Source organism: Ruditapes philippinarum, unplaced genomic scaffold, assembly GCF_026571515.1.
Source record: "Ruditapes philippinarum isolate M1 unplaced genomic scaffold, ASM2657151v2 ctg306_1_1_1_1, whole genome shotgun sequence".
NCBI lineage: Eukaryota > Metazoa > Mollusca > Bivalvia > Venerida > Veneridae > Ruditapes > Ruditapes philippinarum.
Window position 1 is genome coordinate 99,727 of NW_026852218.1, and position 107,649 is coordinate 207,375.

The window sequence follows — 107,649 nt, forward strand, 5'->3', positions numbered from 1 at the left end:
GAGAAGGAAATCAAAGAAAATAAATAAATGAATGATTAACAGGACCACTAAGTTAACGAGCACAGGGGAAGGGGAAAGGAAATTCGGGGAGGGGGCGAAATAAAGAAATAAAACTAGGGGCAAAGGGAAGATACTTACCAAAGACGAGAAAACAACAAGGGACACAAACAAAAGTGTCACCAAAACAGTATGAAACAGGACCACTAAGTTAACAGGCACAGGGGAAGGGGATAGGAAATTCGGGGGAGGGGGGCGAAATAAAGAAATAAAACTAGGGGCAAAGGGAAGATACTTACCATAGACGAGAAAACAACAAGGGACACAAACAAAAGTGTCACCAAAACAGTATGAAACAACAAGACATACACCTTATACATTTCTAAGTCTTAATCTGTTCATTTGAAAAATCTGATCTTCTCAATGACTTTTTTTTAATATCCTATATAAAAAGATTTATTTCAATTAAAATATGTGACCCTTCCTTTATAGTTACACAGCATATGGCTGGATCACAATAAAGTTCCTTTTTAATAAATTAATAAAGTATGTCAAGAAGACATTTAACTTTATCAATAGGTTTAATATGGTATTATACATCGGCAATCGGTGAAAAAGAGCTCTTGAAATATTATTTGTACAAATACTGAATAATTTGAAGTGTATTTCAAATAGTTTCCTTCAATATTTCTTTTACGCTCTTAATTGTCATATAAATATACATGGATAAATAAAGTCAGTATTTTATCCGAGAGTGACATTTGGCAGTCATTAGCAGTAAACAAGAAGGCAAACCACCAATTGATAAATGTTGAGTACATGTATTAAAATATTTAAAAAATATTAAACAACAGGACCATTGCATTTTAGGTTAAATAGACAATGATACTTTTCAATAGTATTTAATAATGCACACATTTATTAAAAAATGATGAATAGATTTATTTCCCCCGATATTTTGTTTAATCTAATCTTCATGCGTAACCCACACTTACCTGCTAGACACACTGGTAGCTACTACCAGCTTTCACGGAATCGATTTTTTACGATGACGTCATAACATGTCCGCCGAAGATAGAGTAGACAGTACAAATTTGAAATAAATCGCATGTATGCGTTAAGACAGGTACAATCTAATATTTTTTCTAGGAGAAGTTAGTACTAAAATTTATATTCTATTGATCTTTAGAGGTAATTGAAGTTACTTTTAGGTTTAAGCAGTAAAAATCAGTCCAAACTATCGATAGTGTTACCGGTAGATTTTCCGTGCGTAAAAATGACAGTTAAAATTAGGCGTAACGGTTTGACAGTAAGAAAAAAAAGTCTGTAAAATGGGTCAAACCGATCACGCCGAATTAATTAGGCTATATGAAGGGGAAATTCAATTTAATGATTTGTTTAACTTTTGTTGAGTTTGAGAGTATTGTTAAGAAGAATTTATGAATTTGAAGAATGATTATAAAAGTATAATTTTTCTGAAATATAACACTTACAGAATGTGTAAATAATTATGATCTATACAGTATAGTATCAGGTCATAAAAGTGAATTTTGTTCCGTTTAAACAGTGTTTTAAAGATTTCTTGTTAATTATTAGGAGTAAAAATGTTGGTTTCAATGATCAGGACATAATTATGATGAATTATGAGAAGATTATCATTATACTCATTTAAATATGGGTTGAATGATAAGAGTTTTAAATGAAAGACAAATGTCTGAAATATCGTTTTGATTATATTTATAAGAGTAACAACATGAGAAAAATCTATTTATAATAAATCAAGAAAGATAATTAATAGAATAACAAAATGAAAATGTTCATGAACAACAAAGACACATTGTAAGTACTAGTTTGAATATTGAAACCACTACCAGTACAGTAATTAAATAATATTAATATATTAAATATATTTATTAGTTTTTTTTTGTAAATATATTTATCAATGAAATGCAGAAAATGTGCATAAAATTAATTATTCTTTTAAATTATTTCTTTATCAATTTATTGAACAGTAGCCTTTAAACAAACTTAGGTAATTGTGGTGTTAATAGTAATCTCATCACCTAATTAGTTGTATAAACACTAGCTGAGACCATCAATTAACAGTTTGACATCACTATTAAATTAGTTGTATAAACATTGCACTTTAGCATCCACAGTTATTAATTAGTTGTTTATTGGACCATTAAAATATTTTTAGACAATGTTCATCCAATTAAAATCAACTCATGGAAACAGAAACTCCTCCATAAGTTTTGGTTGTAAATTATAACAAAAATAAAATAATATTTAAATACATTATGTAAGATTATCTACAGAAATTTCTTTTACTTATTGATATAAAATATACTTAGGCCTAATGCAAAGAAAATCACGTATGAATTATTATCATTGACATCTTAAGAGAACTGCAACTTTCATACAATTATATCCAGTCATATTATGATATCCTTCCCTAAATAAGAATAAATATATGAAAAGATATCAGATCAAAGATCTCTCTAATCAAGTAAAAAAAACCACTTAAAAATACAAACTTTCATTTCTAGTAACATTAAGGTCTATTGTAGTATATCATAAGTATCAAAATAATTTTGGTATAAAATGGGAGTGAAATGTCTTCAAGACGTTTCACTCCCAAATGGGAGTGAAACGTCTTGGTGTGAACCATCTTGGTGTGAACCGTCTCAATAGTGAAACGTCTGTCTACCGTGAAAATGCCCAATTGGGCTTATGACATAAAAATAGGGCCACATAAAAAATCATATCATATAATAATTGTATTTCTTTAAAAGGAGACACAGACAAAATTTTCATTTCTTAGTTTTGAATTTTTCATTCATTTATATTCTGTAAATACCCTCAAACTGAATATATAAGACAGTCAAAGGAACAAAACTTTTTCTCCATGTGAAGAATAAAATGGTGGTTTCCTAACCTGACCCACGCTAACTTGACCCGCGTGGGTCAGGTTAGAGCGCTAGGATTTCACAATAGTTGTCACAGTGAACTCTGGAAATGTTAAAGAACATGTCAAATGAATGACTTGGACTTGTTCCAATCATACAATATCATGCAATATCTGTTATTGTAACTTCAATGGTTTGTTAAAGTCACATGACTTGTTTTAAAACTATTTGGTGATTCTATTGGCGTCTAAATTTGCTCAACATATATAGATGAAGTTACGTTTCAAACCCAAAATATATAGAATTTAAACAGAAATTCATGCTGGAACTTTAAGAGATATCATATTAGTGTGATTTGAGTACATAAGATCATTTTAATATTTTTGTCATTATTTTGCCTGAATATCCCTTTAAACTTGGTTTGTTTATTGAGCAAAATATATGACATAAACAGAAATAAATATATTTGGTTACTGTCACTTTTGATAATACTCCCCCTTTTTCCTGTATACAGTATATAACACATAATTTTTGAAGTCAGCATACATTAATATATTGAATGTATTATGAAGCTTAGCCATGAATAGTGATAAACGAGAATTTGTCTAAATAGTGTGGCTTCACCCAGTATATATAATAGGCTCATTACATATCTGTGTAAAATATAGACAGTGATTTAACACAGTGGTGTATTCCAGGAGATTGCTGAAATTGCTAAATTGACAAAACTGACACAACATCATACATGTATAAACAAATTATACTTAAAAGTTATTATCCCCCGCCGAAAATTTTCGGCGGAGGATATAGAAATAGTCTCCGTCCGTCCGTCCGACCTTCTGTCCGTCCGACCTTCTGTCCGTCCTTCCGTCCGTCCTTCCGTCTGACATTTTTGTCCGGAGCATATCTCTAAAAGTATTTGAGTTATCAACTTGAAACTTCATAGGTGGATAGACCTCATTGAGGAAGATTGCAGTGCACAAGAATGATAACTCTACCTTGCATGATTTTTGAGTTATTGCCCTTTGTTATTTTTCAAAATTGATTTTTGTCCAGAGCATAACTCCAAAAGCCTATGAGATATTAACATGAAACTTCATAGGTGCATAGATCTCACTCAGGAGGTGTGCAGTGCACAAGAATGATAACTCTACTTTTCATAATTTTTGAGTTATTGCCCTTTGTTATTTTTCATACCTAATTTTTCACCTGAGTGGAGCATAACTCAAAAAGTGTTTGAGATATCAACATGAAATGTCATAGGTGGATAGATCTTATTGAGGAGGAATGTTGTGCGCAAGAATGATAACTCTTCCCTATACAATTTTTGAGTTATTGCCCTTTGTTTTTTTTTCATGCTATTTTGTCCAGAGCTTATCTCAAAAAGTATTTGAGGTATCAACTTGAAACTTCAAAGGTGGATGGATCTCATTGAGGAGGAGTGCAGTGCTTAAGAATGATAACTCTACCCTGCATTATTTTTGAGTTATTGCCCTTTGTTATTTTTCAAAATTAATTTTTGTCCAGAGCATAACTCAAAAAGCCTTTGAGACATCAAAATGAAACTTCATAGGTGCATAGATCTCACCCAGGAGGTGTGCACTGCACAAGAATGATAACTCTACCTTTTATAATTTTTGAGTTATTGCCCTTTGTTATTTTTCATACTTAATTTTTCAATTCATTTTTTTTCTCAAAAAGTATTTGAGGTATCAACTTGAAACTTCATAGGTGGATAGATTTTACTGAGGAGGGATGCAGCACACCAGAATGATAACCTACCCTGCATTATTTTTCAGTTATTGCCCTTTGTTATTTTCAGCCATCAGTATTCACATAGGTTTCAAATCTGTAATCACTATAGCCATCACTTTTCATTACCAAAAGACCTCTTAAAATGGAATTATTCTGCTTTACTACATATACATTCTTCCAATGAGCAACCACATTCGGCGGGGGATGGCCATGTTGACATGGCTCTTGTTTGAACTTTATTTATCGGTTAAGCGATTTTAGCAGTCTCCTGGAATAGACCCAAAGTTTATCATAGAGTCTTTTTCTTAAACACATAGATAAATTTTTTAATGTTATGTTTTTATCAAATATTTTTCTTTCAAATTTTAATAATTTCATAATGATATTGACTCAGTAAAAAAGTGGTAATCGAATTTCCATTTTTAATTAAATCTCCTTATTTAATTTGGGTTATTTTTGTTGCCAGTTAATCTTTCAATTATCTTTGAGTTTGATGCTTTATATCATTAAATGTTTTCATCTTGTCAACTCGATCTTGGCACATAACAAGTTAGCAAGTGATATGCTATTTTCATATTTAACTGTACACCTGCTGGCATGACCAAGTTGAGAATTTATAAATAGAAAGTGCAGAAAATAAGGTTTTATCAGTTGAATTGCATATAATTCAGATATCTATGGTAAGACAAGCTTAAACGAATATTATAACACTACTTGCAGTTTTACCTCTATGTACAAAGTTAAAAAAACGTAGCAATGATCCTTTTTGATTAGCTCAAGTTTAATCAGGACTCGTGCTGGCAGGAGCCAATGAGCAAATTGGCTCCAAAATAATTAAATTGGGTCAAGAAAATCACGATTGGCTGAAGCTTAAGAAAAGTATGACTGTTTTGCATGCAACATCAAATTTCAAAACTAAATCTTAATGTACTGAAGGTATTCACTTTAAACTTTGTCTTTAGGATCATAATTTGAGGTCATTATCATAAGTCCAAAACCTCAACATCAATTCTGACTGAATGATAACATGGAACTTGTCCGATTTATGGCTCTTTGTGAACTAAAATCAATTATAAAAAACTTCTGATGGTGTTCATCTGAAACTTAATTTCATGTTTTCAAACTTAAAATTGGAAGTCACTTTCCAAGATCTATATTTCTGGCATGGATTTTAAAAGAATAATGGCCCTTTGTGAACTTTTGAATTCTGTGGTTAGTATTCAAAGCTCATAACTATGTCATTTATTCCAAATGAAATCTACTGTTTGTTAATTCCACAATTATCTAGGCTCTTGTTTTACTGGTAAGCATGGAGCCTGCTGGCTTACTGACAAGTCTTGTTTCAATTTTATGTTGGTTAGAATGATGTTCCTTTTGTAAAACTGATAGCTATTGATATATGACTTACTTGGCATAGATTTTGAAATCATTATAGACTGTCATGCCTAGATAGCATCCTTTTATAAGAAAAGGAAGAAGGATAAATATTTAATTAACATGTAAAGTATAGGTTATTATTAGCTTGATACTAAAAGAATAAGATGAGCTAACATTGACTGTGTAATTTTAGTCTCCTTTATAAATCTTTAGCTCAAACCATTTTAAATTTGCTTCTTACAACAAACTGTTAAGTAGCCCAGTCTTTAACAGAGGTGGACAGTACTCAGAGATAGATATCTAAATACCATTTCTCATGAGTTTATGGATTCACTTAATATAGCATTGACCATTCTTTGATTACCCTCTCTCAAATTTGTTTCTATAAGTGGTTTCCTTCATGAAATTTGAATGGTCCTTTCTTTAATTCTACATTAACTTCTTCAGGGTGAATGTGTAATCTAAAGATAAGCTTCAGTTACTTGAATTTGTCAGCTATGTTTATTGATTGATTTTGTCTTCTTTTCTTTCATTTTTTTGCCTGTGAACATTTGGACTGTAAATTTCCTATTATATATTTTTATATCTCATTTTCCATACTTGTGATATTTAAGGATGCTAGATGGACACTATTATAAACTGAAATTTGTGTTTGTAAGCGGTACGTCCAGTTAAACTATTATATGAAGATATAATTGTTAATACTTGATTTATTACACAAAATGGGTTAAATTTTAAGTTTAAATACAACTGTATTATCATTGTAAAAGCTTATTTTGGTCAATCAAAAACTCCCTCCATTCCCCCAGGTATTTTGTGGGATAAAACTACCAAATATTAATTATCCCTTTCTTTTTGATGTACAAATATACATGCTAAATTTTTGGTGCAAAATTTATCAGTTGAAGTTTCAAAATACACTTAACAAAACTTATAACTGTGCAGTTTTTAAATCTGAATAACTTTTTTATTACTTGACATTTTTTACCCAAATTTTGGAATTCATCGTTTGAATGGTTTATTTTTACAATGCTATATTCAGAAATAACGGTTATTTTTGTTGTGTGCGTTCATCCGTGACATGACATAAACAACAAAGTGCACGTGAGGGTGACAGGTTGTCGCTAAATGAAGTTATTATTGACCATCAAGGATTCTATTAAATTAAAGACATCCAAAAAACATAAATTTATTCCAGAATTTTCGCAATTGAAAGAAAAATGGCCGTCTAGAAGTTTTACGCAAGGGAATTTGCATTTCAGGCGCCCATTTTGAAAATAAATTTGCATAATATTTTTCTCAAATAAACATATTGACTAAGATTTTACTTTAAAACTAAAAACAAACTTTCTTGGTACTTTCATATTAATGAAAATATCGTGTTTGCATTGGTTTTAGCAACTGGGTACAACGCGTTACGGAGATCGACATAAACCAGTCTTTATTGAAATTCAATAAAGCAAATATTAAAATCACAGTGACATAATGCCCTGGAATTCATTGTAGTATTATACCCTATCGGTGATCCTATGTTTTATGTTTGTATTTTAGTGAAATCAAGAGATTTAGACCTTTTTGCACCCAATATAAATACACATTTTACAGAAATGTGAAATTCGGTTTTCGCACAATATTGCACACATCGCTATTTCTCAGTAAGTACGAATCGCCCTGACATAAAAATCGATATCCATCATTGCACATATCTGCACTATACTTGGTTAAAATTTCAGAGATCTATGTTTATTAGTATCTGAGAAAATTTGATTTTTATACGTGCACACTTATAAGATTTGTTAAGTGTATGAGAATTACAGTAAAAGTATTATAAATGAATGATTTTATCAAAATTTCAAAGTGTGATTTTGTTAACAGACAGGAAACAACATCTGTTTTGATTAAACCTTTGTGACTGTAACTGAGAGCTTAAAATAGAAAACCCAGAATCAATAATATCTCATGTATTGATTATTAGTCTTTCATCTTTGAATCAAAATTCACTGAAGCATGTCATCCATAACGCAGTTGGTTGTTACCAGCATAGTAAATGACCAGGTTGTTAAATTGTAGGATAAAAAGAACTGTCAACAGTTTGTGTTTCTATTTATCTGTTATAGTAATTAATACGAAGTTTTAGTTCTCTTCAACAGAAATAAGAGACATTAGGTGTTTGATTTGAGATTAGAATATTATATTCAATTATTATACATTAAGGTAAGAATAATTTGGTGGTAAATCGGTAATTAATGTTGTAATTTATAATGTAAAAATTCATGTAGCAATTATTGGTAATCATAATTTGCAGTGGGCGATTGTAGTTCATATGTTTATATATACAGTATTTATATAATAATGTTTATTACTTAATATGCATAAACTTGATTCTACAGCCTACAGCCTTTCACAAGTTATTTATGTACTGTGAGGCTCGTAATATATTCCTTTATATAGTGTTTTACAAGTAATGTGTTACATAGTTAAACTTTGAACTTGTGTGGGCAGAGGAACTTGTGATGCATTTTAAGATTTAAATGATTACCATGTATCCTCACATTTTATTGCACTCTCATAAATAACTGAATTTAAGCAAAGTTTCTTCATAAGATAATGCATGTAATAAAATTACAAGATCTGACATCATTTTAAGAACAGTTTCATGGGAAGTTGTTCAATTATTCTTAGAAAATTATTTGTGCTGACTAACTTTGTGAGTCATATACATGTACATGTATAATCTCTTATACATGTATATTTTTATTTTCATACTGACAGAATAGTAATGAGGAATATTTAATTAGAATCAATTGAAAGTGAGTTTTATGAACAATGTTGATTATAGGCTTTTGGTCTGCAAATACCTCACACTAACATACAGATTTCACTATATAAAGTACCATAACTTGTAACTAAATTATCACATTTGCTTACAAGTACAATAAATTTAAAAAAAGTGTCCTGAGTTAGATTTTGGTGCTTGCTCATGCATGAACGGGTACCATAGGTCTTTCTCTTCATGAGTAAAGCTAGAAAATCACTGTCAGTATTGGTGTGACTTCAAAACCAACCAACCAACAAACAATGAAATAAGCATAGATACAATGTAAACACATAATATTATATTATTATTGCCTGCCAGATATTACTCACAGTAAAAAGTAAAATAATGAAATATATTGATTAATGTTATAGCTTTAATAATTATAACAACATGCAGAAATAATGCAACAAAGATTCTGTTAGTTATTTTATATAACAGTAGCAACAGATTTAATTAGAAAATTTACCGGCAACAAAATATTACCGGTAAGTTGCTATTACATGTAGTGTAACAAATGAAAAACGGATGGAAAGTGTTGATTAAAAGATTGTGTTGCATTGTAATAGATGGAGGATGCTTGTGTTATATTATACCAGGATTATCACACTAGATTTCATTGTTTACAGGAAATATCAATACTGTCTCTTTGTATCTGAAAGCTTATTCTTTTAAGGTAATAACATTGAATGAATGCATTCATTTTTTACGTAACATGTGGATTTTATTGCTTCACAAGGATACATGTTGTGTAGATGACAAGCTGGTGCAGTTTTACCTTAGGCTACACATTTTAGCTATTTTTATTGGAATTCTGTTATTTTTCTCAGAAGGTTTGATGGCAAACGTAAAAAGTAATGGCACACTTGTTTGGAAATTTTATTGCTTGGAAGAAATGTGATATTGCTTAAATGAATGAGCAAGTGGTTTATGTGACTGAGTGGTTACAGTTTCTTACTTTTCATCACTTACCACACTTACTGTTGATTGTTCAAATTTCATCTGGAACTTTGGATGTTTACATGTGAGGAAGTTAGCTTGGTTATTTATAAGTTTGATGGTTCTACTCTGGTGCCAGCTTAATAAGCAATAAGGAATAATGGGGCATCTGAGTTATATCTCCACCAGTAAAGTTAAATAAACATCAACCTATGACCCTCACAGTATTGCTGCAACTTAACCCTTAACATGTGAGGTCTGATCATGATCTGCACCGTTTACTATTCAGTCAGTACATATTTTGAAATTCTTCTTAAAATGACAAATGGTTCAGTCCAGATTGAATGATGGACATGCCCATTTGCAAATGTGAAATATTTAGCGTGGTGGTAACGGTTAAAAACCCAACCACAAAAATTTACTCCATATATACTGTAAGCTATACAAGTAATTTAGATAAAAATATTATCAAAAATGGATTTGTGGTCATATGTTACCACATGATGTAAAATGATAAATGATCATATGTTATTGAAGGTATTGAAAAATAGATTTACTAGTTGAATAAGTAGTTTCAGCTCATAAAATGCTTTTTATCTCTTCCCCCCCACCCTTCCCTCCCCTCTCTCCTCCCTGTACTAAGATTGAAATATCTCTATAATGTTCTACTGAAGACTCGAATTATAAGTAATAATTCAGTCTGACTGTGCTTAGAAAACCCTTTAAAGTTAACAGACAGTTCCAAACATTAAAGTAATAGAGGCCCATCTCCTACCGTTAAAAGTAAATATTGTTAACAGTGTAACAGGTAGAATATTATGATAAAGATTTGAAAGTATTTGATAAGTTTGTTTATTTACTTAATAATAGTAGTGTAACGATATAGATGTCCTGAATATTTGATAAAAATTCCTTTAAACTTACATCAAACTAATACAATGTACAGTTATACCATATACTGGTAGTGGTAAAATAAAAAGTAGCAGCAGTTGCTTTAAGGAATTTCAATAGCAAAGGCGCAAGTTGTCAGACTGCATGGAAATGCATGTCAGTCACTCTATATATGAAACTTTAATAGAATGTGTCTAAAAATGCAGGTTAGATGCTCTATAATTGGAACATAGGCATGGAAATGCAAGTTTGTTGCTGTATACATGTTTAGGGAGTTAGGGACATAAGCCTATAGCTCTATATGTATATACATGTATAGGGACATAAGCTTGGATAGGCAGGTTAGTGGCTTGATATAAATGTATAGGAACATAAGCTTGGATAGGCAGGTTAGTGGCTCGATATAAATGTATAGGGACATAAGCTTGGATAGGCAGGTTAGAGGCTCGATAAAAATGTATAGGGACATAAGCTTGGATAGGCAGGATAGTGGCTTGATATAAATGTATAGGGACATAAGCTTGGATAGGCAGGTTAGAGGCTCGATATAAATGTATAGGGACATAAGCCTGGATAGGCAGGTTAGAGGCTCGATATAAATGTATAGGGACATAAGCTTGGATAGGCAGGATAGTGGCTTGATATAAATGTATAGGGACATAAGCTTGGATAGGCAGGTTAGTGGCTCGATATAAATGTATAGGGACATAAGCCTGGCTAGGCAGGTTAGTGGCTCGATATAAATGTATAGGGACATAAGCTTGGATAGGCAGGTTTGTGGCTCGATATAAATGTATAGGGACATAAGCTTGGATAGGCAGGTTAGTGGCTCGATATAAATGTATAGGGACATAAGCTTGGATAGGCAGGTTATAGTGGCTCGATATAAATGTATAGGGACATAAGCTTGGATAGGCAGGTTAGTGGCTCGATATAAATGTATAGGGACATAAGCTTGGATAGGCAGGTTAGTGGCTCGATATAAATGTATAGGGACATAAGCTTGGATAGGCAGGTTAGTGGCTCGGTATAAATGTATAGGGACATAAGCTTGGATAGGCAGGTTTGTGGCTCGATATAAATGTATAGGGACATAAGCTTGGATAGGCAGGTTAGTGGCTCAATATAAATGTATAGGGACATAAGCCTGGAAAGGTTGGTGGCTCTTAATATATTTTTAGAGACATAAGTATGGAAATGCATGTTGATGGCTTAATATCATGTATAGGGCCATGGTCTTGAAAGGTTGGTGCCTTTTTATAGACATTGTAAAGCAGGTTCTCCGCACTATATTGAGAGAGTTAGATGAGTGTATTGTGTTCAGGATGTGACACTGATGACAAATATGATGTCAAAGTTGATACAGTATGATATTCCCATGATAGTCATGTGATCACTTTAAAACATACCATATGTACAGCTGGCCTCACTCTTTGGATAATTAGTCAGTTGCCTTTGATGCTTGAATTATCCCTAGGCAATATGATGATGACTGTATTTCACAAGATAAAATGCTTAATAATGAACATAGTTCTTTCTGATCAAGGAAGAGCTAATATATAATATTTGTGATGATGTAAGTGGTAGAAGTGAATTGTTTTCTTTTATATCATGGGACAATGCATCTACAGCCTACAGTGTTTTATTGGCAACTCATTTTTCATGCAAAATTGTGACATGTACTGTATTTGTTTCCACACATCAAGTTGATTTCCGAATGCTGTATGCTTCTATTTAAATACTTGATACAACTTATTCCAACATTACTTTTATAACTGATTTTAAGTGGTACATGTATCTCAACATAAACACGGGTTTTACTGTAGTATAGTGGTATGAAATCTCAAGTATCTAAGTTTTTTACACCGGGTGTTCTTGTAATTATCTCATTCATAATGTAGATTGGTAAACAAGTGTTTAAATCATTATAAATGCTTGTTGAATATTCTCTCTGTCAAAACTTGATTAGATTGCAGCAGTAAATGAATGTTTTCCTCATTTATATTTCATTCACTTGCTTTGGATTCATTTGAGGGAAATCATCAAATGATTCATGTAGTAAAGTGGAATCTATCAAGAAGGGAATCCTTTTTAAGAAAATCTTCAGACATGGATATTATCCACATTAGGGAAAAATGAGTCCTTTATTCGTGTAAGAAAACTTCTTCAAGGGAATAGAAAGGAAATCTTTATTCATGTCAGAAATTTTTATCTAGGATTTAGCTTTTTACTGGAAATAGAAATGAGTCATTTTTCTTGTCAGAAATTTCTTTTAAGTCATGTCAGAAAGTTCTTCAAGTGATTTGTTTCATTCAGGGAATAGAAATGAGTCCTTTTTCATGTCAGAATATACTTCAGTATATTTTTATATGGAATGGAAGAAATGAAATTTTGTTGTTTATTTTTACCAGAAGATTCTTTATTTTATATTTGCATAATTTTGTTTTTACTTTAAGGTTAGATGTACAAAATATTAACCATCATGCTAAAAATGGCATTTCTGATTTTATTTTAGTTTATAGAAATAGAACATTAAAATTTCACTTTAATAGAATGAAGATTAATCATTATTATTAAATGGTTCTGACTATGGCTTTATAATAAATGCAAGAAATTATTATTTCCAATATATGACATGTCAGTTTTCTTGTGTAAACCTGTATCAAGTAATTTTACATATTTTTTGTTTATAAAATATATTGATGCTTGGAAATAATACCATTTTTCCTATAGACAGAACTTAAGATTTAAATTAGGAAAAAAGCTACTACTGTCTATTGGGAAAATGGCACAATATCTTCTGTAAAGTAGGTTGAAAAGTCTTGATCCATTTTCCATGACATGCACTTTGTTCTGTAGAAAACAATTACCTCTTTCACTGCCAGAACTTAAATTATAAAATAACAATGTATTTTCCAGGACATTTCTAGAAATAACAGGAACCACCATACAGATTAATAATTATTTTCTCTTATAAATATCTTATTAAAGATAAAATTTGAAATATAAAAGACATATTTATTGGTCATTTTACATTCCAAAATTGCAAAAAAAATTGTACTATGAGTATATCCACCTTACAGACAGTGAAAGGGTTATTAATCTTTTGCAGTAACTGTAAATGTTATTAAGATATCATATTACTATGATACGAGGTTTCATGACTGAATTGAGTTATTTTCACCATTATAGGGATTGATGTGGAGGATTTAACTCAAGTGTGAGGAAGAAGATGGCGGCCTCACAGGTAGCCAGACTTGTCTGTTACCTGTTATACAGGGTGCTTCTACCAGCAGTCTTGCTTGTCTGTAAGTATTCTACACAAACAATTATATCAGTTAGTCGTCTATTAGTATTCCATACAAAGAATTGTAGCAGTTATTTGTCTGCTAGTATTCCATACAAACAATTGTATCAGTTATTTGTCTGCTAGTATTCCATACAAACAATTGTATCAGTTATTATCCCCCGCCGATGGAATCGGGAGGGGTATATAGTTTCGGCGTTGTCCGTCCATCCGTCCGTCCGAATTTCGATTCCGGAGTAGTTCTCTGCAACTACTGGCTGGAATTCAACGAAACTTTATGGGAATCATCAATATCAAGAGGAGATGCGCATATCGTCGGCTTGTTCCGGTCCGACCCTTTAACTCAGAGTTATGGCCCTTGATTAGTTATGTAGTATGCATATAGAGTAAAAATCGTTTCCGGAGTAGTTCTCAGCAACTACTGGCTGGAATTCAACGAAACTTTAGGGGAATCATCAATATCAAGAGGAGATGCGCATATCGTCGGCTTGTTCCGGTTTAACTCAGAGTTATGGCCTTTGATTAGTTATGCAATATGCATATGGAGTAAAAATCGTTTCCGGAGTTAACGTCGGCTTGTTCAGGTCAGACCCTTTAACTCAGAGTTATGGCCCTTGATTAGTTATGTAGTATGCATATAGATAAAAATCATTTCCGCACTACTTCTCTGCAACTACTGGCTGGAATTCAACCAAACTTTATGGGAACCTTCAATACCAAGAGGAGATGCGCATATCGTCGGCTTGTTCCGGTCAGACACTTTAACTCAGAGTTATGGCCCTTGATTAGTTATGCAGTATGCATATGGAGTAAAAATCATTTCCGCGCTACTTCTCTGCAACTACTGGCTGGAATTCAACCAAACTTTATGGGAACCTTCAATACCAAGAGGAGATGCGCATATCGTCGGCTTGTTCCGGTCAGACACTTAAACTCAGAGTTATGGCCCTTGATTAGTTATGCAGTATCCATATAGAAAAATATTTGTTTCCTCGCTACTTCTCTGCTACTACTGGCTGGAATTCAATGAAACTTTATGGGATACTAAGAGGAGATGTGCATATAGTCGCCTTGTTCCAGTCAGATACTTATTACTCAGATTTATGGCCCTTGATTAGTTATGTAGTATGCATACATCTCATTGGCATTTCCAGATTTTACTATTTAACACAAAGTTATGGCTCTGTTATTGCCCTGAATATTTATCAAGTTCAAAGAATATTACTGTTTATGCCATGATTAATATATAAATAAAGCCTTATGTCTTCAGTTGTTGTGTTAATAATAACCAGTACTCGGCGGGGGATATAAATTCAACGAATTTGCTTGTTTGTCTGCTAGTATTCCATACAAACAATTGTATCAGTTATTTGTCTGCTAGTATTGCATACAAACAATTGTATCAGTTATTTCTCTGCTAGTATTTCAAACAAACAATTGTATCAGTTATTTGTCTATTAGTATTCAAGACAAACAATTGTATCAGTGAACATTTTGTTAGTATTTTACACAAACAATTATAGCAGTTATTTGTCTGTTACAATTCTACACATTTGTTACTGTTATTACAGTCTGTAAGTATTTTACACAAACAACTGTATCAGATTTTTGATCTATGATCTCAGGTTAATGTTTCATTCATTTATACATATACGGCAAACAACAAATGATTTAATTATCATATTATCAACTTCTATAGCTTGTACAGATATTAACTGGTGTTAAAATGTTCATTAGATTTTAAAATGAATTAATTTGATTGTAAAATATTCTAGTACAAAGAAGTGTATTACTTATTTCTCATGCTCATATATTTTGTGAGTTATTGAAATAAATGAAATATAAAGATTTTGACCTCTGCTAACAATCTTATATTTTATTTTATATTACAGGTGCGGCAGTAAGATTCAATGGTGTTTCCTTCCTGTATGCAGTGTTCCTTTTACTGTGTCCACTACTCAGTGCTCCAACTCCTTCCAGTATAAGAGGTAAGTTCTGCTGCTTTTAATGCTGGTCTTATATTTCGTAGTTATTTTAGAGAAATACAATGTACTAAGTTTCATAGGATGAGGCTAATGATTTAATAACAATGCAGCCAACATTTGATTTTACAGGGGCAATCTTTTCCTACATTTGATTTGACAGGAGAAGTACTTTCCTACATTTTATCCAACAGGGGAAGTATTTCCCTAAATTTGGTTTAACTAGGGCAATCTTTTCCTACATTTGATTTGACAGGAGAAGTACTTTCCTACATTTAATTCAACAGGGGAAGACTTTCCCTTTATTTGTTTTTAACAGGGGCAGTATTTTCCTATATTTTATTTAACAAGGCCAATCTTTCCCTATATTTTACTTAACAAGGGCAATCTTTTTAACAGTTTACATGTACATGTATTTGATTTAACAGGGTCAGTATTTTCCTATACATTTTGTATTAAACTGGGGCAATCTTTCCCTAAATTTGGTTTAACAATGGCAATCTTGATTTGATAAAACAGGGACATTCATTTCCTATATTAGATTTAACAGGGACAATATTTTCCTTAATTTGATATAATAGGGGACAATGTATAGTAATTTTAATTTAATAGAGCCTATGTTTATCATATTTTGTTATATTGACAACTTTTTCTTTTATTTGATATTGCAGAGCCAATCTTTCCTGTAGAAACCCATTATATAATTTGCAATATTATTGAATAGAACATAAGTATTATTTTGCATATGATTTTTGGTTTATGGACCTGTCAATAAGTAGACTAATTCTGCTCATAATTCAAGCAAGAGTTGGAATTATTGATTGTACTGGGGAAGAGACTGGTATCATTTTTGATTGAACAGTTTTATCAAGGTAAAAGCCATACAATCGCCAAACATCACATGATTGCCTATGAATAGAAGAAGACCTTTATTGTTTTACTGATGGTTTTCCACAAGATTGTTGGATAAGGCTTCAATTAGGATACATCTGCCAGACATCTCTGTATTTTTTTCGTGGTTTCCAGCAAATGCTCCATATTGATAAGGGAGACAATATGTCAAAGTTGTAGTGTTCAAGATATTCATCTTACTGAAAACAATGCACTTATCATAAGTAGAAAATGAGGCCTGACTCTGCAGCTTACAAACTTGATAATATTATTAGATAAATCATATGCACACTTGAAAGGTCAAAGCAGCCGTGAGCTTTGCTGTATAGTTGTGACACTTTGGCTCAATTACTTTAAAAGGTCCTCATTGTACATTCTGTTATCTTTATATATGAATATGATGTATTATTCTCTATGTTAAGAGGGTAATTATTGTATTGTATTAAGGTGATAGTTTTGATCAGAATGGATCAAAGGTCAAGTTGACTGCACATCCAATAGTAAGAGTAGTTTTAGTCACTGGTATACAATTCTTCTTTACAAGGATCAAAAGTTAACACTTAACCTACTGTCAAGTCATGTGATGGAATAATCCAGCTTTCATTTTTTTGCAACTCCTTTCATGTACATGTATATCAGTGAATATTTGTTGCACTTTTCCTAATGGGAAATCCACATTTCTGTTGATGTTTTATATTTGGGAGGTTGGCTCAAGTATTCATATAATTTTGCCAAGTAACACTTATTGGAAGTATTATGTAAATGTGTTGATTATTGTATTTTGCTATAGTCAGGTACTGTAAAAGAGTATATTTTGGTTCTAATTATTTATGTATAAGTTATCATGATATACCATATTTACCCAATTTAATGCCCTTACCAGGATAATGCCCAAAAAGTAATTAACAAACCTTTAACTTTTATTTAAATAAAAAAAGAGAAACAACAGTCATGTGTGGCATTGGTCTAGTATATTTTCTGAAATCAGCAGTCTTTTTGATCTGTGAACCTTGGATTTGTGAATTACAGTCTTGAGTAAAGAACAGATTTTTTCATAGATGATCTGTTAAACTTCCTATCCATGAACAGTGATTAGCTTATCTGTTAAAATGTCATTCAAACCATCAAAAGAAATCAAATTATTTCTTTATTTATTTTGTATAGTAATTTGATATGTTAATAAGAAATGTCTTAGGACCTCTGTTGCCAATTGGTAAGGATGCCAATTTTCACTTCCTTTTGGCAGCTGTGGGTTTAAATCTTGCTTGTGACTTACAGGCTATCTAGTTAGCTCATGGAAGGCATATTGTTCCACTCGGAAGCCTGCCATGTTTTTGAAATAATGCACTTACAGATACCTGAATTCTTTTTCCACAAGTAAAGCATAACTTTTACAAAGTTCATGTGACATTAAATTTTATCCCATGTTTGTTACTCTTATTCTTATAAATACATTATTCTTTGTGTGTTTCAGGATGTACAGGGATATACCTGCGTATAGTGTTTGTAGTTGCGTTGTTGGCAGTGTTGGCACACAGCGTGTTCCACATAACCCTCTCTGCTATAGCTACAGATACAGAACCTTATGGATCAATGTTCCCAAATTGTAAGTATATAACATAATACATGCCTTAACTCTTCTCTCCATAGAACTGTTTGGCACAACCTTCTGAATAATTTGGACATAAAATTGTCCTGCTAGTCTGTAGTTTTATGTTATTCAATGAATAAGATTAACATTATTATTGTAATACTAGTCTATTAGATTGTTTAGTCTTCCGGTTAATCTATATTTTTATGCCCCCCTTCGAAGAAGAGGGGGTATATTGTTTTGCTAATGTCGGTTTGTCTGTCTGTCGGTCCGTCGGTCTGTCCGTCGGTAGACCACATGGTTTCCGCTGATTATCTTGAAAAGTATTTATCACAAAGTCTTCATATTTCACATAGTGATTGGTCATCACTAGTAGATGACCCCTATTGATTTGGGGTCACTAGGTCAAAGGTCAAAGTCACAGGGGCCTTAAATGTCAAAATAGTTTCCGCTGATTATCTTGAAAAGTATATATCGCAAAGTCTTCATATTTCACATAGTGATTGGTCATGACTAGTAGATGACCCCTATTGATTTTGGGGTCACTAGGTCAAAGGTCAAGGTCACAGGGGCCTTAAATGTCAAAATAGTTTCCGCTGATTATCTTGAAAAGTATGTGTCACAAAGTCTTCATTTTTCACACAGTGATTGGTCATCACTAGTAGATGACCCCAATTGATTTTGGGGTCAAAGGTCAATGTCACAGGGGCCTTAAATGTCAAAATGGTTTCCGCTGATTATCTTGAAAAGTATGTATCGCAAAGTCTTCATATTTCACATAGTGATTGGTCATCACTAGTAGATGACCCCTGTTGATTTTGGGGTCACTATGTCAAAGGTCAAGGTCACAGGGACCTTAAAATGTCAAAATAGTTTCCGCTGATTATCTTGAAAAGTATGTATCACAAAGTCTTCATATTTCACATAGTGATTGGTCATCACTAGTAGATGACCCCTATTGATTTTGGGGTCACTAGGTCAAAAGTAAAGGTCACAGAGGCCTTGAATGTCAAAATGGTTTCCGCTGATTATCTTGAAAAGTATTCATCACAAAGTCTTCATATTTCACATAGTAATTGGTCATAACTAATGGATGACCTCTATTGATTTTGGGGTCACTAGGTCAAAGGTCAAGGTCACATGGGCCTTAAATGTCAAAAGGGTTTCCGCTGATTATCTTGAAAAGTATTCATCACAAAGTCTTCATATTTCACCTAGTTATTGGTCATAAGTAGAAGATGATGACCTCTATTGATTTATTAGGTCAAAGGTAAATGTCACATGGGCCTTAAAAGTCAAAATGGTTTCCATTGATTTTTCCATAATTGAACACTTCCATGTACCCATTTTTGGCAAGTTTCTGTAATAAAATTACCAATTATGTGAGTCAATGGCTAGAAAGGGGGGTATATGTGTCGTTCGACATTCTTGTTTTTATTATTTTTGTTCAGTGATTAAATATTAACATTTATAATTGTCCACAAATCCCATTGACAGAATAATCTTACTCAACTTACATGAACGAACATATTTCATATTTCCCTATTTCCCCGACAGATATTATTTTTCAGAAAGTTCTAATTACTGAATGGAAAAAATTTACCGAAAAATTTTCCCACAACATTATTTTGACTCAAAACTAGCATTTTTTTTAATTTCATGAAGTTTATTATATGAAACAATTACATTTAGTCTGGAAAGCCCTGTTTGATGTCTGCTGACTTGCCATGAGTTTGTGATATTATTTTCTCCTATAAGTAGGTCATGCTTCTCGTAAAACAAGGCACATATGTAATAATTCAGCAATTTTTCTCAGTTTATAGAGACATCTGATGTAACTAAGATTTACTTTGTTGCCAAACAGTTTTATTAAGCCGTTCCCCATTATCTGTATTTTAGTTGAAAACATATACAAGTTGGTATCAACTGATGATATAAGTTTTGCTTTTTATTGGGTAATGAAATGTAATATATGCAAGGTAGGCAGAAAACTCGTTTGCACAAAATAAAATAGTTGAAGTAATTAAATTGGGGTGTTTTTTATAAAATGATGAGAAGAGCTGTTTATAAACATTTTTGCATATTGGACAATATGACAATGTCTCATGTAGCTGTTTGTTCATCTCATATTACCTGTTTTTATCAACATATCACCTTCCCATTACTTACACTTTGAAAATAAAAATATCTAAACTATGTCAAATATGCATAGTTTGCCATACTTCAATTATAACATTGAAAAGAAAATAAACTTTAAGTCATATAATGTATACTATATTGTGCACTGAGCTGTAAATACAGTTTTTGAGTATTTTAACTACTATTCATCCAAAATTTTATATAGATTTTCAATCAATGTCCATAACAAATAAAAAAAAAAAGAATGTTAATGAAAAAAAAACTAAGTGATTTATCACAAAGAGTGCTTTAAAGCACACAAAAATCAAGCATTAAAAAAGAGACCTTTTTGATAAGGCTGCTGGTCTTCCTTTAGTATTACTTAGTGCATGTGTGATATGAAATGCAACTTTGAAAAGAAAAACTTAACCAAATAAGCTATCCATATTTTTAGGTAAATTCATTGATAATTCAGTTGATGATTAAACATCACATTTAAAAAGTTACAAGGAATAAAAAAAAAATTGTCATGTTTTTATCATTGAACTTATTCTGTACAGAATCTTTGATAAGAATGTGTCTACATTTATAGCTTGACTATTAGGGTTTTGTTTTTGAGCGTTTAAATTTCTTTAAATAGCCTGAAGGGATGTAAATTGGTATGCTCTTGGTTATCTATTTGCCCATCTATCTGTTCTTTATCTTTGGTAAGAAATTAATTGTTTTGCCAATTGCTATCATGAGACAATGTGGAGAGTGCAAATTTTGGCTTCCTCAGATCAAGGTCAATGTCACACTTTGTTAATCTCGTGTTATCTCGTGTTAAGAAGTAAAGGTTCATTATTCTCAAAACATTTTAACTTCCAAGAATACAATTCACAGAATACATTTAGATCTTAGAGCTTATATTTTTATACAAATATGAATTTCAAAATAGATTTGAAATACAATGTTTAAATCTGTGCATTGTTAAAATTATATTGTCCCATTTGGAGATTTGCAGATTTGATACAATGCTGTTCATAAAACACTTGGGTAATAAGCTCTGTAAGATTTAGTCTGCAAACTTCATTTTTGAAGTTTAAACGTTTTGAGTGTTGATTTTTTACATGAATTATTTTCAGAGTTGCTTATTTACATATAAACATAACCATCGATTCGAAAGATAAAGTGGGAAAAAAACTAAGCTGCTGTTGAGGTTATGAATAATATAACATGACAATTATGTGTTATATACACCCTGTGATGATGAGTGGATGCGCGCATATTGTATTTGTATGTTTAATGAAGTGATATAACCTTGATCACTGCATGTTTCCTGCATAGTAAAGTAAATGTGCTTGAGGAAAATTTACAAACAAACAAGTTACCATAGTGACTGGCATTCTGTAACACACATTACACTACTGTAATGATTTCCTATAAAAATGAGTCTGTATTTAACTTCACTGCGGGATGCATACCTGCTTTTATAGGTAATGCAAATTTACTTCCACTGCTGTGCAATCATCCACATTAACCCTTAACCTGCTGAATTTCTTTAATGGACTTATCCTGCTTTGAATTTAGAACAGTCCATTCAGAGGTAAAGGGGTTTTAATATAAAAAAACAATGATAAGTTAGCTATTAATAGTTAAAAGATTGGGTGTGCAGACTGGCCTGGCTGTATTCTACTGGCAAAAGCTAATCACTTTCAGTTCATGAAATGACCTTTTGTTTTAAGCATGCCTCTCAACCCAAAGTTAAGAGAGTGTGGGTTCATGCAGTATTGGGTCACAACCATCTTTCCTTACATGACACTAGTGTACTGTTTAGTCTTTCAAAGGATATTGTAGTAATTAAATTGTACTTCAGCCCAGAGATGAAATAATTATATTTGAACAAAGTGACAAAAGCATGCTGTTTTATTTAGAAAAGTAGGTACACAAACAAAGTATTTATGGTTTTATACTGAAATTACAGGCAGTAATAAGACTTGAAGCATGTTTGTCTAAGTAATTATAGTACTTAAGATCAGCAGAAGATCTTTCACTCAATGAATCTAGTGGCAGACAGGTGCTATTTCTTCTTGATATCAAGAGAGGGTTTGAATGATATAAGATATCCCGTACATTGAGCCTTTTATGCAAATTTGAACTGTTGATTCACAAATTTTTAAGAAACGTTAGTTCATTCTTATTTGGTTAGGATTTTTGTCACATTAATATCACTAACTAGTTTAAAAATGGGTCAGTGGGTCAGTGTTAAGCAAAAAAAAACTAGACTACAAGAGCATGTTAAATGAAAATCCTATTTAAATTATACAGGGGCTGCAATGTTAATTTTCTTGGTCATAATAACGCCCTTAATCAGATTAAGTCTTCAGTTTGTTTGTCCAAGTCATTTTAGCAGAAGTTTTTAAACTTTACAAATATTATCACAACATAACTTTTAAAGAATTAAGGTCTGCTATTCTTGTTGTTAATTTTGAATTCACATATATGGTTCATTATCCTGATACAACCTGCACATGACACAAATAAATTTAACACATGACATAGGTAAATTTAACATAATTATGACATAGGTAAATTTGACACATGACATAGGTAAATTTGACACATGACATAGGTAAATTTGACATATGACATAGGTAAATTTGTCAGATAACATAATTTATTATGTTAATATGATACATGACAAAAGTAAATATGACACATGTAAATTTGACACATGACATAGGTAAATTTAACACATGACATAGGTAAATTTGACACATGACATAGGTAAATTTGACACATGACATAGGTAAATTTGACACAGTCATGACACATTTGAATTTGACACTTGACAAAGGTAAATTTAACATATGACACAGATAAATTTGACACATGAAAATTTGACACATGACACTGATAAATATGACACATGACATAGGTAAATTTGACACGTGCCACAGGTAAATCTGACATATGACACGGGTAAATTTAACAGATGACAGGGAAATTTGATATATGACACAGGTAAATTTGACACATGCAAATTTGACACATGTAAATTTGACATATGACATAGGTAAATTTGTCAGATGACATAATTTATTATGTAAATATGACACATGACAAAAGTAAATTTGACATATGACATAGGTAAATTTGACACATGTGACATGACACAGGTAAATTTGACACATAACATAGGTAAATATGATACATGGCCTGAGAGATATTTTAAAGATCATCTTCAAAGATTAGTTATCAAGGAACAAGTGATAATTTAACAAAGCTATAAGAAAACTTGATAAACTGTTAAGAGTTCCACTTTTGTTAGATTTTCAAGATTGCAATTTGGTAAGGTTAAGGAAATGTTAGGTCATAATTTCAAACTATATTTTTTTAACTTTTTTTTATAGCGAGCAATAAAGTGAAAGTCATGGTTCTGTTATTATACAATATAAATAATTGAAGTGTTCTAGTATAGAAAAATATAATATACTTATGTCATTGATACATTAGCGATTTCATTCATCTTATTTTAACCATTGGGCAGCATCGTAATTGCATAAATGTGCTCTTATGTGTCCCTAGAGTGCAAACAAAAACCTCCCCACCTACTTATTTTGATTAAAATGTTTGGTATTTTATGTTTGTTGTAACATATAAAACAATAGACTACAGCAAATGCTCAAATATTTTTGATAGAAGTAATTGATTGTTTTTAGCTCACCTGTCACAAAGTGACAGGGTGAGCTTTTGTGATCGCTTTTCGTCCGGCGTCCGTCCGTCCGTCCGCACAAACATTTTAGGTATAAGAGCTAACTAACTGTACACTGGGACAAAAGAGAACAAAGGACTTCATTCCGTAAATAATAGTTAGCTCATAAGGAAACAATTGTTAGCCCACAAGGAAACAAAAGAAAAGAACAATAGAAATAGCTCATAAACCTGAAAAATTGGTACGTCCATCCGTCTGTCCGTCCATCGTCCGTCCGTAAACTTTTGCTTTAAATGACATCTCCTCATAAACCACTGAGCCAATTTCATCCAAACAGGAATGTTCCTTTGGTGGTCACCTTTAAAAATTGTTCAAAGAATTTAATTCCATGCAGAACTCTGGTTGCCATGGCAACCGAAAGAAAAATCTTTAAATATCTTCTTTTAAACAACCCTAAGAGCTAGAGCTTAGATATTTGGCATGAAACATCTTCTAGTGAGTGTCTACCAAGTTTGTTCAAATAAAAGCCCTGGGGTTAAAATTAGCCCCGCCCCAGGGGGTCATTGATTTTCCCTATATGCATATAGTAAAAACTTAAAAAATCTTCTTTTAAAGAACCCAAAGAGCTAGAGCTAAGATATTTGGCATGAAACATCTTCTAGTGAGTATCTACCAAGTTTGTTCAAATAAAAGCCCTGGGGTCAAAATTGGCCCCGCCCCGGGGGATCATTGATTTTCCCTATATGCATATAGTAAAAACTTAAAAAGTCTTCTTTTAAAGAACCCAAAGAGCTAGAGCTAAGATATTAAGCATGAAACATCTTCTAGTGAGTGTCTACCAAGTTTGTTCAAATTAAAGCCCTGGGGTCAAAATTGGCCCCGCCCCGGGGGGTCATTGATTTTCCCTATATGCATATAGTAAAAACTTTAAAAATCTTCTTTTAAAGAACCATAAGAGCTAGAGCTTAGATATTTGGCATGAAACATCTTCAAGTGAATGTCTACCAAGTTTGTTCAAATAAAAGCCCTTGGGTCAAAATTGACCCTGCCCCAGGGGGTCATAGATTTTCCCTATATGCATATAGTAAAAACTTAAAAAATCTTCTTTTAAAGAACCCAAAAAGCTAGAGCTAAGATATTTAGCATGAAACATCTTCTAATGAGTGTCTACCAAATTTGTTCAAATAAAAGCCCTGGGCTCAAAATTGGCCCCGCCCCAGGGGGTCATTGATTTTCCCTATATGCATATAGTAAAAACTTAAAAAATCTTTTTTAGCTCACCTGAGCTTGCTCAGGGTGAGCTTTTAGGATCGGTGAATGTCCGTCGTCCGTCGTCCGTCCGGCCGTCCACAATTTCTTGTGAACACTCTAGCGGTCGCATTTTTGCCTCAATCATCATCAAACTTGGTCAGGATGCTTATCTAGTTGAAAGCTCGGATGAGTTCGAACATGGGTCATCTCGAATGAAAAACTAGGTCACAAGAGCTAAAAATAGAAAAACCTTGTGAACACTCTAGAGGTCACATTTTTGACCCAATCATCATCAAACTTGGTCAGGATGTTTGTCTAGGTGATAGCTCGGATGAGTTCGAACATGGGTCATCTCGGATGAAAAAGTAGGTCACAGGAGCTATAAATAGAAAAACCTTGTGAACACTCTAGTGGTCACATTTTTGAACCAATCATCATCAAACTTGGTCAGAATGCTTGTCTAGTCAATTGCTTGGATGAGTTCGAACATGGGTCATCTCTGATGAAAAACTAGGTCACAGGAGCTAAAAATAGAAAAACCTTGTGAACACTCTAGTGGTCACATTTTTGACCCAATCATCATCAAACTTTGTCAGGATGCTTGTTTAGATAATAGCTCAGATGAGTTCGAATATGGGTCATCTCGGATGAAAAACTAGGTCACCGGAGCTATAAATAGAAAAACCTTGTTAACACTTTAGCGGTCACATTTTTGCATCAATCATCATCAAACTTGATCAAGATGCTTGTCTAGGTAATAGCTCGGATGAGTTCGAACATGGGTCATCTCGGATGAAAAACTAGGTCACAGGAGCTAAAAATAGAAAAACCTTGTTAACACTCTAGTGGTCACAATTTTGACTCAATTGTCATCAAACTTGGTCAGGAAACTTGAATAGGTCATTGCTTGGAATAAATCGAACATGGGACATCTAGGATGAAAAACTAGGTCACATGAGCTAAAAATAGAAAAATCTTGTTAACACTCTAGTGGCTACTGTTGTGATCCAAATATTCTGTTAATTGGTCTGAAAGTTTTTTTTGATGATTTCTAAGTCAAGATCAAACATGGGTCATCTTGGATGAAAAACTAGGTCACACCGCCCAAATATGGAAAAACCTTGTTAACATTCTAGTGGTCACATTTTCGACTCGATTATCATCAAACTTGGTCAGGATGCTTGTCTAGGTAATTGCTTGGATTAGTTCGAAATCGCATGTGAAACTAGGTCACCGGAGCTAAAAATAGAAAAATCTTGTTAACACTCTAGTTGCTACTGTTTTGATCCAAGTATCCTGGAAATTGGTCTGAAAGTTTGTTTTGATGATTTCTAGGTCAAGTTTGAATATGTGTCACCTGGGTAAAAAACTAGGTCGCACTGCTCAAATATGGATAATCCTTGTTAACACTGTAGTGGTCACATTTTTGACTCACCTGTCATGAGACTTGGTCAGAATGCTTGTCTAGGTAATTGTTTGGATGAGTTTGATAATTCAGGTGAGCGATCTAGGGCCATCATGGCCCTCTTGTTTAAAGAACTCAAAGAGCTAGAGCCAAGATATTTAGCATGAAAAATGTTCTAATGGGTGTCTACCAAGTATGTTCAAATAAAAGCCCTGGGGCCAAAACTGGCCTCGCCCGGGGGGGGGGGGGTCGTTGATTTTCCTTATATGTGTATAGCAAAAACTTAAAAATCTTCTTTTAAAAAACCCAATGAGCTAGAACTTAGATGTTTAGCATGAAACATCTTCTTATGGGTGTCTACCAAGTCTGTTCAAATAAACAAATAAAAGCCCTTGGGTAAAAATTGGCCCGGGGGTGAGGGGGGTGGGGGCTATATACAGGTGAGCGACTTCAGGGCCATCATGGCCCTCTTGTTGTTGTTTTTTTTTCTAGAAGATTGATGAATCAGGGAGGTTTCATGGTAATTCATAAGCCTTGTATTGGTTATAAAATATCCTAATAAAAATGTCAGATATTAAAAGTATTATTATATATAAAACAATTTATAACCTTTGCCATACTAAATTTCTTAAAATAAACTTATCATCCATACTTCACTCTGGACAAAACCATTCATAATTTTTACGGAAAATTTCAAAATAAGTACATGAACAGATTGAATAGCACACAGTGCAGATTAAAATGAGATGGAACATTAAGTGCCGGCGCATCCTGTTCTGCACTTGTCACATGGATAAAAGCAGACTAAATGTTACTTACCTGTCACTATCCGACAACGATTTTGAGCTAGACCTCTTATTTGTTTGCTTTTAGAAAAAGTAAAAATGTGCGTTGCCCTTGCCCGGTGGTGGCTCTTGTTTACAGGTATTTTGAATCGCAAGGGGATTTTAAGTTATATTTGTCTAATTGATGTTAATGGTTTGATAATGGTTATAAACTGCTCAGTAGCCTGAAAGGGAGACAATAAGAGCCATGGACCTTGGTTTGAGTTTGATGGGTGACACTTAAATTTAATGAGGTGGTTCCATGGAAATCAATGTGTCCAATGTAATGTTTATGCTCCTCAACTGGTTTTGTTAATAGATGTGTAGAAGTTGTCAGCTTCAAGAAAATAAAGGTATAACACTCAAAGTCATTAATAAATATCTGTTGTCACATTGACAAAATGTAGATAAACTAAAATGGTGATAAATAAATGAAATAAGTATTTGCTTCTTAACAACTGGTTTAGGGGGCTTTTTGATCTTTGCTTATATTACAAAATGTCTATGTAAGAAGAGAAGTCATTTGTTAATTTTCTATCCACAGGTTCTTCTAATGAGCGGCTAGCAAGGCAGATACTTTTGGAAAGGTTTGTTTAAATCTTTTCTTCTTGACTAGTACTTATACATGATACTATAATATACGGTGTGTCCAAAACAAGCTGCCTTATTTGTCCATATTACACGGAATTATTCTAGGGAAGATTTAGGATGTATTTCCTTTGCCATTGAAGTATACTAGGGATGTTTGTGCCTCCGTGGTTGAGGGGTTAGAGTTGATGACTTCTAATCCAGTTACCTCTCTGGCGTGGGTTCGATCCCCAGGAGATGCTTTGGTAGTTTAGCGCGGAGGAAGGTAGTCTAGTACTGGTGTAACTCTCCAGGAACGATGGTTAAGAAACTACCTGCCTATATGACTGAAATACTGTTGGGAAAAGGCGTAAAATCAAACAAAAAAACAAACAAAAATATGGGATAGATTATCTTTGCCATGGAAGTATTCTAGGAAGTTTGGGGGTGAATTATCTTTGCCACGGAAGTATTCTTGGAAAGATTGGGGAATGGTAGATCATCATATGGTACAAATTCCTTCCGTAACTTTACAATATCATGTATTGATTAAAACATGTGTTATCAGCTATTCAAAGAGTTATGAGTACATTTTGAAGTTCTGCATATGTGATATATGGATTAAGATATGAATCTATCTTTAAGACCATTATTACAAGTGCATATATTAAGTGACTGGAACTTTACTCTTACTGGTAGAGGGAGAGTGCAGATGCCACTATATGCATTAGTTTAGGCAAAGCACCTAGTTAGGACAACTGACCATTGTAGTTTCATCACATGATACTATTCAATTTTCCTGGCAAATTTTATTTTAAAGACATATCATTGTGATGCTATTGATTCAATGTCAACAAAACTTTATTGTTAACCATTTATTGCTGAGGGAAAGACATAAAACTGCTCAAAATATAAACAGTTAGTGAGAATGTTTGTCATGGGCTGTCATCTGTTCATGTATATACCTTTTTTTTCTTTTTTCTTTTTATACCTTTAAGGTTAAAAAGGTTTGATTAGCAGTCATGTTCCATATATCAATGTATTTTACATTTAGTAATTGAAAACAAAGTGACATGTGATAACTTTAAGGTTAGACAAGTCACAGCAGTGAACTGCTCTTGGGGGATTCATTTGTGATATATTTTATACTTTCAGGTTGGATAATGTAGCAACAATAGACATAATTAGACTGGTTCTCCCAGATGCTGTGGTGTTTTTGACTGGTTTACTAACTTACATCATCTGCTACAAACTTTTACCAGAAGAAAAGAACCAGTCTCAAGAATTACCAACTGCAGTGAAAACTCAAAAGCGGCGCACTGTGAACAGTGTCCTTGACTTTCTTGGAGAATCGTTCCTTGTACTGGTTCTGGCCGCCAGTGGTGTAATAGTGCCTAGTGTTATTTCCTCTTTGTATTTTCTATCATTTATGTGCCTAGCTACTATATGGTCTCTGTACGGACATCTTGGACGGAAGTTTAATGTTTATAGGATTTTGCTACTTTTATACAGCGCTTCTCATATTCTTGTTCTTCATTTATACCAGTTCCAGTTTTTCCAAGTAGCACTTGATCCAGACAGTTTTATCGCAAGGTAAATAAAAGTCAGTTAAAACATATCTATATAAGCTTGATTGTGAGACACGTTTTTGCAACTTATATTATCATTCGTAAGTGCGCTTAATGAAACTTACCAGTACTAATGTCATATGAGAAATCATGGTCGTGACTGGAGTGGAATATAATAAACTGAAAATAAATATCAAATATGCTTATTGTATTATGTGCAGGTCATCCCCTGTTGTTGTACTAGGAAAAAATCTGGAGAGTCCTTATTTATTTATATAATTGACAATGGTATGAAATAGGTTATTGGTTTTGAAAATTTGCTCTTTATCTTCATTGGAAAAAATTTAATTGAGAATGATTCCTCTAGAACCTGATTTTATAGGGTTAAGAATATCATGCTATATTGTTTTAAGAATTCTAAGTTCTAATTGACAGTGTCTCTGTTACAGGTTGCTAGGTCTCACAGCTGTTGTCAAAACAGAATGCTCAAACGTGTCGAAAGTGTATTTTGATGATGTCACACAATGGCCAAACTTTGTTAACCCAGCCATTCTGGTTCTCTTGTATTATACCCTGGCATTTGAAGTACGAAGATGCTGGCACGGAAGGGTATATCTCTTTCTGTTCTATCAACATATAACTTGTTTTTGATATGCTGAGTGTGATTGTTATGATTAACTATTGTTTATATGTCTTTCCATCTACTGCAGTTTTAGATGCATAAGCATTAGAAATAAGGATGTTATACATGATTTTTTAGACTGTTGAAGGTGAGCCATTAGGTCTGGGTGTACAGTGACAAAATCTATCAATTATGAAACTATTCTTTTTTGTAGCATTTTATGATGATTCTTTGTCAAGTATGTTTATGTCTTAACTGTTTTTAGGTGCTTTAAAAGCTAAATATAGCTTTATACCCTTTAAAACAATTTTCAGATACTTTTTAAAAAAAAAGAAAAAGAGTAACTACATTTGTATATCATTTCTTAAGTACATATACATTTTTCACTAGCATTTTTCAAATTATTAATTGCAAGTAAATATTGTACAAAGGAAAGTTACTGGATGCATAAACCCATAATACAAACATATTTCAAACTTACGTGCTGAAATACATAAAAAATAACCAAGTTTCTTATTATGTTCACAAAGTTTTTCATCATTTTTGTATCATTACACAAAACTGTACCATACTGTTAATGAGTAGATTTATTCTGCAGACAGCTACAAAAAAAGAAGAATGTCTTTGTGAACAGCAGTCTATCTTGAAAAAATGCAGACATCCATAGTAAACTTGTACATATTGGTATAAACCATATGTCTGTACCCTGCTGGATTTTTATTAATTTGAATGCTGCATGTCTACTTAACTGATTGAGTTATTTCATTAGGGAACATAAACAACATCCAAAATAGCACCCATTTAAAGACAGGAATTTTGTTAAAATTAATATTTAAAGGGACTCGACTGCGGTTTTTGACATGGCAAGACTGGAAATATTTTTCCACATTTTTTCACCATTTAAGTTCTATGCCAGTCAAGTGTGAGTAGAACTTTTAGATAATTTGTTCACTGTTTTTTGTCCAGAATACATGTAATTATTTTTAATGAAAATGGTAATGCTTTTACCTAAACTAAGCTAAAAGCTATGGCACCAAGTATTGAAATTTTGATTTAATTCTTAGTATTTCTTTAATATTATCCTTAAAGTTTTCATTTTTCTGTCTTAAGTAATACCCGGTTGATATATATAAGAGGTTAAAATTGTATGTTATTAGACTGTAAGACCATGTTGCACCTCCCTTTAACAAATTATTTGATACCCTATAAATCATCACTGTTTGCTATCGGAGCCATATATTCTATACATTGTAATAAGGCTGTAGACTGATAATTTCCTTTTTATTGAATTAAAGATAATTCAACTTCAACAATGTGAGGAAATGAAAACATACAAGGGTTAATTTACTGTACAGATTTTTTGCACCAATATAATCCTCTATGTGTATGAAATTTGGGGTCATGTAATGCTTTTGTATTACAGTATAACTGCAGATAAATAGCCTGAATTCAATCTATTCAACTTAAAAAAAATAAAAAAGATGTAGCACACATCCTACAGGGTTACGGGATATTAAATATTAAGGTTTTAGCTTGCTAGGGGTGAGCATGCATTAGTTGTCATGATTTGGGTAAATGTGAAAATATTTTTACAAAAACTCCCATATTGAGTTCTATTAGATTTTTTCTTCAGCATTAATGGACTTATATTGATACATCTTGACCCGCCTATACCGCCATCAATATGGTTATTGCAATAATATAAAGAAATAAATGTTCCATTTCTATATGTAACTAGCAAGTTTTTATTCTTAGATAATAGTTTCTGAACTACAGTTTTTTTGCCTTTGTCTGAAGGTCAGTTCATTTAAATCAGTGTTTCTTCAGTTGAAAGTTATGTCCTTACTGGCCTGATTAATGACATGTAGCTTTCTTCATATTAGCCCAAAATTACATCAAATGCATGTACCTGTCCGATTCATACATACCATTTACGTTTATAAGCGCCTAAATTTATGTCACTTTTTCCTAACCAAGCCTCAAACTACATTAGATGTGTGTACCTGCTTAAATTTATGACAATTTATATGTAAACCTGCCTAAATTTATGTCATCCCTTCCTAACTAAGCCCGAAACTACATAAGATATACTTGCCTCAATTTATGTAATTCCTTCCTACCTTAGCCCGAAACTACATAAGATATACCTGCCTCAATTTATGTCATTCCTTCCTACCTTAGCCCAAAACTACATAAGATATACCTGCCTCAATTTATGTCATTCCTTCCTACCTTAGCCCAAAACTACATTAGATATACCTATCTCAATTTATGTAATTCCTTCCTACCTTAGCCCAAAACTACATTAGATATACCTGCCTCAATTTATGTAATTCCTTCCTACCTTAGCCCAAAACTACATTAGATATACCTGCCTCAATTTATGTAATTCCTTCCTACCTAAGCCCAAAACTACATTAGATATACCTGCCTCAATTTATGTAATTCCTTCCTACCTAAGCCCAAAACTACATTAGATATACCTGCCTCAATTTATGTAATTCCTTCCTACCTAAGCCCAAAACTACATAAGATATACCAGCCTCAATTTATGTCATTTATACCTACTTAAGTCATAAACTGCATCATATATGTATACTTGCTTAATAATGTCACTTATTTCTACCTAAGCCCTATAAGTATATCATATGTGTAAAACTGCCTTTAATTTATGTCACCTTCTTCTGCCTAATTCCTAAACTACAGGAATTGTGTGTTACTTCTGACATTCGTGTTACATCACCTTCTAGCCTTATATTACATTGTATACTTGAGTGTACCTGCCCAAATTAATGTCACTCCTTACTACCAGTGTTTCATCATTATATGTGTGTTCCTGCTCAAAATAACATATTAAAGTGTTTCAGTGAACAGTTGTGACATTGTTATTTGCTGTGTTAGCCATTACACACGTGCATGCTGTGTTCTAGGTAGTTGTATTGGATGCCATAGATGGTGAAGATGCCGAGCGCAAGCGTTCCCGGCGGCGTCAGAAGAAAGCATCAGAGCGTCAGGTAGCCACGAATCTGGATGAAAGCCAAAAAGAGGTTCGGTGGAATATATATAGCATGAAGAAAAGATTTTTATATTGTCATTTAGCTCTGTTGTCACTGTAATGAATGTGGTAACTTTACTAACTTGCACACTTAATGATAAGTAACACATGCTGTTTACAATTATTTTGTCAAACATTTTTGAAAATTAGCGGTTATAGTCAATAATTAGATGTGAAGAAAAATCGTTAAAAAATTATTTTTCTTTGCTTCATAGTTTATTGACTTAAGCTGAGTAAAATTGTTTGATAAAATGCTCTGTAAAAGGTATGATATAATCTACAAGTACAGGATCATGTAAATCCTCACAAATCATAGATTAGTAACTTATATTTATATTATTATGCATTTAGAGCTTTCATTTTTGTCTGTATATTTAACATATTTCATAATATAGCACAGACTAGGTGTTATGCTTATCATAAGCTATTTTTGGCTTGCATGCAGAGATAATTTTCAACCATTATAGAAAGTTTACTTATATCTTCCATTTATTTCTACACTAAACTCGGTGGTGTACCAGATGGCCCTTAAGATAAATATGCTTCAATTCAAGCTTTTGTACTGCCCTTAAAGCATCACAATTGTATAAGATGTTAATTTTAGTTTGTCTCATCCTGCCTGTAAATGTCTCATCCTGCCTGTAAACATGCTTTCGTTGTGCTCCATGTGCTCTGACTCTGTAAAGTCACAATATTTTGTGTAAATTATACAACAACAACAAAATGTATCTGAATCTTGGCTAATTGTCTGTCATCAGGGATCAAAAACATGGTCACTGCTAAAGATGAACGTAAAATCTTCTTAAATTTCTAGAGGCCATATTCATCATGATTTTGAATAAAAAAATTTCTAGTTCATGTTTGGATATGAGTTTAGTCAGGTTAACAACTAGGCCACTTGTATAGATCATATTGAAATTTGGTTTTACTGTTTATTACTAGTTATTACCAAGAATAAGCAGTAATAACCAAGAATATGTGGTTATTACCAAGAATAAGCAGTTATTACAAAGAAGCAGTTATTACCAAGATAGGTGGTTGTGGTTGTTACCAAGAATAAGCAGTTATTACAAGGAATAAGCAGTTATTACCAAGAATAAGCAATTATTAACAAGAAAATAGTTATTACCAAGAATAAGTGGTTATTACCAAGAATAAGCAGTTATTTCCAAGAATAAGCAGTTATTATCATGAATTAGTGGTTATTGACAAGAATAAGCAGTTAATATCAGTAATAAGCAGTTGTCACAAAGAATAAGCAATTATTACAAAGAATAAGCAGTTGTTATAAAGAATAACCAATCATTACAAAGTACAATGTATAAGTGGTTATTACCAAGAATAAGAGGTTGATCTGTTGTCTTGTAGAGAAACTACTGTAATTTATTAATGATTTTCCTCATATTAGATATGATGTGAAATGTTGGTGCCTTATTTAACTTTAAACATCTCGACATGTCTTTTTCTCCTATAACAATATATATGATTGCAATTTGATTAATCTTTATCAAAATTATTCATTAAAAATATAGTTTATTCAATTAATCTGTTTCTAAATTATTCTTTAAAACATAGTTTATGTGATTTATCACTTTCTGAATTATTCATGAAAGTGTAGATTATTTTATTAATTAATTCTTAATTCCTAAAAAAATCATAATTTATTTTGATTGATCTCCCTAAAATTATTGATTAAAACATAATTTATTTGAGAAATGTCTTTCAAAATTATTCATTATATTATATAATCTGCAGGACAGTAATTTGAATCATCCTTTTTTGACTATAAAAGAATTATGACACCTGCCTTGAGATACATCAAATATCTTGACAAGTATGTGAAGGAAAAATGCACTAGCTGTGAAATAATTTTAAGTGATTTAAGAAAATGGTCTTTATTTAATGTTATACAAAGTCTAAGTAATAGAAAGAGCATTGAATACGAGGCTATCTGATTTGTATGAGGGGGTGTAGCCCTCAAGTATAAATCAAACACTAGGCTATCTGATTTGTATGAGGGGTTGTAGCCCTTGAGTATAAATAAGGTTGATGAGTGTTTTGATGTTCTTTCTCCTTACTATCAAAGGTAAAAATAGAAACACATTCCCTGTTGTCACAATATGAAACCCCAGAAAAAAGTAACCAATGAACGAGCATCTGAATATGTTATATCTATCGCTATCTCTTTCTGTGTCGTCACAATAAGTAAACCCCAGAAAAAAATGAGCCAATCAATGGGCATGCTCTTGAGTGCAGGTAACTAATAACTGTACTCCAGTTAATGCACTGTGCATGTATATGTATACAATTTAATTTTGACATATTTTCAACAGAAAAGTCCCCAAACTATGATAGAATTTTTATTTGTATCTCATTATATTGATTGGATAGAAAATACCTACTAAAATGCAATATTTCACTTACATCTAATGAATCAATATCCTATTACTTTTATGTTCTATAAGAATGCCCATGTCATCTTTTGATAAAAATTGAAAACTCCATAATTAATCTTCAACCATTTGTAGTAATTTATTTATGAATTCACACAATTTGATTTGGCACTTATGAAGGAGACCTTAAAGTAATCAGTGTATATGTAATTAGCGCTTTTCTATATGTTTTATTATCTATGCAAGTTTACACAAGTTTTTCGCACAGAAGAGATTTGCATGATTCTTTTTATATTCTTTATTGAATGCTTAGAGTTTTATCAAAAAGATTGATTTTGATTTTCGTTCTATGTGTGAAATTAGCCATTGAAGTTTGTATTGACTGTTCATATCAGGTATTGGCTGCTGAAATAAGGTAAAAATCACTCAATTCAAGGGCTTTTGATACTGCTGAAATTAATTTTGGACCGAAAAGAAATATATACGTATACATGTATTCAGTATGTGTTTTGAAATTAAAAATAATAAAACTAAGTTGACATTCCTCGAAATATAAAGTTGGATAGTTCTAAGTCAGAGACATGACAAGTACACTGCACATATAAACCCCTTAGATTAATCAAAAGGTAAAGGTTGTTCAAGAAAGTAACATTCAGTGACAGTTTCATTTGTTTATTATTTATACAATTTCATTCAAGTTTTTATGTAGAAAAGGATTTGCATGTTTCTGTTTATTTTCATCATTTGTTGTTTAAAGTTTTGAAGAAAAAGTTAATTTTCATTTTATGTGTGAAGTTAGTTGCTTAAATTTTGTTAAATTTATTCCACCAATCCTTTTTTTGTCAATTTATTTTTTATTTCTGTCAAAAAGTTACAAACTGCATGCCAATATTTTAAACTGCCATTGATATATATAAATATTTTAAAATACTGATCCTAAAAGAAATATTCAAAAACGTTATACTTATGTTATTAAAACTCAGTTGTAGTTCAAAATATTGCAGTTTATAAAGTTTTGTCAGAGAGTTTTTGTTATTGTAGAAAATGCTTTTATTTTGTGTTTTAGCTGTAATAACCAACTTGTTGAATGTTGGTATATTGCTTCAGTGTGCTGATTCATTTTGCCTAGGAATATGTGGTAGCAAGTAAAATTGGCCTTTATTTAGTGAACATTTACACCAAGAATAGGCTTTACTTTTGTTTGGTGAATTGTATGTTTGGCTTATGAAAATGAATATTGATTTTTGTATGACCTAAAACCATTAGCTTGCTGATTATAATAATGATTAAGATTGAATGACATATGACCTGTATTTGTGTATTAATATAGATGTTGTATAGCCTATAACCATATTGATAATATGTGACCTATGATCATTAATAGTAATGTTGTATGACCATAAATAGTAATGTTGTATGCCCTTTAATTGACTATGAATATTGATGTTTGGTGACCTATGACCATTAAATACTTATGTTGTATGCCCTATTATCTTTATTATTTATGTTGTATGACCTTTGACCATTTATGTTGATGTTGTATGAATTTTGACCATTAAAAACTATGTTGATATTGATCTTGTAAGACCTTTGACCATGAGTATTGATGTTGTATCCCCTATAAGCTTTATTTTTGAAAATGTATTACCTTTAATGTTGACTTTGTATGCCTTATAATCATTATCATTGATGTTGTATGATCATTGATATTCATATTGTATGACCTTTGACCATTGATATTTATGTTGTTTGACTTTTGACCATTGATATTTGTGTTGTATGACCTTTGACTATTGATTTTGTATGACCTTTGACCATAAATATTGATGTACGTATTATGACTATTAAAAACTATGTTGATCGACATGTGACCATTATCATTGATACCCTCAGTCTCTATTGAATCTCTTCTCCTGCAGGCATTGGCTTTAAAGTCAACCTTATAATTCTGCAGATGTTAATGCACAAAAGGCTGTATTGAAACTCTTTTATCTGTATGTATAAAGTAGAGTGTTTGCTGCTGTTTTCCATGTTATACCTTTAAAGATATGGTTATTTGAATTATTATACCCCCACAAACGAAGTTTAGGGGGGGTATATAGGAGTCAGCTTGTCGGTCGGTCGGTCGGTCGGTCGGTCCGTCGGTCGGTCCACATCATGGTTTCCGGACGATAACTAGAGTTTGGAATGAGGTATTGTAATCAAACTTGGTATATAGCAACCTTATGTGAAAACTCCGGTTGGTATTGCATTTGGACCCCCTGGGGTCAAGGTCAAGGTCACCGTTACTAAAAATAGAAAAATGTTTTCCGGACAATAACTACAGTTAGGAATGAGATATTGTTATCAAACTTGGTGTATAGCAAGCTTATATGAAGACCTGGGTTGGTATTGCATTTGGACCCCCTGGGGTCAAGGTCAAGGTCACCGTTACTAAAAATAGAAATATGGTTTCCGGACAATAACTAGAGTTAGGAATGAGATATTGTTATCAAACTTGGTGTATAGCAAGCTTATAAGAAGACCTGGGTTGGTATTGCATTTGGACCCCCTTGGGTCAAGGTCAAGGTCACCATTACTAAAAATAGAAAAATGGTTTCCGGACAATAACTTGAGTTAGGAATGAGATATTGTAATCAAAATTGGTGTATAGCAAGCTTATATGAAGACCTGGGTTGGTATTGTTTTTGGACCCCCTGGGGTCAAGGTCAAGGTCACCGTTACTAAAAATAGAAAAATGGTTTCCGGACAATAACTTGAGTTAGGAATGAGATATTGTAATCAAAATTGGTGTATAGCAAGCTTATATGAAGACCTGGGTTGGTATTGTTTTTGGACCCCCTGGGGTCAAGGTCAAGGTCACCGTTACTAAAAATAGAAAAATGGTTTCCGGACAATAACTAGAGTTAGGAATGAGATATTGTTATCAAACTTGGTGTATAGCAAGCTTATATGAAGACCTGGGTTGGTATTGCATTTGGACCCCCTTGGGTCAAGGTCAAGGTCACCATTCCTAAAAATAGAAAAATGGTTTCCGGACAATAACTAGAGTTAGGAATGAGATATTGTAATCAAACTTTGTGAAAAGCAAGCTTATTTGGAGACCCCAGTTGGGATTACAATTAATTGAAATATTTCTTTGTACACAGTTGATAGTTTGTGTTGAAATTTTTCTTCAGACTACTAATTTTTCAAAAAGTTGCTGGTGGGGGTATAAATCACCTTCAGTGATAGGTCTAGTTGTTGTAGATATTATTTTCTTTGTGGGGATAACACAGTTTCTTTGTATTTGTATTTATAGTCGAGATTGTCTTTGTATTTGTGGTCCCCAATATCTTTAAAACTGTATTTATGGTCCCAAGTTTCTTTAAAACTGTATATCTGGTTCAAAGATACTGGGTTCTCAGTGTCTTTGAAACTGTATTTTTATGAATCAAATATATGTAAGATTTGCAAACCATTTACTGACATAATTGAATGATATTTTGTTTATACAGTATTTATGTTACTTTGTGTAGGAAGCCATAAGCTTATAGACACACTTTCGAATCTGTGTCTGAAACCAACCAGTACTGAGGAAATAATAGTGCACAAATAACTTTTTCAAATATCCTTCTCAAAATAAGTATACCTCCAAATCCTAAAACATTACAGAATTGCTGATTTTTTTTATCAATCACAGAAGGGTTTGAGGTTTCAAGGTTGAACTGGAAGATGCCTTTCATTGTGTCATTAAGTACAGCTGCTTGTATAAATACAATACCTTTCTGTGGTCAGTAGAGGACTATTATTTCAGTGTTATATTGATATTTTGGTCCATTTTGTTGTTTATTATTTCAGCTTATTTTTTGTTGTGTATAAGTTGCAATGGTAGCGGGATGAAAAGTTCAAGAGCAAGGGTGGATGAAGTTACAAAAATTTACTAAAAACATGTTCGAATTTCAGAAGACAGTAGACTGTTTATCACATAACATGGTTAGAGTATGTAGTTGTTTATATATTACAGCATCTGGTTGAGGCGGAGGTACGAGATTACAGCAGTATTGAACCGGTTAATGCAGAAAGATCCGGTTCACCTACAATGCTCGGCACAGATGATGAAGCAGACGTCAGTGATGAGACAGATGGACGAGACAAGAAACAAAGTGAGAAAAGATCACCATGGGTGTCTGCACTCGTCTTTGTCATGGGACAGAGTTATGTCTTGTCTCTTATCGCCATGATGGTATGTTTGTATTTACAAATTATAAATGATGATTCAAGATGATGAATTGTTATGAGTTCAGATTTTTAGTAGATTACATATATAAGTTTACCTTTAAAGCAGAACCATATTTATGGGTCAAAGCAGAACCATATTTATGGGTCAAAGCAGAACCACATGGGGTCCAAGCAGAACCATATTTAGGGGTCAAAGCAGAACCATATTTTGGGTCAAAGCAGAACCATATTTAGGGGTTAAACAGTCATGTTAAGTGTATTGACATCTATTCTTGTAAATGATTCTCTTAATACATATCATTTAGTAAGTTCAAATGTTATTAAGGTAGAATTTTAAATTAAGAAGATTGAGATGTTTTTTTCTAATCCAGTTGATATTTAAACAAGTAAGTCATGTCAGGCTGGGAACTTCAAACAAGTAAGTAAAGCTTATAATAAGATGGACAATTTTACTATCTTTAAGATTTGATCAGAATGGAAGCATGATTTTCTAGGTAAGTTTTTATCAGTTTGTAAACTTTTTTTAAGGCTTGGAGTATCACGTTTCACAGTTGGTTGACATTTGTTCTGTTACTGGCAGCCTGCTGCATCTGGATGTTACCAAACTCACGTCGCGTCTGCTACATCGTATCACCAATCATCCTTATATACGCAATGGCTCTTCTCATTATACAATTTGTTTACGGAATGAACCTAACGGACAATGAACTACCCAAAGAGAAGGATGGAGTCAACTTGGAAGAAATCGGATTAAAGAAATTTAAATACCCATGCTTACAATTGGCCTTACAGGTATGGTTATACATTTAGTTCAAGAATGAGACTTTGATTCTTTTATTGGCAATAATATGTGTTAATTAGGAAAATTAATATCATTGACCAGTGAATTAACCTTTGAGGGATAAATAATTTTAGCTTATCTTACATTCAAGTTAACAGAAATACTTAAAGACTATATAGAGCAACTGTTAAGAAACCTGTAAGATTATAGTGGTCATCTTGCAACTATTCTCCCTTATTGATATATCTATAACATTTTCATTTTATAATTAACTAGAAATTTCATACCTAGACACAAAACATCTCTTGATGAGATACTTTTATGCTTGTGTGATGAATTATGACCTTGACCTTAAATGATTATATTTGCAAAACATTCATTTTCACATTGATTTCTGCTCATTATTGATCTTTATTTTCAAGTTCAAACGTTCAAAATTCAGAAAACTTCACCATATATATGTTATTTATTTTACTCTTAGCTCTTAGTACTTGTGCAATTTAACATAATGCCATGCTTCATATTGAAATGAATTCTTGAAATGAATTCTTATCCGGATATAACCTTGACCTTCAAAGGCATTCTATGTTTTCAGCATTCACTGGTATTTTATACAAGTTTGACACTGTTTTTTTCCCCAGGTTGTATATACTGTGATGTTTTGGTTAACATTAAGACAGTATATCAGAGAACGAAGACAGTCTATACTGAGTGATGAGGAGAAATATCAGATGGAAGCGGTTGCCGCGGTGACACCCACCACACCTAAATCTTTCTCTGAAATGCTACGTATGTATAGCCTACATGTCTTTTAACTGAAAGTTTCTTTTTGTGTTATCATGTAAGATAGAGGGTTAACATTTTACAAACTTATTGGTAGTTAATTTGAGATATTTAGACTAATGATGGTTTCTGTGGAGGACAGGGGGTGTATTATTTTGCTGATACAGAGTCAATGAGTTTTTAGACCATTCTGTTCTTCATAAAAGATCTTGTATACTTCCAAAACATAATAGTTCAAATGCTAATGTTAATAAAATAGGATCTAAACAATGTTAATTAAAAAGGATCAAAAAGTTAAAGTTACAATGTCAAAATAGAAAATGGTTACAGGTAAACAACTTTGGAATGTTACTTATCTGCGGATAATGTAGGTCTTCAACAATAAAGTTATTTTATGATTTATATTTAGCAAGTTTTCTTATTTATAAATTGTACAGTTGTTCTCTGTCTTAATGTCTGTTATCATTCCTCTTCCTCCGTAGATAACCATTGATGAATGGATTTTGACTTTTACATATTGTCTCCTTAGTGCAGTTACTAGTTTACTCCTATTAAATTTAGGACTTAACGCCAGACTGCACTAAGATGGTGATATTAACTACCAAGGTTCCTTCAATACACTATCATTAGTTGTAGTGTGATTATTTTAATACCAACAAAATAAGAATATATCTCAAAAGCACTACCATAAAAATAGAAGCTTTAGAGGTTTTAAAATGAATTTCATTTATGTTAATTTTAGTGCCTATAGATGTATTATTTAATTTTTCTTTTTCAATTTTTGTTTTATTCAATTTTTAGTAAGCTTAAAAGTTAGTAATAGTTATGTTGTTGGTTTTCCTTATATTAATTTTATTTTGTTGCCCTTGCCTTTGAAATTAAGGGTTTGGAGTGAATATAGATTTGTGTTTTTATGCCCCCGCCATATAATGGCAGGGGCATATAGTGTTACCCTGTTCCGTCATTCCGTCATTCCGTCCTTCCGTCCTTCCGTCATCATCAGTTTCCGTTCATTATCTTAATAACCCTTTCACATATTGAACTCAAATTTGACATATGGATATGTCATGAGAAAATACAGGTCAAGTTCGAAATTGGTCATGGTTCTATGATTTTTGGCAGAGTTATGCCCCTTTTACATTGAAAATATTATGAAATTTTCAGTTTCCGTTCATTATCTCCCAAACGGTTCAAAACATTCAATTCAAAATTGACATATGGATATGTCATGAGAAAATACAGGTCAAGTTCGAAAGTGGTCATGGTTCGATGATTTTTGGCAGAGTTATGCCCCTTTTACTTTGAAAATAATATGAAATTTTCAGTTTCCATTCATTAACTCCCCAATGGTACAACACATTCAACTCAAACTTGACATATGGATACGTCAAAGGAATGCGCAGGTCAAGTTCAAATTTGGTCATGGTTCAATGATTTTTGGCAGAGTTATGCCCCTTTCACTTTGAAAATAATATGAAATTTTCAGTTTCCGTTCATTATCTCCCCAATCGTACAACACATTTAGCTCAAACTTGACATATCCATACGTCAAAGGAATGCGCAGGTCAAGTTCAAATTTGGTCATGGTTCGATGATTTTTGGCAGAGTTATGTCCCTTTTACTTTAAAAATAATATGAAATTTTCAGTTTCTGTTTATTATCTCCCCAACAATATTACACATTCAACTCAAATTTGACATATGGATATGTTTTTGGAATGCGCAGACCAAGTTCGAATCTGGTCATGGTTCAATGATTTTTGGCAGAGTAATGCCCCTTTCACTTTGAAAATGATATGAAATTTACAGTTTCTGTTCATTATCAACCCAACAGTGTTACATATTCAACTCAAAATTGACATATGGATATGTCAAAGGAATGCGCAGGTCAAGTTGGAATTTGGTCATGGTTCGATGATTTTTTGGCAGAGTTATGTCCCTTTCACTTTGAAAATAATATAGATACATCTTAGGAATAAGCAGTTTAAGTTTGAATTTGGACGTGGTTCAATGATTTTAGACAAACTTATCTTTCCTGAATGTTGGAAAAATTTTGAACTTTCAGTTTCAGCACTCATACTTTTGTGGAAATGTATATAGCCATTATGTTGGCTACAAATATGCAATATGCTATTTTTAAAAGGTTAAGACTGAATAATTTCAGTGCCTTGAACATTGTATAAAAATGGTTAAGACTGAATAATTTCAGTGCCTTGAACATTGTATAAAAATGGTTTGTGTTAACATTGAAAAGTTTTAAGGGCTTTGAACTAAGAATGAAAAAAATAATTTGTGCAAACAAATTTGGAACTAAATATTATAACATTTGAAATTTTGGCTGCATGCGGGGGCATCCGTGGCATGATGACACATTTCTAGTTTCTTTTCATTTTAACAAGAATATCTGGCTCTTAATGTCCTGTTGACTCACATGTAATTAAAAATATACAATTATTGTTCTAAAACTATAGCCATGAAAAAGCTTGATGGCAAAATCGGGGAAATTATTGGTAATATTTTGTTTTTATACATTTTTACACCACTTTGAAGATAATGGCTTAATTATACTTTCATTTATGGCTGAGGCTTTAAGAAATCATGTAGATATAAAAAAGGTTATGTTTTGTTTATGCACATTTATACCTGGGCTGGGTGTAATGTTGTAAGTTGATACCCCTCTGTGCATTGTGCTTTCTCCTATAAATGCAGGTATATTTACGAAGCATAAGATAAAATTATAAAGGTTTTATGTATTTATATATTTATTATCTCATGTAATGGGATATAGTTTGAATCCAGTAGTTATAATGACCAGTGTTCCTAAAACAATTTGATGTTTTCATGTACTTTCCATGACGCTTTCGTATTCAGTCTTCTCAACCAATTAATATATATAGCCCCATGCTGAAGTTATAATTGTTCAAACACATATTTTCGAGTGTGTTTTAACACTTGGCATACTGGAGACAGGAGTAGTCACCCTTTGCTGCCATTAAAGTGCCAGTCAAAGTTATCACATCTGTCTGACCTTGAACTTTGCTATTGTTGGACCAACCTCAAATTGTCATCTTGATATCCCTAAATTTGATAATGGACAGTTTCTTAAATGGGAGCTTCATAATGTCTATTAAAGAAGTTCAGTAAGATAAGAGTTAATGACATAATGAGTTAATTAATCTCTGTAATCAAGTGTGTCACATTGAATTAAGAAATAATATATCTCAAACAGTGATTTTATCGCTCAATAACATCACTGTTTGGAGTTCGGATGGGAGGAATTATATCACGAGGGCGTAGCCGAGGTGATATAATGATGCGCATCTGAACGACAAACAGTGATGTTATCAAGCGATAAAATCACCGATTTGGATATATTATTTGGATTCTAACACGACATCAACAAATAAATGCTGCTGTACCTGATATTAAGCAAAATTGCGCCTGATTTGTTTCCGTACTTATTTTAAGCGCGTCGGATTCTTTTATTGGTTACGTCACATGTATAATGATTATGTTACATATCTAAATATAGAACGTCAACTGTGACTCTGTTGCATAATAACACACACTTTCGGTTCTTCTATATTCAATAGTGAAAAATGCAGGTCGTGTTAGAATTATAAATAATGCACTGTTCACAAGGGGCAGAATTCATATTGAGACAGCCCTGTCTGAAGAAGGTCCAAGTCTGTTTAAGTCTTGTTTTATCCAAGCATATTTAATATGATCTGTATTCTGGATTAATAAAATTGCAAATAGTTGGTTAGGTATTATGTCAAGGTCTCTCTGTGGGCAGGTAGTTAAGGTACACAGGAATTATATACCTTGCTGCCATGGATTCTAATCCTGCTGGTTGAATCCTTTGGTTTGGAAGGGTGGTAAATCTACCAAAATGCCTGCATGCACCTTCAATATTGCCAAGCAGGGTATTTGGGTTCATTCACCACAAGTACCAGCTGGGAAGTTGAATTTTGACGTATACAGTTATAATTTGAACAAGACATGATAAAACAGGCTAAATGCTGAATGTTTAAGCATGAATCTTTGCTTTGTTTGAGTAAACTGTTCAAGCTTTAGTTGCTATAATTCTTCTTTGCTCTTTGTTATACTTGAGTGTTACACCTTTTAAAACTCTTTGACAGTTTATTACTTAAATCATTATCTATTTACACTTATTCAAATATTACCAATGCTTTACAAGTTAATATATTGGTTAATATATATAAATTTTCTCTACTTTTTTATTGTCAATTCTAGCTTTATTAGGTAATAGATAAGTATATTTTGATAACAAAATACTGCATTCACTAATTGTGCTCCAATATGAAATCTTGGGACTCCAGTTGCAGGCTATAATGTTTGTACTGGTATAGGTGCTGAGCTCAGGCATGTGCCATGTTTGTTCTACACTGAACACATTGCTTATATTTGTCCACCAAATAGAGAAAAATGCAGGCACTATCTAGTGAATAAGGGAATTGGATCAATGTTGCTTAAGAATATTTAGTGAAGGTGTCTTTCTCTTTGAAAAAAAAATTTTAAGCCACATAATAAGTACATGAAGTAGTCCCAAGATTTCATTTTCGAAATAATCTTTTAAAAATGAAATGACTAACGTGTGTGTGTGAGAATTTTATTATAATCTCTGACTAAATTATATCTCTATTGATGAGATTTTGTTAACACAATACTGTCAGTAGTCGTGTTAGATTTTGTATGATTGTAAGTTTGAAAAAATATCAGTAAAAATATACAAATAACAAAAAACTTACGGGTAAAAAAAATCCTATTGGTGTTGCTGTACTTTCTTCCCTACAACAACGGTCAATGGTTTCATAATTATTCACTTTTAATGATAAGCAAATTTGAATGTGGAAACAATTTTAAAATTAGAAATTTCCTGCATTCTCTTAGAATAAAATTGAAAGAAAAAAAAAATCATTAAAATTAATGAGTATCAGGAAAAAATGATTATTAATAAGTATATGTTAAGTCTTGTAGTGTTAATTTATTTGAGAGTAAGTCAGTCTATTTAAACTGTCTAAACACATCAGAAAATACAAGACATCTTGTTTTATATATGATTTTAATATAATTATTAAAATGCTTTAATTTACCTTAGAGCCTTTCTATACCTTTTTTATGATATAATATTAACATAACATTAACTCTCTTTGCAAAATTTGATTAATTTTCATAAGAAACACGTTACGCCTAAAATTTTGGCAAAAATGGCAGTTACATATGTCTGCAAAGTTATTCCGGTATATTATATACACAGATATTGATAAAATATAAAAACACTACAAATTAAAAATGTATTTGATCAGTTTTTGATAAAAGGTGAGAAAAAAGAATATTAAAATATGTTTGCAAAGAGAGTTGGTTACTAATACCAGTACATGGTGTAAACTGTCTAACAGCGTGTGCGTGTTTTGTTGTGACACAGATTTGCGCCTGGACTCCCCGGATGGGTATGATAGCAATACAATGATATGGTTAGGTACGCACTTTCTTTCTTTCTCTCTCTCACTCCCACTCTCAAACCATTTCTATGTCTCAGTGGTAAGGTTTCAGTTTGCACTACTTGAGGTTTCTACTGTTTTTTTCCGGTGGAAGATCACAGCTGTTGTTTTGTTGTTTGTTGTTTTTTTATATAAAGAAAGAAAAATGAACAACAAGGATAGTTTACTGCTTGGATCCCAGTCATCATGTAAGACAGTAGAGAATTATCCAGTTTGTTCTCTTGATTCTATGTAAATGTGTTTCTGGTCTCGGAAAATTTAATGTTTTTATTAAAACTTTTTGACTGGCATTTAGACCCTTGGCATGTCTTTAATTGGTACATAAAAATATATCTTGTTCTACACTTAATGTTGTTTGTTTTTGCAATGAAATAGTTAAATTATCGTAATGGCAAATTACATGGTGAATACTGGGATACCAAGGTAGAAATTAACAAAAAAAACCTAGGTACATATCATATGCAGATTCATCTGATTGTAAACCTCTCATGTCTAGAACATTAACTATTAGATCATTAGCCAGTCATATTTAAATCCTCATTATATCATGTCTTAATCATTAACCTGTTATGTCTAGATCATTATACTGCTATGCTACATCATAATTCTATCATGTCTAAATCATTATTCTAACATGTCTAAATCATTATTCTATCATGTCTAAATCATTATTCTATCATATCTTTATCATTAATCTATTATATCTAGATCATTATACTGCTTTGTTACATCATAATTCTATCATGTCTTAATCTTTATTCTATCATGTCTAAATCATTATTCTATCATGTCTAAATCATTAGCCTTTCATGTCTTAATCATTAGTCTATCAAGTTAAATCAGTATCTTACCATATCTTAATCATTAACCTTTCATATCTTAATCATTAGCCTTTCATATCTTAATCATTTAATCTATTAAGTCTAGATCATTATCCTATCATGTTACATCATTATTCTAACATGTCATAATCATTATTCTATCATATCTAAATCATTATTCTATCATGTCTAAATTATTAGCCTTTCATATCTTAATCATTAATCTATTAAGTCTAGATCATTATCCTATCATGTTACATCATTATTCTAACATGTCATAATCATTATTCTATCATATCTAAATCATTATTCTATCATGTCTAAATCATTATTCTATCATATCTAAATCATTATTCTATTAAGTCTAGATCATTATCTAGTCATGTTAAATCATTATTCTAACATGTCATAATCATTAGCCTTTCATGTCTTAATCATTAATCTATCATGTTAAATCAGTATCTTGCCATATCTTAATCATTAACCTTTCATAGCTTAATCATTTGCCTTTTATGTCTATATCAGTTGTGCTTCATATCTTGATTGTTACCAAATTATAACTTGAAATTTGGCATAAATATCATATATAGATCATAAGCATATTATAAAATGGACATAAGCATAAAATGTCTTGATCATTATTGCACTTGATCTTGATCATTAGAACATTATATTTTGATCATTATCATATTATGTCTTGATCATTAGCATATTATGTCTTGAGTAATGATTAATCACAGCATATTATGTCTTGATCATTATATATTGACGATATCTTTAATACGATTAACATATCATATCTTGATCATTATTGCATATTTTCTTGATAATTAGCATATGATATCATGTCTTGATCATTATTGCATCATTTCTTGATCAGTAGTATATCTTGATCATTAGCATATTATGTCTTGATCAATAAAATATTATGTCTCCATTTATTATATTGCATCATATCTTGATCATTAACATAGCATGTCTTGATTAATACCGCATCTTATCTTCATTATTTACATATCATATCTTGATCAATATTGCATCCTATCTTCATTATTTACATACCATATCTTGATGAATATTGCATCCTATCTTCATTATTTACATACCATATCTTGATCAATATTGCATCCTATCTTCATTATTTACATACTATATCTTGATCAATATTGCATCCTATCTTCATTATTTACATATCATGTCTTGATCAATATTGCATCCTATCTTCATTATTTACATATAATGTCTTGACCAATATTGCATCATATCTTCATTATTTACATGTCATATCTTGATCAATATTGCATCCTGTCTTCATTCTTTACATATCATATTTTGATCAAAATTGCATCCTATCTTCATTATTTACATATTATGTCTTGATCAATATTGCATCAAATCTTCATTATTAAGATATAATGTCTTGATCAATATTGCATCCTATCTTCATTATTTACATATCATATCTTGATCAATATTGCATCCTATCTTCATTATTTACATATCATATCTTGATCAATATTGCATCCTATCTTCATTATTTACATATCATGTCTTGATCAATATTGCATCAAATCTTCATTATTAAGATATCATATCTTGATCAATATTGCATCCTATCTTCATTATTTACATATCATATCTTGATCAATATTGCATCCTATCTTCATTATTTACATATTATATCTTGATCAATATTGCATCCTATTTTCATTTTTTACACATCATGTCTTGATTAATATTGCATCCTATTTTCATTATTTACATATCATGTCTTGATTAATATTGCATGGTATCTTCATTAATAAGATAACATATCTTGATCAATATTGCATCCTATCTTCATTATTTACATATCATGTCTTGAAAAATATTGCATCTTATCTCCATTATCTTGTCTTGATCAACAACATATTATGTCATGATGTCAATACATTTTACACGGATCATCTAGTTATAGTAAACCTGCCCGCTGTAGTAACCTGCCCACTGTAGTATCCTGCTAGAGTAGCACTTTTATCAAGTGAAAAATATATTATTTAATTGTAGTCACATATATTGTACAACAGCATGCCTGAAGATGTGAAAATAACATATTATTGTGTATTATATCACATAAATAATAAGCATGTGACAACAAAAATAGCCTGTAACTTCCATTGTTTCAACTATCAATCATGTTTAAGTTGTTATGAGGGCATGGTCTCGTTTTATATGGGGTTTGAAAAAAGTGGTGGCTTGGCCGAGTGGTTAGCTCCTTGGACTAGTAATCTAAAGATTGCTGGCTGTGTGGGTTCAAACCCCATTGGGCAAGCTGTTGTTTCTGTGAGCAAGAAATTTTACAATCATTGCTTAGTACTGGTTGGCTCCAGGAACTGATTTGGGAGTGTTTCATTAGGCTTATAGCTTCCAACACAATCAAACTAAAATAAATATGTATAAACTAAAAAAGTGGAGAGTACAGTTGGAAGAACTGAAATTTTTTACTATATTTAGCCTATCTTCATAGATAATACATGTATATGATATTATTAATATTCAGGAATATATATACATGTATGATTGCATGATTGAGACAATTATTGTACAATTATGTTTACGGTATGTTTGTGTATTATGTATTTTGTGAAATTATTTCAAGAATGAATAAGACATGTGTTGTCCATTATCATTACAGTTTGTAAGTCTTTATGTCTGTCTTATAAAATTTTCCACGGTTCTCTTGATTTTCAATATTATTTTTGATGATGTATCACAAAATAAAAGTTGTGTAACTTTGTATTTTCATGAGGTCACTGTTTTCACAATTTTGAATATAAATAAAGTTAACAGAAACTGTTTTATAATATCTGTAGTCAAGCAAAATAAAATTATTATCTACATTAAAACTATTTTTTACCATAATGATATAAACTGTAGTTAAATAATGCTAGATAAAATATATTTATAGGGATTGTGCATAACTGTGTCTGTAAACATTAGTCTGTAATAATTATACATACATGTAGTTTTTCTTTTAATATTTGTGTCCACTGTTTGGCCATCTATCTGCCTTGCCTGTAAACACTTTAGTATTCTCATTTCTTCTTATTTACCTGTTGTCAGTAAGTTAAATGAAAAAAAAATCCATTATGGTCGTTCATATATTCACTGTAATTTTATTGGAGTCATGCTTTTTGAACAGAGTTGTTTGCCTTACAGATTGTATGTACCAGTTATAGTATACTCACTATACTGTCTCCAACAATTGATAGAATCCATTGTTATATTCTATTATCTTATCAAATGTTTACATTTCTATGTATTCATTACAGTAAAAAGATTGTATTGTTTAAGTTTGCTTCAATGCCAGGAAGTTCAGTGGAAATCTTAGTTAAATGAAAAATTATTATAAGTTTATGATCAAGCATTCCAATTTTGTAAAAATTTATTGCCATATACAGTTCAGGAAAAATTTGATATTTTAAGTTATACAGAGATTTATAAGTGATTTTCCTATTAAAAAAAATATTTATAATCACAGGAGTGAAATAAAAGTTAGTAATGACCCTTGTATCTCTTTGTTCATTCTCTAGGAAAAACGATCAGTCAAAAGAAAACTAAGCAGTACTTTCCAAGTGATTTCTAATTTGTTTCAATAAAATTTCTTTCAAATTATTACTCATTTCTTTAAGAATTTTCCATGTTCTACTTAAATCAGTAAAATATACTAAATAACTTTTGTGTAGTATATTCTACATATACATGTATATGTTTATATGTTTTACCATGTAGGTCAGTATGTATGGAATATGCTGTGTAAATACTGGATCTTGCTATGTTCTGCCATGTTACTGGTTATCTCCCTTCAAGAGGTTGTGGTCTACAGGATTATCTACATGATACTCTTCCTCGCCTTCATACTCACATTTCAGGTATATTTAACTTGTACATTTTTACCCTTCTTACTTTGGGTAATGGACTTGTCCAGCTTTGTTACAGCAGCAGCCTTCAGCTTTTGTTTTCTATTTGAAAAAAAACAAACAATTCTGTGTTGTTTCAAACTAATTATTTCAGTAATTTTATCTTAGAAAAGTGCATCATTTAATTGTTAAGAGCATTCATAATGTGTCAGTGATGTTCGTTTCTAAAAATAAAAGATATGGACAAAAATCATCCACTTTACTAATTTAGATATAGAGAGCAGGCCGGTAGTTTAGAGGTATCAAGGGGTTTCCTTATTGTATATGTATTTTTTGATTTGACCATTATATGAAACAATTTATCCAAAATTAACATATTTAGAAAAGCTGAAGGCTACTTTTGAGAGTTAAATTCATAGTTGAGGAAAAGCACACCAGCATGGTGTCGGTCTTATAATATTGCAATAATGATGCACTATCATGTTAAAATGTTATGTAATATGTCTTGCCTCTAACCTGCTCAATTTGCTTATTGGATTTACAAATCTTAGATTTGTACCAGTCCGTTTAGACTGCACAGACGTGCAGGGTAACCTGGCTCTATACTGGTAGCAAAGGCTTTTGATTCTAACAGTAATATAGTGATTTGACTTTCTTTAATATATATACATTTTTGTAGATTAAATCTTGTTTGATTTATTTTTTTTCTGTACATTTTTTTTGTAAAGAACAATGAAGAACATGTGACAAATGTTATTATTTTGTGTGGTTATCCTATTTGATGTTATTGCAGTATGCCTACAGATTATGGAGAGCAACAATGTTCCTGTTTTGGTGGGTGATTATTGTGTACTCTATGATAGTACTCATCATGTTGTACACCTTCCAGTTTCAAAATGTTGCAGAACAGTGGAAAAATTCAACCAAACTGTCAGATGAAACGTATGTGATAACATTAGCATTTTTCTCTTTATAGGCTTTAACTGAGTCTGTAGAATTCTATATCATTATATAAAGTTTGTACAAATGAGTTTGACAGTCCCTTTATGGGAAGCTAAGTTTGAAAATAGTTATACCTGTAACAAAGTCTTGCCATGAACCTTTTGGTGGATTATCTTTAAACAAGAGCTGACAAAAGACTGAGTTCTGACTTCTTTGCATGAACCAATGCATGGATCATCATCAGACTTGGTATTTATCATATTTGAATGAACTTCACTTGTTCAAACACAAGAAGATTATTTGAAATAAATTTGCCATAGTTGTCAAAGGGGGTACAATTATTTATTACAGGTTTTTATTTGTAAGTGGCTTCTCTTAAGAGTATTTTTCCTCTTTTGTTTTTTTCTTTATTGGAAAATTATTGCCATTGTTGACTGGCTTTCGGTGTAATTTCATTTTTGTTAAGTGGCCAGGGTATAAAGGTTTGACTGTATATATGTTATATATTTCAGACTTGCTGACATTGGTTTAGAGAAGTTCAGTACAGCAAAACTGTTTGTACAACTACTTACACCTACCAGTTTCCTCATCTTTATCATTATACAAGTACACTACTTCCACAAACCTTTCCTCCTTATCAGTGACCTAAATAGATTCAAGTAAGTAAAGTTTTATACAAGTGAGTGAAAAACATGCATGCTTTTATGCCATTCTGATATGAAGTGACTGAAATTTATGCTTGTTTTTATGCAAAAAAATTTAAGTTAATGCAATAAGTAAAAAACATGCTGCTTTTTATGTATTTTTTATGTATTTTTTTTTTATACAAATAAGTATAATGTTTATCTATTTTGTAAGTAATTGAAAAGAATGTATGATTTTTGAAGTTGATGAAAATATTCATATAAATGCAAAATAGGTAAAACAAAGAAAAAATGCTTGTTTTTGATAAATTTATGGAAATCTTGAAATATTAAGTTTGAATGGCCGACTAATGGGTTGATGTGTAAAGGCTGTTGTTTCTGGTGCGAAGGCATCATTTTGTTGCTAATATCTGTACATGTATATATGATGGTAAATATGATTATAGAAGTGCTACCAGTGATGCCCCAACTACACCAGACCTTGTTACCTCTCCTGATACAACCGATACCGAATGTGCTGATCCAAAAGACAAAAGTAAATGTATGTACTGTATACATGATTCTAGTCTTTCAGTCATCCTCAATAAACATTTAACATCTATGACAGGTTGGATTTTTAGCTCACCTGTCACAAAGTGACAGGATGAGCTTTTGTGATCGCTTTTCGTCAGACGTCCGTCCGACGTCCGTCCGGCGTCTGTCTGTCCGTAAACTTTTACTTTAAATGACATCTCCTCATAAACCACTAAGCCAATTTCATCCAAACTTCACAGGAATGTTCCTTTGGTGGTCACCTTTAAAAATTGTTCAAAGAATTTAATTCCATGCAGAACTCTGGTTGTTATGGCAACCAAAAGAAAAAACTTTAAATATCTTCTTCTAAAAAACCCAAAGAGCTAGAGCTTAGATATTTGGCATGAAACATCTTCTAGTGAGTGTCTACCAAGTTTGTTCAAATTAAAGCCCTTGGGTCAAAATTGGCCCCGCCCCAGGGGGTCATTGATTTCCCTATATGCATATAGTAAAAACTTAAAAATTCTTCTTTTAAAGAACCCAAAGAGCTAGAGTTAAGATATTTAGCATGAAACATCTTCTAATGGATGTCTACCAAGTTTGTTCAAATAAAAGCCCTGGTGTCAAAATTGGCCCGCCCCAGGGGGTCATTGATTTTCCCTATATACATATAGTATAAACTTATAAAAATCTTCTTTTAAAGAACCCAAAGAGCTAGAGCAAAGATATTTAGCATGAAACATCTTCTAATGAAGTTCTACCAAGTTTGTTCAAATAAGTGCTCTGGGGTCAAAATTGGCCCCACCCCGGGGGTTATTGATTTTCCTTTTATGTGTATAGCAAAAACTTAAAAAATCTTTTTTGAAAAAAAAAAACAAATAGCTAGAGTTTAGATACTAAGCATGAAACATCTTCTAGTGAGTGTCAACAAAGTTTGTTCAAATAAAAGCCCTGGGGTCAAAATTGGCCCCGCCCCGGGGGACATTGATTTTCCTTATATGTGTATAGCAAAAACTTAAAAATCTTCTTTGAAAAAACCCGAATAGCTAGAGTTTAGATATTAAGCATGAAACATTTTCTAGTTAGTGTCTACAAAGATTGTTCAAATAAAAGCCCTGGGGTCAAAACTGGCTTTGCCCCAGGTGTGTCATTGTTTTTAACAATATGTGTAAAGAAAAAACTTGAAAAAATCTTCTTTTAAAAAACCCAACGAGCTAGACCTCAGATGTTTAGCATGAAACATCTTCTAATGGGTGTCTACCAAGTTTGTTCAAATAAAAGCCCGGGGGTTTAAACCTGCCCGCTCCTGGGACCTATATACAGGTGAGCGACTTCAGGGCCATCATGGCCCTCTTGTTTTTTTTTGTGTCTCATAAAACGTAAATCATAACATGTTTTTGTTAAATATTGATAGATAAATAATGAAAAATCTTCCAATATGCAAGTTTATAAGGGACATCTTGGTTGAAATGTGGCACTTACTTTCATATGCCATATATTCTGCTTAAGCCATTTTTCTTTCTTTGCCAAGCAGAAATAGGGTCTGATGTAAAAATGATGCATAATGTTGTTGATTTACTTTTTACAGCAATGGGGAAAAAGTTTAATGAGCAATTTCGAAAGTGTTGGCGTTATACCACTGACTTTTGGGAGACATTGACCAGGTTTCTATGGAGACTGGCAGAAATACATGTATTCAAAGTTGTAGCCTTTGTTATCATCATGGCGACAACACATGAGGTTTGTTTTGTGTGTTGTTTCAGAAGTAATTAGCACAAGATGAACTTCAAAATATTATAGTTATGGTTAAATTGTTCAATGGTTTTTAATGTCTGTTAAAATCATCTTTTTCACACAGAACAAAAAATCCATAGTTTTTGCACTACAAACATCATTTTCAACATTGGCACAAATTTTCATCATAGGGAAATTATATGACAGTTTACAGTAATTTTATTTGACTATTTTTTTAATATTTCATCAATGATATTTGAAATACAGAACCAGATTCAATTTTACCATATACATGTATCATTTTCCTTATAAATTTTCAAATACAAAGAACAAAATATAAAGATGGAAAACCCGAATGTCTTTATTAGAAAACATGTATAATTTATAATGTATTTTGTTTTTTTCAGGTATCAGCTGTTAGTGCGGTGTATGTGATTTTATTGAGCATATTCCTGCCACTGACAGGCTGTCAGTTTCTACTGTCACATCTAGCTCAGTTCTGGACAGCTCTTGTACTACTAGCTAAGATGATCTACCAACTTGGACTGGTGGATAACAGTAGATGGCTGTCTAACTGTACTGCTGTATGTATAATATATACTCTCATATCGTCTTGAAGAAATTTACTTTATCAGTTACATCTTTTTGAAATTTTATTTTTTAGCTCACCTGAGCACATATAGTTCAATGATCAGCTATTGGGACAAACTCTTTAGAGTCAGCATTTATAAGCAAGTGCTACTGAAACTTGCTCATTGTGCCAGATTTAAGGAAATTCCTTATTTATACTTCTTTCTTAACCAATATGTATCTTTCATATAATTTTTGAGACATACCAGATTGTCCATTTGGTGGGTAGTCTGAAAAACTGAGGTTAAAGGTCAGTGGGTAACAAATGTTCTGGTTTGTATTAATCAGAAAAGAAATGTTTTGTTTCTATGGATATAAATGTTTTGTTTAATTTCAGGGTAATATGTCAAATGAGGCACCATTTAAAGGAGAGATAGATAATGCTCACTGGGCTGGCATGATGAAAACATCAGATGTTTCATATTATCTTAGGGTAAGTTCTTGTATTTATTGTAAAATTTAACAAAAACTGATGTTATTTTATAGGCATGACCTATTACATTTTAAGAAATAAGTTGTATTATTGCTAATGGCAGTTTAGGACTATTTCTGATTTAATACATATTTTCATAACTATATTGATACAGAATATACATGTATTGTGAATTTTACTGGTGCATTTGTAACAATATTTCTTACCTGAAAGCAATTTTAAAAACTATATTTAGAGCATTGGATTTGTAAGCCAGGGGTTGATCCTTGGGTGAGGTAATATTTTTTTTTGTGACAGATCTCTGACATAGAATGTAATGGTCATTTATCTCTTGTCATTGATTCAGATATCATATAGGATAAGTAGTCAGTTACTTGCAGAGAAATTGGTACTTACTGCATAGTTCTCCAGGAATACTAAAAATGTGAAATATTTTGTTTCCAGAATTATATTGAAATACATGTCTTGTTAATTCTAGTGTAAAAATTGTATTATTAGTTATATGAAATGTATGTTTTCAGAGCTACATCTTTTTATTATGTATATTAGATTGGATAATACATTTATTAAGATTATTTCTAATTTGAAGTAAATGTTATTTACAGAACTACATTGGTATATTATTGATCCTGGTGTTTGAACGTATAGTGGTATATCATCAGTGTCAGTACTACCGTCATCCAGACGTCCAGAAACCCAAAACAGGCATCATCTTCTCTGATATCAAGAGGCATGAAGCAGATAAAGGCATTGTGGAGTGTCTTAAATATTTTCTCAACTATTTCTTCTATAAATTTGGCTTGGAGGTTAGAAAATTTGTTCTTATTCACAGTTGTGGTGAAATGTTTGAAGTATTTTCAGTTAAACAGTAAATGTGAAATGATTTTATTCTATCAAGAGATTCAATGGGGACTTATTTCTCTTTTGCATGATATTTGATAAACTTTATTATCACATAAACCACAGTGCAGAAGTGTTATAAAGCCATTTAATTAATAGAAACGATATTATACTAGTGTAATAACACTTTGACGTGACGTCATTTGCGCTATATACAAATTTAGCGATAAAACGTGCTAATGTAAGCGTTTCACTATAAGCGCGTCATTGAAAAATTACTCATTTTAACAGTTAACTGTTCTTATTTTATATATGTGATAAATAGAATATTATATTTGTGTAGATTCAATACTAAATTTATTGAACTCGTTGAATAAAACAATATTATGCTTGCCAGAGGCTCGCATAATATGATTTTTTTAAACGAGTTCAATAAATTTAGTATTAAACTACACTCATTCAATATCCTCTATATATGTAAACTGGTTTAGAGTGTAACCAGGATGATAGCATGTATCAATATTTGACATATTTTGTTAATTTTAAAAATGGTCACAAAATAAAGTATTGAATTTTTTTGAAATGGAGCATTGAACGTTCTTTATAACTTGACAAAGATTGCTTGACTGATTTTTCTGAAAGGCATATTTTATTATGTTCTTGTATAATATTTTACAGGTATGTTACATAATGACAGCAGTGGCAATAAGTGTACGAGTGGATGCCATGTCTGTTCTGTATGCCCTCTTACTTGGTATCTTGTTACTGCTCAGCAGACGGGCAAATGCTCGATTGTGGCCGATATACACCATATTCCTTGTAATACTACTCCCTGTACAGTTCCTCTCAGCACTGGGTCTACCTCTTGGCTTCTGTTATAGTAAGTGTTCATCGATAAATTTATTGTTAAAGATTAAGTATAAAACTGTTTATTCTATCTCAGGTGTTAAGTAAACCATAAATTAGGCTTCCTGTTCTAATCAACTGGATTCGGATTAGAAAATGTCATTGTGGCTTGTAGTAGTGTTCAGATCCCTTATCATTGTCATTCTAACAGAAAATGATATTTAGAGACAACAAGGAATATATGAATGTCTCATATTAGCATTCTGATCTGTGTTTTTAATATGCCAAAGTAAATTTGGTAAAACCAGAATTGCAGAAGAGTCAAGGATATTAATCAATCTAGCAAATTTCTTCATCAAGGGTCTCAAATAATGTCCCTTTATCAAATACAGCCTAATAACATTTTAGCAATAAGACCTTAAGATATTTTCCTCGAATTGTTCATAGCAAAATTCAAACTCACAGTGGTAAGTGGCAAATGGTTTTAAGTGAGCTACTTTGACCACAGACATACTCTGTAATATCTTCACCAAATTCTGTATTGATATTTTGCTTAATTGCTTATACATAGAATTGGGAAAATCCTACAGTTTAATCTTTTATCTATAGGATATCCGTGGGATGGTCGATTCTGGATGTTAAATGACAATCAAGGGGAGGAGCTAGAGCTCTGGTTTTATCTCCCGGACTATCTTAATCCTCCAAACTCATACAAACTAATTGCCGACTTCTTCCAGCTTCTCTTTGTATGTCTGCAATGGCGGGTATTCAGGAAAGAAATGAGCCAGAAAGAAGATGAAAAAGATGGTGGCAACAATGAAGATATTACCCCTGAAGTGGAAGCTAAAATGGAGATTCCTGTTGATGATTTCACCACCAAAATATCGTAAGTTCTTCAGGAAATTAAGCAAATTGAGTCTTCCCATTTTAAATCAATATAAGACTTACATTGATGATAGGAAAAAGATATTTGTATAACAAAAAAGAATTTTCTATCTTTGAACTATCTCTGTTTTCTTCCTGAATAGTCACTACTTTATGATTAGAAATTTTGTAAGGGATTAAATTTTACTAATATTGCAAATTGAAGAATTAAATGAAAATAAATGTCATCTAAGAACATTAGTATCATATATCCATAACAGAGTTGAAAATAGAAATTCACGAATGTTTCACCTTATGTCTTAAATATTGATTTCACAAAATTTTCGCCTCACAAAATATCTTATTTTACAGTACATTTTGGTTAGAATAATTCTGTTGTTTTTTGCGACTTAAAATTTTAGGAAACAAAAGTCATTGTTAAGATATATGAATGTTAAGAGATAAAGGAAATGATTTAAGGATAATAATGTTTTAAAGTTATGATATGTCTACAATATTTATTCTACTTGTTTATGCTACCTCTCCTAGTAAATTGAGTAGTAGTCTAAGGTAGAACCACATACTTGCTTTTTTTACTTCTTCTACTCTTCCTTGTTTACTATAATTATAAATCTTTATTAGCTTGAACTGCAATGCTTTGCAAGTTATGTGTCTTTATGTTTGTATTTTACATGTATATTGACAAAACTAAACGAGAAGGGAGGTTAAAACAAACAATATCTGACATAGCAACAACATACAGTAAATATTGTTGCCTACCTGACCATGTAAACAGTAAATATTGTTGCCAACCTGACCACGTAACAGTAAATATTGTTGCCAACCTGACCATGTAAACAGTTAGAAACACCTTCAAACATTGTCAAGGACATTTAATACCGCTACATGGGCCCCGTGGGTGATAAAGATTCACTTAAACATTTGGCCCTAAATATGTTGAGGCCTTTAATACTCCTTCAGTAAACAAAACAGTACTCCTTCAGTAAAAAAAGCAATGTTTTTGAACCTTACACAGATGTATATTTGAACGATTGGTTCATTGTGCCAATGTGTTTTTCTTTAATTGTTTAACTCTAGCAAAGGAGTTATGGCGTTTCAATGACTTGGTTAAAATTAAGGCATTCTATAAACTACTCCATAAAAGTATGAAGGGAAGAGAGGAAAGTTGTGTCTTCAGGTCACAATTTCAGTTTAAGAAATTAAAAATGCTAAAATGTTCACAAGTTCTAATTATACAAAACATAATGTTAATATAAAGTTGATCAATGCTTACTTTGCCGCAGTCTTGTATTATCAACATCTTCTGTTGATTTTTTTTTTGTGTAGTTCTGTGTTAGAAGTTTTCTCTACACATGTTATGTCTGTGTGTCTATGTATCTGTATTTACACATATAAATTATGTGTTTTTATTTCATCTTAATAATTTTATGTCCAATTTTCATTGCTTATCTAAAATACAGGGTTGCTTTCAAATTAATTTTGTATTTATTGTTAATTTCATAACAATATTATTCAAATATTCAAGAACATATTGAACATGGTTTGGTTTATTTTTCCTCACAGACAGAAAATGCATCACAATATTGGCTTTGTTGAAGTTAAGTTTTGATATATGATGAAATAGAACTTCCAGGGAAGTTTTCATATATTGAATACACTGTCAATCTGTTGTATGACTAAGCATTAACCCTTGAAACCTTTAACCTTCTAGAACCAAAAGTGATTAGTCTTTGCCACCGGCCAACCTGTACATCCCTACAGTCTGACTAGGCTCTATGCTTGTAGCTGACATTTAACTTTAAATTTAGATGTTGGTTTCCCTAAAAAAATAATAGGTAGCTCCAATCAATAAACGGGACAAGTCCATTTAAGAAATTCAGCATGTAAAGGGTTAAGACTTAACACAAACATTCATGATTTCACAGACATAGTAGGGGTAATATGTTTGGCTGTCTGTACCCAAAACTACATCCCCTCTGCAAGTTGTTACTTTTTCCAATATAACCATATGAAATTTGCTATCTAAATATCTAAATCAAAATATTTGTGTCTGAAATTCTGATAAACTTCATGTACTTGTAATATATAATGATATATCCTGTTAAGTTTTTGCTGTATTAATTACCATTTAGTGTGTTTAATATACTAAAGAGGTAGGTGAATAACAGTGACTATTTCTAGTTATTTACTTTATTTACTTTTTGTTTATTATTTGTTCTTCTGAATTGTTCTGTTATTTTCTCTCTTTATTTTGTGTTATTTCTGTCTTCACATGTTAGAGCGCATGGACCAATGTTACAGAGGTATAATTTTAGTTTCATTCTTGCCATGCACACCGGCTGCTTTATCAGATAAAATCAATCCTCACTAGTTATCCAGATGAGACGGCTTTTTTATCCTCCCCAGATAATAAGATTAATTATCATCAAACTGAAATTCATCCATTTACATTTGTCATCAAAATTCAAGTATTCAGATATCGTGATCTTAATTCTTTTTTTCCAACAATAAGACAATATTTTGACAAAAATTTAATTATCTATGTTTTTTTTCCAAACTTTTTGATAGAAAGTTTCCTATGAACAATTAGAAAATAAGATAACAAATGAAGAAATTTAGATCTAAGTTGTCAACCAAAAATATTTTAGATATTAAAGAATGTTAGAATTAAAAGGCATTACTGTATTATATTAATTTCAATCCTTTTACATAAATATTTTTATTAGATCTGTAACATTTTATGAAATACTTGCTTGATAGTTTTTTTTTTATATAATTGCTGTACAATTGATCATCTTAGTTGCGAAGTTTTTCATCAGTAGTTAATGTGATCATCATTTTGTTTGTGTTAATTGTGAATTCATTGTATTTTATCATTCACTAGTCCTAACTGCTTTACACAAGACACATCCTGATAACAAGGTGGCATACCACGTGGTATATGACATCATTTTTAGCATTAAAATCCAGAAGAGAAAACTGCTATGAACGTTCAATTTCTTCATCAATTTTTATGGAAATTAGATGAGGCTAAGATAGGCGTCTGTGGCTTACGGGTTAACTTTCACGGTTAAGGTTGCCAACTTCAACCCTGTGGGTTTGAATCCCATCACAGAGTTTAGATTCTTTTATAACATTTTTAGGTCAGATTATATTTCCATCTCACTAAAGACTGTTGAAGATCTATGGATGGGAAACTATTTTCTGATTTATATACACAGTATGCCATTAAAATTGATGCTGAAATAGAATGATAACGAAACTTTTGCTCCCCTCCCTGAATGGTGGCAAAAAAAATTCTGCTTGTGATGTCATAAGTGATGTCATATACCACAGGTATGGCCGGCTTGGATAAGATACCAGCTTCATTCCCTTACATAAAATATTACATAGAAACACTTTTAATATAAACTGTTAAATACTAGATTATAGTGTTCATTCTTTCATAAAAAGTTTCATATTCTTGTTATAGATAATTCATTTACAATGTAGTATATGAATAAAATCATGATTTGTATGTAGCATTTGAAAGGAAGATAGATTTATCAAAATAGTATATGTAAGACTTAATCTGAGTGAGATTTTAAGACTGTAGTGCTAGCTTAATAATTGGTAAAATGTATGATTATACAAGATGTTTTTGAGAAAATTAACAACTTACTTATTGACAAGTATAGTTTGGATTGTAATACATAAAAGAAAACTACATGTACTACTAATGCTTTGAAGTTACTGCAATACTTGCTTAAGTTTTTAACTTCTTATGTGATATCATTGTACTCACTAAAATATAAAAATATTTGTGTAAAAATAAAATTTATTGATTTATAAACAACATTGTAATGTTACTTATGTGCTCTTATAATAGTTTTGTACATTTTTTAGGTCATATTTGGATGTGATAAAGAATTTTGTGTTTGGTTACATGTTCTGGGTGACTCTAGCGATCGTGTTTATTGCCGGCACTACCCGCATTAACTTGTTTAGTATGGGTTACGTTATAGCTGTCTTCTGCTTTATGTGGTTTGGCCAGGAGTTTCTCATCAAACCTCTACGAAAACTTGTCAGGGCGTAAGTTTGATATTTTATATTTAGTTTGAATACAAATAAAGCAAAATTTAAGATGAAACTCTGCTTTGAAGTGATTTCTTTATTTCCTAATTTTGTTGATGATTTACGATGGAATAGTTGACCCTGGTGGTTACTATACCAGAATTGCAGTGTAGTCTTATAAGTGGTCAGTAGGTAACGGAGAAAATTGTTTGGTTATTTTGAAAACTGCCCTAAACAGACCTTTTTAGCTCACCTGTCACAAAGTGACAGGGTGAGCTTTTGTGATCGCTTTTCGTCCGTCGTCCGTCCGTCGTCCGTATACTATTACTTTAAATGACATCTCCTCATAAACCACTAGGCCAATTTCATCCAAACTTCACAGGAATGTTCCTTTGGTGTTCACCTTTAAAAATTGTTCAAAGAATTTAATTCCATGCAGAACTCTGGTTGCCATGGCAACAGAAAGAAAAAACTTTAAATATCTTCTTTTAAAAAACCCTAAGAGCTAGAGCTTAGATATTTGGCATGAAACATCTTCTAGTGAATGTCTACCAAGTTTGTTCAAATAAAAGCCCTGGAGTCAAAATTGGCCCCGCCCCAGGGGGTCATTGATTTTCCATATATGCATATAGTAAAAACTTAAAAAATCTCCTTTTAAAGAACCCAAAGAGCTAGAGCTAAGATATTTAGCATGAAACATGTTCTAATGAGTGTCTTCCAAGTTTGTTCAAATAAAAGCCCTGGGGTCAAAATTGGCCCGGCCCCAGGGGGTCATTGATTTTCCCTATATGCATTTAGTAAAAACTTAAAAAAACTTCTTTTAAAGAACTCAAAGAGCTAGAGCTAAGATATTTAGCATCAAACATGTTCTAATAGGTGTCTACCAAGTTTGTTCAAATAAAAGCCCTGGGGTCAAAATTGGCCCCGCCCCGGGGGTCATTGATTTTCCTTATATGTGTATAGCAAAAAAACTTAAAAAATCTTCTTTGAAAAAACCCAAATAGCTAGAGTTTAGATATTAAGCATGAAACATCTTCTAGTAAGTGTCTACAAAGTTTGTTAAAATAAAAGACCTGGGGTCAAAATTGGCCCCGCCCCGGGGGTCATTGATTTTCCTTATATGTGTATAGCAAAAACTTAAAAAAATCTTCTTTGAAAAAACCCAAATAGCTAGAGTTTAGATATTAAGCATGAAACATGTTCTAGTAAGTGTCTACAAAGTTTGTTCAAATAAAAGCCCTGGGGTAAAAACTGGCCCCGCCCCAGGGGTGTCATTGTTTTTAACTATATGTGTATAGTAAAAACTTAAAAAAATCTTCTTTTAAAAAGCCCAATGAGCTAGAGCTTAGATGTTTAGCATGAAACATCTTCTTATGGGTGTCTACCAAGTTTGTTCAAATAAAAGCCCTGGGGTCAAAATTGGCCCGGTCCCAGGGGGTCATTGATTTTCCCTATATGCATATAGTAAAAACTTAAAAAATCTTCTTTTAAAGAACTCAAAGAGCTAGAGCTAAGATATTTAGCATGAAACATCTTCTAGTGAGTGTCTACAAAGTTTGTTCAAATAAAAGACCTGGGGTCAAAATTGGCCCCGCCCCGGGGGTCATTGATTTTCCATATATGTGTATAGCAAAAACTTAAAATCTTCTTTGAAAAAACCCAAATAGCTAGAGTTTAGATTATTAAGCATGAAACATCTTGTAGTAAGTGTCTACAAAGTTTGTTCAAATAAAAGCCCTGGGGTCAAAACTTGCCCCGCCCCAGGGGTGTCATTGTTTTTAACTATATGTGTATAGTAAAAACTTTAAAAAAAATCTTCTTTTAAAAAGCCCAATGAGCTAGAGCTTAATTGTTTAGCATGAAACATCTTCTTATGGGTTGTGGGGGGGGGGGGCTATATACAGGTGAGCGACCTCAGGGCCATCATGGCCCTCTTGTTACAATCCTATTATTGCATAGTAACGAATGTTGCATTTTGCGCATGCGCATTATGTGTAGGGCAAAAACGCAACATCTACTATATTTCTATGTAGCGCGATGCTCTTTTTGCCCTACACAGATTGCGCATGTGCGCGAAAATGCTACTTCCGATCGATTTTACATAGGAAAGGACTGTGTTGTAAAAAGGTCTTAAATGGTTATATTTGTTGGTTGCAAGGTGGCATTTTACTTTACTACTGTGCTTTTTATAACATTCCATTTTTAGAGCTTAAAAGATAAAGGAAAAAAGTCTTGAACCAGGATATCTGACACTATGATGCACTTTTACTTATAAAAAAAGAGTCACTTCTTATATAGACATTTACGAGTAGAACATAGAAGACTATTTGTTTGTTGTCAAGCTGTCATACTTTACTTTGCTATTCTACTGAACAGATTTCTTAAGAACTGTTAAAATGATTTTGTTAGAGAGATTTCTCATACACCCATTGCTTTGTATAGAAGCTGTTTGAATAGATATCTTACTTCCCTCTACAGTAACATGCTGTATTTGGATTTGTTTGAAGTATAAAATTCTAGTGGCAGATTAAGTTACATACAACTGTACTGACCATCATTTAAGCTTATGCTTTGAATTTAATGTTTTCAGGTGGAATTTCCTCTTGGGGTACTGTTTCTTTGTGTTGCTGTTGAAGGCAGCTTTACAGGTAATTAATTATTTATGTTTAATTTAAGAAGGGAAATTATATCTTATATACAAGCATCTAAAAGTTGCTTAATTGGTTATTTTCAAATTCTTAATAATTGGTCAAATGTCCACTATATTAATGTGCTTAAACAACAAGGATATTTACAATTTATAATTGACCCGATCAGTGGTAACACTGTGTGAATACCAATCCAGGCATTGTGAGTTTGATTCCCACCACTTTATTTAAAACTACCCAAAACTTTAGACGAGAGGTTCTGTGCTTTACATCTTGCACATAGACACACCACTTGTTAAATCTGTATTATTTGTGCAATCCTCCAAACATTAAAATTTCTAACAGTATTTAGTCTTGAAAAGCTTGTAAGAGTTTTCTTTATGTGACTATTATGCGTATATTATGCATTGATAATTGTTTTCTGGTGATTAAACATTTATTGAAAGATATGATTTATAAAAGATTTTATTATGTTTATTTTAAGCTGCCAGGATGTGTTTACAATAAAACCATATCTGACAATGCTTGTTGGTTGGTACAGTTGTTAGGGGTTACCTGTTTGAGACCAGGATATATGCCAGGTATGTAGATTCTTCTACTCTATACAAAAGAAAATGCTCTTAGAGGACATTTATATGTATGACACAGGGACACTAGAATTAAACATAGGATGATCAGGATTAAACATAGGGAGACCAAAATTAAACATAGGTAGACTACAACTATACATATGAAACCAGAAAAAAGATAGGATGACCAGAATTTGATATAGGGACACCAGAATTAAACAAAGAGCATACATGTGAACTTTTTTCAATGATCAGTGGGAGATTTTTCTTCAAAAAGAGGGAGATTTTAGAATTTGCAATAAACAAAATTAAAAATAGGGAGATTTCTTTAATTTGTGAAAATACCCCTTATTTTAAGAAAAATCTTTGAAAATATGGCTGCAGAAAGTGGGAGTCTCCTGCTAAAAGTGGGAGAGTTCACATGTATGAAAGAGACATCAGTACACTAGAATTTGACGTAGTGATACCAGAATTTAACAAAGGGAGACAACAATTATAGATACAAAAACCACAATTAATCATAGGAAGACCAGAATTTAAAATACCAACATCAGAGTCCAAAATTTAATGTTGGTTGACTAGACTTAAAGTTTCCAAGTTTCCAAAATTAAACATGGAATTCTTGAATTTAACATAGGGAGGTCCAGGTGTAAGATAAATAATATGTACTCACTGAAATATGGCTAAACAGTATTGAAGGAATGATACGATTTTGAAATAGCTAAAAATGTTGATGTTATTTTATATTCAGTTATAGGTATAAAGTGTATCATAGGGAAGGACAACACAGGACTGGCATGGGACGTTGTTTGCTTTACATTCTTGTTGTTCCAAAGGAGGATATATACCAGTCATTATTTCCGGCATGTGGTGTCTGATATCGAGGCTCAAAACAGATTAGCATCAAGGTAATTGGTGTGCGTTCTGACACTTTTTGATATTTTTGAGAAAATGATTGGTAACTATATTGGTAAATTGTTGTCAAGTGATGAATATTTGTCAGTTTAATAAAATTGCATTTAAGACTGTATGCTATCTTTTTAGATTGGTTGAGTATTAATATAACCTGTACTGTAATGGTCAGTTAGGAATGTGGTTTACTTTTATGTAAAGAGCATGGCTTGAAACTTGACTAAACAAAATTTAGATGTTTTATTCTAATGTTTGAATAGTAAATTTAGAATACCCATATTAGAATGAAAGGTACATGTTCTATGTTTGTATTTAGAGGGTGTCAGTTGATCAATCGTATACTGATGAAGGAAGTGGCGAAGCAGAAGGAGGAGGAGAAGACAATTCTAGAGAAAATCAAGAAAAAGATGAGCTCATTGAAAGAGAAACAGTCACAACTGAAGAAGAACTATGTTGAACCGGTTGAACATTTTCAAGGTATATTTACTGTGAATGACAACAATGTTAGCTTAGTGTTATTTTTATTTTAGGCATATGGATATAGGTCATTAAAGGCATACACATAAAGAGATATAGATAATGTACAAAACATAAAGAGAAAATCAGAAAGAAAAGATTATGAAACAAACAAACTTGTGGAGATATAGTTTATGAAAAACAGATTGATATAGTTTATTGTAGGCATATGGATATAGTTCATTAAAGGTATAGACATAAAAGAGAAACAGTTTATAGAAAAAAACATGAATTTATAGTTTTTGAATACAGAGAGATATAGTTTATTATATTATGAGGAAGTCCCCCTGCAAGGGCCATAGAGCTCAGATAACATGTATGACGTGTATAAGTTTAATTGAAATCCCATTAAAGTCAATTAAAAAAAATATATGTCTAAAACTAAACATGTTTGAGAAAAATCCAGAGTTAGCTGGGTGCTGCCATTTTCAAAAGCTTGGACTGGTTCTATATATGAGTTATAATTAGATTTTAGGATGCTTTTAAAAAAAAACATTAAATAAAGCACCTGCACAATTCAGACTGTTGTTAGGAGACGTGGCAGTCTTCTGTTCTAAATTACACTTTGGTAGAAGTATGATGTAGAAAATCAGTAAATAAATATTATAATCATTGATTAGAACTGAAGTAACAATGATGAACATAAATAGAACAATATTACCAGCTTAAATGCAAAGTCACCATGAACTTAATTCATTTGCAAGTTTTAGATACATGTAGATTATAATTAGAGGACGGAACATGAAGGCTGTGATTAAGTAATATAATTAAGACATTTATGAAGAATTCAGCAATAAAATCTGACATTAAGTAATATAATTAAGACATAAATGAATATTTCAGCAATAAGATCTGGAGACTACTACCTGTTTGAGGAGTCGGAAGATGAAGATGTGGAAGAAGAAGATGAACTTACCACACTAACTTATGGTCAAGATAAAGATGAGGATGGAGAGAATGCTGATCCAATGAAGGTAGGCGTGTCTTATGATTTAATGACAGAGGGTATGAGGTATTTCTACAGGTGTTCTTACCCTGAAAGTCTGAAACTGCTACATTTCTAGAATAGACTTGTCCAGCTTCTATTTTAGGAACTGACCATTATAATTTATGGGGATAACAGTATGAAAATGAATTTGTTCTGCCGACAGTATAGAACTTTGTCTGTCTCTAATCTGGCTGCAAAGGCAAATTTTATAAATGAGTAAAACAAATGGATAAAACAATTGATTCTGTTATGATGAATGTATATATGTTTTTGGTGTGTTCTGTTACAGAATTTTACTCATTTACAAGCATGGACCAATAACTTGTGTGCAAAATTTCAGGTGATTTGCTCACTTCATTTATTCAGAATGTTAAATTTTATATCTGTTATTTTAATCCAGTTGTTTTAGTTACCTTATAAAGGTAAAAGAATATTTTCATTAGAAATATCTGTGTAACAAATCTTGTTTATATTTGTAGTTGATAACAACAGCTATGACATCAGGGACAGATGAAGCTGTTAAACAGGTAATGCTTCTAAATGTTATTAGTACATGTACTTATATTCCTATTTCCTTCAAATATTGCTGTTCCTCTTCTTATAGTGCCATTTTCTTACATTGCTATTTTTTCTTTGTTTTACTGTTACTTTCCTGTTTTCTATTTTATATTAAAGTAACATTCATGTTTTCTTCTTTAAATTGATGTTACTTTCCTGTTTTCTTCTTTATATTTAAGTTACGTTCATGTTTTCTTCTTTAAATTGATGTTACTTGCCTGTTTTCTTCTTTATCTTTAAGTTAGTTCATGTTTTCTTCTTTATATTGTTAATTTGCTGTTATAGTCCTGTTTCCTAAATGTTATTGCTGTTACATTCCTGTTTTCATATACATTTTCCTTCCTCTGTACATTCCTGTTAGATTCCTTTCCTCCTTTTATAACCATAAGATAATGATGAATGATAAATGTTCTATGATTTCAGCATGAAGAAGGAGATGAGGCAGAAGGAGGAGAGGATCAAGTCTCCATTTGTGAAGAGGAGAAGAAAGGTAGGCAATCTGTTATTGAAAGAAAAGAAGAAGAAAAACCTTGCCTTACAAGAGGACCATTTAAATGAGAAGCAAAAATTCTGTTATTTTAAAGCCACTTGTAATATCTAAGTAGTTATTTTATACAGAAGTTATTTTACTTTGATTATGTAGTTAAATTCACAGTCTTAAATCTGATCATGGAACCAACCAGTACTTACTAATGAATGTAAGGCTCCTTGCTCAAGGAAACAATAGCCTGCCCCTGACAGGGTTTGAACCCATGAGGCAAGCAATCATTAGATTACAAGTTCAACACATTTACCACTTGACTATGTTGTCTAAGAAATTTCAAGTTAGAAAGGTATCTAGCTAGGTTAAGAAAGATTGGTTGTTCATGCCTGAAATAATGCAGAGAGGCAACTAAGGTCTTTCTCCAGATAGTCATCATATGACCTTAAAATTTTTCAGTGTGAGGAAAACCTAACCAAAAACAAAAAATGAAAACAACAACAACAAAAAGGTTGAGATGCTGTGTAGCTGTAATTAGAGTGCTACTTTGTACTATGAGTAAAAAAGTTACATATTTAACTGGTGAAATATAATATTTTCAGAGGGTGTACTTGAGAAGATAAAGAATGTTTTGAGGTTTATTGTGGCATTTTTGACAAGTTGTGCAAACTGGTTCACAGCTTTATTCAATAGAATATCTCGTAACTATAGACTGGTCGCTGCTAAAATGAAAGATGATCACATTCGTGTCAAACAACAAATTCAGGTACAGTTATATCTTATAAATTTTATGATTACAGAATGTTCTTGCAGCCACTCATTGCTTTAAATATCATCAATTATACAGTACTAAAATATTTTTAATTGCCATTGTTCTAAAATATAGGAAATAAGTAGGTTTGGTCAGTACATCTTTTACATAGTCATTTCAGGTAGGAAATTTAAGTAGCAAAGTGCTGGCTGTCCCCTATTAGTGTAATGAGCTTTTTAGAATTCTTTCAAGCTGAAGTTTGTTATGAAAGATATTGCATCTGTTGATTTCATCACTACATTTGTTAAAGCATTCAATGGTTCTTTCTTAATACACTGCATAAGTTACTGATTTTCATTCAAGTTTTAAAATTTATCTTGATGATTGGTTTCTGTCACTGTGTAACAAAATATACTTCTTGTTTTTTTCCCCAAATCTGTGAAATAACTTTTCATTGAAAAGCCTCTATATTGTTATGTTACTGTGAAATAATGCATGCCATGAGAATATTTTAAGATCTGCACATTTTAGTGTAGCACAATCCACATTCATTACTAGCAAACTGTATGTTTTTTGTTATATAGATGGAGCACAAGAATTTAATAGAAGATGTAGAGCTGCAGGAGACAAAGGCAGAAGAAGGTGCAACAGGCACTGACACAGGGTAACATTGTTTCACTTGTTTAACTCAGCACACTTGTATAGACATTAAATAATGTTGTCCTTTATAGATCATAACCACTTGTTAGTCCCCTACCGGTTTACCGGAGGGGACTTTAGGTTTACCCTCCGTCCGTCTGTCCATCAGTCCGCACTCACAGGAGAGTAATTATGTGGCTAGAGGGACAATAGGTTCTCTTAGATGTCATTCATTCCGTAATGCTTTTATGTGGCTATTTTCTTTTGCGTGGCTAAAAAGAACAATAGAGAGAACAATAGATAGGGGTGTAACAATACAGCAAAAACCGTATTGCAATATATTGCCATTTTGCTGAAGCGTAATTGCAATATATTGCAATACGTATTGTCTTGTATATGTTTTGATGTAAAGATGGAGTAACATTTATATATTATTATTATATGTATATATTTTTAGTAGAAACTTAATAAAAATGTAAGGAATAAATAGAAAGTACAGTGTCACACAATTTGATAAACAAAACTAGTCGCGTGTGACCTTTCACATCTGGGCCGCTTATGTAAATTATGCGGCCGCTTATTGACTTTTAAGTGTACTAGTTGTCGGATACTTTTATCTTACGTTGGCGCCAACAAAATTCGCCAATTAAAGATTTTATGTGAAATTTGAACAAAATTAGAAGGCAATTAATTGAAAATTATGATTTTTATAAAATACCGGTTTTCCAAAAATCGTACCGCAGTACGAAATTTATTTTTTCATATTGCAATATATCGGTATACCGGTAAACCGTTACACCCTTAACAATAGAGTAGCCACATAAATACTGTCCTGTGAGAACGTCCGTCCGTCTGTCCGTCCATCAGTCCGTCCGTCCACAAAACTGGATCCCGCGATATCGCAAAAAGTACTGAAGATATTTTAATGAAACTTGATATATGGATAGATGGCAGTATGGAGATTATGCACGTCTTTTTCTTTCTTCCTATGTTGAAAATTCTGGTTGCTATGGCAACAAATAGACTGAAAATATGGCAAATTTTACACATAACCTGGATCCCGCGATAACGCAAAAAGTACTGAAAATATTTTTATGAAACTTGATATATGGATAGATGGCAGTATGGAGATTATGCACGTTTTTTTCTTTTCTTCCTATGTTGAAAATTCTGGTTGCTATGGCAACAAATAGACTGAAAATATGGCAAATTTTACACATAACCTGGATCCAGTGATAACACAAAAAGTACTGAAAATATGTTTATGAAACTTGACATATGGGTAGATGGCAGTATGGAAATAATGCACATCCTTTTTTATCTTCCTTTGTTGAAAATTCTGGTTGCTATGGCAACACATAGACTGAATTTCAAGATTTCTGATTCTAGTTTTTAAGTTTTTTCACTATAAGTTCTTTATTTCTTAAGGTATTTTCTTCAAACTTTAAATATAAGTTACTTGTCATCAACCACATCATATGTGACAAGGTTTACAACTCTAGCACAAAATTTATCAGAATTACCTCCCTTGAACTTAAAATTTTCATGAAAAAAACATTGTTTTTTTAATAACTTCTTTTTCTGAATGTATCTACTTCAAACTTCATGTAAATGTTTCTTATTGTCACTCAACATTTGTGAGTGTTCAATACTCTAGCAAGACTATTTCCAGAATTATGCCCCTTTTGAACTTTGACTTTTTTTTGAGAAATTGGTAATTTTTACTCCAACTTCTTCAATCATGATAGGATTTTAAAAATGTTATATTTTGATAACAGGGATGTTTAAAAAATAACTTTAGAGTGTCCTTCAGTCCGTCTGTCTGTACATAAAAACTGTTTCCTGTGATCACTTTTAAAGAACTTTTTCAACAAATTTACTTAAAATAGGAACCTAAGTGAATGGCCAATGGCCCTTCAGAATGTTGCTTGGGCTCTTACCGGTAGGGGACTTATGGATTGCTTGCAATACTGTGATAATTGCTTGTTTAAAAATGTCCTTGTATAGACCATGATCTCTTTTTAAAATTTTAAACAGTGTTCTTTTGTATAAACCATAATCTCTTGTTTAACAATGTTCTCTTGTATAGGCCATAATCTCTTGTTTAACAATGTTCTCTTGTATAAACCATGTTTTCATGTTTAACAATGTCCTCTTGTATAGACCATAATCTCTTGTTTTAGAATGTTCTCTTGTTTAGTCCATGATCTCTTGTTTAACAATGTCCTCTTGTATAGACCATGATCTCTTGTTTAACAATGTCCTCTTGTATAGACCATGATCTCTTGTTTAACAATGTTCTCTTGTATAAGCTATTTTCTCTTGTTTAACAATGTCCTCTTTATAGACCATGATCTCTGTTTGTACAATGTCCTCTTGTAAAGACCATGATCTTTTGTTTAACAATGTCCTCTTGTGCTGATCATGATATCTTGTTTAACATTGTTCTCTTGTATAGACCATGTTCTCTTGTATAGACCATGATCTCTTGTTTAACAGTGTTCTCTTGTATAGGCCATTATCTCTTGTTTAACAGTGTTCTCTTGTATAGGCCATTATCTCTTGTTTAACTATGTTCTCTTGTGTAGACCATGATCTTTTGTTTAACAATGTTCTCTTGTATAGACCTTTTTCTCTGGTTTTCTCTTGTATAGTCCATGAACCTTATTTTAAAATGTTCTCTTGTTTAGTCCATGATCTTTTGTATAGACCATGATCTCTTGTTTAACAATGTTCTCTTGTATAGATCATGATCTCTTGTTTAACAATATCCTCTTGTATAGGCCATGATCTCTTGTTTTACTATGTTCTCTTGTATAGACCATGATCTCTTGTTTAACAATGTCCTCTTGTATAGGCCATGATCTCTTGTTTTACTATGTTCTCTTGTATAGACCATGATCTCTTGTTTAACAATGTCCTCTTGTATAGACCATAATCTCTTGTTTAACAATATCCTCTTGTATAGGCCATGATCTCTTGTTTAACAATGTCCTCTTGTATAGACCATGATCTCTTGTTTAACAATGTTCTCTTGTATAGACCATGATCTCTTGTTTAACAATGTTCTCTTGTATAGACCATGATCTCTTGTTTAACAATGTTCTCTTGTATAGACCATGATCTCTTGTTTAACAATGTTCTCTTGTATAGACCATGATCTCTTGTTTAACAATGTTCTCTTGTATAGACCATGTTCTTTTGTATACTATATAGTGGTGCTGGAGATGAAGAGATAGTGGTTGTAACAACAGAACCTGTCCAACAAGGTGCTATAGTACCTCAGAAAAGTGAACTCAGGTATAACTTTTCTATTCTTGTATTTCAACTTATTCCATTTGTTTGAACTTTGTTAATGTAGTTTGATAATTAAAGTATTTCACCTATCAAAAACTGATCATATTGAAGGTTGCCTACGTTTCTAGTCAGATATGATATTCCTAGCATAAGCAAAGATTTAACTAGTGTTTCATCTGGTCAATTTCATGATTACTTAATATTTAAATTGCACAAAAAGTGCTGAGTTAAGTTTATCTTGGCTGTATTATCTGTAAAGCATGACATTAATAGTACATTCCTAAGCTACAGGCATGTCAAACATCTAGAAATTTACTTTGTGTTACCTTATTTTAACATTATGCAACATTATTTCAGTTTATCTGGCATTGACCTTGACAAGTTTGATGAAACTGAGGAAGAATTTGAGAAAAATCAGCCGTGTATATATCGACTGATTGTTGCCACATACTTTGCTATTATTGCAAGGTAAGCAACAGTTCAAAAGTTACTAGCTTTGTTTATTAGCTTTGTATACATGTTAACATATTGATATAAAAGTTAAAAATATTGTATAAAATTTAAGATATTGCTTAGATATTGGTATGAAAGTGAAGATGTTAATATAAAATTAAGAACTTGGTATTAAAGTTAAAGCCTTTTTACAAAAGCTATATACTTGGTATTATGATGTTATGTTTTACATTACTGTTTTTTTAAAATATACTTTAGTTTAAATATAATCATAATTGATTTCATATTTGATAATATCAAAAATTGTTAATCTCACACATTTTTGTTGACTGTGTTTATTATACATGAGTAAAAACTTAAAAACTTTGTTTATGATTTAAAAGCCACAAAAGTTAAAGATATTTATATAAAAAGTAAAAAATATTGTTAGAAAAGTTAAGCTATTGATTTAGGTTGAAAGCTTGGTTTAAAGGTTAAGATATTATTATGAAAGTATAGATATTGATATAAAGCTAAATGCTTGGTATTAAAGTTAAGAGCTTGGTACAAATGTTATTAACTTGGTATAATATTACAGTATTGTATTACAGTAAAGGTAAATGACAACTAAGTTAAAATATTATCATGATTGCTTTCATATTTGATTACAAATTGTTTATTCTAAACTAATTTATTTTATACATTATTTTATTTGTTCATACAAACATGTTTATTAGTCCCCTACCGGTTTACCGGAGGGGACTTTAGGTTTACCCTCCGTCCGTCTGTCCGTCTGTCCGTCCGTCCGTCCGTCAGTCCGTCCGTCTGTCCGTCCGTCAGTCCGTCCGTCCACAAAACTGGATCCCGCGATAACGCAAAAAGTAATGAAAATATTTTAATGAAACTTGATATATGGATAGATGGCAGTATGGAGGTTATGCACGTCTTTTTCTTTTCTTCCTATGTTGAAAATTCTGGTTGCTATGGCAACAAATAGACTGAAAATATGACAAATTTTACACATAAACTGGATCCCGCGATAACGCAAAAAGTACTGAAAATATTTTTATGAAACTTGATATATGGATAGATGACAGTATGGAGATTATGCACGTCATTTTCTTTTCTTCCTATGTTGAAAATTCTGGTTGCTATGGCAACAAATAGACTGAAAATATGGCAAATTTTACACATAACCTGGATCCAGTGATAACACAAAAAGTACTGAAAATATGTTTATGAAACTTGACATATGGGTAGATGGCAGTATGGAAATTATGCACATCCTTTTCTTATCTTCCTATGTTGAAAATTCTGGTTGCTATGGCAACAAATAGACTGAATTTCAAGATTTCTTATTCTAGTTTTTAAGTTTTTTCACTATAAGTTCTTTATTTCTTAAGGTATTTTCTTCAAACTTTAAATATAAGTTGCTTGTCATCAACTTTATCATATGTGGCAAGGTTTACAACTCTAGTACAAAATTTATCAGAATTACCTCCCTTGAACTTAAAATTTTCATGAAAAAAAAACATTGTTTTTTTTAATAACTTCTTTTTCTAAATGTATCTACTTCAAACTTCATATAAATGTTTCTTATTGTCACTCAACATTTGTGAGTGTTCAATACTCTAGCAAGACTATTTCCAGAATTATGCCCCTTTTTGAACTTAGACTTTTTTTTGAGAAATTGGTAATTTTTACTCCAACTTCTTCAATCATGATAGGATTTTAAAAATGATATATTTTGATAACAGGGATGTTTAAAAAATAACTTTAGAGTGTCCTTCAGTCCGTCTGTCTGTACATAAAAACTGTTTCCTGTGATCACTTTTAAAGAACTTTTTCAACAAATTAACTTAAAATAGGAACATAAGTGAATGGCCCTTCAGAATGTTGCTTGGGCTCTTACCGGTAGGGGACTTATGGATTGCTTGCAATACTATGATAATTGCTTGTTATACATGGGTATATAAGTTATAAACATATCACCATAAACACTAGAACAAAGAATGTTCATATACTATATTACATTTCTTGTATTTCTCTAACTGTTTGTTATAAGTCAATATTATATGAATATGTTTACAGATCTGAAGTAGTGTGTTATTTCCTGATGATTTTGAACCACATCTTATCTGCCAGTATCCTGTCCCTCCCTCTACCAATGTTTGTCTTCCTGTGGGGTATGCTGTCTGTCCCTAGACCTACAAAGATGTTTTGGATTACTGTAATCACATATACCGAGGTAACATGCTTCATTATTATTGACAAATTAAAATCATAGTGTTACTTTTATATTTTTATAGTCCGATATAGTTTTGGCATTTTCTGTCTGTATTTTATCCATCTCCAAACACTGTAGAATAGTCTTGTGACTTAGAAAATGGGTGCTGACAGCAAATGGTAGATGGCAGCAAATCTTTTTAGCAATACTGGTTTCCTAGCAGTTTCCGTCCCCTAGCAGTTTTCCGGTCGTTAATCATAAATTTTCGTCCAGTACAGTCTATTTTTACCAGTAAGGCATCCACATTACTTCATCAATCAGAGAGACATTTGTTTTCTATGCTTAACGGCATTTAAAATAGAACAAAAATTTAAATGTATGAAGTTTTGCATGCTATTTAAAGTAACAGAAGAGGACTTGCTACTTTCAAAAATAAGCAACACCTGGGGAATTCTAGTTTGAATATCCTTGCGCAATAACTAAGACCCTGACATTTTAGGTAAATCCATACTTCTGAAAATATTTTTGCAGACCGCACGGAAAAGGTTGGGAAGTTTTGTTTGTCTGATTAAATTATCTTAACATCGTTTATGGTACTGAATTATATTCAAAATAAAAAGGATGGAAAACTGCTATGAATTTTTGAATAAAGGTGAAAAAAGGTGTTACATTTCAGGCATGTATTCAAATTGAAAAGTAAAATGAAAGTGCAACATTAAACACATGGCAATGCTGGACAGGTACCTAACTTTGTCCTGTCAAAGTTTTGTACCCCTCCGTAGACTTATGTTTATTTTATTTGTTAAAAAGTGCGATTTGTGGCCGGAAATTGCTATGAAACCAGTAGAGCACAATTGAGAGAATACAATCTGTTGTAAAATTAGAATATATTTGTTGGAATTCCCACCTAAAATCTGTTTCATCATTCAAGTAGACTTTAAAGAGACATATCTAGAAAACTGTCAATAGTATGTAGATAAATTTTGCTCCAAATGTCAATGATATGATTAGAATCGGCTAGGCCATAGTCTAAAACCAGAGAGTTATGGTCCTTTTAAGATGAATTATTGGAAAGTACATGTATATAACAATTTAAATCATTAAAGTTTTAAATCTCCCAACAACTATTTTGCTCAGTTCTTTCAAATACTTGACTACTAGCTATATTTGGAATTTAGAAAAGATATTTACAGTATGAATTCATGATCGAATTTTGGAATAATAACCCATTCATTTTACGTATTTTGATAAGATGTGTACATACAAAAGTTATTCCTCAGCTTTGAAAAGGTTAATACATTTATAAATTCAAGAAGTATAAATTCAAGAAGTGATCTGTCTAATTATCATAAACTATGTTTCAGGCTGTGATTGTGGTAAAGTACCTGTTTCAATTTGGATTTTTCCCGTGGAACATGAAAGTTGCACAAACAGATCCATTCTGGCCACCAAATATTATAGGTATACAACAAAAAGACAACTTTGCTGTCATGGACCTCATATTATTGTTAGCCTTGTTCATCCATAGAACCATTCTAAAGGTGAGTTTGATGATTTTATATGCTCATTAACTTCAGTACTAATAAAGCCATACCTTTGATACAACATATTTGGATACTCCTTGATGAGTTCTACTTGTCACACTGATTTTGAGGTCAAAAGGTCAAGGTTACTGACCTGTAAAAGGTAATATGTAAAGGTCAATATTATCAGAAACTATTAAAGCTGTTCACTCGAAACATGGGTTTTCTTAAACGTTATCATCACATGATGCAGTATCTAAAAGGGCAGGGAAATATTTGTTGAATATCTATCTAAACAGGTTTTCGGAATAATGTTCCCTTTTATGATATTATTTAAATTTCGTATGGATTATATTTACAGAGATATGGATTATGGAGAGATGAAGCGGAAGATTCTCAATCAACTAAGTCAAGTTCAAAAGCTTCCATAGAAGTAAGTATTTCTTTCTCAAATTATTATTTTTTATTGTCCAATGATAATGGATGCATTTAAATATAAATGGTTATTTTTTTTTTGAAGCAATATCATTAAAATAGGACACAATTTCATTATCTTTTATATATGTACATGGAGGTCTTAGGCACCAAAGTATCACATTGAAAATTCCACTGTTATAATACATTTGCAGATGATACTAAATACAGAATATCACCATTTCTATGCCATTCTTGTGGTGGGTGGTTGGGTATATAGATGTTCCCTTGTCTGCCCGTCTCGCGCTCACCCTGTCCACAGACTGACAAAACAGTGGAATGTATGGACATGTAACTAGCTCATGTTTGGAATATTAAATAATGATCAAGCTGGTGCCAGAAGAGGTGAATGGCAACTGGTATTTATAAAATTAATATTCGGGTTTTTATATATTAATTCAAAAATGCTTAACAGACATCTGTCACATTAAGAGAAAAAAGTTGCATGCTCAACCAACCAAGGGCCCCATATACTCAAGTTTATGGTTCATGTAGTTTTATATAGATTCATTTGTAGATGTCATTAATTATTACAGGAGTCAGGAAAGGAAGAAGATGAGACAAAGGAAGAAAATGTAACTGAGACCAGTGCTGCCCTAGAATCACAGGAGGTAGAACAAAGTACAGAGAAAAAATCCACGCCCCTCAAGAGTGTGTTCAGTCCATTCACGAACTTCTACAAGCAACTAACCTGCCCAGATTACAGTGCTACCACTGATGTATATGCCCCAATGTTTGTCTGTGACTTTATCAACTTTCTCATCATAGTGTTTGGTTACCAAGCGTTTGGACCATCAGTAAGTTGTCCACTTAGAATTATTTGAGCCGTGTCACGACAAAACCAAGATAATGGGTTTGCGACCAGCATGGATCCAGACCAGTGCGCAGTCTGATCAGGATCCATGCTGTTCGCTTGCCAACTCTATAACAAGTAGAGAAACTGATAGCGAACAGCATGGATCCATGCGGATGCGCAGGCTGGTCTGGATCCATGCTGGTCACAAACCCATTATGTTGGTTTTGTCGTGACACGGCTCATTGTACATCGTTATGTTCTCAGGTAATCTAGACAAACAGATTATAGTCTTTTCCTGATTCACGTAGTAAATATGTAGATTACTGTCTTAAAAAAAGATGAAAATACATAAATGAAATTCCATCTTTTGAATACTAGCTAATGAAACCTTTGGTTTGCTGGCTCCTGCCTGAAATAATGCAGGGAGGGTCACTTAACATCTTTCTCCAGTAGGTAAGATGGGAATTTGCTGTTTCAGTGTGATTTAAAACCTAATAAATAAAAAACAATATCTTTATTTTATATAAATAAATTGGAAAAAAGATCTATAAATTGGTAGCATTGTAATAAAATATTTCACTTTGTATTATTTCAGCAAACAGCTGGAGGTGATGTCACATCCTATATATCAGATAACAGGGTAAAATTATTTCTACTATCTCACTTAACATTAAAACACTGTCATCATTGAGTACTCAATAAGTCATGTATGTAAATTTTTCTGAAACTTACACTTCTTGTGGCTGAGGGGCTGCCTTAAGTAGTTGAGGCATAAGAATTGCAGCCACTGTTCATTCCTAGGTGATCATAAGAGGCAACTAAATGGTTTTGAATAACTGGGGTCTATGCATCTCCTAGCTCCAGCCGGTAAGGTGGTTTAGACCCCTGATGTTGCTTTGAAGTTTGTAACAACCAAGGTTAGCCAAAATCATGTTACCTATTTCAGCGCCATATGACATGACCTATACTGTGTTAGTGGGCCAGAAAACCAAACAAACATCTGAAATTTACAAACCATGTCTCTTAAATTTCTGTGATTGATAATTCCTCACATTCAAATTCCAGAGATTTATCTTAAACAGGGTATTATACTGAGCTGTTGGATTGTATTCTACATGTTTTTAGTGGCAAAGATCAAAGTGACCTTTACCTTTAAAACTAAATTTAGAGAATATTTTATCGTCCTGTTGAACAATTAATTTTTGTTAGAATGTGTGTTGAGTGTTTATTAACTTTGCTTATAGTATTTAATGAAAATATTCACAATATTTGTTTGCATGTTAAATAAGTACATACTACAAGTGTTAAGAAAGTTTGATTGTGCTACAGTCCCCTTTATATCATTGTGATAGAACATGTATGTTGTTAATTTAATCTGTTTATGTATTGTGTATATTTTAGATTCCTGTTCCATTCTTGATCATGCTGTTAGCTCAGTTTATACTGATCATTATTGACCGGGCCCTCTACCTGCGGAAGAATGTTCTCGGAAAGTTCATTTTCCAGATCCTGCTCGTCGTACTTCTCCATATCTGGATGTTCTTCATACTACCTTACTCTACTAACAAGTATGGACGTTTGTTATCAATTATTTGCTACCATTATAAATGTAAAATTATGTTAGTACACAAGAAACATGGCTATAGATGATATATTCATGACTAATCAGCATGGAATTGTAGTCTTTCAAATGAAATTTTCAATTGTTATTGACATTAGAGCTATAATTTTAAAGAAATATTGTTAATGAAGACTAAATGTGCATTAAGTCCCAACATTTCAAGTCTTTCTTTTTATAGATTTCAAGATATGATTGAATAAGTGCACTTAAAAGATTTACCGGTATTCAAATTATGACATATTTTTATTACAGGCCTTTCTTCAGTAACAGACCAGCACAGTTATGGTACTTTATTAAGTGTGTCTATTTTGCCTTGTCTGCATATCAGATCAGGTCGGCGTACCCTACTAGAATTCTGGGCAATTTCCTCACCAAGAAATACAACTATATTAATCTATTCCTCTTTAAAGGGTATGATATAATCAATGTACATATATATTTTTTATCTCTTAAAAACAAGATATAGTCTGGTAATGCAAAATAAAGTTTCTATGACCTAAAGGTTTAAACGTTAACCACTTTGGACCAAAAGTGATTTGCCACCAGTATAGAGCATCTTTTTAAAAATATTTACTTCGATGGAGTTTGCTGTTCATGTCAGTATTTTTATTGTTGGAGAAATATGGGGACTTGTTACTATTGGTGTATAAACTTTGAATTTTCATGACATTTCAGATTTTTGGCAATACCATTCCTGCTTGAGTTACGTACATTGATGGACTGGATGTGGACAAACACGACAATGGCAATTGGTAGCTGGTTGCAAATGGAAGACATTTATGCTAATATCTACATACTCAAATGTTACAGGGTTATTGAGAAGGTAAACTGCATGTTTTACAATAAACTGTTGAATCATGATGAAGTACACAAGAGATGGTGAAAAAATATTCTACCATCTCACAATATGACATGTCATGTGACATAGGATGGATTCTTAATAATGCTGTATTAATATTTATAACATACCCACGCTGAATTAAAACTTTTAAAAAAAAATATTGTATAGTATATGAAAATTAGTACATGTATAATTTACGTATGTGATTATGTGTAACTTGATGTTTATAGTAGGGAGGTCAAAATCGCTATGTTTAGTTTCACCTGTCGCTTTCCAGAGGCTAGTTTCATACTGTTTTACTTGAAGCAGTCCTGCTATGATAGGACTAACAGTGTTAAAATCAGCATTAAAAAAACAGAAAAGCAAACAAGTGTTATGAGTCTTAATCCAATCAAGCAAAATTGAATGTATGATTATTTACTTCAATGAAAATGTATTATCTGAGATTTTCATGTTTTGTTGCTACATGTATGTTGATTCTTTCATATCACAGTATACCTTCTGTAAGTTTTCTACTTTAAGTTCTATTCATCAAAAACATTCCATTATTTCAACGTTGAAAGCATTGTAATTTGCCAAGTTTATGTTGAACACTTAGCTTAAGGGAACAATTGATTAAAGAAAGTGCAATTTTAATATGCTTGAACTAAATATCAGATTTGTTTTCTCTACTTGAAAATGACCATATTTTCATCAGAAAAGTTAAAGATTTATAATAAAAATGAATAATCTATACAAGTAGTATATGGAGCTTTACAATAAAGTGTTTCTATTTATAGACATACCCAACACCAAGAGCTATACCAAAGAAGGCATTAATCAAGTATGGTGTGGGCGGACTATTGTTGTTTATCATCATCTTCATCATCTGGTTCCCACTTGTTATATTCTCATTTGCTAACACGGTCTATGTGCCACACCCTCCTACAGAGTGCACTGTCAGTGTTGCTCTAGCTGGGTATCAGGTAAATTATTGTTATGTTAGATTCTTTTTATATTTAATGAATATCAATATTGAGAAAAAGTTTTAGTACAAAAAATCTTTTGTTAGTCACTTCAAAGCAATTATGAAGATGTTTTTCTGTGAATTTGAATAAGATAAACAAAGACTTAGTTTAAAGCATTTATGAAAAAAGTCTATTTTATCCTTTATTTTATTTAAACATAAGATAAGTAGAAACAACATTCAGTGTGTCCAAGGAAGACCAAATGTCCTACAGAAGTTCTACAAAGCTTTATCTAAAGAATTCCAAGTTTTTAATACATATCCTTTAACAGTGCACAAGAGATGGTGAAAAAATATTCTACCATCTCACAATATGACATGTCATGTGGTTGATACTGATCCAGTTTTGTTGATACACATCTATATAATTTGGCTAAATGATATTGATAATCTGTTTCAGCCAATCTTTACTATGTGTTAATTTTATGGCTAAAGATAATGATGATTTGTTTCAGCCAATCTTTACTGTATCTGGACAGCAACAGGATATATACCATTACAGTGAAGGTGAATTTACAAGTCTAAAGTCCCTCTTTGATACTGATCCAGTAAGTACAAGAAATACCTATGAACTTAATGATAAATTTAGTATAACACTTCAGTGTTATATTTATTATTAGGTTATATAACAGGATTTTGTATGGTATGCTTATATCAGGAGGAAAACCCAGCTTGAGAAAAGGAGTGATACTAATCCAATGTCAAATTTCAGCAGGGTACAAATAGAAACCTACCTTGCTTTGTTTAAAACATGATTAAGTCACTGTATCTTTGTGCATATTCTGTTTTTCTTTGTAAGCATTTGATGTTTCCTTTCATTTGTCCCAACACAATTTCACTTAAGTATCTGTTAATCATGTTTTGATCAGGACATATGATTAAACAATGTCTACAAAGCATTTTATAGAATCTGATTACCTAGTACATTTTTTACCCTTCTCAGCCTTAATTAGCCTACCTGGCCTCTTTGTGTTAGTGGTGAGCTTTTATCACCAACTATTATTGCACATGTATGTGTTCTTTCAACAATTCACTGTTGCAGTTCAATTTACTCAATTTGAGAGAACTTATAAATTGTATAACTTTAATTTTTGATGAGTGCTAATCCAGTTTCATGCTGAAAGGGCAAAAAACGGGCATATTTGCCTTATTGTTAATGCATAATTGCATATATTTGTACAGTTACTGATTGTATAAAATCTTGACAGGATAAAGAATAAACATTTAAGTTGCATTGTATAGTTAAACCTAAACATGTTTCATTTATTGTTCAGGTGGCAACATCCTTCTTAAGTAACTATGAAGCTGAAGATGTTACCAAGATAACTCTGGATGGAAAATCAACATCAGTGTGGACAATCAGTCCTCCAAGTCTAAGAAACCTTATACGTGATCTAACTAGTCCTACAACAAAAGTTAACTTAGACTTCCTTGTCACTTTCACAAGGTACATGTATTTATAGTTCTTAATGTTGGTGTAGAAGTAGTAGTATTAATGATTATAAAGATTTCTAAATTTAATAAAGTTAATTTCCATTTGCATGTTGTGTTGTATGACGGTAGAGCAATAAATACCTTTAATTTTTAGCATTTTTTATGCCCCCAGATCAAGGGAATAAGGAGAGCATATTGTTTATGGTTTGTGTTTGTCACAAAACTTTAACCTTGACCATTATATGGAAGTTTTCTTCAAACTTCACAGATGCATGCACCTTGATGAGCTGTATCTGCCACACCTACTAAGAGGTTGCAGTGTCAAAGATTAAGCTCAATTATGTCCGACAGCCTCAATGATTGATACATCCTATACCAATGGGCCTTCATGGCCGAGTGGTAAAGGGCACTGGCACTCCAAATCACTTGCCCTTAATCCTTGAAGGTTTAAATCCCATGGGTTGGTATATGGATTATTGATTCTTTCATGTGAGGAAGCTATCCATCTAACTTACAGAAGGTTGTTGGTTCTACCCAGGTCCCAAAATGTGCCTGAAGTAATGAAAGACATTTGAGGTCTTCCTCAATCAGTAATGCTATATATAATTTTTACAGTGTTTGTGGTAATAAAATTAAACAAAAAAAAACAAACAAACCATTATATAACCTTTAAAGGAAAGAATCATTTAATTTTTCAGGAAAAAGAAACAATCTAATAGCAATTAATACTTGCCTTTGTCAACACTTTAGGGACAGACATTTCCTTCAAAAGCATATCAAATGATCAAACACATTTTTGTGCATAGGTAACTTTGGTAAAGTTTTGTTTTAACTGAACTTTAAATAATTATGTTTCAGGCCACCAAACACTCAGGCTGGGGAAACATTGACAATACAGTACCGGACAGAATTATCAAAGGATGAGAAGACCTTGACAGCTGAAATGATCAACAAAAATATTACAAATTTTGTGTATGTCTTTACTCTTTACTCTATATTTGTTTTATATAATTAAGAAATAATATATCCCAAACAGTGATTTTATAGCTAAATAAAATCACTATTTGGAGTTTGGATGCTAGGAATTATATCATAAGGGCATATCAGAGTGATATAATGATGCGCATCCTAATGATAATTTGGATATATTATTTTGAGTCTAACGCAATATCAACAAATAAATGCTGCCGTACCTGATATGAAGCTAAATACCGCCTGATTTGTTTCAGTACTTATTTTCAGCGCATTGCATTTTTAGTGGTTACGTCACATGTCTAAATATAGAACTTCAACTGTGATTTTATTGCATAATAACACACACTTTTAGTGACAGCCCTGCTTGTTTTATTATCAAAACATTACTGACGTCACACTAGCATGTGGAAAACATGGCACAAGCAAAGGTTTCTTTATACGAAATACAGGTAACAAAAAACAGAATAACCAATTTCTATGTATGCTTTTATGCAAGAATAGAGATACCGGTAACACTTTTTTTGTGTGGTAAAACATCTGCAGAAACCAGTGGACTGCTTGGATTGCGAGCTTGGGCTTTAAATATGTCCTTGTGCTTCTTCAAAGGTTAATGCACAAAAAAGGTGCCCTCTAGTCTTCTACTGTTTATTGATCAGTTAAGGAAGAGTTACATTGAGTCATCTCACTTATAAAATCACCAAAATATCATGAAAATTTTACAATATTAAAAGATTTATTAAATTGAATGGCATTTAGTTCTGCTGTCCATGAACAGACTTATTCAAACTGAACCTGCAATATTTTCAGTTTAACTGTGTTACGGGACCTTCATAGTTGCTACTTTTAACTAATTTATGAATGCATGACTATTAGTGTACTGGAGTTGTTCTTTTCATGCTTTCAGTAAGATAGCGAAGACTTTTCCGGAGTATATAAGATTGGCAAATAAGGCAGCTACAGAAATAAAACCACTTCTTGGTACACGTATGTAACACTTTTAAATTTTTAGCTCACCTGAGCAAGATCAGGGTGAGTTTTTAGGATCGTTGAATGTCTGTCATCCGTTGTCTGTCCACACTTGTTCATTAACACTCTAGTGGTCACATTTTTGCCTCAATCATCATCAAACTTTGTCAGGATCCTTCTCTAGGTAATAGCTCGGATGAGTTTGAACATGGGTCATCTCGGATGAAAAACTAGGTCACAGGAGTTAAAAATAGAAAAACTTTGTTCACACTCTAGTGGCTACTGTTTTGATCCAAATATCCTGAAAATTGGCCTGAAAGTTTGTTTTGATGATTTCTAGGTCAAGTTCGAATATGGGTCACCTGGGGTCAAAAACTAGGTCACACTGCCCAAATATGGAAAAACCTTGTTAACACTCTAGTGGTCACATTTTTGACTCAATTATCATCAAACTTGGTCAGGATGCTTGTCTAGGTAATTGTTTGGATGAGTTCGATGGGTCAGGTGAGCGATCTAGGGCCATTTTGGCACTCTTGTTTATTTGAAACTATCAAATGTTTTGTTTATTACACAAAGTTTGTCTGTTATCTGTATGTGATTATACAAGAGTATTGTAAATTGCAAGGGAAAGGCAGCCATATTATTTAATGAGTTGGAAAAGTAATCAATTTAAGGATTGCTGGCTGCTGGGTTTAAACCTTGTTTAGGGCAAGATGTTGTTTTCTTGAGCAAGAAACTTTACACTTATTGCTTAGCACTGATTGGTTCCAGGATCGGATTCGAGAGTGTGTCTATAAGCTTATTGCTTCCTACACACTGCAATTAAAATTAATTCTGTATATTACTATAAAATAATCTGATTAAATTTCAGAATTGTACTTAAAGTGTTATATAGCTAAGTGTATGACTGCCTTAAAGAGATAATTTCAACATGTCTACTACACCTTTGATAAGCATTGGAAACATAAATTTATTTCAGCTCCAAAGAATGGCTATACTGATGTTGATATATTTCTGGAATCTACAAGTGGTAATTCCAGTCAGGAGGCATCATGGTGGATTATTAAAGACTTGGGTCCTGGCCATAAGGACAATAAACTTACCTTTATAACGTTCAACGAGCGTGTAGCACCGGCTGGAATTTCAGCCATCACAGGTTACGGGTATGTATGATAAGTCATATACACAAATTATTCTATACACTATGTTTTAATATAATGTTTTGTTTGAATGAAAAAAACACACAACTTTTATATTAAAATACAATAATGAAACCTTTTCTTGATACATGTATGTAACACTTTTTTTTTACTTTTTTTATTTGCAATGTATCAATTTTCGACCACAAACAAATTATAGTTTTCAGTGAAAATGTTGATTATTTTACATGTGTCTTAAACATATGTTTTTACAAAAACATGTATCATAATTATAGAAGTAAAGTATTTTTTATTTTTTTACCCAAAAATATAATTTTTTATGTTGAACTAGGAATAATGTAATGAAGCAGATAAAGTTTATGTTTGAGCATGTACTCAATATATCAACTTGATTATTGATTTTGTTTTATTTTGCTGTTACTTTATTTTATTTTATTATTTTCGCATATTATTTTACTTGCGGGCTTTCATGCATGTTCTTTTTATGGTCACAGCAGTTTTTTTAATGCATTTTATACATGTATATCTATTTATATTGTGCATCTTATCTTATGCAAATTAGTGAAATTCTTATAAAAGAAAATAGTTGGAACTTACAAATCATTTGAGATTGTTTTTAGACAGTAAAGTATAGAATTTTGAAAGATACAGCTAAAATGTATGCTGCTGTTGCATGTTAAAATAAAAATTCATTATTTGCCTCATTTGGGTGACAAAATTGAGATTTTTTACAGGTTTGAATGTTAACAATGCAAATTAGTGCATAAGATAAAAGAAATTGTTAGTTTTGTTGAATAATCCTTCTTTTGTTTCATCTTATGAGCTCTCTTAAACTTTTATTTATACCTTGTGGGATTTTGACAAAAAAACACCAACATTTATGTCACTTGACTAAACAAAGAAAGGATTATGAACTGAAACAGACAATATATCCTGTATAGATCATATATATATTGTATATAGCATTGCTTAGTTTAAAGTAGCTACATGCACATTTAGTCTGTAGTTGAGTTAGCATATGTACCCTTATATAGATAACATGTCTTGTATTATTAGTAATCCATCAATATGCTACAGGTATTATACTTGTATCAAAGTTTGTCAATGTGTTCTCCCTGAATTAATTGTTTTAGACTAGTATGTTAACTACTGTTGTATTTTCCTTTGTAAAACACATTAACTGTGCAATTACTATCAGGAAAAATGTAAAAATTGACTTATACTACCAGTATAGAACCAGACCAGTCTGCTGACAAGTTCTGTACTGTTGGCTACTCAATTTTAGTATTTTGATTCTAAATTTCTTTTTTCTAGACTGATCTCTCACTACTACCAACACAAATCCACAAAGTTCTTTAAAATCTTCCATGTTATGAAGCTATCTAGCCTCAGATTGATATTTTCATGAAAGAATATATGTCCTCAGATTGATATTTTCATGAAAGAATAAATGTCCTCAGATTGATATTTTCATGAAAGAATAAATGTCTCCAGATTGATATTTTCATGAAAGAGTAAATGTCCTCAGATTAATATTTTCATGGGATAATAAATGTCCTCAGATTGGTATTTTCATGAAAGAATAAATGTCCTCAGATTGATATTTTCATGAAAGAATAAATGTCCTACGATTGATATTTTCATGAAAGAATAAAAGTCATCAGATTGATATTTTCATCAAAAAATAAATGTCCTCAGATTGATGTTTTCATCAAAGAATAAATGTCCTCAGATTGATATTTTCATCAAAGAATAAATGTCCTCAGATTGATATGTTCATGGAAGAATAAATATCAAGATTGATATTTTCATCAAAGAATAAATGTCATCAGATTGATATTTTCATGAAAGATTATATGTCCTCAGATTGATATTTTCATGAAAGATTATATGTCCTCAGATTGATATTTTCACGAAAGAATAAATGTCCTCAGATTGATATTTTCACGAAAGAATAAATGTCATCAGATTGATATTTTCATGAAAGATTATATGTCCTCAGATTAATATTTTCATGGGATAATAAATGTCCTCAGATTGGTATTTTCACGAAAGAATATATGTCCTCAGATTGATATTTTCATGAAAGATTATATGTCCTCAGATTAATATTTTCATGGGATAATAAATGTCATCAGATTGATATTTTCATCAAAAAATAAATGTCCTCAGATTGATGTTTTCATCAAAGAATAAATGTCCTCAGATTGATATTTTCATCAAAGAATAAATGTCCTCAGATTGATATGTTCATGGAAGAATAAATATCAAGATTGATATTTTCATCGAAAGAATAAATGTCTTCAGATTGATATTTTTATGAAAGAATAAATGTCCTCAGATTGATATTTTCATGAAAGAATATATGTCCTCAGATTGATATTTTCATGAAAGAATAAATGTCCTCAGATTGATATTTTCATGAAAGAATATATGTCCTCAGATTGATATTTTCATGAAAGAATAAATGTCCTCAGATTGATATTTTTCATGAAAGAATAAATGTCCTCAGATTGATATTTTCATGAAAGAATAAATGTCCTCAGATTGATATTTATATGAAAGAATAAATGTCCTCAGATTGATATTTTCATGAAAGAATAAATGTCTTCATGAAAGAATATATGTCCTCAGATTGATATTTATATAAAAGAATAAATGTCCTCAATTTGATATTTTCATGAAAGAATATATGTCCTCAGATTGATATTTATATGAAAGAATAAATGTCCTCAGATTGATATTTTCATGAAAGAATAAATGTCTTCAGATTGATATCTTCATGAAAGAATATATGTCCTCAGATTGATATTTATATGAAAGAATAAATGTCCTCAGATTGATATTTTCATGAAAGAATAGAAAAAAAAATAAGCCCAGCATTTACAAATGAATCTTTGACTGTGATTCATCAAAACTTATAATTCAAACAAATAAATGTTAGGAATATTGACAATTATTCAGGTTTTTGTTTTCTTAAGTTCATATATTGAAGTTTTTTTTATTCTGATAAAGTTCATGTATGCATACATTTTGATATTCCCGTTCTCTCATAACCTACAAATGTCATTTTAACTACTATATTTTGAAATAATATGTACATAAGTGCAAAATTTTTCATTAAAATAATTAGAAATGTAACTGAGATTGCTTTTTATTTTATTTTGAACACACACATGTACCATGCGGCTTGCATTAAGCTTTGCACAGCTATTATTGTAGCTTCAGTACTTGATATAATTTGCAGCTTTTCTTTATACTTTTAACCTTTGTAATGCTATTATGTTAAATGTACTTGATCATCTATAATTGTGGATGAAACCATTCATCATTTTCAGGGAAAGCTTGACTGAATAGCGAACAGTGTAGACCATGATCAGACTGGTGCATGGATGTGCTGGCTGATCTTGGTGGACACTGGCTTAGTGGGTGCAATCTGTTGCTGCCAGCTGGCTTAGCATTAAGCTGTTGATTATTTTGCATTTGATTTATTATTATTTGCAATGGCATATTGATTTACATGTATTTATTATGCTAAGTGTATCCTAATGACATATATATATTGTACAGCTGTCATTTTATGATATGCCCAAAAGAATTTCGGGCATACTAGTATTATGTTATACCCCCTGGTGTCCTTCCGTTCGTCCGTCCATTAGCAATTTGGTTTCCGGAGCATAACTTAAGTTCCATTTGGCCCACAATATTCAAACTTCATAGGATGATTGTCCATATTGGGTAGAATACCCCTATTGATTTTGGGGTCACAAGGTCAAAGGTCAAGGTCAATATGACCTTAAAACTGAAAACAGTTTCCGGAGCATAACTTCAGTCCCATTTGGCCCACAGTGTTCAAACTTCATAGGATGATTGTCCATATTGGGTAGAAGACCACTATTGATTTTGGGGTCACAAGGTCATAGGTCAAGGTCACTATTACTTTGATATTGAAAACAGTTTCTTGAGCATAACTTAAGTTCCATTAGGCCCACAATATTCAAATTTCATAGGATGATTGTCCATATTAGGTAAAAGACCCCAATTGATTTTGGGGTCACAAGGTCAAGGTCACTATTACCTTAAAACTGAAAACAGTTTCTGGGGCATAACTTAAGTTCCATTTGGACCACAATATTCAAACTTCATAGGAGGATTGTTATTTGAAAGGTGGTAATACTTTATTTAATTCCAATGTCTTACAAATGCTTCATCTTTACTAAAAAAAAAAAAAAAGCACTTTTGGGCATATAATGCTCCGCCTAGTGGTGCTCTTGTTTTTGCATTGTTTGTATTATTTATTTAGTCTAATGCTAAAACATAGAAAGAACTTGTAATCATATTGTACTCTTTCTAGCTCTAATAATAATACTATATTCTATATACGCAGCTACAATAAATTTCTAAATTTTAAGGGGTTTCAATATAAAAATACACAACTTGAGCTACCAACAGAAGAATTACATAATGTATAGACTGTGTTGTGTGGCAGTGTCTCTGGACTTTCAATTGTTCCTATGCTTTTTTATTTTGTGAGCCTGTTTGTAACAAGTGTTTGTATGGTCTCTTTGTTACACCTTATATGAGACCTGTTTGTTGCATTTCATGTGATGCAAGTCACATTTTCTGCTTTTCTGATATATGGCACTTGCTTTGTTGCAGGGCATCATTGTTTGGGTATTTTTTCCCTTTTATATAGTGAGGCTGGTTTGATTTTGAATTTCTGTGAACTTCTTTGTTTCATTTATTATTAGGCTGGTTTGTTGAAATTTTTGTGAAGCCTTTGTCACAGCTTCAAGGCTGCTTTGTAGTATTTTATATCAGGCTTGTCTGTTGTAATTGTTAAAGTTTATATGAGGTTTATGGCACATACCTGATGGTTACATTATGTAAGGATACTTTCAAATTGTTAGTTTGATTTGTGAGGTGTGTCTGTGACATTTTATTTCAGGCTTGTTTGTTTTATTTTATTTAAGGCTTATTTGTTTGATTTTATGCGAGGCTTATTTTAAGTTACTGCTCAAGCTGATCCTAGAGGGCATGAGAAATATTGCACCTAACATTATCTCTAATGAACATACAATGAATCGTAATCGGCAGCTGTAACCTTTTGAACTTTGTTCTCATTGCTCTTGTGGGATTTTCAAATGTACATTGTGAAAGCCATGTTTCTTACATTGAATCTTTGGACAATGTTTTCGGAGGACTTTAAGTTTTGTTGATATGTGATAATTTCAGACTCATTAGACTGTATTTTCCATTTTTGATATGTGATAATTTCAGAATCATTGGACTGTATGTAACGTTCATTTTATTGATTGGAAGAATGCTGAGATTGAGCACAACAGGGATGGCAGCGACCATATCGTTCCGAGAGTTACCAAATGTAGATAACATCATGCGGCTCTGCTTGGATCTATATCTGGTGCGAGAGATGCAGGAGTTCAGACTGGAGGAAGATCTATATGCAAAACTTATCTTTGTGTATAGATCTGCGGAAACACGTATCAAATGGACACGACTACATAGAGCGGATGTTGAAGAGACTAAGAAAAATCTTTAAGACAATTAATACTATATATATGTAACGTTTTAAATATTGCTTATAAAATGTTATATGTAAGATCAAAATAGTTTAGAAAATATTATAACTTATATACATGTAGGAAGTTTGTATATCTCTTTGGCTTGAAGATTTTCACACTAAAGTACAACTCTGCAATGTAAAATACATTGATGATGAACTTCATTTTTACAATAGGATGTATTGGAATACTAGTGATATAACTTACCGCTACCTGGTTATTTTTTTAAGGATCTGTAAGAGCTATATGAACATTTATGTTGCATTTAGCAGTAAGTTTAATGATCTACTTCTTTTTTCTTTCGTTCTTAGGATCTCAAACTTTAAAGTTCAAATGGCAATTTAAAAAATGTTGATGTTGTCTTTTAAACAGACATTTCACACACATATCTCTGTATAGGACTTGTTAAGATTTTTTTATATTTTAAAGTCACATCAAGATTTCACATTGATATTGTTAAATATGTGTACTGCATTTAACATTGTGATCAGTTCTATCAGGACATAACAAGTACAATGTAAAGCACAGATCATTATGTGCGAGTATGTTGTCTGTTGTGTAAAAACAGTGCATCAGTTGTAACTCATGGAGATATTGAAAACAAATTTTTTTCTCATGGAAAATTGAAACAAAACAGGGTTGGTTATGAAGGCTTATTTCTACTTGTAAGGTAATGATTCAGATTGTTACTTTATTGTGTGTGTGTGTTTTGGAAATAATACTCATCAAATTGTCTTGTATCTGTTTATCTGCAATTTTTTGTTGTAGATTGTTCTATATAGACTATAAGTCTGATATATAAATGTATTCAAAATATTTATTTTTATCTGACAAAAGTGTTCAATGGATTGTTTGTTAACTTTATATCCGGTCTTGCTTATCTTGACCTTGCATTCCGTAATATTTTGTTCTCTGTTTATATTGTGTTCACACTTTCTTTAATGATAAGCTCATGTGCAGATCACCATTTGCTAAGGTCGGTCTTTATTGTGACCATTCTGAATTGCTTTTAATAATTTACAAACTGCTGCAACGTTCCAATATTTTTGTCAAGAGTTAAAGAAATAATTCTGTTACTGCATTTTTTGCAAATTATCATTTGAATGAAAAAACTTCAGCTATGTTATGCAAAACTTAAAATAAAACAAAATACTGGAACAGTGTTTTATGTTGGGGTAGAATTTGTTTGCCCATCAGACATTGTGAAAAAGTAAATGAATTTAATTTGTGTGTTATTATTTTATCTCTATAGAGGTATTTGTTTAGATTTAAAAAAAAGAACTAACATGGATATGATTTTCTGTTTGTGAATATTTCTTTCCCTCATTTTGAGGTGGGTACAGTTAATGGGTGCTATTTTTACAGATTTTATAGTTAAGATTATTCAGTCTATAATTCTATAGTACTGGAGTCTGTGAATATTTTATTTATTTGAATGATGCTAATTGCTGAAAGATCTTATTTTTTCTCTCCATTCTTTTAATAGATTTGCTGTTATTACTAAAGATTTCTTGTTTATTGCATTATATATCTGTACTTTGTTTTAATGTTGTTTTTTTTTTGGCAATCATGAAACAAATGAAAGAAATATCCAAGACATTTATATATATTTCACCAGAGGCAATATTATGCTTTTCTTGTTACATTTTTTTTTCTCCAGATTTTATGATATAATGGTCAATAATGTAAGTTTAAAATTCCATGTTAATAAGAACTAACATAAGCATAGCATTTTAGTTGACAATTTTAGATTTATTTATTGGTTTCTATTTCATAAATGATTATTTCATGCTAAATAAAACCCATTTATGTATCAATAGGGAAATAATTTTTGTTGCAATTTATGATGACCATATGTTTTTCAAATAAATGATGTATTTATTAGTTTATGCATTATGGAGTACTTATAAGTATATTTTGTTAGCATGGTCATGACACTGATATTTTATTTTTGTTTTATATTCTTGAATGCTGGTAAGGCTACTACTGTTATAACTTTAATTATTGACATGAACTTTTTATGCATTTATATTTTTTTGATTTCTCTTTGAACATTGTTGAAGATAATGCATGTGACCATAAAGTTTGTAATGCTTTAGGTAAAAATAAAATCTATACAAGTCATGTCCCTCAAATATTTGAATTTAATTTACTCATGTTGCACTTGACAATTTTATCCAATAGAAAGACTATAAATTATCATTGGTGAATAAATTAATCTTGGGTTACTCCTAAAAAGATTTATGCATTGTAAAATAAAAAAAAATGTTTGTATAAATTGTTAAAATTTCTTAAGAATTAATTGTACAATTCTGACATTATTTTATATCATGAAATGTATGTATATGGCCCATTATATATATTATTTCTGGAAAGAGCAATTGTATAAATGGAAAAAGGAAATAGTTTTTTATAAGACAGGGTCCCTAATATTTATGATTTTGTAGTGCTTTACTGCATTTATTTTGTAAATATTGTATACAATAATTGTATATGATATATACATTATGCTTTGTGCTTCTTGTTTTACTTGCAGTATCATTGGTTTATATATATCGCTGGTGTTGGTGGTAGGCCGGTTAGTGCGCGTTTTCTTCACGGGCGGTTCCCAGGAGATCATGTTTCAGGAAATACCGGACGTAGATCGTATATTACACTTGTGTTTGAATCTCTATTTAGCGAGAGAATGTGGCGAATATTACCTGGAAGAACAACTGTTCTCTAAATTACTATTTTTATATAGATCAACAGAAACTATGATAAGATTTACAAAATCGAAACAGGAATGACAAGTGATAGAGATGTGAAGAATAAGGATTTTCAGGATTTGAAAAATCGACCAAATCTATTAAACATGTCGTACATGTATTTACTTCAGACATGATAAATGACTGAAAGTAATATCAGTAACAGATAACATTCCAGACTCACATATATCTGTTTGGCTAAACCCCTAACAACAAAACTGTTGAAAACAGGTGCCTTACCCGAAAACCACTTTAACCAGTGATTAAGAAATCATGACTTATGTGTAAAAGTTTGCATGTAAACATGTATTTATACCATGCCAGTAGCATATCTCTGTGTTATGTTGTATTATGTTGTATCATTTAATTTTATTTTTTCATTTTTTTAAATTTTTTTTTTGAATCCCGTCAAGGAATGAATGGCTGCTCCATTTTAGGGTATTTGCACATTCTGTAAATCAGCTTGTTCCCTGTGAATAAGGGAAGATTTTGATGTCCTTCTTGTTAAGATAGTCAAAAGCTGCGCTTTATTATGACATTCACACTTGAAATGGTTACGGCTCATAATTTTATAATTATTAAACATAATTCATTCATGTACTACTGTAAAAGTGGCTTTTGGCATTATGGTTACATAACATATTCTTGTACTAATCTTGAAATAGCTTTTTGCATTATGGTCTCTTCTTATAAAGACAGTAGAATAAAAATGGCTTTTGACCTGATGGTTATGTATTGGTCATTTCAAGCTTTTGACCCCTCCTCAGCAATCACATAGAAACACCCAAACAGAGAGTAGTGGGGACTTAAACTTTGTGAAAAAATCTGTCCAGTGTGTGGACAATAATTTCTGGTAAAATCCCAGATGGTTCTCTTGAGCTAGCCAGAGTTATTTTAGTGCAAAACATCCTCTACATTGACTGACATTAAAAGTAAAACCACTGCTCATTTTCTAATATAAACCCTGCAATGATGGGAGGTTCTGATTTGCATTTATACTCATAAACTATGAATTAGACTTTCAAGTAATGGCTTTTGTCTATCTGTGCGTGCTTCATAGAAATTATTGTTTCAGGGTTTTTAGGTTAGTGACCCTGTCCCTTAACAAGTGAAAACTAAGGTATGCAGTAGTAAACATTACAAGAAACAACCCTGATAGTTGAATCGTATTATTATTTGATTAAAATGAGTCTAAGGTGATGGGTATTTATTATAACAACTTCTGATTTTGGTTTTAGTTATAAATTTTGTTGCCGTTTTCTTTTTCTGAGATCTGGACAATTAGGAACTTTTTATAATACATCCACTGTCCATCGACCTGTTGATTTTTGGTGCATTTGTGTTGTAATGTATAATTGTGTCTAAATGCTTTGGACTTAGTGCAATATTTTTGTGTGTAATTGTTGTGAAGTTTATGTGAAGTTTTCTTTTATCATATCTTTATATACTCACATATAGTAACTAGTCCCTGTTGATTTTATAACTGTTCTGAATCCAATTTTTTCTATTATAGAGCACATAGGGTAAAATTTTGTAAGGTGTTGGTGCTTTTAATAGAATTATGAATTTCTTATTTAATTTTCATCTGATTGACTTTTAATGTAGTGATATGTCTGTAATGTGTAATTTCTGTTTAAAAAGCTCTGATTCATAATTAAGTTAAATGAAAATTAAAGGAAGTTAGTCGCTATTTGCCACTTTACCAGTATAATTTCAATTTTGTCAGCAAAACAAATAACCAAGGAAGTAATGCAATGATAAAAGAAAACAGTGGCCAGCTTATTTGCTTAAATATATTAATAAAGAAAATCTGCAATGAAATTATCTTAAATTCTCCAATATTGATATTTTTTTTTATCCAAATTGCTTTAGATAAATTGCATGAGGAAACCTTTGGTATTTATCTTGAGAAAAATATAAACTATTAAAAATGTGTAACATATATATCCATGTACATGTTAGTACTCTACTTGTGTGTAATGATTATATCTCAAGGTGTTGTATTTTATAGAAAATATTGTATGTTTATACGTATTTTATATAAAAATGTTTGTTTCACATTGCAGAGTATTCATCCATCCCACTGCCCCTTTATGTTTAGTTCAGCAGTATGAACTACATGGGTATAAACTAACTATTTAGTTCAGCAGGAGATATTTAGACTAGGATGGTAATTATTCACCAATAATAAAATTAACGTTGAAATAATGTCTTGTTTTGAATCAACTTTTAGAACTTGCATCAAATGTAGATGATTTTCACCCCTGTTCCCTCACAAACAGCATATGCCAATGTTAGAATTAAGGCATGGTTTAAATGGTACATAAACTTAATACTAAATTTTAACAAGATTAGCAACATTTGATATATTGTAACATTCTTTTAGTTATTTTATATAAAATTTCAGACATCATTTTGGTGGATTTTCACGAAATTAAGTTCAAAGCAAAAATGTTTTGATATACTCAGCAGGAATAACTTAAATAGTGCTTTTAATGTTTTTTCCTTTGTAATTTATAAAACTTGGAATGTTCATGGTATTTGCCACAACCTTAATAATGGCATGTTAAAATATATACTATACATATGAGATTCTGTTAGTCCAATCAAATACATCTTAAAAGTCGATGTGTTTTTGCAAAATTAATGCCATTTATAACTTTTAGAACAGAAAAATTGGTGAAGAACTAAGAGCCATCATAGCTGTCACATCTAACGACAGCATTTCTGTCTATTTAACCTGTATGTATACCACTGTGCTCAATTATAATTCCATAATGTAAATGCTTATAAGTTTATCTTGCCATTGTGTGTAATAATATGTAGGTAGTTATGTTTATAAAGTAATAAATATTCTGCTTCAACAAAATAGTATTGTTTTGTTTTTTGTCCTGTTAGGAAGTATAAGTTTCTTTATGTTACTATGAAAGATTTGAGAAACTACAGCATGAAAGGCAGATGAAAGTGACGTGATAATTTGTCTTTAGGACGTTGAATTTTCATGAGAATGCCATACATCTGTCTTACAGAAAGTTGGTGGTTCTATTCACTAGCCACATATGCACCTAGAAGCACCCATGGTCTACTTCACCACTAGTAAAGCTTGAAAAGTCACCATATATTGGTATAACTAAATATCCGACTACTAAGACCCAAAGCTTCCAAGTTGGAGATCAAGTTGTTGCTATGAGTTGTTTTAAAGGAAATTATGCTTAATGCATTCTAGAAGAATATTCATACAGAATTTAGGGGAACTGTATATATCAAGTGAAACATTAAATGACCCTGAAAGAAAAAGGTAAACACATTTCTTTTCAATAATGGAATTTAGGACATGTGCATGTATGATGGTATAGTATCGAACATATGAATTCGAACAATTTGAAAATATTAAAACTGGACGGATTTGTATTAAACAACACATAGTTCCTACTAATATTTTATTACATATTTCTTCATAAAAAATCTGATATATATACCCAACAGAATCTGCTGTGTATATACACTTCACATCAGCATTGATAAAATAATATAATCAACATCAATGCTAACTCCTCATCACATATACAAAAACACCCAATGTTCAACTGTGTGTATGTATCCATAAAATTCTATATAAAACTATTACAATGTCTTGTTAAAACAATCTACTTCATTAAAAGAATACTATAATATAAAATACAAAATGCCTTAAATTTTCTTGTAAGTTTTAAATTTCCCTAATAATAAATATCATCCCTAGTTTCAACATGATAAGTGATCTCTTACTGAATGTTAAAATGTTAATATTGACTTTAATGAACTATATATATAGTTGTCAAGTTTAGTTTGTCTTTTTTTACTTTTAAACTGTGAAGACGTTTTTTATCTTTATGCATCAGTTTTGTTATTTCAAAAATACAACTACAGATATTTAAGTTCTGACACTGAAATTTTGTTTGGTATATTTATTGTATGTTTCATGTAAAATATTTGAGAAGTTAACAAAGAAATATTATATATGTATATCATACACATAGTTCAACAATATTAGCTAAGACATATTTGTGCTACAAGCTGTATGATTATAACTGCACACAACACTACTCATCATGTATAATTTGTATACGTATCAGCAATGCTTTATTGAGTAAACATAGTCACAAAATAACTATCACTGTACATTTACCTGTATAGCAGTTCTCAACTTATATATATATTCATAAAAAAAACTCTTAATCACGCAAAAACAGTGTAAAAATTACAGCGAGCTAATCTTTTAATTGATATATATAAGCAAATTACTAGAATGGTTGCCATGTAATTAATTAATAAGATACCAGTCTATATTTAAAACCTTTAGTCTGCTGGTGGGAACAGATTCTACCCATACAACCACTGCAGACCAACATCTGCCAGCACTGCAGGGCCAACTGATCATGGCCTGCAATGTTTGCTATTAAATCAGTAATAATATTGAAAATTTCCTTAAAAGTGACCCAATGTTTTTTTTATTAAAAAATGGACAATTCCATTTCAGATATTTAGCATGGCAAGGGTTTATATTTATTTTTTTCATTATGAATCGAACACTTCTGTGTTGTTTCTTTTCCTGATAATTTGTATCAAAACACCTATAACATTTAAAATCATATATTATTATACATTATTACTTTACATCATAACTATACCCCAAAAAGATATTTCAACAAATATGTAAATTGTTTCATTATTAAAGAAAACAAATGAATTAGTGTTTTTGTGTCTGAGTAAAATTTAATTTATAACAATGTAGATACAAGTCACATGATCCATAGGATAAAATAACGTCCGACTAATTCAATATAATAAGAACTAAGAACGAATGATAGAACTTTGATATAAGACAGTTTACCAGTTGATATGTACAATCATGTACTGATCAAATTCTTCTCAAATCCTACAATTCAAACTTTTATACAGTCTAAATGTACTGCGCACATTCATTGAAGTAAAACACATGTATTACTATTTCAAAAAATCTGTTGGTTAATATCGAAGGATTTTAACATAACCTTCAGGCTTAAAAACTAAATGTACAATTTGCTACAAGTTAACAGTTTAACAGCATAATATATAACCTTAACAATCATTTATTTGTTCAAGTAGATCTACTTTTAACTTTCCTCAATATAAAACGAGTTGGTGCGAATGAGTTTAAAGATAAATAAAATCTGATTTAAAAAGAAACTGGTGTTTTGAATACATCAGATATTACATAATTCCACTAACACCACATTCATGTATATTCTGTATTTCTATATTGCTGTATAACAAAAAAAAAACACCTTTAAGTAGACTTTGTTTCCAATAAATCAATACTTAAATATTCAACTTTGCTAGAATGTATGTTCAATATAAAAACACCAAGTTATTGTTGTTATTATCAGCATTGCAAACCAACAACATGGGTGTTAACATTGATAGCTCTACGGTCAGCCTAAAACCAGCTGACCAGTGAAGATATTCATACAGTATTCATAACAATTATCACAATTATAAAACAAAATAGATGATGACTTCCATGAGGACATTGAGTTACACAATAATGTTACAAGATGTTAAAGTGTTTCAAAACAGAGAGTCTCAGAGCCTAGCACAAATTTTAACATAACTATAAAATGAACAACATAAAAAAAACAATGTGTCCACACGGACTTACCATGTGATAACCATTGAAATCTGTGTTAGAGCCAGTACAATAAACACTATATAATGAGTAGATGAATAAGTCTACATAATAAAGCCTATGAGATGATCACTAGCAGATTATCACTTGATAAGTCACATGTAAGTTTGTATTCATAATTGTTGAATCATAATGAAACAACATGCCTAATAAAGCCTTAATTAACATTTTTACAACTTAATAACACAATCATATTGTTCCATAGTAGTCCCCGCACTATCTCAAATGGTTTATCAGAAAACTTCTTAATATTCAGTGTTTTTATTGCCAGTGACTTGATATGGTATTGTTGTTATGACGTCGAGAAACTTCCTATACTGTTGCATATGAAGTGACAAGAAAACCAATGTGTCCTACTTCCTATCCCTTAAATGTTGAGATATGACCTTATGTGATGTTACAATCAAAACACGACAAACTTATCTGATGATCTTATCTTGGTACATTGCCATTTCTCTCAGCCTCTAGTCCTTACAGTCATAAAATACATCAACTATACACTTGTAAAACTATCTTGAAATCTGTCCAGCCATTTCTTGACAAAAAAATTAAAATTAACAATGAGAATTATGTCACAAGATATAAGAAACTTTCAAATATTTTCTAAATGATTTTATCAAAATATGTATTAAAGATTAACAAATATTCCATAATAAAATTGTTTCAGGGTAGACAATCCTGAACATGTAAAATATCTGTGTTAGACTGTATATAACTGTACAAGACTTAAACAATGTTTAAACAGGAGTTCATTTATTGCCTTGCTAATAAGTAGTTGGGATTTAAAAAAAGCAAAATAATTGTAAGACACTTACTTGACAACAGGTCACACATGCAACATGTGTGAAATTAGACAAGAAATTATAGTTTTTCATGATTTGTTTAATTCTTAGAAGGAAACCTGCCAATATCCCTTATCAATTCCAGCAATTTTATACTGAATTATTTGTAGATTAGTTATTCAAATTTTATAAGAAAGAATAGGCCAAGCTACGTAAAATATCAAATTACACTGTTTAAATGTGTTAATTACTATATTTCATAGAAAGAAAACAGCAAGCAAACAACATTTGATATAAAACAAGTGCCATCAGTAAATGCATATTCAAGTTAAATTCTAGATGTATTTTAATTCAGTTTTTTTGTGATATCACTAACACAATCTTGCTTTTTTTCTCTTCTTTTAATGTGTAAAATATATACTTATTTTAAAATAAACAAAATATCCCTCTGTAACATTTCAGGTAAAAGTTTTATGCATGACTCAAATTATCAATGAATTTCATATCTTAATTATTTAAAATAAATTTGACAAGTATCTATAAAATGGTCAAGATTTATCATCTGTGAAATGTATCATACAAAAGATGTTACTTTAAAACTGGAATTTCTGACATTTATTCATCCTTTATTTGAACATTAAGGTAATAATTATGTAGACCAAAGTATGAGAGATAGTTGTGAAGTATGCTGGATATAATAACTTGGTATAACAGAAGCAGCCAGATAAGACAGTATTAAACCTTAACCTGCTGGTGCCTACAGTCATTAGTCTTTGTCACCAGTACACAGCCAAGCCAATCTGTACATTCATACAGTCTGACCAGGCTCTACACAGTGCACTGACTAACTTCAAATTTTCATCCTGTCACCCTCAAAAATGATAATGGACAGTTCCATTAATGGTCCTGGACAAGTCCATTTAAGAAATGTCAGCAGGTTAAGGGTTAAACCCAATATACTATAACAATTACACATACAAACCTGTCAAACATAAACATGTCTTCAAATGTAATGCAGGTGCCTGCTAGCATTAACAATCATATTAAATATAGTACATTTCAAGATACATACACCGTGTAAATACTTCATTATTTGTACATATACTTTAACAAACACAGAAAGTCAACTTTCAGCACAAAATGTAAACGAAATTTATCAAAAGTACTTAACAAATACAGTCACAACCTACTATTCATTCCTATCTAAGCCTAATACATACAATAGTTCAGGACAACTACTATAACAAAATGAAAGATGATATGCTTAAAAAATCAGCTTCTTTAAACTGCAAGCAATATTGTCAACATTTGTACAGGTTACTTTTAAGTACAGCACTAGAGTGGGGTTGTCATTAGTTTAGCTTGTCAGTCAGTTAACCTGGTAAACATGGGCTTGAGCTCTACGATCATCAATCCATGTTTCCTCATTCAACATTTAACATGTTTGTCAAAAAAAATTTGTATTTCAGTTGATATTACTATTCTAACATCATGATGTTGATTTACTATATACAAAAGATCTATTAAATTGTAATTGAAAACCTTGCTAGATCTCACTGTAAAAAGTCCCAAATCGCATTAAATTTTGTGTTTTTGTTTGGTTATTAAGCCGATTTTATCATAATTTGGTCATATCTCGTCGGTTGGACAACCTAATTGGCATTCCCTAGATAACTTTGCCAGTAATTAAATTTTGAGAGCTTGACAAAAAAATGCATTACAGGTACATAGAATAGTTTGATATCAAGCTCTCCTTGTTACAAGTAGAGAAATGAGTATACAAGCATTCACAATCTATATAGAGTATTGGGGTATGCATGATGTATTCAACAATGAGATAGAGAATAACCTCTCTAATATACACTACTTATCGTAATCTAATTCAACTAATGTATCACTAAACTGACAATCACTTGTCAAAATTGGCCGGCCATATTTTACAATATCTTTTATTTATTTGTTGTTAGTTTGCACGGAAGGTTTAAATCTTCATTAAATATAAAATCTGCAGTTTTAAGTTCAAATTTTTAACAGAATAAATATTTCATTACACATGATTATGTTCAGGCAAAAAATATCCAAAGCTGTGAATAGAGGACAGGAAAATGTTTGTGTGTATACATGACTTGTCTACAATTCTGTTACACATCATCTTTATATAAGAACAATTTCAAATTTATAGAAAACTATGAGTATACAAAAAATATAGCAACAATGAATGAGACCTAAGATGACTGTCAATGCTAAATGCTATTGCATTAACAAAGATTCCTATATATTATAGAAAAGTCCAATTATCAAAAGTAGCAGTAGAAAACAAAACATGAATTATAAACAACCTGATAAAATTATTTACTTAAACAAACAAATAAATAGTAACTTAAAACCATTCTCTACAAAGCAGCATATTTTAGCCAAATGATGTATGTGAACAAACCTGAACAATCTGCTACCTTCAAAAACAAAAATTCTACATCTTGATATATCATTTTCTTAACTGTTGCTCTTTAAAATTGAAATTTCAACCTTTTTTTCTTCTCAAATTTAAATATATTACACATTTTAGCATCTTTGTAAAGTTTATCAATTGAAAGCCATTAGTTTAAGGGTGGAATCATTGTTGCAGGCAGCTGGGTCATATACTTCCATGTATCTGTTATGGTGAAAGAAAGATTTTAGCAAATGCTACAAGATCTGCATGTACATTTGTATTAATTTCCAGGATAAACATAATTTTTTATTCAAGTCCTTTAATATTGCACTTAATAAGACTGATCATTGCTATTTTCTTTTCCACAGAATTCTATTTCTTTTTTTTGAACAAAACAGAACCTTTGCGCAATATGCACTAAAACCACATTAAATCAATAAAGTTGTTTTCTTGTTTAAATTAAATTGGTATTATTGTGTAATCAAATGATCTTTGAAACAACCAATATCATTACTGCATGTTATTTTGCCAAGTTGTGAATGTAGGTAATAAATCAAGAAACAGCCAATATTGGCTTGTCAAAGAAGCAGTTATCCTGCATTTTGCTTAAAAGTCACTTAAAAAAAAAAAACATTTCTTATTAAATCATTGTTATTTAACGAACAATATTGCCACATGATAAATTAGACTAAGTGACACCTAATGATATGAAAACCCTTAGCAAACGTTTACCCATGGAGCCTTAGTTGAGGCTACCATTGACAGTTTATGTAAGGTTAAATCCACACAGACCCAGTTTTTATCATCATGCATTAGCTTTTGATGCAGTATTTCCTGGTAAAAGGTTAAAAAATATCATTTCGTATAATTTGATCCAACTTAAAAACATCAACAAGCTTCTATAAATAAACATAAACAAAAGTGACGACTTTCAATAATTCATGCTTCCAAATAGTTTAGAAAATTACCAATTTTTAAAAGATTCTCTTTCTTATGTATACTTAATTGTCACAGAGAACTTGGAAATTTGATGAAAAATTGATTTTGTATAGTTTAACTTCTTTAAAGGAAGGTAAATTTTCTATTCCTATAACTAATCATAAACATAAAAAAAGGAATAAAAGTAAATTCAGTCATAACATGGAAATTTTATGAATGAACATAATCTGTACAAAAAACATGATATTTTCAAAAATCTTAAAAATTTAACAATTGTTAGTGAATGTGTTACTTGATATTTTTTTGAAACTTCTTTTTTCTCAGCTTTATACCAGCCTATATAAATATATGAGTTGTCCAAGTGAAAAAATGACAATTAAACAGAAGTTAAAAATGTATGAAGAATCATCACGAGTGCTGTAACCAGAATGTGCAGAAACTAGAGAACATGGTATTATGATGGTTATGTTGAAGCATTTTACAACTACTATATTCATCACTTAATGAGAACAATATGTAAGCACTTTGTAGTTTTGCAATTATTACTACAATTTCAATGTGTCATACTGAAACATGCTACAACAGTGGTCCTCCCTTCACCCAAACATCAGTTCCCATATATAAACCCATGAGTTACAACCATCTTGTATATCATTCCACTGACATCTTAAACTCAACTCCCCCCACCCCCTCAACCATTCTTCCTTTATCTTTTAACAACATGTTCAAATTATCATAATGAACGGATATACATTTATTCAATGCTATTGAAACCATATTTTAAACTAATTTGCTTATAAAAATCTTGTATATGATTTATAATTACCACAACTCATATTTCCATCTGTTTTATATTACCTAAAATCTACAAAATTTACAGCGACAATATTCCCCATGCATTATCTGAACATCCAATTCAAAGGAAATCATATTCACGCTCATTTAGGAAGAAAAGAAACAATTAATTTAAAACTACCATCAACATCTGCTGATGTCTTCGTATAAAGCACTACTTGATGTTAAATGAAGAAAGTTTGTTTGTATCTATGAACTTGCAAACATGTTTCACCCTACAGCCAATTATGAAACAATATAACAATACAAGACATACAGACCCCCTACCAAGCTAAGGCCACTTGTTTGAATG

At 31.6% G+C, this 107,649-nt stretch overlaps 1 protein-coding gene and 1 long non-coding RNA gene across 8 annotated transcripts; both read left to right on the plus strand.

Moving 5' to 3' along the window:
- Positions 1-13,847: 13,847 nt before the first annotated feature.
- On the plus strand, positions 13,848-99,512 carry LOC132752884 (piezo-type mechanosensitive ion channel component 2-like). 7 transcript variants are annotated; one of them, XM_060743291.1, is made up of 49 exons: positions 13,848-13,991; positions 15,883-15,978; positions 18,338-18,469; positions 28,291-28,333; positions 29,469-29,906; positions 30,331-30,490; positions 33,434-33,550; positions 39,958-40,176; positions 40,701-40,964; positions 41,595-41,742; positions 44,207-44,245; positions 47,185-47,238; positions 51,853-51,992; positions 52,774-52,922; positions 53,435-53,581; positions 54,013-54,107; positions 55,668-55,819; positions 56,221-56,397; positions 56,781-56,876; positions 57,482-57,682; positions 58,395-58,596; positions 59,172-59,448; positions 63,333-63,518; positions 66,091-66,148; positions 66,633-66,729; positions 67,469-67,625; positions 67,946-68,106; positions 68,989-69,119; positions 69,613-69,660; positions 70,115-70,181; positions 70,775-70,938; positions 71,508-71,587; positions 74,779-74,862; positions 75,217-75,327; positions 77,383-77,539; positions 78,883-79,059; positions 79,403-79,474; positions 80,052-80,312; positions 80,907-80,951; positions 81,713-81,879; positions 82,185-82,343; positions 82,608-82,755; positions 83,553-83,738; positions 84,235-84,327; positions 85,054-85,226; positions 86,072-86,185; positions 87,093-87,172; positions 88,134-88,317; positions 96,433-99,512. In XM_060743291.1, the coding sequence occupies exons 1-49, from the start codon at positions 13,916-13,918 to the stop codon at positions 96,683-96,685; spliced, it is 7,035 nt and encodes a 2,344-aa protein (XP_060599274.1). In that variant the 5' UTR covers positions 13,848-13,915; the 3' UTR covers positions 96,686-99,512. The 7 variants fall into 7 exon arrangements, with proteins under 7 accessions (XP_060599274.1, XP_060599265.1, XP_060599283.1 ...); XM_060743282.1 differs by lacking the exon at positions 96,433-99,512 and adding an exon at positions 93,595-95,159; XM_060743300.1 differs by lacking the exon at positions 96,433-99,512 and adding an exon at positions 93,595-95,159 and having other exon boundaries at positions 33,434-33,517.
- On the plus strand, positions 38,005-38,889 carry LOC132752922 (uncharacterized). The gene is made up of 2 exons (XR_009628876.1): positions 38,005-38,217; positions 38,659-38,889. It is a non-coding gene; the product is annotated as an uncharacterized LOC132752922 (long non-coding RNA).
- Positions 99,513-107,649: the final 8,137 nt, after the last annotated feature.

Excerpts from the sequence above, each read along its gene's own strand:
- LOC132752884 (XM_060743282.1), top strand. The coding sequence starts at position 13,916 with ATGGCGGCCTCACAGGTAGCCAGACTTGTCTGTTACCTGTTATACAGG. Across the intron at positions 29,907-30,330 it reads CCAGACAGTTTTATCGCAAG|GTTGCTAGGTCTCACAGCTG; the intron begins GTAAATAAAAGT and ends TCTCTGTTACAG. Across the intron at positions 81,880-82,184 it reads CTACCTTACTCTACTAACAA|GCCTTTCTTCAGTAACAGAC; the intron begins GTATGGACGTTT and ends TTTTTATTACAG.